Consider the following 144,179-nt stretch of genomic DNA (forward strand, 5'->3'; position numbering starts at 1 on the left):
CTAAACCAAAGGCTAGTCAGAGGGGCAACTTGAATCTGTAAATATCTGTAACACGGTCCTCCACCTACTATGTGCCATTTATAATACTGGTGTTTCAGGTGGCAGAGGGACTTTAGGGCCAGTACCGAGGTCTGAGAGCCACTGCTACTTCTGAATCCCCTACAGCTATAATGCATGCAATAGCAACTTCTATTTTCAAAGCATCTTCCTATCCAAGATATGTTCCAGAAAATCATAGTGAAATCTGTTACACTGGACTTTGATGGGGATTAATAAAATTACATTTGGCCAAATTCTACACAAAAGATTCATTTTATCCAAAAATGCTTGCAAAATATTATCATCCCCATACACTTTAGTTAAATAAATGAAGCCAACAAAAACTGATCTTCAATTTTGCACTACATCTTTAGAAAGGCCACAAAGACAAGTCACAACGTAAAGTAACAAAATGTAAATATATGTATCCAGAGCCTGTACAATGCAGAATCCCTACAATTCAGTACTACAGATCTGTAGCCACTCCATGTGTTACCCTATGGTGCAGCTGTAAAAAGGTTTGTGATGGAACATGGGGAAATATATGACAACAAACCTCCTTATGGGACCATATTAAGACACATGGAGGTTCAATATAGGACAACAGAACAATACAATACTGATCTGTAAGACAGGTATATGCATAAAAGTGACCTAGTCCTAAAAGTCACCAACAGGTACTCCTCCCAACCCCCCTAATCTTCTGCTTATGCATGCTTAGTGTGCAGTAGTGATTGACTTATTAGAATCTGTATGGACCATGCATCACTGCTCTTTAAAGTGTACCTCCAGTTATAAATAACTTTTCTTAAATGTATAGGGCAGGTCAATATATCTTATTAAGGAGATCTGTTTGCTTCACCACTTATTAAGGTGTTCTCCTAATCCTTGTCTTCAGTTTGACTTCTTGTTTACATTATATCCGTCTCCATATTCAGCCTCGAACATACAGCTCTATGGAGCTGGGATAGATTAAGTAAGATTCTCCTGCCAGCTAGTTTTTGATGTATTGCCTCGCACATGCACTTCTAGCCTCTTATCTACAACCTAGCATAGTTAAAAAGCAAGAAATGCAGAGTGTAAAAGCAGCAATTATTTGAACGCGTTTTCTAACCCCCCTCCTTCTCTTCATAGACTAATGTGGAGAATGTTTCTTTAATAAGATATCACAAAATTTCTTATATTAACTTGTGCTTTTCATTTATAAAAAAAAGTTTATAACTGGAGATAAACCTTAACACACAAATTCTCAATGCAAGTATGAGATGTATAACGTCTTTTGGGTGTTCATGAGAAAAGCGAAAACCCTAAGAAGGTCTGTCAAGATCAGTAACTACTTTTCTTGTTAACCATTAGAAATACTGAAAAATAGAAAAAAAAAGTGAAAAGTTACCATCATGAATTATCTAAGTAGTCATCCGGTCCTCAGTAAAACAAATAAGAACAGGAAACATTTTTCTAGTCACCACTAATACTGTAGGCGTGCGTGTTATTCTTTATCCAAGTAAGACATTTTTAACAAAAGGCTTATTTAGGATGATTATCCATAAAAATGTGATTTGTGCCTTTTAGGCTAAAGCCCCATGTTACAGAAACATAGCTTTTTTTGTTGCACATTTTGTTGCGGTTTTTTTAGTCAACTTCCCATATATTTCTGATTCCTTTTGTAGCAATTCTTGGCTTTAGATCAAAAAACGCAGCAAAATCTGCAACAAAAAAAAGCTGCATTTCCGCAACGTGGGGCCTTAGCCTTAATGACAGAATGAAAAGTACTTAGTAATGTTGGCACCTACATAACAGGCAAAACTGGACCCAGATACCACCCATATACTAAAAATAGCTGAATTCTAAGTTGTTACTTAAATAGTTAATGGATATTTTACATTCTCAGAAACATTGGTCCATTCTATGGCAGGTCCTGTAAACATGTCAGCAGAGTCTAGAGGGGGAAAACCTTGTTAATACAGTTATATGCTAGATAACATTGTCACTTACGGCACACGTATACATTGCATTGCATAATATACACTGATATGTAGCATATTTGCTTTTACCAGTTACTTATTGGGCCAGGAGTGGTAAAGTGGTGCTATTGTTTTTTTTTAATGAAGTACTTGACTAAAATATAAAATAAAGCATATAAAATATATATTTTTAAACAAAGGAACTGACAATCCTTGTGTAAATAGATTACTTATTGAATTGTTTTTTTTATGTCGGTATATCTTGAATTTTGTGCCATCTGAAATTTTAATATTGTCATCTTAATGTGTCAGCTGGAGCCAAAGCTTTACACGGTTCCGAATGTTTCCGATGAGTGACTTTAATGTCTAAGTATAAGACCAAAAGCTGTGCAAACAGACATTTTGCCTTTGTTGGTAATGTTTTATTTTTTATATAGTGCTGACCAAGCTTCCTGCACTTTATAAGGTATATTTGGAATATTATGTAATTTTGTGGCAAACTGGTAAAGTGAAAAATACAGATGCAATCGGCCTTCTGTCAGTTGTCTTGCGTAACCCCTTGAATGCCTGGACAGACCACTAGACAACAGTTTCACTGCATTTTAGGCTGCATGATATACATTGTGAGTGATCCTATAGTGATTGCTGTGGCTGGATTCAAATAGATTTCCAAGAAAATTGTTGATTGTTTTAAACCTTGTTGTCAATAAAGGGGTTTACCATCTTCTTAGCATTGATCATCAGTATTTGCAAATATTCCTACAAAACTTATTAATCTTATAGAAGTTCAACTTACCTTGTCTTATATATCCACTTAAACATGGATGCATGGTTTCTCCCAGTGTGTGTTTTTTCATCAGAGAGAGTATAGTAAGCCACTTATGGATATCTCTGGCAGCAGATATCTCAAGGGACAACAAAAGGATCATTTAAATTCAACACACACAATTCTTCTTATTGCCAACATTATACAGTTTGCCTTGAAGAGTCGAGAGGCCCCCATATGCAGTGGATACCACCAAACCATTGGGTTTCGACAACTTTTATCTAATGTGTATAGTGGCTTTTAATAATAACTAATAATGAAAAACATCACATAAATGTAAATTCAGATTAACTTTAAAAAATGCCCATTTAGGAATATTAAAGAGATTTTCCACCACAGGTATTTATGACATATGTACACATGGGTCCTACCTATTATGTAACTCTTATAGACTTGAATGGAGACAGTAATCCACATGTGCATACATCTGTCCACTCATTCTTCAACTGGATGTATTGTATATACATCAGAAAAATCCCCAATGTACCAATATATGTGTGTATATATACAGTATATTGCATAGTGCTGTTTATGTGCATGTATGATGTAAAGGTTGTTAGGTGTTACAAGCAGGGGCATAACTAGCAAAGACTTGTCCCCATAGCAAACTTTTGACTTGCTCCCCCCCTGCACACGATATAGCGCCCCCTTTCCAGGCCCCCACACAGTATTATGCCCCATTTACACACACTATAATGTCCCAAAGTGGCCCCTCTTCACAGTATAATGTCTCATAGTAGCCCCTCCATACAGCATAATGTCTCATAGCAGCCTCTCCATACAGTATTATGTCCCATAGAGGCTCCTCCACACAGAATAATGTCCCACAGCAGCCCTTGTACACAGTATAATGTCCCATAGTGACCTCTCCACACAGTATAATGTCATGTAGAGGACCCTGCACACAGTATTATGTCCCATAGTGGCCCCTCCACACAGTATTATTTGCCATAGTGTCTTCTCCATGTCCCATAGCAGCCCTTGTACACAGTATAATTTCCCATAGCAGCATCTTCACACACTATAATGACTCAGTCTGGCCCCTCCATATAGTATAATGTCATATAGAGGACCCTGCACATAGTATTATGTCCCATAGTGGCCCCTCCACACAGTATAATGTCCCATAGCAGCATCTTCACACACTATAATGAATCAGTCTGGCCCCTCCATACAGTATAATGTCACATAGAGGACTCTGCACACAGTATTATGTCCCATAGTGGCCCCTCCACACAGTATAATGTCCCATAGCAGCAACTTCACACAGTATAATGCCTCAGACTGGCCCCTCCTTACAGAATAATGTCTGTGCAACTCCCACTATTCTATAACAACTTGCCTGCAGACAGCACCGAATTTTGAATCTGACTAAAGTTAAGATGAGATTCCATATTAGGTCTATAATTTACCAAACCTTACCTAATCTATAAGGGTAAGTTTAGACGGGGTTTTTTGGCGGAGGCCGCCACAGGTTCCGGTCCAAAAATCAGGTAGCCGCAACTGAAAGCTGGTGCACTGCACCAATGAATGGGCCTAGTCCGGAGGAGGGAGTGTCTTAAGGCCGAATCGCAAGGTGACTCAGCCTGAAGAATGAGTATCTCGAAGAAACGGCTCCCAGAAAAAACTCCTGAGTAGCTCCCATTGATTTCAATGGGAGCCTTCTTTTTTGTCAGGATTTTGAGGCGGTCTCAAAATCCTGACCAAAAATCTCCGCGTGAACTTACCCTAAGTGGTCGATCAGAATTAGAAACATACAGCTGCTGTCTTTCAAAAATAGTGCCACACCCATTCACAGGTTAGATATGGTACTGCAGCTTTGTGCCATTCAACTCAAAAGCTCAAGGTGTGTCTTCAGTCTTAGCAGTTTTAACAAGAAAAGAAAGAACAAAAATCACACTATAAACACATATAAGCATTTCATAAAGACAATGCTTTTTGGTGAAGTTGTGTTAGGATTTCACATAGTCATCCAACTGTAAAAAAAAATCCTGCAAAGAACAGATGTGAATTTCACTGTGTGGGATAAGATCTTGTAGTCCTGCTTAGTACACACCTTTCTCTAAAGCCAAAGAGAACAACAAAATGTATTGTTCAAAGTCTCATGAGGGCCAATGACTGGAGTGCTGAACCTAGATATCCACAGGAATGAGCTCCTTCATGAACTCCTTGCCTCCATATGAATGAAGAATTGTGCTGTTTGTGACATAACTCAGAAGAATATTTTACAAGAAGAGTTCTGGAATTCTGCAAACCCAGTGATAGCTAGATAGTTCCTCACTTCAACGTATTTCTACTTTCAAGTGTTAGACTATGGTCACTCTGGTCTCATATAATCCATTGGACTTACAAGCCAACAGAATGAGGAATGGAGGTAGAGCACGTAATGGAGTTCATTATTCCCTATATTCTCCCTACTTTTCTGGCCTAGAGAAACGATATTCAGGCGCACGTTTGGCTCAAGGCCCTTTCTGGCACAAAACGTGTGCCACAAACCCCAATCCATGCCTTGACCGTCACAATGTACAACTGATTTATTATAACTCACTTAAGTTTTCTGGCCTGAGTTAGAATGGAAATCTACACCTTGTTCTTACCCGATATAGATTTCCATTCTAGAGCGGGGACATCTGACAGATTTATCATGTAGCTGCAGTCCCTTCATAATTCTCTGGTTCCTTGCGGCAGGGAGACCACCTATTAAGAGTGACGTACAATAAGTCAGTCTTATTAAGTTTGCCCCATTCTGGCATCATACATCATCATTCACCATAATGTAAAAAAAGAGAACATAAGCTTTCTTCCATTATTATTATTATTATTATTGTTTATTTATATAGCACCATTAATTCCATGGTGCTTTACATTTGAGGGTTCATATGCAGTACACAAATGTACAAACAGATATGATTCTAACAACGACCCTGGGGAGAGGCTGTTCAGGTGGTGATATGGTGACAGTAATGTTATAGGGGGTTGTAGGCCTTTCTGAATAGGTGAGTCTTCAGGGCCTTCTTGAAGCCTGTGATTGTGGGGGTCAGTCTTATGTGTCTTGGTAAGCACTTCTAGAGTATGGGGGATGCACGAGAGAAATCTTGGAGTCGGTTGTGTGAGGAACGGATGAGAGCAGAGCGGAGTAGGAGGTCTTTGGAGGATCTGAGGTTACGTGTGGGCAGGTAGCGGAAGATTAGGTCGGAGGTATATGGAGGAGACAGATTGTGGATGGCTTTGTATGTTAACATTAGTAGCTTGAATTTTTACTTTTCAATTTGAATTAAGCCCCATCATTTTACATCTCTCACTTAAAAATACTTAGGAGGTCTTCTCTGGCTGGACATTGGCAATTGATAGTCCTGATATTGATGCAATAAAACATCAGATTTATCCAGATTAATTTATAGACTTCCTAGATTATGAGAGGATATGACAATGCAATAAAGGTAATACCAATAGCATGAAGCAATCTTAAAGTTTAATAAATGTGTGAACTCTTGTCCTCAGTCCCATTGCCCACTTGTGGAGTAACCACATGATACTGCCAAAAATCATTTCCTAGAAAGAGAATTTGCTCAGTTAGACAAATGACAGTAACATGATTGGAACAGAAACCTTGACAATCACACGGGGTCTGTATTTTTCCATTGCTGAAGCAATAGTTAGTAATGTAACAGTGTGTCATCATGACGCATCTTCTTTGGTTGACAACCTTTTTATGTAATTTGAAGGCAGACAGAAGATTTTTGAACATAGTCCAGTATGCAATATCCACCATGGTACATAACAGGCCCACCTCTCAGCTTCTCTAGCTGTACTGTGATGGACTGCAAATGGAATAGTCAATCAATGGACAACATGATGTTAACAGGATATTGGATACTGAAATCCCTTTGCCTTTAATTTGCTTGACTTCACTCTATGGGAAGCTTCACTGTTTATCTCCAAAGGATGAAAAATAGTTCTGGCCATGTAATAATCCAAATGATACCAAATTGAAATGCTTTGGACACTAGTAGATAGACCACAATAATTGGGAAAATAAGAGTACCACATATTGCACCCTGAGAAAAATGGCATACTGTACCACATGCTGAGTGCCACATGCTACACCAACTGAATATGGGTGTAACAAATAAGTTCCCTAAAATCAAGGATGCTACATACTAAGAACCTTGAAACATTGTGTCACATACTACCACTACCTAAGAAAGTAAGAGTGCTAACGATTGTGCCACCAGAAAATAAAAAGTGCCACTTGAAAATAAGAGTATCACGCACAATCGTAGCCTAAATCTCCCAGGCCCCAATGTAACATATGTATTGGGGCCTCTGCTTACCTTATGCCATTTAGAATAGTGGTATATTTTATGAGTTCATGGCCTGGTGGTGACTGCTATCTGTGCACCCCCTATAGCTATGCCCCTGATGTAACATGAATAAAGTTTCATATATTGGAGGAGATTTACTAAGTTAAATTCTCAAGAATGATAACTTAACTTGGACTCAGAGATTGGCATATACAGTGTGTGCTACATTTATTTTAATTCAGATGTTTTTTTCTGTAGTCAGACAAGAGGAATGGCTTTGATGGAAAGCGGGCATGGTTTCCTAGAAACAAGGAGTGGTTTAATGGGATTCTATCATTAGAATGCCTTTTTTTTAACTAAATACACATCAGAATAGCCTTAAGAAAGGCTATTCTTCTCTTACCTTTATTATTCTGATCTGCGCCGCCATCCTGAGAAATATCTTCTTTTTTCCTTATGTAAATGAGTTTTCAGACAGCACTGGGGATGTTCTCTCTCCCATTCGGCCACAGGAAAATGGCCGACGGACATGTGCAGTCAGTGCTTTTGGATGAAGACGTGACGGTGATGAGGAAGAAAAGGCAGAGACAGAGAAGAAGATGGAGGCGTCGCTGGAGAGTTTTGAAAACACATTTTCATATGGAAGAAAGAAAAAATTTCTCAGGAACGGCTGCACGGATCAGAGTAATAAAGGTAAGAGACGAATAGCTTTTTTTAAGGTTATTCCAACATATGCTTAGTTAAAAAAGGAAAATCTAATGATGGAATACCTTTAATATGCTTCTAACTTGACCTAAAGTTCACTAATAGATGACATTAACTTAGACTACAGAAGCACCAAATTTTTACTCCAGTTGTAGCCACTCTGATAAATCTGGCTTAGACATTTTAAATTTAGACAGGGTCAGTCACACAACCCCATTGTGACAAAGAGACCTGAGTAGTCTTGAAGTTTGTCTTGTTAACATCTTTTATTTTAGGTTTACATTAAAAGAGTATAGCATTAAAAGGAAATAATAAGGTACAGCAAGACTGTTATTTTCTCTTTTTCATTGCAATATGACATATATATGCTCAACTGTTTCTTCACACTCATAAAAATTCCTGGAAAACCTTTGGGGTGCTAGCAAGTGGGCACAATACTCTTACACTGGCCATACACATGAGATACCTATTTATCCCAATCCAAATATACACATGCATGCTCAGCTTGGCCGAGGGTGCATATTGTATGCAATGAATAGAGAGAGGGGAAAAAGTTGCTGGTAGGCACCTCTACCAGTGAGTTATCTCCCTGAGAATGTAAGAAATAGTTATGCTAAAAATTCAACATGTCCAACTCTTCACTCCGCCACTATCTGCCAGCATTACAAATTAGATGATTGGCCAATCAGGAGGGAGGCACAGCATGTAGACATAACAGGCAGAATCAGCTTTTTGCAGAGGTGGGGCACATATGCAGCTATCACGATAACATTTGGTAGTTCCTTTGGTAGGTAGTAGAATCTCATGCTCACAGCCGATAGTTCTATATCTTGCATTAGCAGTATTGTTCCTTAACTATAAAAATGCCCCCCAATAGTGCACCATCTTTCACCGCAAGACCTCCACCTTTTTCCTTACCGCTGTCACGTGTTCTATCCACCCGAAGTAGTCTGAAGCCATCCAGGGAGACAGGGTGCTGATTATTCCTCCATACTATCTGCTCTCTTTCCATGCCTCCTTAGCTCATGATGGGGGGAAGGGGGTGGTAACAAAGCCCCACGTGTCCACAGGAAAAAGAAGTTCCAGTCAGCCAACCACATCTTCCAAGCATAAAACAATAGACGCTAAAACATTTCCTTGAAAGAAGGAGTCTGCAATTTCATGCAAGCTTCTTCTCTATGCTTTGTCTGCTTGATTGTCCAAACTTCCCTTAGCTCATGGGGTACATTGTAACAAGGCTATAATAAAGCCACCATATGTACACAGAAAGTTCCATTTATCCAACTGCAGGCATCTTCCAAGCATAAACAATTGACACAAAAAAAAAATAGTTTGCAGGTTTTTTCCATTCCAAATAGTTAGCTATTCATAGTGCAAGGATAGTTGAGTAGAGGAATCTTGAAGATACAGACAAAAAGGGTGAAAAAGGAAAGATATGGTCACTCTCAGCTTGAAGCCTCTGTATTAGGCTGCCACTCACATGGCGCCATCTTGAAAAAATTATGTGGTTTTTTTCTTTAAACTGACACATACAATGCTCTGCACTTTGGCTACCCCTAGAACTCTGTGTTCCATAGTAGGAAGAACCAATGGAAGAGAAAACTGAGCTACTTTAAAGGGATCCTGTCAACTGGTTTGGAGCCTCTAAACTGCCAGCACTGCATTATGCAGCTGAGGTCATCCTTGCATTGTGTAGTACATTAACTAATATCTTACCAAGCAGATGAGTTTATGACTCGACTTTAGCCCGATATGTGGAAGATACCCACACTGAGGAGTACTGACTTTGGCTTCATCAGATATAATGCATGTGTGCCGATGCAGTGGCAGTGGTACAATGCACATAAGTGCTCTAGCAGACTCCTGGAGTCATCTGCCTGGCAAGTTATAATATAATTTACCACACTTGTCATATACACAGGTTTGGGAACCTATCTGACAGGTCCCTTTTAATTCGTATACAAGGAGGAGGAGGGGGTGAAACTTTGTTTTAAACGGACATGTTAAAAATAATTGTGTTGCATTGATGTTGGTGTTAAAACAATAAGGTACATCTAAAGGGAATAAAAGCTACCCAACATGTTAATAAAATATCACTCAATTACATGGCTGTTTAGTAGCTCACAAACCAGATCATTTATGGCCAGGCAGTGTTATGTTCTTCTAAGTCATTTTCTAAGAAAATCACGCCAAAATATATATTTTTTTCCAATTTCCTGCCAGAACTTTTTTTTTTTCAACCATTAATCATAGGCAATCCCTTTCCACAAAAACCACTAAGAAACCAGCTTTTGAACATAATACATGGAACAAGTCTAATGAAAAGTACAGTGTATGTAGCTTCAATACATTGCTTCTCCCACCTCTATGCAATTACTTCATTTCCATCATTACAGTCTTTTTTGCATATGTATTGTATCTAGGAATCATACAAATAGACAGATAGGCCTGATCTAAGATAATAGGCCTGATGTTTAAGGATAGATGCATAATACCAGGATAGCACATAGAGGAGTGGAATTTCTTCCTGATGGTTGCACACTTTCCCCCACACCTTATAACTCCCACCCACACAGTCCACCCTGCTCCCCACATTTCTCCTCCAGACACAGTCCACCCAGCACTCCACATCTCTTCCCCACCCAGTACCTTAGACCACACATCTCTCCATCTCTTCCTGGACTGCATGGGATACAAAAACATGCCTACCTAGTGACGTGACTGTCTGATGTCATACAGGTCCTTCTGAGTACAGGAGTCAAACTTTCCCCCAATCACTATCGGCTATCCCAGTTGCAACCTTTTATCTGTTATAAGAGCGGGCGGTGATCAGGGGAAAGTTTGTTAATAAGCAAAACACTTCAGGGGCAGAGCAGGACATGTGGTAAACCGTGTGGGACCGTGGCACAGCAGTCTAAAATCTGGACTGTCCTGCAGAATGTGGGACAATTGGGAGCTATGGTCACACTAATAACATATAATATAACCTAACTAGCACATGATCCCACCAGAAATGTTATTGGGTAGTATAAACAACTGATCATTCAATAGATAACATATATTTATATGGTGAAATCTGATGTTAATGTGATAACAGCTTGTGGTAATACTCCAGCGCCGCCTTCATCTTCTTCTCTGCGTGTCTTCTTCCGGAGCTGGGTTCTAGACTTCTAGGCCCCGGGCAGAGCAGACAGCACATGCCCACGGCCTAAAGACAAATGGCCGCTTACACAGTTTGAGCGCTGGGGACCACCCCTAGTGCTGCGAGAGAACTCATTTGCATACAGAAGAAAACTGGGATTTCTACTGAACGGCGGTGCAGAGAAGACATCTAAAGGTAGACGAAGAATAGCCTTTCTTAAGCCTAGTCCTATGTCTGATTGAGAAAAAATTTGATTTTAAATGATAGAATCCCTTTAAGTCTTTTTTGAAAAATGATGCCCGACATTGTGAAAATGCTGTGTTTCTTTATATTTTACATTACCTGTAAAGTGGATGAGATTCTGGATAATCCCATTCATACATTGCAGAAAAAAATCTGCAGATATAAAGTTGCGTTTTCAGAAACATGTCAATTATACCTGCGGAAACCCTGGCATTTTCTGTATGCGTATAACAGAGACATAAAGTCCGAAGAGGAAACTCTGCGAAATCACCATGAAAAATGCTGTGGAGAAAACATTTTTTTTTTGCTGCGTTTCACTACATGGGCCATTTGTGTAAGGTCTTCTTCACATGACCGTGTTCAGTATATGAGTCAGTGAAAACGAATGGAACGAGCCATAAATATAGAAAGGTATAGGGTCCTCTCCATATTTTGCATCTCTTCACTACAGCCTGGACACACAGCCACAGAAACTCATCTGTGTGTATAGGCTAAAGAAATGCATGATAGACTGAGAAGCTGCTTCTATGTGTAACAACTTGTACCATACATGCTGAAGATGGATTTTCCTTAGTTAAGACATGAAATAAAATCTCACAAAATTGCCTAATAAAGTATAATACACAAACGTATAAAACTCATTTTCTCGTATATTTGAAAACAAATGGAAATGACATTGTTTAAAAAATGAATCAAAAAGTACATATGTGAATCCAGCCTAAAGACCTCCATTTCATTGTACTCCATCCCCACTCATTGCTGAATTACAATCGTGTAATGTTTTCTCATATTAATATTTTTAACGTGTCTTTACTTAACTTGTATTCTGAAAACTTGCTGTAACTAAGCAACAATACATGTAATGTATTCTTCTCCTAATTTCTATAGCCATAATCTTTACCCTATTCTGGACCACTTTAGTCACTTGGATTTCCACTTTCCAACTTTAAAAAACTGGTTCATTATCTTTTATAGCCAAAACCAAAGGTTAACACATAAGGCCAAACCAGTCTTTTGGCTTAGCTTAATAAACCTAGCTGTTTTAGCTGACGGCATATCTATGTATAAAAGCAACACATCATTATACAGTAGTGAAAGTAATACATACCGTATATAAACATTTATCTGATTTATTGTAATTACAAATAGCATAACCTTGTTCTTTCTTAAGAAAAAAGAAGAAAGCCATTGTATACTAGGACGCACTTTATTTTACTAAACTATGCATTAAACTCCAATGGTATTCACAAACATTCAGTCTGGCAGATTTATTAAGACAGGCCAAAAGCAAGACTGTCTGTGTTGCACATAGCAACCATTCATAATGCAGCTTTGATTTTCAGGAGCAGAAAAGCAATTTTGAATTCTTATGCAAATTAGGTAGTTGGTGCTCTTGCTGCTCAGACCTGTAGTACCAGTGGCGTAACTAAAGTCTTGTGGTCCCGCTGCAATCTTTTATCCGGAGCCCCCTACCTCATCCATACAACAATTTCTTGATAGCGATGGCTACTGGTGCTAGGGAGTTTAACCCCTCTTAGTGTGGTTAGGGTAATCTGTGGGTCTCCTTGACTTAGTCAGATGAAAGCTGCAATCTCAATGCTGGTGCCAGTGCTTATGGGTCCCCTAAGACTCCTGGGCCCCAGTGTGACTGCTCCCTCTGCACCCCCTCAAGTTACGCCCCTGCTTACTATGTCCTGCCTGTGCCACCCCTTGGTGTGGGAGTTGATCCTCTCACTGCTATAATATTAGCCTCATACCTAAGGTGCAAAAGCAATGCTCCCAGAGCTGAAGGTCCAGCCCCAGTGTATTATTTGCATAAGAGTTCTAAGGCTACGTTCTGTCGCAGTGTCTGGAAAAAATTGGTGGAAAAAAGTCCTCCATGGAGGACTTTTTCCTCCACAGGTTTCAGTTTAAAAATGGTGGACACCCAATAGACCCCAGAGTATAATATGCTGAGGCCCATGAGAGGTGACAAACATAATAAACAGTGTCCTTATTATAAAGAAAGAAACCGGACGGCACAGCTATATATAATACAAAAACATTGTAGCTTAGGTCGTTCTCCTTTTCCTCTGTTAAGCCCCCTTCTCGGCTTAATATGCCAGTTGCACACCGCTAAAGGTGGTGCTCTACAACCCCTGATACATAGCACATAGTCCTTCAAAGAAAAAATAGAGAAAAATTGGGGTGGGCACTCACCATTCAATAGTCGGCAGATGATACTTGACACTTCTCGTATGTAAAAACAAAATCCTTTATTAAATGCGGATAAAAATAATTGTACAGGGAGGGAGTATTGCATTTTTGGCTTGAAAAAGCGTCAGATTAGACGCGAAACGTCTGTTGCCATTTTTTGTGCCTATAATGCTTTTTCTGCTGGCTACTCATGCTGATTCTACCTACCTGCACTAAGAAGCCCTATAAAATGAGGCCACTTTTAATATTTTTTCCAGGGCCACTTTCATGTCCAAATCTGTCTCTGGCCCAATGATAGAAAGCTGGGTTTGTGTCTTAGGACATGGATCTTCCAGCAGGACAATGAAACCAAAAATGGACGGAAACAAAGTGCTGGTATCGTGGAAAATTGAAAAAATTCTTCTTTATTGTTAAAAAGACATCAAACACCCACACTCTTTTTAACAATAAAGAAGAATTTTTTCAATTTTCCACGAAACCTGGCTGGAATCAATTTCTCCTTGTGGATATACCAATTGTCAGCTCCGGGCCGAGGGAGTGTACTTCCGAGCCGAGCTTCAGAATTCGGGTGGAAAATTATACATTGGAGACTGATTTGATACTGCAAGTTGCCTGAGTATATGTTCCTTTTCCCTTTTCCTTCTATGCATGTAAAGTGCTGGCATGTTCTGAAGCGGCCAGCAATGAGTCTGGATCTAAATCCCATTAAAATCTTAAAACTGTTGTAAGGAGACAGCACCCTTCAAATATGAGAGACCTGGAGCAGCTTGCAAAAGAAGAGTGGTCTATAATTCCAGTTGGGAGGTGTAAAAAGCTTGTTGATGGTTATAGGAAGCGATTGATTATAGTTATTTTTTCCAAAGTTTGTGCAACCAAATATTAAGTTGAGGGTGCCAGTAATATTGTCAGGCCTATTTTTAAAGTTTTGTGTGAAGTTATATAACCTTTGGCTTTTTTTTCTCTGTCTTTTTTAGTTCTTCCAATACACACAACGGAAATAAACATGTGTATAACAAAACATGTGTAATTGCAATAATTTTCTAGGAAAATTTCAGGAAGTGCCAACATTTACAGCCATGACTGCAGACTAGGGTTGAGCAATCGAGGTCGGAGGTTATTTCCCACAATACTTTGCTACTGGCCAAGCATTGTGGGAAAAGTTAACAATGTTAGCTACTAGAGATGAGTGAGTACTATTCGAAACTGCCGTTTCTAATAACAAGCTCCCATAGGAATGAATGGATGCAGCCGGCACAGAGCCTGTGCCGGCGTCCAGCCGCTTAACCTCCTGCACGCTGGCTGCATCCATTCATTCCTACAGCATTGTAGGGAGGAAACAGAATGAAGGAACAAAGCAGGAGAGTAGATAGACAAGTCAATGTACAGTAATGCAGATGTAGCAGAGTCCAATATATGGTACAGCAGAGAGGAAACAGAATAGTATAGTCCACTAGAAACAGAATAGTCCACTTACCTGCACAGACCAGCTGTCGCTCCCCATTATTCTCGGTCCGTGCGCGCCCCTAGCTCGCAGGTTAGTGTTACAGACCTAGGAAGAAGGCAGGGTTTGTGGCTTAGGAGAGTGTGGGCAGGTACTGGGAGGGGAGATGTGAGTGATGCACTCACCTTTGCCCACCCTGTACCTGCCCACACTCTCCTAAGTCACAACAAGCCCCACCTACTCCCAGCATCAGTAACACTAGCCTGGGAGGCGGGGACACATACGGTGCTCTGCAGACATGCAAAGTAGAAAGAAGAGAAGCAAGAGCAGTGTGGATCGGCAGGGGCAGCACTTCTGTGCAGGTAAGTGGAGAGAAGAGGGGACTTAAGTAGCCGGGGGACTTTTTAATCACTATACAGCGTGGAGTATAAAAATTAAAGTGTTCAATTTTTAGACTCCATGCTGTGTAGTGAATAGGATCGATTTTAAAATCTGATCTTCGATTATTTAAAAAAAATCCCATTGACTTGCATTAGGATCAGAATTGGGATCGGGATTGGGTTCGAATGGAAAATGATCGGAAATCGGATTTTAAAAACGATCCTGAAATCTCAAGATCGGCTCAACCCTACTGCAGACATATATCAGCTCACATGATCGGGGTCAGCAATGACACAGTTCACACAGCCAGTGCATTACAAAGTCCAAGGGTGCTTTTTTTATATAGATGTAGATTGTGAACCCCATATAGGGATCACAATGTACATTTTTTCTTCCTATCGGTATGTCTTTGTAGAATGGGAGGAAATTCACGCAAACACAAGGAAAACATACAAACTCCTTGCAGTGGTTGTTCCTGGTAGGATTCGAACCCAGGACTCCTGCGCTCCAATGCTAACCACTGAGCCACCATGTTGCCCCTCCAAGGGTGCTTTTATTCCAATGCTTCAGCACAAAAACAGCATGGAAACAAAACAAACTTAAGCCTACCCGGTTCTAACTATACAGCAGGTGGCCTCACTCTCACTATTCCAGGGCAAGCCTAATACCTGCCACCAAACCCAGTAGAAAACTGACCTTAACTGCCACAGGGGTGCTCTCTCCATCAAGCTGCAAATCTGTCTGCCCTTTTTGGGCTTCCTTCCCCAGTAAAGAAAATCAGAAAACCTCACCTTGGACCACCTGAGACCAGGAAAAAACCCATAGTGGACTATGGGTGTGGACTGGAAGACTCCCACTAGCAACCACTAGCACTGAATTTAACGCATTGTCGGCTTTCCCAATCTGTGCCCCGGGGGAAGAGCTATCAGTGCCGGTACCGTAGCTCTTCACAGTCAGAAGGGCGTTTCTGACACTCTGTCAGGAACGTCCTTCTGCACAGCAGCGCCTATAGCACTGTATTGTGTGAGCGGGGAGGAGCACCTCCCTCCCATTGCTCACAGTACCCATCCATAGATGAGTATTATCAGGAGGGGGAGGGGCGTTCCTCCCCTCTCACACAGTACAGCGCTATAGGCGCTGCTGCGCAGAAGGACGTTCCTGACAGAGTGTCAGAAACACCCTTCTGACTATGAAGAGCTATGGTACCGGTACCGATAGCATTTCACCCGGGGCACGGATCGGGAAAGCCGACAGTGCGCTGAATTCAGCGCACTGTCGGCTTTCCAGCAGTATATAACACTGCATGTGCCCAAATCCATGAAACATCCTCTTTAAATAAAGAGCCCTAGCAGACTACACCACATGTATACTTGTACCTTGCCACATTAAATAAATGTGAACTAGGTAAATTAAATACCTGGCGTATATATATTTCACTTCAGGCACCAATCTTTATACATCTCCCCCATTGTGCTGGCATGTGCCTAAAATAACCCCACTTTTACATTTAATTGGGTTCTCCTCCATGGTCTGTAATTTTCAGGGCCAAAAACTGTACATAAAAGCAGCAGAGATTTAGCAGCTGTCAGTGGCATCTTTACCAGTGATCTGTGGAGAGACTCTCAGGAGATCACAAACCCGGAGGTCATAAAATTCTGCATTTTGATTGGATGTTAAGAATAGCCTGGAAAATCTGCTCAGGCAGTGAGAAGTCAAACTAAGAATTCCTGTAGACACCTCCACAGTATTAGATGTCTTTTACTTCTTGTATGACAAATGACAAAGCAGGTAAGATCTACTACAAATGCGTTCCGCTGTTAGCCTCCTACAAACCAGAGGTTATTTCTTTTTTCTGCTTCTTTTTTTTTTTATATATCAGTCTTAAGTAGTGATCATCATTGCAGGTCAATGATTGGATGATTTTGCTCAGATTGCTACATAGTTTTTCTAATCTATTTTTATTTTCTAAATGTATACTTGTAATCCAATTTTCTATACCTGATTATGGGGTGGCCGTTGTATCTTAATTGCTGTTGTAAGCTTTACATCTAAGGTAGAGTGTCCTAGTAATACTCTTTCACCTGTGTGAAGGTCATTATGCAGGGAATTGGGGTAGTGGGGTAGTTGCAATTGTAACCTTTTGTGAATGGTGGATCTTATAATAGAGATGTTATTTACATGGGAATACTGTCTGATGATGCAAGGACAACTGCTGAGATATGAACAATATATAGTATACAGTATAAGAAGCGTCAGAAGGTTATTAGGACTAGTGGCCAATGTGAAAACTGCTAGATTTTTAAAATATAGATAATAACATGGACAATTAATAAAACATCAGCAAAATTCTCAAAATGAGGACACGTTTCCTTTAAAATTGTTTTCCCATGATAGAAAGTGAAGGCATATGGCAAGGATATAGCGCAACTTCCTGACTGGTTGAACACTGACTTTAAAGGGATTCTACCACTAAACTAACATTTTTTCTAATGACCACGTCGGAATAGCCTTTTCGTCTCCTACCTTTAGACATGGTCTCCGCCGCGCCGTTCCATAGAAATACCGGTTTTAACCGGTATGCAAATGAGCTCTCCGCAGCAATGAGGGCAGGCCCCAGTGCTGAAACGCCGGTGAGCGCGTCCCCATTGTTGCCCGAGAGCTGTTTCCAATGCCGCCTCCTTCTTGAGCAGCAACTCCACCTCTTCTGTCTTCTGATGCAGTCCAACTTCCGATGCCTGCACAGTAGGCTCCTGTATTGAACTACAAGAGCGGCCTCCCAAAAATGGCCGTCGACCGGTGGCCATTTTTGGGTGGCCGCTCTTGCAGCTCAATACAGGAGCGGCTGGTGGCCATTTTTGGGTGGCCGCTGTATGCTCCTGTATTGAACTACAAGAGCAAGAGCTCTTGTAGTTCAATACAGGAGCCTACTGCGCAGGCGTCGGAAGTTGGACCGCATCAGAAGACAGAAGAGGCGGAGTTGCTGCTCAAGAAGGAGGCGGCACTGGAAACAGCTCTCGGGTAGCAATGGGGACACACTCATCGGCGTTTCAGCGCTGGGGCCCGCCCTCATTGCTGCGAAGAGCTCATTTGCATACCGGTTAAAACCGGTACTTCTACGGAACGGCGCGGCGGAGACCACGTCTAAAGGTAGGAGACGAATAGCCTTTCTTAAGGCTATTCCAACGTGGTCATTAGAAAAAATGTTAGTTTAGTGGTAGAATCCCTTTAAGTACTGTGATGTACAGGGGATTCAGGTGCTCTGGTTTCCTCTTCAAATCAGCCTTTATTGTATTTTCTCGGACCAGGGGCAAGACTGCTGCCATTCTATCCTGCAAACTGGCAAGATGCTTGATCACACTTCTGTATGGAGTGTATTCCTGTTCTCAGGTCTCCTTTGCAATGTCAAGCAGACCTCTAAGCTGACGTCCATAAACCAGCTCAAAAGGTGAAAACCCGGTAGAAGACTGTGGGACCTCCCGTATAGCAAACAACAGGTACGGCAACAGGCAGTCCCAGTCTTTACCATCTTTACCAACAACTTTCTTGAGCATTCCTTTTAGAGTTTTGTTGAACCGTTCAACGAGACCATCGGTGTGGGGGTGATAAACCGAAGTCCGTATATGTTGGATTTTCAGCATTTTGCACAACTCCTTCATGACCCGTGACATGAACGGTGTTCCCTGGTCTGTTAATATTCCTTTTGGTATGCCAGTCCAAGTGAACATCAGAAAGAGTTCCCGAGAGATTGCCTTAGCTGTGGCGGCTCTCAGGGGTACTGCCTCCGGGTACCGGGTGGCATAATCTAAAATTACCAAAATATATTGGTGTCCCCGGGAGGACTTTGGCAGTGGGCCCCCTATATCCATGGCCAACCTCTCAAATGGAACCTAGTCAAGGTGGGATCCTGCAGTTGAGCAGACTCAAAATCACCCTGAGTGATGTCTATGGCAGATAGTTCATCTTCTACTTCATGTGGATATTCACGGGTCTCTCCGTTGATGCACATGACCCCAACCCGAGTTCCGGTTAAAGTGTCAGGATCCACCAGACTAGCATGCACTAGTGTTACTAGACTTTCAGAGTCAAGTAGGGCTTTCACAGCATAGCCAGCAATCTTCATCCAGCAGATGTGCCGATCTCTGTCAGCTACAGACTTGTCAGTCCTACTGGACGGATGAAGAGTGATGTTCTTCTGGCTGAGCTGCAGTCCATTGGTTCTTGGGTCAGGGGACAATTGGCTGCAATATGTCCTGGCCCTTTGCATCTCCAACAGTAGATCACAGCAGGTCTTCCTGGTGGAGTCATGGGTCGCGTATGCAGTTTCTCCCCAGAACTTTTGTTACCGGATCCCTTCACTTCAACTTCAGCTTGACGGTTAGGGGGCGGAGCCTCTTGGGCCCAAGGTATGACCTTGCTTGGAGATCGAGCCGCTTTTTGAGCCCGGGCCGTGGTTGATCCACGTGGACAGTTTTGTAACAGGTCTTCCGTTGCCTGATACCTCTCCACAAGGCTTACCAGCTGATCAGAATCTCTGGGGTCTGCCTGTCCAACCCACCTCTGCAGTTTTGGCGGTAAGGACCGTATGAACTTGTCCATCACTATGATCTCTGTGATCTTAGCTGGAGTGGGAACTTCAGGCCGTAGCCATTTCTTTACTAGGAGTATCAAGTTGTACATTTGTGATCGTGCTGGGGATTCCTCTGAAAAAGTCCACTGCTGCACCTTTTAAGCCCTTTCATATATGTTCACCCTTAACTGGGCCATGATCTCCGCTTTCAGCTTCTCAAAGTCCTTGGCTTCCTCAACCGCTAAGTCGTAGTACGCTTTCTGCGGTTCTCCTGTGAGGAATGGCGCCACTACTCCGGCTCATTGCTCCTCTGGTAAACCCTCTCTCTCAGCAGTATGCTCAAATACTGTCAGGAACACCTCCACTTCATCGTCAACTGTCATCTCTTGGAGAAATTGGGTAACTCGTTTGGCCGCTGTCTCAGCAACCGCTGCCGGTTCCTGTGACACACTAGAGGTTCCTGCTGACAACTTAGCCACTTGTTTCACAATCTCTTGAATGAGCTGACGATCCTCACATGCGCTTTCCAGCAATGCAGTGGTTTTTTGCTGTTGCGTGGCATTAGCTTGCTGTTGCATGACATTAGCTTGAAGCAGTGCTTTCAGTATTTCCTCCATCTCGGCACCTGCAGGGTCTTTACTGGACAACTTTGCAGCTGCTTTAAACCAGGATATTAACTGGTTACTGGTCTGTATAATTACAGCTGGTCAAGGCGTTCTGGGATCTGTAGTGCCCGCATCCTCACCATATGTAATGTACGGGGGATTCAGGGGCTCTGGTTTCCTCTTCAAATCAGCCTTTATTGCAGCAGACAAGTTTAAATTTACAGGTTGTGCTGCTCAGCGGCTCATATCAAACACAAACAATAGAAAACAAAACCCTACGCCTCTCCAGCGGCTAACTACACAAGTTGTTTCCTCACTAACCTGGGGGTCAGCAAAAAACAATGTTTTTTTCAGATCAACAAGAGGTGCACATACCCAGCTCTTAAGCAGTGTCCTCTTTGGCAGGGCTTTCTCACAGACTGATTGACTGAGTGTCAGTGTTTCAGTCTCTCTCCTCTCTCTCACTAACCAGCACACCTATGCTACTTACAAAGCCCTGCTGGTCTGTTTCCAAGCCTGGAGTGTATTGCCATGCAGGACTGGCCCGAACTTTACTCCAGTCCGGGACCTAACAACTGAATGCCTGCATACTTCAACAATCTGGGGGAAATATAGCGGTTCTCCCACACTATACCTCTCTCCGCTTCACAGTACCCACACCAATCCACAGACTGAAGGAGCTACAATGGTAGCCAAGTGTTGTGGCTATTTCGCAATCATATTCCCAACTACATAGAGCATAGGGAAATGCATCACCCCATCGTTCACTTAAATATGTAAGACAAACACTAATATAGAGTTTTTTCTAATAAACATTATTAAGGGATATGGACTGTATTAATTAGAAAGTGGCCTGTGAAGTTTCTCCTTAGCAATGCTCACTGATCAGGAGAACTTGTACACAGTGCAGAACAGCTGCAGCTACTGTACACGCCGAGGCTCTTTCCTGCTTCTGTTATCCCAACTATGCCACGTTAAGTGGGACGGTGTTGCAATTCTTTGAACACTGGTTGGCCAGAAGCACTGCCGTGCCTGAGACATGCCAGTAGAAAGCTTCTGAAGAGTTGCGGAATATGTTGATGGTACATACAATAAATTAATAAAATAGTATTAATAACCACTGTGTATTATATTTGTACTGTCACATCACTAGGTAAACATTTTCTTACATTGTGCATTAACACACTACATGGACATAAACACTAACATTGACAATTCACAACCTCTCCTACTCTACACAAAATAACTTGCATAGAATGAACCTACCCCTGTAAGAAATCAGAAACATGGAGAATGCTAAAAATTACAAATTAGTGACCTAAAGTCCATGCAGATTTTTCCTGTGAATAGGGTTGAGCAAAACCTCAGTCATTTGTATTTTACTTTACTGTACTGTATTGTGTTTGTTTTTGGTGTGGACTACATCCCATCTAAACATAGCCTAAGTCACCTCCACATAGAGTTCTATTGGGAGGCTTTTTTGGAGGCTGATTTTGAGGCAAAATCAGCACCAAAAAACTCAGTGTACACTGACCCTCAGAGGTCCTGCCAATATCCTGGACAAAAAGCACTACAAGTATTTTGTCCATTTTTTCTGGAAAATGACAGATTCCCAAAAATAAATTTGAAGGATCCCATTATAGTTAATAGGGAATCCTTTGGTGTCTGCCATGTAGCACATCCATCTTCAGGGTCCATTCCTAGACATGTTAAGATTGTATAGGTTCCACTAAAGTTGCAGTTGTGTATGTCATTCACAATAAATAAATAGTAAAGAAAACATGATATGTCCTAATATAGTAAAGTGCTACTTGACTGCACAGCCAACCATAGATAGCACTAGAACACAGTAGACCGGAGACAGTACCATAATTTTATAACTGTTGCATTTTTTTCCCTCCCAGGTAGTACAGTGAAAAAATAATTAAATTAAAGTGCCATCGCCACCTAGTGCCAAAGTGAACCTATTACAATTACATGCTTTTTACCATTAAACAATGCTAAATGGTCACATAGAAAAGTACATGTTCAAACTCAGTTTTTGTTTGATGGTATCATATCCATCAACAGCACAGTAAATAGCAAGTACCGTACATGTTATTATTAAATTATTATTAATTATTAAATATGAAATAATCTTTCGTCTATACAGGATGTAAGTAAATAGACGTACGGTTTGCCCTAAAAAGTGTTATCACAGGACTGCTCTCAGAGCCAGTTGTCTGTAGAAACCATACCAACTTTCCAACACATTTTTCAGAAGTGGGAAAGTGAGGGGTGGAAAAATGCAAAAAGGTGAAAATATTTTGCACCAATGAGCTCAAATACATGCACATCTCTTACCAGGTTTCTGGAGTGCAGGGTTTGATAAATTCCCCCCAGTGTTTCCTGCATGGACTGGACATCAAACTATCAATGCAGATGTATGAGAATCAGATCAAGGCTTTAATAGACTTGCGTTGAGTTTGACCTCCTGTTCATAGAGGAAAAACTTGAAAAATTTATTAAGACTGGTGTTTCCTTCGCCAGTCTTAATCACTTCCCTCAATAACATAAGATGTGGCAGAATCATTAAAACAACTGAATCTTCTGGCACTTTTTACATCAGTCCTATCTCTTTCTTTTCCATAACTTACCTGACTACATTGGGTCCCAGAGTTATGGAGAAACACAAAGATAAGTCTCTGGTTGAAGAAGACACGGATTCTGTAACACCCATTAAAGTAAGTAGGAGCTACAGTGACTGCATCCACAGAGAACGACACTGTTTCCCGTAGTTTCTATATACCCTTTTTGGGCAGGGGTTACAGAAACATTATAGAACAGTCACATTTGGTTGTTTCCATAACTCCAATCTAGTGGTCAGGAGACAAAGCCATGTATTCCCATATTTGATGAGATAGGAATAACCCTTTAAAGAGGACCTTTCACCATTTGGGACACATTCGGTTTAATGCACCGCTAGAAAGTGGTCAGGAACGCCCTTCCTCACAGTAGTGTCTATAACGCTGTACTGTGAGAGCAGTGAGGAACGCCTCCCTCCCCTCCTGATAGTGCTCGTCCATAGATGAGTACTGGGGGCGTTCCTCATCGTTCAACATCATCGATGGGTGGTAAGCAACACCCCCTCTCACAGTACAGAGCAATAGACGCTGCTGTGAGGAAGGGCATTCCTGACTGACTGTCAGAAACGCCCTTCTGACAGTGAAGAGCTACGATACCGGCACAGAATTCAGCGCACTGTCGGCTTTCTAGCAGTGTATTAAACCGCATGTGCCCCAGGAGGTGAAAGGTCCTCTTTAAAGGGGCTCTATCATTGGCAAAAGTCATTTTTAACTAATCACATACTTGTATATCCTTTAGAAAGGCTACGCCACACCTACCTTTTATATGTAAATTGCCTCAGTGGTTTTTGAGTAAGTCCGTTTTTATTCATATGCTAATGAGCTTCCAGCCAGCACAGGAAGTTCCCAGCAGCCGCCTCCCTGCTATTATCTCCTATCTGTGTGTGAGGCAAACAGGAAGCCGAGTCATCAGCAGCAGCAGCCTGTGATGTACACATACATAGGAAAGAATAGGCAGAGGGTGCACGGTGAGACTTCCAGGGTGCACCAAGAGGCTAATTAGCATATTAATAAAAACTGGCTCATTCAAAAACCACTGAGGCGATTTACATACAAAAGATACGTAGGTGTGAAATAGCCTTTCTAAATGCTATGCAAGTATGTGCTTAGTTAAAAATGACTTTTCCCAATGATAGAGCCCCTTTAAGCACTATTTGGAAAAGACAACCCGGTAGTTTCACCACCAGTTTAACATTAGATAACCCTTGGCTGATAGGACCATTTATGCCAGATTTAGGCAAGTATATAAAAAGATTTTAAATATTTCAAATTGACTTTCCACATTAAAAAATTCCTAAAACATTGCATATAGAGGTAGCAAGCGCCAACTTCTTTTAAACATTAATATCCTGACAATATAGTCTTTTTAATGAAAATCTAGGCCAGGGGTAGGCAACCTTTGGCACTCCAGTTGTGCAACTACAACTCCCAGCATGGCTACTTCAGCTTTTCTTCACCCAATGAAGTGAATGGTCCATGCTGGAAGTTCTAGTTCCACAGTAGTTGTCGTGTCGAAGGTTGCCGATCTTATTTGAAGTCAGCACATAGGACTTTTATCAGTTCTAGGTATAATAGGATTGGGTACCCAGTTGTATTGACTTTTCTTGTATTATTTTACTTCATTCTCACTGTACATTTTTCATTTTTAAGCTGTAAGCCTTTTCCTCCCACAAGGTCTCTTCCAGCCGAGGGGCCAAAGTAGAACACGATTTTGCAAATAATACACATACAAAATAATAATGTTTCTATTTGTAAAGACAAAGTATGACTTTGTTAATCCTAATGTGAACACTCTTTCACTGAATAGATAGCGCCCTGTAGTGAAGGCCTTTTTTCAATGGGCAATGCTCTTCAATGGATTAAGATAGGAATCAATTATGTGAGTGGTTTTGCTAGCCATTCAGCAATGTAATAGGTTGCTTACAAGTAGCCCACAGAAGACGCCCTAAGAGGTGACACGTCTTTTTTTCAGATGCTAACTATATTGTTGCATACACATATATATATAAAGAAGAAGAATCTTTACAACATCATTATCTGAAAGTTTTTTTTTAAATTTAGATCTGCCACAGGCCTTGCAAAAGAATGGTAAGAATGATCAGCTTAGGCTATCCACTCATAATATCTTTATCCATTCTATCCCAAGGCTTCCTGTTTTCCTTGTCAAAGTCTATTCGAAAAGCAGAGAATGACGTCTTACTAGATACAATTGCTCTAAGGAAAGCATTAAGGAATGGAGACACGATATACAAATCCTCAACTAACCCGCAAGATCAGTACCCTATGGATGAAGAAGAGGAGGAACGAAGCATAAAGGTAAATACGCACTAGAAAAAGTAGAATTTGAAGGTAAATATATGAATGTACATGAGACATAAGGGTCGCAAGCCCTGCATTGTCCTTTATGGATTTCTACAAATGTTTATCTTTCGGCTCTATCTAAACTAACAATATTACTGAACTTGTTTCTGTGCAGAGTGCTGGATCTGACAACACTTATTTCAGCCATGATGTCCTCCCATTAAATGTTGGTGTGAAACAGATTCCGTTTTCAACATCTAAAAGCTCATCCCAGAATTCTGAGAATGGAGATGAGAATGTAGAGACAACACATGAAAGAAGAGATATCGGGGAGGAAGAAAACGCAGCAAAATTTCCAATCGGGCGAAGAGACTTTGATAGTGAGTATTCAGTGCAAATTTTGGATCAATCATTGTATAATATTAAGGTTCACAATTTTCTAATGTCATTTAATTCCTCATGGTCTTCAGAACTTTTGCTGGTAGGCTTTCATCATGGTAATGCACAGGGGGACTCTGTTACTTACTGTCACCTATATAAAGCACCACATGACTAGCACTAAGTTTTATTATAATGAAGGTTACCATTCAATGATAAGCAGAGATCTCAAATTCCTTAAGAATTGTTACAAGATGTATTAGGAAATGACACAGCCTATTGTGAAATTACTGAATTGTCACTGGAAAGCCCCTAAGGATTAAGACAAATGTTGTCTTCACATACATTGTTAAATACTTATAGGTTATTGTTAATTTCTTATTATCATCCACATGATTTTGCAGATAATAAGGAATAATCAATAAATTAACAATATAAGTGAAGATACCAGTAGAACAGTCCAGCGTGGACCGGTGCCACGTTGTGCGTCTTCACCCTGAAAGTGTTTATGGTTAAAAGATTTTGTTATCAGCAGTGAATGGTTTTGTGAACAGTACAACAGAACATTGATAGAGGTTTATTCTGGAGTTTCTATGCACTATTTGGAGAATATTTAGATATTAATATTGAAAACTTACCTATATGGTAGGTTACACTTATCAAAGTGTGTGGTCGAGAGATCAACTGATACTTAAACAGTACAGTTCTGTTCATTGGTCAAGAATGGTACTGAAGTGCTGCTCCTATTCCCTTAAAGGGGATGTCCAGTTTTCAACAAATATTGAGAGACAAATGTTATTGTTTGTAAAATGGCAAGCTTTACAATTTTCCAATATACTCCCCATATCAATTCATCACGGTTTTCTAGATCTTGGTATGCCGTCATTTATTATTTACTTCCAGTGGATACAAATCAGTCCATGGTCATGTGATGTACAGTCCATGGTCATGTGATGTACACACAGGTGCGCAGCTTGTTACCAGGTAGATGTTTGATTACTGTGCACTGACTGTAACGAGCTGTGCACCTGCGTGTACATCACATGACTTATGGACCGATTTGATTCAACTAGAAATAACATTTGTTTCTCCACGTTTGTCTAAAATAGGACAACCCCTTTAAATGTGAGCGTTTCCGCAATGCCATTCAGGACACTACCCAAAGAGCTATCCCAGAACACAGCAGTCTGTTCAAACAGCTGATCTGGGAGAATAGGTCATCCACATTGATATCCTGGGAAACCCCTTTAGGCTGAGGCCCCTTGTTGCGGTAATGTAGCTTCTTTTATTGCATATTTGGCTGTGTTTTTTTGAGCCAAACCTAGGAGTGGTTACAAAAAAATTGGAAATATAGAGGAAGGTCTTATACTTCTAGCATCTGCTCAATCCACTTCTGGCTTTGGCTTAAAATAAAAAAAAATAAAAAAAAAAATTAAAAAAAAAACAACAAAATCTACAAAAAAAAAAAAGCTGCGTTTCAATGTTCGGCTTCAGCCTTAAGATCCATTATATAGATTGAAATATGCTGCCAATTAGAGCAAGTATGCTGAGAATCCCTTACAATGACAAAACAAATGAGTAACTACATGCACCTTTTAATAGGTGTTGCACCATTGATCATGACGCAATTGCAAATTTCTCTTTAGCCCCCATCGTTCCTGAGTAAATGCAGTTAGTTTTGGTGTATAGTGTCAGTCAGGAGCAGACAAGAGGATGTGACTCCGAACTCCAACACTGTCCCACCTCTGGTTTGAGATCAGAATCAATCTCCCTTGCCCGCTCCCATTTAACACTGCCCAAATGACATTACAGAGCCTAAGGCACCATGCACACGACTAACGCAGGGTTCACACCAGCGCCCGGTCTCCATTCTCAGGTTTCCGTCTTTTGCCGGCAGAAGACGGAAACCTGGCAGACCATGTCTGGCCGAGAGCGACGGTGAGTGTTTTATGCTCTCAACGGCGAAACCGTTTTTTTTTTTTTTTTTAAACTGGACACAAAGTCCTGTATGTCCGACTTCGTGTCCGATTAACAAAAAATGGTTTGGCGCTCACGGCCAGACACTTTTCAAACCTATTCATTTGACTGGGTTTGAAAAATGCCTGCAGGTTTCCGTCTCCTGCCCAGTTTCTCGGGCAGGAAACGGAAACCTGAAAGCGGAGACCCCGGGCGCAGATGTGAACGAGCAGTAAGTGTGTTGTCCAATGCTCAGTTTCAATACAACTTTAAGTTCTTTACAAGCGTTTGTATCAAAGTTTTTGACAAAACAAAACAAGGAACAGTTGAGATACTTTTGTGTGAATACACTCTTAGGAAAGACATACCCCAGTTTCAGCTGACCAGGTCATACAATTTTCCTGTGTATTGTCACAGTTTACTTTCAGTGGATTAAAATCTGGCCCAGTCATGTGATAGACACACAGCTGCAGTACTGGACACTGCTACATTATAGGAGTTTACAGTCATACAACAGTGAATAATGGCCAAGTACCGTAATGTAGTCGGATTTTTTTTTTGTATTTATTTATATTTTAATGGACGTCACACAGCAAAATTTAATTTCAATTTCAGTGAATGGGAGCGATTCACATGATCGTTATTTTGACAGGCCAATGTCACGGACCATCAAAATATAGGTAGTGTCCTATTTTTGGCTGTTTTGATGGATCCCTCCATACACTGAAATGTATGGGGGATCCTTGAAAATGGGTGCCACTTGGGTGTAAAATGGCAATTAAAAATGGACATTTTTTTTCACGGCTGTTTTGCACTTCGTGTTACTCTATCAAGTAGGCAGCTAAGGTTTTGTTTAATTTGCACCAACTATACCTGGCAGATCCATTTATATTTGAATCTATCAGATGGTAACCTACACTTTTGTGAATAGCCAAACCATGTGTAGTGCAAAAAAATCCACTCACCCCAAAAAGAAAAAAGCATTTAGAGTAGGTTCGCAGCTCCTCCATTTCTACATTGTAAAAAAATAAATAAATAAAATATAGCATGAAATACGTACAAGTCATTATGTAACAGATTTTCTATTTCCCCTCAAAATGATACCAAATTTGGGAGGTAATAGTAATGAAGACACATCAGAATAGAATTAGCCTCTGCCACTCAGTGAGGAATATATTATAAAATGGTAGACAGATCTCCAACAAGCCATAGTAACATATATTGATTGTCAATTACTTTGCTTTTAATTCTTTAATGCATTGCATTTATCACAGTAAGGGCTCGTTCACATCTGCGCCCAGGTCTCCGTTCTGCAGGTTTCCGTCTCCTGCACTATACTGAGCAGGAGACGGAAAGCTGCAGGACTCTTTCATACCCATTCATTTGAATGAGTTTGAAAGATGTCCGGCCGTGAGCGTTTTAGGCTCTCCGCCGCAAAACTAGTTTTTTGTTTTTTTTAAATCGGACACAGAGTCGGACATGCAGTAGACGGAAACCACAGAACGGAGACCCGAACGCTAGTGTGAACCTGGCGTCACCTGCAATTCTCTATATATTAGAAGGATGTGTTATCAATAAAAGTACTAACTTGCTGGGACCCCCCATTCCAGAGAATAGAATTCCATCTCCTCAGTGTGGATGGAGCAGCAGGTTATGTGGATACGTTTCTGCTCTACTCATTCTGTGGCAAATGCTTAGTATAACACTCTCTGCCACTCCTGTAGAGAAACTGTTATTTTTTTTCTTGAGTTATTATAGGGTATGAAAGACCTTTCTTTAATAGTAGTAGTTGTTGCATCCTCACAGTATCCCAGATTTACTAATACAGTGCAAACAGAGAGGAAGTCTAAAAAAAATATGCCAGATTTACCACAGTGACTGATGATAAATATGGCATATCTTTATTATGGACTCTTTTACACCTCCTTCTACTTGGCCTGCTTTGCATAAGATTTATTAGATGCATCATTCTGAAAGAGCTAGATAGCAGCAGTGAACAGTAGCTTACATGTACCTTAAAGGATCTTTTTATTAAAAGGATTACTGTAGGGCTGGACTGTTTTCCCCAGACCAGCACCCATCTTGCAAGTGAAAAAGCCATGGCATTACTGAAGTGCTCCATAAATCCTCCCCTCAGCTCCAAGTAACACGTGTGGAATCTAACCAGTGGATGGTCTGTGGAATAGCTCAATGCACACGTCAAGAGCTCTTCAGCATGAAGGCCTGTATATGTTCCATTGTGCGTTCAAAAACATAAGGGAACAAGACACAGAGTGCCACAATAGTGTAGATCTGTGGTATAGAAATGTAAATAGGGATGAAAAAAAGATGACCAGTTAGTCTCTCACCTGGAGATGTTGTCAATAATGTCACAACACCAATAAAAGCCTGGGTATTACGGCCAGAAAGGTACAGGAGAGAGTGGCAGTGGAGTCCAACAATGACTCCGTGGGCAGGGCATGTAGCAGTACCAACCAAATGGGGGATTGAACCCACAAATCCCAATAATGGAATGGCCATGCTCTCTGATCAATGATTCAGATTCAACAGTAGAAGTAAACTTTTTTTTTTACTTTTTCATACATAAGAACAACGTGTTTCAAGTTAATATCCTTTTTCAAGTGCATGGAATACACATATATGTAACCTGCTAAACTGCTAAACTAATGCAATGGTCTGCACTGGTTGTCACACTTACAGCATATTCTGCATCCAGTTTGACTCGAATTCACATTGTGCAGCTCATTCACTGTTCCACTTGTAGGAGTAGCAACCACTTGGAGTATTAAAGGCATCCTGAAAAGGTGTATAACCTGCTGTGTACTGCCTTCACCTAAATGTTAGGGGGTGTTCACATTACCGTCGGTGTCCGACATGTAGTGTCCGCTCAAAATCTGTCACGGACATTAGGAGCGGACACTAGCTGTGTCCGTGACACCTGTCATTCATTTCAATGGGCATCGGGTGCGTTGTTTTGCACTCCGTGCCTGTCCTTCCCTGTCCGCAAGTGAAGATGTCCGACTTCAAGCGGACAGAAAAACCCTACATGCAGGGTTCTTCTGTCTGCTTGAGAAGTCGGACATCTTCACTTGCGGACAGGGAAGGAAGGGCACCGAGTGCAAAAGAACGCACCCGATGCCCATTTAAATGAATGACAGGTGTCACGGACACAGCTAGTGTCCGCTCCTAATGTCCGTGACAGATTTTGAGCGGACACTACCTGTCGGACACCGACGGTAGTGTGAACGTTCCCTTGTAGTTTTGCATTGTAAGAAGCTTCAGGTAAAACGCTCTGCTCAATACCGGAAAAGGATCCAAGAGATGTCCAATATATAAAATTTTGCTTTTATTGCATTCCATTAAAAGGGTTACACGAGTTTTCAGGTCAGAATTTTGCTACGCGTTTCGGTACTGAATGGAATGGAATAAAAGCTAAATTTTATATATTGGATGTCTCTTGGATCCTTTTCCGGTATTAAGCAGAGCGTTTTACCTGAAGCTTCTTATCGTAACCTGGTCTGAGTTCACACAGCAGCTCTTTGTCTTCTGGAATTATGAAGGGATTCTTTATATGGTGAGCTGGAATTAATTTTTTGGTTTGGTTTCCTGACAGTTTTACATTGTCTTTTGATTAACGTTTTTTGTTTGTTTGTTTTTTAACAATTATTTAATGGATAATTAATTAGGCATGTCAAGAGTATGCAAAAAAAAAAAAAAAGCTGCACAAGCATGGCCACAGAGTTCTTAGTATTTTGGGGTTCGACCATAGGGATCAGATCTTTAAGACATGCCATGTTATACTGTTTAAATCCCTAAAAAGAACAAACATGAAACCACTAAGTAATCTTTTATTTCTAGTGCTCCGATGCATGCTGGGAAGAGTTTATCGACCTTGCTGGCAGATCTGATGTACTGAAGATTTTTCATGTTGTGGTTACCCCAATAAACGCTGAGTGCCTGTTTAAACAAACTCACATCTGCGGAAATGAAGGAACTTAAAATAAATTTTGCATCATTTATTAATGTAAATAAAAGAATCTGTGCAATGTGAACAAGTTGTCAATTTACTAAATACAAATGGGTAAAAAAAAGAAAGAAATAAATAACATTTACCAACAATGACATATTACTCTACAGAACAGAATTAGCGCAGAACTGACAAATTAGACACGGAAAAAGCTTGTAAGCTTAGCTTGACCAACTATTTGTTTTGTTACGGTAGATTTACTGTTATTTCTGGCCGCGGTTGCCTTTCCCTTCGGTTTACTTGTTGATAGCGTTTTCTTTTCTGGTGGTTCATCATCAGGGATGGATTGGTTTTCACCCTTATCCAAGTGCTTTCTTTTAGTACTTTTTTGTAAAGGATTCTTACTGGACTTTGTTTTCCCATCCTTTAGGTCAATATTTCCTGAATTTAACTGCAGTACGGTTTTCGCTTTTGACATATTATCTACAAAAAAACCCAAAAAGACCATCCCTTTAAAATCCCTGTAATAGACATCGGACCTGTACATCAATCAAGTGCATTCAAGTTTACAATGGATTTACCCCCCTTACCTTCTGAAACACCACAAGTGCTCTTACAGACCCCGTCCCCCACAATATAGATATAGAATTTCATACAAGATAGAAAGCTATTCAAAAATGCAAGATACTACATCATACCCATCATATCCCTTCCAGTTAATATATAAACATGAGTCATTTATGAAGCATGTTCATACCAAAAGTCTTGAAATGCGATTAATAGCAGCTTTAAAGTAGTTGAAAGCTCTAACATTAAAGGTAAGTTCACACAGGGTTTTTTGGATTGGAACCTGAGGCCGCCTTGAGTTCAGATCCAAAAACCGGGTTAGCCGCGACTGAAAGCCGTTGCACTGCACCAGCATGCAGCTGCGCACTCTGCTCCAGATTAGGCCCAATGAATGGGCCTAGTCCGGAGGAGGGAGTTTCTTAAGGAGTAATCGCGAGGCTCCCGGAAAAAAAGACTTGAGTGGCTCCCATTGATTTCAATGGGAGCCGTCTTTTTAGTCAGGGTTTTGAGGCTATATCCGCCTCAAAACCCTGACCAAAAAACCGTGTGAACTTACCCTAACCAATACTTTGTCTTTTTGCTTCTATGTGCCCTGCTTGGTGCTGCTGCTAATCTTTACTGCTGAGGACAGGTTCAAGAGAATCAGTCTCCTTCCCTCTGGTGCAGTGAAAACAGTTACATAGTATAACAGACTCCTTCTGCAGGGGCACTAACTGGTTGATCTTGCACACATCTATACAATTTTAATACACTTGTCATACCATGCAAACAAGTGTCAAATCTTCAGTGAATTATTTTATAACATCCTGGCAAACATTTTTTGATGATCTGTACATTGAACATGCCATTTAATTGTGCAGAAACCCATTTAATAAGTCATTCAAGTTTTATTAAATTTCCACCATACTAAAAGCTACAAAATAAATACAGAATAGTGAGGAAAGACTGTATGAAAAATTACCATTTGGTACATCATCATCAAAGCAGAGTACTGGAACAATCTTTGGTGCTGGGTGAATGCAGGTCGGAACTTGACTCATACTTGGGAAGGCAAATGGTTTGATATGGGGTGCAGCATCATCTTTATAAGTGCAGGAGAACTGAGATCTAATGAGATTTTGCTTAAGCTGAAAAAAAAAAAAAAAATTCATATATTAAACATAAATCTCTAAGAATATTGCGAATTTTCCTATGGAGCCTGTACATTTTTAAATACATTATGAATTCAATATATGCCATAGCTTTGGAGACTGATGCTAAAAATAAAATTATTCATAAAAAATTACCATATATACTTGAGTATAAGCCGACCCGAATATAAGCAGAGAATTTTGCCACAAAAAACTGGGAAAACTTATTGACTCGAGTATAAGCCAAGAGGGAGAAATCCACCTTTGTAGATAAAAAGTCTGGTCATGTGCATTGCAGCTTAGTAACTCCATGGGGATCATAGTAATAGAAGTTAACCCCATCATGTCCCTCACATTAACCCCCTGTGTGCCTCACATAAGAGTTACTAATATGTGGGAAATATGGAGGTAATAATTAGAGTTGAGCGAGTACTGTTCGGATCAGCCGATCCGAACAGCACGCACGCATTGAAATGAATGGAAGCACCTGGTGCTTCCGGTTTGACGGCAGCCGGCCGCTTAACCCGCCGTGTGCCGGCTGCGTGCATTGATTTCAATGCGTGCGTGCTGTTCGGATCGGCTGATCCGAACAGTACTCGCTCATCTCTAGTAATAATTAGTTTCCTTCATTAAGGTCCTTCATTAGTACCCTCATGTGTATCACATATTAGTAACCCTTATATGGGCACACAGGGGTTAATATGAGGGACATGATGGGGTTAACGGTTATTAACATGAGGCCCATGGAGTTACTGAAACTAAATTAATAACCACAAATGCCTGACATTAATAGGCAGAGTAACTAAAGGAAGGTCCCTGTGTGTCACTTTACTGTAGATTCCTCTCCTCCATACAACAGACATCTTCCATAAGACACAATGAATCCTGGCCACTCATCTGCAGGGTAAATGCTAAATCCTAGTGTGTTAAAGGTCCTCTGATGACATCATGACCAAGTGATCGGACTCTGGTGTGGGCGGAGCTACTAGGATTTAGACTCAACCTTATCTGCAGATGTTAAATACCAGTGGCTACAGGACCTTTAATGACATCCCAGTCACGTGACCTCATGACAAGCGAATCGCAGAGCAGTAGCACTAAAGAACCTCCCCCTTCCAGTTTTCTGTGCTCCGTGGACCCTGACCCGTGTATAAGGCGAGGAGAGCTTTTTCAGCATGAAAAATGTGCTGAAAAAGTCGGCTTATACTCAAGTATATACGGTACATTATAAATTAGTGAAGCTTCACTAGCAAAAACTAAAAAACAGAAATACAAGTCGAACTTCTTGGATATCTCACCTTGGGTTTGTTTTTGTCGATGCACTTCTGGGCACGTTGCTTTAAGGGTTTGGGGGATGATTCAGTAGTCTGTTCTGGAGATCTAAAAAAGTAAAAAAAAAAAAAAAAAAGTTTGCATTCAGGTGGATTTACTTAGGTTTATGTATATTATACTTCTATAGTTCCTTTTATATAACGGTGACATTTGTTTAGGCTTATGCTAGGTTCACACCTGCGTTCTTCTTTCCGTTGTGTGCTTTCCGTCTTCTGCATGCCAGAAGACGCAAAGCACAGACCGGGTCCAGCCGTGAGCGGCGGTGAGCGTTTTATGCTCTCCGCCGCGAAACCGGATTTTTTCAACATTAGAAGTTTATTGAAAGTTTTACAAATTTTTACAAAACTGGGGAAAGAAAAAGGGGGGGGAGGGGGGGGGATCATAAACAAAGGAGTCAAATAAAGGCGGAACGCAGGGGTGAAGGGAGGGGAGGGGGCGGGGAAAAAAAAAAAAAAGAAAAAAAGAAAAAGGGGGGTCACAAGGTCAAAAACCAATAAAGAAAAACAATAAACCAAAACAGGCAAACGCTCTGACGCAGCAGAGCTGAAGAACAAAGCATATTCAAAAAATCTCAGAGCAAATGTAAATCAAGTATCATAGGGAGTAGTAACACGTTGAGCAGACAAAACGCACAGGGGGACACTACACAGGGGACACAGAAGGGAAGAGGGAACGGAAGTCGGCAGAATAGTAAAAATGGTTCCAAAGGGCCCAAGTCTGACGATGCTTAGTATCATCCTGTCGGAGCTCAGCAACCAGGGTCTCCATCGTTCGAAGAGCTAGTACTTCATTCAGCCAGCAAATGAGCGAGGGAGGGGTCGTGGACTTCCACAACCTGGGAATGACAGAGCGCGCTGCCACCAACAAAAATCCAAGAAGTCTACAGGTAGGTTTAGAAAACGTCCGGGAGAACAGGGAAAGAAGAAGCGGGGCCGGGTCGTCCTCCAAGTCAATCCCCGTCACCTGCCGAATAACCTGTCTGACCCCAGTCCAGAAAGGGCGTAATAGAGGACACCCCCACCAAACGTGTGCCATCGTGCCGCGGTCGGATAGACATCTCCAGCACCTATCAGAGGTGGAGGGGTAGATATCATGCAAGAGGGCTGGAACTCGATACCATCTGGAAAGTATCTTAAAATTGGTCTCCTGCGCCCTGCATGATATAGAGAAAGTATGACATGCACGAAATGCCGAAGACCACACATCAGGAGGGAATGAGGTCCCCAGTTCCGTCTCCCACCCACCAGTAAATGACGAAAGCGAGTCCTCAGACCCGTCCAGTAAGACCATACAGAAGGGAGACCGTGTGGGAGGGAGGAGTGGAAGAGAAACCGGATTTTTTAATCCGGACACAGAGTACTGCATGTCCGACTCTGTGTCCGGATTAAAAAACCCGGTTTCGCGGCGGAGAGCGCAAAACGCTCACCGCCGCTCATGGCCGAACATCTCTCTCACCCATTCAAATGAATGGGTGAGAGACACTCCTGCAGGTTTCTGTATCCTGCTCTGTTTTATGCAGGAAACGGAAACCTGCACAACGGAGAGGGCAACGCAGATGTGAACGAGCCCTTACAGAAATCCATGCACAGTCTGCATAGACAACCTCATCCAGATATATGTAATGTAATTTTCAGGCGGAAAAAAAAAAACGCAGCAGTATCTGCAACAAAAACTCAGTTTTGCAAATGTACATTTTTGTACCCCAGAACTCTATTTATACATCAGTTAAACAGTTAGTTATAGGAGACATTTCTAGCCAAGGTTTAGAACTAATTTTCATTGGTCTCAAAAGGAAAACAACACCCCCCCCCCCCAAAAAAAAAAAAAAAAAAAAAAAACACGCAATGAGTGTTTAGCTATTGGAAGATTGCTTGATATCAACTAACTGGGTGGTCGGGAAAGTCTATCAACTAACCAGTTTTATGAAAATTTCAGTAGCAACAGATTGTGACAAGCCTGGAAAGTGAAATACCACATTATAATTAGGACAGCATCAAGTTTATGCTTTCATTAACAAGACATTCATCTATTCATAAAAACAAGACAGTTAATCGAGTTACAAGAGTCATCCAGAAGAACGGTTTCTTCTGCTTTGTATTTCTAATGAATGTCATTTGTCTGGATAATTTACCGTACTGGCAAGTTATGTACAAATCCGGCAACTACTGCAGTCACAGCAGTAAATACAACATTACAATATTATAAGGATAGTGAGCATTTTTCACACAACATTAAAATATATAAAGATCCAATACCTAAAGAGTAACAAAAGAGAAATTGCTCCAAAGATTGTATTTTCTTCATCTGCACATAACAAATCGGCTTTGTTTTTGCTGGGAGGGCAGGCAGCTTCTTCATCCAGAAGTATTAGCAATGTTTTTACAGTCTCTCTACCACATAGAGCTGTACCACGGTTTATTGCATGAATTCTAGGCTGGAAATAGAGATAACAAAATCACATTACACAAAGTAAAAGCAACAATAACTAGAAGCCCTCTAGCATTTTTTTTTTTCAAAATGTATTTCTAAAATAAATTAACTCATGCGTGAATAACTATAGGCAAGACTGACATATTATATTATCCTACATACCCGTGCCGGACTGATGCCTGTGGACTGTTCATTCTGAATGGACGAATGAAAGTTTTTAATCCTCAAATCCAAATCTTGGACAACTTCTGTTACAGCTTCACTAAGTGAGTCCCCACTGCCTCTTCCTTTCATTAGATGCATTTTTATTGCTGATAGGATTGGCTCTGCAGCATTTCTAAGTGAAAGAGAGGGGAACTTGTGTCATTTAGTTTGTATTTCAGTTGTCAAAAACTCTACAAAATTCCAATATTTTATATTTTTCTATACAGCAAATAAAGACGGAAGAGGTCTATTTAGCAGCATGAGGAATTACAGCATTAATGACCTAGTAAGTAAACACCACAGCAGTTTTATTAGGATGTGAAAAGAATATCATCATCTCTGGTATATACATTTATTGTATTGCAAGTGTCTATGAAGCCCCAATATCTTGGGTTCTGTTCTAACATCTGTTACATTGGATGGGGATTTTTCCCATCTAAATTATAGACATTAGGATGAAAACATTACGGGACCATTAGGTGATTGGGCTCGGCTGGTTTCAGGCATATGGCAGATCCAGCTCTTCACCCTCCCACCCCCACCCCATCTTTTTTGTTCCTCTGGAGCAGAAAAACGGAAAACACAACTGTAGTGTGAACAGAACTTTAGGGACTTGGTTAAAAGGGTTGTCTTTAAAGGGATTCTACCAGTAAAATCGGTGCTGCAAGAGAACTCATTTAAATACCAACGAAAACCAGGATTTCTACTGAACGGCGATGCAGAGAAGACATCTAAAGGTAGGAAAAGAACCTTTAAGGCTATTCCTACGTGTGATCGCCAAAAAAAAAAAAAAAAAAAAATTGATTTTAATGGTAGAATCCCTTCAAGATGTCTTTAAGGGTGTCAATGATCTAACACTTGGTGCCCACCCTGATCAGCTCATCAGCTGCCAACCAGAGCTACACAGTCCCCAGAGCCAGAAGCCAACAGCTTTGTACACTGTGTGGTTGCTGTGCTAGGCTACAATGGCTTAGATAACATTCAAATGATTAGTTGCCAAGCTGCAGTAGAGTGCTGTGGTCATTATACAGCATAGGAAGAAGTCTGCTCCATTGTCTAGTTTCAGCACTTGTACCAGCTAACATCTGCTCGGACCCCATTGATCTAATATTGATGACCTATCCTAAGAATAGATCATCAATATACAAGCCTGGAAAACCACCTTAGGCCGAGGCCCCACATTGCAGAAAAGCACCTTTTTTGTTACAGATTTTGCTACATTTTTTGAGCAAAGAGTGGCTTGAAAAGGAATGGGAAATATAAAAAAGTACTTCTAATTCTCACCGCTTTTAAATCTTTCCCTAGACAACACCATAAGCCATACAAACTAATTCACAGCAAACACTTCTTTTTGTCACAGTGTACTGTTGGGTAGGTTTGGAAACTAGAAAACCCTTCAGGGTTCTTTGTCTAGATTGATCACAGAATTTGCACAGGTTTTTATTCCTGTATAGTGGACTGCCCTACACCACCTCCATTTCCTGTCACATAGCTGTAATGAAGGACATCACAGCTCAGGTCTCCCCAATTATATACTTACAATTTCTTAGATTATTTAGGAGAATATCGAGAAGGAAAATTGCACAAAGTAGGAGGAATAAGTAAAGCAAAAGAGAAAGAAATATGAAGGCTAAGATGGTATCTCGTCAGAAGCTTAGGAAAAACTGAACTGCAGTACACATAAAAGACCAGGTAATGTACACAGGAACGGAGGGGAGGAAAAAAAGAAAGCCAGAATGCTTCTTTAGAGAGAGTCTATTGGGTCCCAAACACCTCCCAAAATAATCGAGCTCAATAGAGGCCTCGACATAGCAGTAGAAGCATACAAGGGCATCTTTTTGTGAATTTCCAAGTTAGCCTGCAAGTGCAGTGGTAAAAACCTATCCTTCACAGTTTGTAAATCAGAAGTGACCCCCCCCCCCCCCAATCAGGATAAGCTCACCAATTCTAGTGTACAAGTAAAAACTGAGCTACAGGTAGCCTCCTTATTACTGAAGGGACATGCTAAATCTTACACGGTTAAAGCCCTACTCTCAATAGGAAAAACCATTTTCTTGAATGCATAAATCATATAGCAGACAAAACCATCAGATGGCTGAATAGTTCAGAAGTGTGTATTCTCTGAAAGCAATTCTCTGCTGGAAAAAGAATAAAGTACTTTATTAAAAAACAAGGATATGGGCAATTTCCAAGTGCCTGTTAAAATATAAAACGGATTCATAATTACAATTCCAAAAAACGGAAAGAATGTCACATTTTAAACCAGTCTGGACAACATTTCAGAGCGGAGCAATCTCTAAAACAGAGCAGAGTTCTAAAGAGCGATTTATACATTTATAAAAATCAAAATAAAAAAATAAAAAAAAAATCTAAGGAACAATGGTCAGCGACCAAGTAACAAGTGATAGAAGTGCAGTGCCTAAATCTGTGGCGTTTACAACCGCTTTCCTCCATACATCTCTGCTCTAACCAGATACCTTTCCATATAATCTTCAATCCTTACAATTTTGTTCTTTAATCTGCTCTTCACACAACCATTTCCAGTATTACAACTGTGCATCCTCCATTCCTGGGAGCTTCCTGCTCTAACACAACTATCACACCATCGAAACCTGAAAACGCAACCAGAAAACTCTACAATCCTGCTGCTACTGCACTCCCATGTGAACATCATCTTGCCTCAATCTTCTTCTATCTTCCCTTGTATAATGTGAATCCTCAAGGGCAGAGTCCTCTCCCCTCTGAATGACTTTTTGTATGTAAACCTTTGCTATGTGTATAGCATCCTGGAATTAAAGGGATCCTATCATTTAAACTTAATCTTTTGTAGCTCACACATCAAAGTAGCCTTAAGAAGGGCTATTCTTCTACCTTTAGATGTCTTCTCCGCATCACCGTTCCGTAGAAATAGCGGTTTTCGCTGGTATGCAAATTAGTTCTCTCGCAGTACTGGGGGCACCCCCAATGCTGCAAGAGAAATCTCCAGCGCCTCCTCCATCTTCTTCAGGAACATCCTCTTCATGCGTCTTCTTCTAGCGCAGGTGGTGAAACTTGTAGGCCTCCGGCAGAGCCGACTGCGCATGCCCACAGGCCACAAGAAAATGGCTGCTTACTTACTGTGTAAGCGCCCATTTTTCTTTTGGCCACGGACATGCGCAGTCAACTCTGCCCGAGGCCTATAAGTTTCACAGTCTGCGCCGGAAGAAGACGCATGAAGGGGATGTTCCTGAAGAAGATGGAGGCGGCGCTGGAGATTTCTCTCACAGCATTGGGGACGCCACAAGTGCTGCTTGAGTGCTGGGGACCGCCCCCAGTGCTGAGAGAACTCATTTACATACCGGCAAAAAACGGTATTTCTACAGAATGGTGGTGCGGAGAAGACATCTACAGGTAGGAGAAGAATAGCCTTCTTAAAGTTATTCCGACATGTGAGCTACAAAAAAAAAAAAAAATTAAATGATAGGATCCCTTTAATCATTCAGTAAAATAATAGTGTATATACCGTATGTATTCCTAGATCTTAGGAAAGTAAGGGAAGGGGTAAATGGGACATTTCATTTTTTATTAAAGAAGTTATTGAGGCAAAATCCACCTAAAAATCTGCTTTAAATTCCTCCTTGCGAACAAATGCCAACTTCATGGAAGTGTACTGAAAGTTGTGAGAAGCAGTTTAAATACTTAACATTATCCTTCATGTATATTATGTGCTGAATTCAGATAACGGTTCCATTAGTTCTGGCACAGTTATCTCTACACTGTCTGAGGGGCAGGCGTTACAGCTCAGCATCATTGCCAGGCTGTGAGAAAGGCTCCCCCTTCCTAACTGTACTGTAACAGTCTTGTACTGTCAGAGAGGCGGTCATTACCCCACAGTGATGATACTGAGCTGTGAAGAACACCCCCTCTGACAGTACAAGGCTATGATAGAATACAGTCGGAAGGGCATGGGGGTTGGGGTGGTTGTTGGGTTTGAGCGTTGCTTACAGCCAACGATGACGCTAGGCTGTAAGGCTATCCATTCTGAAAGAGGAGAGATCTCTGTTCCGAAATTAACTGCACCGTTATCTCCAGGGCACATACCGGGAAAACCGACTGAATTCAATGAATTCATTGCACTGTTGGCTTTCTAGTGGTATATAATACTACACATTGATGAGGACATGATAGGTCTTCTTTAACGTTCTCCCTTAGTAATAGGAGGTCCAATACCCTGGGACCCCACAGATCAACTATTCAAAGCCAAGTAATGTTTCCACTTCACAGGCCAGTGATGTCACCTTCATTATTCACATAGCCTGTTTGTAAAGCAGTCCCATTCAAGAAAACCAAACACAAACCGTACATGTGGATAGCATTCAGTGAAGAGGTCACAGGCTCAACCAAAAAGTTGATCAGAAGATGAACCGTGTGTCAGACTCCACTAGTAGCAGTTTTGGTTCGTACATGTTTAGTTGGGGTGGCAGACTGCTGGTATAGATTATTAGTTTTACAATCTTGAAAAACCCCTTTAAATGTCAGGTTTTGCTGTCCGCTTGAAAAGTCGGACATCTTTGGGAATGGACACTTAAGGACACCCACGGACATTAAAAGAACACACCCGATGTCCATTTAAATCAATGCAAAATGTCACGGACACAGATAGTGTCCAATGCTAATAACCGCACAAGATTTTTCACGGACATTAGCAGCGGACACTAGCTGTCGGACACCGACGGTAGTGCGAATGCCCCCTAACAGTTTAGCAACTCCCTGCACTTTCGTATTAATAGCAGTTAACCCCATCATGTCCCTCACATTAACCCCTGTGTGCTTTACATAAGGGTTACTGATATGCGAGATATATGGAGGTAAAAAGTAAATCTCTTCATTGGAGTCCTTTATTAGTGGCTCCATACACAGGTCCTATATCCCAGTCCCAGTCAATTCATTATTAATGTACAGGTCAAGGATAACTATACCCGTGCCATTTGTGTGCAGGCTAAGGCTGAGGTCCCCAGTTACAGAAAAGCAGAGTTTTTTGCTGTTACTAAAAGTAAATTAAATAACCAAAAATGTCTGATATTAATAGGAATAGAACTCCCCCCCCCCCCCCCCCCAAAAAAAAAAAAAAAAAAAAAAAAAACACAATAAAAAGAAAAACACCCCACCACACTTTTCTGGCAGGCGCTTTCTTCCTTCTCCTCCAGGAGCCTTTACAGGGATGCACACGGAAGGAACTCCACGTAACATGTAGTGTCCTTGTTCTGTACAGTGATGAGCTCCACCTCCTGGGCTTTCCTTACCCCTCTCATTGGTGAGCAAAGAGGGCAGCCAGGGAAGGGGGAGCTCCTAGGCCAGCATCTTCTTTTAATACTTGCAAGTCCCATGCTGGCTGCTGTGCCAGAAAACTATGCCTCATGTGCCACTATTGGCACGTGTGCCAGGGGTTGCCCACCAAAGTATACAACAATGAGCCATTTAACTAAAGGGTTACAATATGAACAAAAAAACAAAAAAAACAAAACACAAACAAACTACCTTGTACTATGTGTTTCTCCAAGTATCTCTTCTAGTCTGTCAATAAAGTGAACGAACTGCGATAGACCTTTTATGTGCTTTCTTAATGGATCAGTTTCAGATGGAGCATAACCTTTTCCACCAAGCTCCACCGCTCTAATGAAGGAGGTAGCTACCTGTAGTTGAATAAAAAAAAAAAATTAAAAAAAAAGTGAAACTTTATATACATACACATTTATTTAAAGTGGTTTTATCAACTTTTGAAGAAAAAGGGTCAGTTCTAAAGGGAGAACAGAAAATCGTGAAAAAAAAACTGACATGAGACCAAGACGAAAAGTTTAAAGAGAAATTAGGAACTTGCTCACAGTCCCATAACATACCAGGAATAGGGACATCTGCTTATTCACTGATGCATGTTTAAGGTCTGTGAAAGCTTCTCTACCGAGTCCTCTTTCTGGGCAGTTAATAACTTGGGCAAGGGCAAGATCGTTCTTAGAGTTCACCAAAAGGCTTAAATAGGAACAAAATATTCTTTTTACAACTTCTTTCACCTGCAACATAAAAGAAAAATAAGAATTGTGTTTAAAGTTATCCGCAGATTTTAAAGGACTAAGGCTTTTATTTTCATGAATTACCTTTACAAAATCCATGTTATTTTTACAAGGGGTTGATACAGACAAACAACTGTAGTCTGCGCCTTCTGACTGATGCGAAAAGAGGAACTCCTGTAGCTGGACCTGTGAAGAATCACAATGCTAGATGTTTATAACCAGAAGCAGACTTGCATTTCCGGCACCTGTACAGTAGGTACAGCAGTTTGACCCCCGCGTTAGGTCACATAATGCTTAAAATTTTTACCTCTTATGACCGAGCAGAATCTGTGCAATATAATTGCAGAATATAGTGCAGCTACTAAACTTTATAGATTTTATAATGGTATATCCCTATTCCAAAGGAAGGTTTATTATAAAACATGCTTTGCAGGCAATTTTTTAGTGATGTGACCTATGACTTAACCTGAAATTCCATATAGTTTTACTGGTTACTCACAGAAGAGATGTCTACTCCTGGAGAATCATCAGATTTGCAGAATGCTGCATGCAAGTCAAGAAGATCCAGTGAATTGCAGCTCTTCAGAAGTTGGTCATACGTTTTCCTGACAGGTTCATAATTCTCGGGGGCTGGGCTGCCATCACTGTTCAGTCCAAGTTTATCTTTTATCAAGTGTTTCCATATGAGCAGGACACTGCTGAGGGAAGCTGTATACCCAATGCCATTCTAGAGGTGAAAAAAAAGGCATACAATTATACCATCATACCCTTTTAACCCAAAAGTATTTCCAAGAGGGCTCAGATAATCACACAATCATTCTGAAGGAGTTAAATAAACACTAATATTTTAAAGGGGTTATTCCACAAGGCAAGAATGGGAGGTCCTTTTCCCTGCTGCACATTTAGCCCGACTACAGCCAGGTGGTGAAGAGCATCCTCATTCACTTCAATTGTAGCACCTTGGCCATCTCCAGCACTGAATGGGAGCACTGTATACCACTAGTCATGCCTACATTCAGCCTGGTTGCAGTCATGCTGAATGCACAGCGGGAGTTAAGGATCTCCCCCCACCCCATTCTTAGGATCAGTGGTTGTCTTTGTGGTCAGACCCCACTCCAATCAGATATTTACCCTCTATCCTATGGATAAAGAATAAATACTTTTCATGGCATAACTCCTTTCACAAACTTTGCATAAATGAATAGAGGCAAACACTGTATAAAAAACTTTGTAATACATCTTATTTGAAGCATATGCTTCTGTCACCTCCTATCTGATTCCATTTCTCTGTCATTTTTGGCAAAACTGACGTCATTCTAAAATCTCTCCTATATCCATCTTAAAATGGACTGAAGGTCATATCAGGTTACGCATGTCTATAGAAATCTATCCCGGATTGTTGCTGGCGTTGTGGTACCCGTCCAGTGCATATCTTCCATCTCTTCTGGACTTGTCCTTCTCTCCAGCCTTATTGGCGCCAGATCCAGGGCCTTTTGGAATGATTACTGGGGATTAGAGATGAGCGAACACTGTTCGGAACAGCCGTTCCGAACAGCACGCTCCCATAGAAATGAATGGACGTAGCCGGCACGCGGGGGGGGGGGGGGGGGGGGTTAAGCGACCGGTCGCCGGCAAAGTGTACGTGCCAGCTGCTTCCATTCATTTCTATGGGAGCGTGCTGTTCGGATCGGCTGATCCGAACAGTGTTCGCTCATCACTACTGGGGATTAGTCTGCCCTTGTCCCCCAGGACCTATCTCCCTCCTATTAAACTGCCAAGCACTCCCTACGCCTTCTTTTACTTCTCCTCACTTCCACTAGGTGCTTGATAGCCAAGCATTGCCGGCAGTCCACCCCAAGTTGTACGCTATAGGATTAGGGATGCGAGATCACTGGAGCATTTACAGCTTTGCTCAATAATGAAGAGGAGAAGTTCCATGAAATATAGGACCCATGGGACGCATTTTAGGCTTCTCAGCCTCTCTGACCTGATATCATCTAGACCTCCCCTTCCTATGTGGTTGTTCTCCCTTATTTTTGCCCTTTTGTTCTCCTGTCCCATCATACCCTGTCTTATGGTCAGTTGTTTTGCCTGTGTGACCTGTTTTTAAGTTTTTATTATTTTGTTCCAACATTTGGTTTTACCTTATTTGTGTATTATACCGCTTTCCTTCCAGTACAGTTCTTATTTTGGCATTGTCTTATTGTTGTTCCTCTTTATTGATAAAAATCCTTAAATAAACAGTAAAAAAAAAAAAAAAAAAGCGAGTATTTTTACCTTTTTATTGACGTCAGCCACAGCCAGCTGCAACATAAGCAGCATGTTGTCTGCTCCACATACAGTTGTCCTCTCACATTCACACACAAGGGACCAATTCCGTCTGAAACATTTGATCAACTCCAACACATTTTGCTGAGGAGCTGCCATTGTAACCTGGAACAGGGTGTAGATTTGGAGATTAGTCAAATTATGCAGAATTGTCTATTACAATACTAAAAGGGAGCCAATCCCCAAAACCCAACATATCAGCACGCAGATTGGTTTTAGTAACCTGAATCAATGTCGTTGCCACCTTTTGACAATATATAAATGAGCCCTTTGGAGCAAAAACGCCCTCATTGCTCCAAACCGCTCGGTTGTACATTGAAAAACACAGTTCTAGCTCAACAGAGGTACAGATACACATGGGGGAAAACATGGTGGGGCTGAGGTGATTTGTTGGATTCTGGAGACAGACTTTTACAGAGAACCTTTCAGGTCCTTTTCGATGTGTGGTATTATATACCGCTAGAGAGCCAACAGTGCACAGAACAGTTGGCTTTAGCCTGGCGTCATCACTGAGTGGTATGGAACGCTCCCTGCTGACAGTACAAGTCTATGGAAGAATACTGTGGGGGGAGGGGTAGAAGGCGGGAATTTCTCACAGCCCAGCGAAGTCAGCACATTTTACAGTAGAAAGATAGCGGTGTCGTTAATTTTGGCACTGATATCTCCAGCACGATACTGGGAAAGCCAACAGCGTGCTGAATTCTGCACACTGCTTTCTAGAGATACAGAATACCACACACTGAAAAAGGCATGAAAGGGCCTCTAAACAAAATTTTATAAAAGTCTTAATATAAGGGAAGAAAAAAAAAAAAAAAGTGGAAAACAATCACCAAGATATTATGACCTTTCACTATGACATTTATGATAGTTCTGTAAGTTTACACATATCCATAGATGCCTAGACCATAATGACCAGGCACTGCATCACACTTTACATCTAAGATGAAACCCATAACACAGAGACTGGACCATCTACAGAGAAGCCGTCAGAGATTTGGGACACTAAACCACCTTCAGGTCCTTATGGACTTTGGGTTTAGTGTCCTATATAGCCATTCTATAAAGCTGCGTGTACCCACATTAACAAAAAAAAACCTTAATACTTACCAAGAGGTAGAATGATTGACACCCCTAAGAGTCAATAAAGTCCACAGTTGTCAGGCGTGTCCATCATAAAATGGATCGCATGCTCTGCTATTTTAGGAGTTGCTTATGTATGTATCAATGGGGTTTTTACATGAACATAACTTAATTGTCTACAGATTTAACTATGATTAATCATTTTTGTAAATATAAATAGTTAAAGCGATCCTATCATTAAAGGGATTCTACCACTAAAACACTTTTTTTTCTAGTTACCACGTCGGAATAGCCTTTAAAAAGGCTATTCGTCTCTTACCTGTAGAAGTGCTCTCCGCCGCGCCGTTCGTTCAAAATACCGGTTTGTACCGGTATGCTAATGAGTTCTCTCGCAGCGATGGGGGAGTCCCCATCGCAGGAGCAGCGATGGGGGCGTCCCCATTGCAGCTCGAAAACTCACCGCAGCGCCGCCTCTCCGGTCTTCGGTGTCCTCCCCTTGCCTCTTCAGCGTCTGTCGGACGCCTGTGCAGTATGCTCTCTGTTCGGCGAAGATTGCCGAACGTACTGCGCATAAGTTCGGTGCCCGCACTATGGCTGGGATCGCAATTTCGCGCATGCGCAGTACGTTCGGCAATCTTCGTCGAACAGAGCGTACTGCGCAGGCGTCCGACAGTACGCTGAAGAAGCAAAGGGAGGACACCGAAGACCAGAGAGGCGGCGCTGCGGTCAGTTTTCGAGCTGCAATGGGGACGCCCCATCGCTGCTCCTGCGATGGGGACGCCCCCATCGCTGCGAGAGAACTCATTAGCATACCGGTATAAACCGGTATTTTGAACGAACAGCGCGGCGGAGAGCACTTCCACAGGTAAGAGACGAATAGCCTTTTTAAAGGCTATTCCGACGTGGTAACTAGAAAAAAAAGTGTTTTAGTGGTAGAATCCCTTTAAACGCAATTTTTTGTGACTAACACATAGGAACAGCCTTAAGAAAGGCTATTCTTCTCCTACCTTTAGATGTCTTCTCCGCACTGCCGTTCGATAGAAATCCCAGTTTCCCCGTGGCCACAAGAAAAGTGGCCTCTTACACAGTAAGTAAGCGGACATTTTATTGTGGCCTGTGGGCATGCGCAGTCGGCTCTGCTCAAGGCCTAGAAGTTTGACGCCCCAGCGCCAGAAGAAGACGCGTGAAGAGTCCTCTCGCAGCATTGGGGACGCCCTCCAGTGCTGCGAGAGAACTCATTTGCATACCATGTCTTCTCCGCCCCGCCGTTCGGTAGAAATCCCGGTTTTTATCTGTATGCAATAGAGTTCTCTCGCAGTACTGGGGGCGGGCCCCAGCGCTCAAACAGCCCTGGGGGCGTCCCCAATGCTGCGAGAGAACTCTCCAGCGCCGCCTCCATCTTCTTCAGGAATGGCCTTTCACACATCGTCTTCCGGCGCTGGGGGTCAAACTTCTAGACATCGGATGACTGCGCATGCCCGCCGCCACAGGAAAAATGGCTGCTTACACAGCAAGTAAGCAGCCATTTTCTTGTGGCCTTTCTTGTGACCCCCAGCGGCGGAAGAAGACGCGTGAAAAGGCCATTCCTGAAGAATACAGAGGCGGCGCTAGAGAGTTCTCTCACAGCATTGGGGATGCCCCCAGTGCTGTTTGAGTGCTGGGGCCCGCCCCCACCCTTGCGAAACAACTAATTTGCATACAGACAAAAACTGGGATTTCTACCAAACGGCGGCGCGGAGAAGACATCTAAAGGTAGGAGAAGAATAGCCTTTCTTAAGGCTATTTCTACATGTTGGTCACAAAAAAATTGTGTTTTAATGATAGGATCCTTTTAAGGATTATGCAGCATTTAAATATTTTTCTCTAACCCTCTAAATGGGTTTTTTTTTTTTTTTTGTTAAATGTAGATTGTGAGCCCCACATAGAGCTCACAATGTACATTTTTCCCTATCAGTAAGTCTTTTTGGAATATGGGATGGAAATTCATGCAAACACGGGGAGAACATACAAACTCCTTGCAGATGGTTTTTTGCCCTTGGCTGGATTTGAACACCAGGACCCAGCGCTGCAAGGCTGCAGTGCTAACCACTGAGCCACCGTGTGGCCCCTCTAACCCTCTAAATGGTGACAGTCTGTTGTCTTCATTGGTTGCCAGTGGATATGACCACGAATACAGGATCTTTCTATGGTCAACATTTGTCAGAAACCCAGCCAAGATTTCCTTATTCAAATGAAAGATGGATCTGCAACACTCCTCTTCATTAATAAAACTTCTGCAGACCTCAAACAGCTATGAGTAAGAGACCAAGACGGTCTTGAAACGCGTCAGCGATGTTATACTGACAGCGGTTTTTATTGCTTCTTTTTTGTATTTGTTGTTTTTTCTATCTTTTGTATGGAGTTTTGTATTGTCCTATGAAATGGAATTAAAGATGAAGTTTTATTAATGAAGAGGAGTGTTGCAGATCCATCTTTCATTTGAATTGGGATTGACATTACCTTGGCCTTGGAGTCCCGAAGGCAGCGGATCGTGCACCTCACTGAGAAATTTGTACAGGTGAGCTGTTTTGTGACTAAAGTTTTTGATATATTGGACAAGATTTCCTTATGGTAGCCAGGTTACCTTCTCCTGCATGTAGTGTCTCTGCCTGATGGCCTGTCAGAAACCAAGCCATGACCTTCTTATTGTTGACAAGTCTCAGACCATAGAAAGTTCCTACCTTCATAGCTTATCCTTAGGGTGGTCCACTGTCATGGAGGAGGGTAGGACCTGCCCCATAATCATCAGAACGGAGTCCCCCTCAGCCTGCACTCTGTTCTGTGCATGAGGCCTAAAATGGTTGGGAGGAAAATTTTAAAACTCTGCAGGCTTTTTGGTCAGGCTTTTGAGGCCGAATTTGCCTCAAATAAAAAAAATAAAATAAAAATAAAAAAGATTTATTCAATGATACACTCCCTATGAGAAGCACATCAGGCACCAAAATTAACTGCGCTTGTTGCTTGGGAATGGTGGGGACTAGAGAGAAAATTCCAAATGCGCTGGAATCAGTAGAGTGGTACCAAACAACAACAGCAAAGAAGCTGAGTTGTTGAAGGTTATCTTTAAAGGGATCTTATCATTCAGAAGTAATTTTTTTCTGCATAACACGTCAGAATAGCCTTAAGAAAAGCTATTTGTCTCCTACCTTTAGAAGTCATCTCCGGCCCACCGTTTGGTAGACAAACCGTGTTTTACTGGTATGCAAATGAGTTCTCTTGCAGCACTGGGGGCATCCCCAATGCTGCGAGAGAACGCTCTCCAGCGACGCCTCCATCTTCAACAGCAACCGCCTCTTCTGTCATCTTCTTCTGGCTGGGGGTCACACTCCAGCGCCTGCACAGTCGGCTCTGCCATCGGGACGCAGGTAAGAGCCGAGTGCACAGGCCAGCCGGCGGCCATATTTTTGGAGGCCGCCTACGGGCGCACGCACAGTTCCAATATATGGCCGCCGGCCTGTGCACTCGGCTCTTGCCTGCGTCCCGATGGCAGAGCCAACTGCGCAGGTGTCAGTGTGACCCCCAGCTGGAAGAAGACGACAAAAGAGGCGGTTGCTGTTGAAAATGGAGGCGTCACTGGAGAATTCTCTCGCAGGCCGGAGACGACTTCTAAAAGGTAGGAGACGAATAGCCTTACTTAAGGCTATTCCGACGTATTAGGCAGAAAAAATTACTTCTGAATGATAGGATCCCTTTAAATAATGTAAAGCGCTGGACTTGTTGGAGGTGGTTAAAGGTCCTTTTTAAGGATTCATTGACACAATCATGTGTACAGTTAGCTAGCACATTGACCCACTCATTTCTATAGCCCCATACACACAACCATGTATGGGTATGTACCTGTGGAGTACAATCATGACCGGCACCCACAGTTGTGTACATGCCGCCTAAGGTTACGACCTCACGTTGCAGAAAAGCAGGTATTTTTGGCTGCAGGGGTTTTTTTTTTGAGCCAAAGCCAAGAAAGGCAACAAAAGGAATGGGATATATAGGAAACCCATATACTCTCCCTTCTGCATGACCCGTACACTTGGACAGGCATATACCATTCAACTTTCCCTCTAGCATAGCCACTTGAATGGTATCCCAGCTTTACGCTATAGACTTGGTTATGTATATAATGGAGCCATTACGTGCATGGCCCCCTCCCCACAATCATGCTCTATGTAGTCACAGCCCAGGCTGCAGTAGTCTGTCTGAACAGGCTCTTAGATCAGTTCAAAATGAATGCTTAGGTTTTTTAGGAGCCAGGTCACACAATAATAATATAACAACGAGATACTTGAGGACAAGTTATATGGACGACTTCATATCGGAGATAATCCCATTGCAATGCCCTGTCAGCTGCACTTACACTAAAGCGAACAAATAACTCGTCTACCCTAGAGAAACGAGCAAGCCCCCCCGGCGCCCCTTCTATCCTGTGCCATGCAGTATATACTATATACCTGTGTAGTCGGGGCCAGTGCCGAGACCTCAGCGCACCCGGCCGCTCGGATTCTCCTAAATTTCAGCTGCTACAACGGCCCCTCGCACATAAACATAGATTTAAATGTCTATACGTCACCGCCGCCCTGGCCAATCAGAGGACGTGACCCAGAACCCCGGATGTAGTATGTGCTAGTGGCGTCACAGGCTGCAGCTACAAATCTGCTGGCGGGAGCGGGGAGCACGGTGTGTATGGCCCGCTGTGAGGGGCAGCATTGCCTTGTGCATGATGGGGGCTGTATAAAGGAGCGCTTTATGTGGGAGAGGGTGACTGCTAGGCAGTGCATGAGTTGTCTGCTACCCTGCTCACTACTTACCTCACAGGTCTCTCCTCAGACTCTCGTGATTGCGGTCCAGTTGTTAAAGGGAACGTTCAGGTTATTTTCCAGCAAGTCTATGGGCTCGGTCATCTGTCTGAGGTCATTGTGACTATGGACTGGCCGAGTCTCACCTATACAGGACTGCTCAGTACATCTGGTTATGACAGGGGTTGCCCCATGTTATTCCTCATCTGTACAATGGGGGTAACTTCATTACTAGTGCCAGTCTGACCAGAGCTTTGCTCTCCATGTTTTTCAGATCGAGACCCCTTTATAGTCTCTGCAGTTAAGCGGGGGGCATTATGGAGTTCCTTTTCTGCCCTCATAGATGTGCATTGTTATATACTGCTGGAAACCCAACAGTGCACTGAATTCTGGGGTATACGCGTTAGTTTTGGTATTTCTATTTCCCCGCTGTAGGAAAGGCATGCCTTACTGCCTAGTGTCATTGCTGGGCTTTGCCAGTACAAGTCTTTCCAGCCGCACCGGTCGCTCCAATTCCTGGATAATTATAGACCATTATACAGTCTGCTCTAGTGTTCTGACAACTGTCTCAGCTGTTTAACCCCTCAGATGCTGCAGTAAATTCAGACTGACTCGTGTGAGTAAAATGAAAAATGTAAAAGGGCTGGTCCAACGTATAATGAAGTGCACACCTTACCATCTAGAATTAGTTCCACTGGGGGGCCTAAGACACTGTAGTGATCGTGAAGTTATCACCCTTCCATCGATAGGGGATTATTTCTTCCTCCTGAACTTGCTCCGGGAACCGTACCTCTACGCTAGTTTATCTGGATACCAGACTAATATTCAAAGATCCAAGGCCTTATCTCTTTGTCGCCCTCACTAGTTTCCGCTCTCACTACTTCTTTCCTTTCCAGTAAGCCACAACTTTCTGCACTACCTTGGGGTTCAGCTGATGAATAACCAGGCCAACAACCTTCACCCTGTTCTTTCCATTTGGGAAGGGGGTGGGGGGATCTGGAGATGAGATCCAGGGATTCTTCACATGGTTCAGTCGCTGCAATATTTTCAAGATGAAAATCCTCCCTCAAATTCTGTATCTCCTTCAAGTCCTGCTGGTTCTGTTTCCCAGAGACTTCTTTAACTGAATCTCATCTCTGCTTACCAAATTCATTTGTGACACTCCAGTTCCTTTCCTGAGGACCACCCCTGGACTAGACCACAGAGTATTGGGAACAAATAAGCATGGTTTGTTTTTTCACCTTTTCCAGACTCCTTGCCAAAATCTATAATTTCTGGACAACCCATTTAAAGAGGACCTTTCATCACTTGGGGCAAATGCGGTTTTATATACCGCTAGAAAGCCGACAGTATGCTGAATTCAGCGAACTGTCGGCTTTCACGATCTGTGCCCCAGGTGAAGAGCTATCAGTGCCGGTACCGTAGCTCTTCACTGTGGGAAGGGCTTTCCTGACAGTCAGTCCGGAACGTCCTTCCTCACAGCAGTGCCTATAGCGCTGTACTGTGAGAGCGGGGAGGAACGCCCCCTCCAGATAGTACTTGTCCATAGGCGTTCCTCCCCACTCTTACAGTACAGTGCTATAGGCACTGCTCTGAGGAAGAGCGTTCCTGACTGTCAGGAACACCCTTCTGACGGTGAAGAGCTACGGTACCAGCACCGATAGCTCTTCACCTGGGGCACAGATCGTGAAAAACACCAGTGCGATGAACTCAGCGCACTGTCGGCTTTCTAGCAGTATATAAAACTGCCTGTGCCCCAAGTGTTGAAAGGTCCTCTTTAAAGGGTTGTACAAATCACAGAGGAGGCCGGGGGAAGATGAAACATTAAAAAAAAAAAAAATCTTACTTTCCTGTCCGCAGCACTCCAGTAACAACTGCTGATGTCCATGCGGGCACTCTGGTGTCCTTCGCCACTGGAAATGCTGCATATCATCCTGTGGGGCTTTAGCCTAAAGAAGTTTTCTGGGAAAGTCCATAAGTATCATGATCCTCAAACACCTCTTTAATATGTTATCAGCTTATGCTTCATAAAAAAAATAATAGTTTTTCTCTGGTATTTCAGTATTTCAGGAAGCAATGCAGCAAAGAATGAAACAAGACTCGACGAGAAATGCTACATACACAGTAGACTGTGAAGACTTTGTACATGTGGTGGAGTTTAATCCTTTCGATTCTGGGGGTGTAGGCTCCTTGATCGCCTATGGTGGCAATAACTATGTAGTTGTTGCTTCTTGCCGATTTCAGGTATGTGCATCATTTGTAATATAAATTTATACACACTACGCTGAAAATGAAAAAAAATACACAGAAATACTAAATATACTATTTCCCTACAGGTGCCCATACACCTTCAGTAGCTGTTTGGCTGATGGATATTCTCTACTCCCCCATCCACATGTGCTTGACATAGCATGCATGTGTTTTCAAAAGGGAGATGAGAATAAACAATTGTCAAACTCTGAGTCAGCTAATCTCCATTGGGAACATAGGATTGGTTAGGTTGAAATTTATTGTGTACAATCCTCATTTTTTCCTGATCTCTGCCATTGGGGGAGATACAGGTCAACTGTGTATGCATACCTCAAGTATCCCATCTTGCTTATAGGGAATGTGTTACCAGAAAATTACCTTTTTTTATAAATTAAGTTTTATGGTAAACATATTTTAAATAATTTTTGGGGAGGTTTTTTAATTTCATCAGGGTTTTTGGTCAGGATTTTGAGATCGTATCTGCCCCGTGTGATCTTACTCTACAACTGACAACCATCTGTGACCTTTCGTTATCCATAGACATTAATGTTAAAACATAACAGACACCAACATAAGTCCGTTATTTGGAATTGACCCAAAAGTTCTGCACCCTGATTTATGTCTGCCAAAATAATGGACCTGTGACGGATTTGGTGAAAACTTTCACTAATGGACAGCACATCAAATCCCATTGAAATCAATGGGATTTTTAACACATTTTTGACAGATTCATTAGTATCCATTTTTAATATTTTCTGATGGATGCTATAAATGGACATTAACAATGGTGGTGTGAACACCTCCTTAGGAATTAAGTCAGTAGCTTTTTTCAGGATTTAGAGGATCTGCCTCTGACCATGAATTCCAGGTATTTGTGAAGGAGTTGGTATCATTCGGGATGTGGCAAAATAGAGGAGGTTTTGCTTTGGCCTACCGACTATAGTAAAGTAAGCAGAAGAATAAAGTTTGGAGCAAAAGTACTGTAAGGAAGAGGACAGTAGCAAACAAGGATGGAAGTAAAACCAGGTTTCAGTCCATGACTTGTGAATAACAAATGCCAGCTCAAACAAGCTCCAAATCAGTCCAGGACCCCACTCCTGACAGAGGTTCCTTGGATCTTTAGAGGTTCATCTGAACTCGGTTGGGAAATGCTGTCCAGTGTCAGCCATGAGAGTGATCATTTGCCTTAGCTCTTTCCATTAAAATTGAGACTTGCATATAAACTTGAAAAAAAATATCAATTTTACTTTTGGCAAAATTGCCAAGCTCTTATAGATATAATCTGCATTAGAAAATACAGTGCATTATGAATCTTGCCTTATTCATAATTTACAGCTTGAGTTATAGCCAGGAACTGCATTCATACTTCTGCTGGTAACAATAGGAAACAGTGGACAAGCATGTTAATAGACATGTCATTAACAGCTTTGTGGAGCTACACAAATGTAGGGGTGGGGGATTTAGCATTTCCTACATCAGATTACAGTACAGAGCTTGCCAGAATACAGATTTGCAAACCAAACTTTGTGCAGACTTGGAGCAAGCACGGAACAGTGGAAGATTTCAGCCCCAAAACTTGCAAATAGTTATGAGTGGTGGGAAAAGCCCTTAAGTTATAGGACCTGCTTTTTTAGCAGCAACCTGCACATGAGTTTGTGTAAGGGAGGGAAGAGCTTTGTGCTGTTAAAGGTGTCTGATAAATGTTAATATGTTCATTTTAGGTACAAACCTATATTTGACTGATCACCATACATTTATGGAATGCCATTTTGATCCTTAAAGGGGTTTTCTGGGATATGTTAAAATCTCACTAAGCATCAAGGGTGAGCTAAAATAAAAGAAATGACGCTCATGGTTTGGGTGGCGCGTCCTCTTCTCCGCGGACTGCCCAGGACAGAGATGCAAAGGTTCAAGTGTCACTCAGCAGTCACTTATTGGGTAGTAGTAACATCACTGCTGTTATGTCATTGGTACCCAACATATGATCGTTGAGGCCATCTGATCCTATGCACTTCCTGCTGGGGCAGTACATGGAGCAGACAATGCACCACCTGAAGGTGAGTATGATTTATATTTTAACCCATCCCCAGTACATTTTAATTTAACTCAGAAACCACCTTTAGGCTAAGGCCCCACGGGCCGTAATCACATCGCTAAAGCGCTGCGGAAAGAACCGCTACGTGAACGCATTGTGGTTCTTTCCGCAGCGCTTTTAAGAGAAAGTTCAAAGTTTTCCTCTGCGGACTTTCTCTTAACATTATATATACGGGAAAGCCGCTGGCGTTTCCATAGATATAATTGACATGCTGCGATTTGCAAAACCGCAATGGCCTTGCAAATCGCAGCGTATCCGCACTGCGTTTTTTTCTGCAAAGTGGGGATGGGATTCAAATGAATCCCATCCCCTTTGCTTGTACTGTACAACAGCGCGATTTTCCCAACAGCGTCTCCGCTGCGGGCAAATCGCGGCGTTTACGTCACGTGGGGCCCCGGCCTTAAAGGGGTATTCCTATTTCCAGTATCAGATGTAAACTTGTAATTTAAGCTAACTGAAGAGTTTTGCCTAATATATTGGGGTAGATTTATTAATATGGTCTAAAATCAAAATAGTCTTAATAGCACAGCTTTCTATTTGTATTCTGCTTCTGAAAAATTAAAGCTTCTTTATTCGTTGCAATGGGCAACTTATTCATATGAGAGTGAAAGTGAGTATTCACTGAAATAGTGGTCATTTAACCCTTTCTCAACATCTGTCATAAAAGATGCCGGGTCTTTAAAGATGGCGGCTGTTCTGCTGCAGGGTGGCTGCCACAGCTGCCGTATCTCTGCTGTAACGTAGTGGATTTTGTTTGCGGCATTGCATAACAAAAAAATTTTTTATTTATATATTTGGTATCCCCAGAATCGTACTGAAATGTAGAATACAAGTCACGTCATTTTGCGTGCAGAGTAAGAAAGTCGCACAAATGCGCCTTTTCTCTAATTCCACCCTATTGTGATTTTTTTTTTTTCCCCAGTTTCCCAGCACATAGTTCAGAATAATAAATAGCACCATTATGAAGAACAATTTGTTCCACAATCATCAAGCCCTTATATGACTCTGTGAACAAAAAAGAAAAAAAGTTATGGGGTTAGGAAGGCTGGGAGTCAAAAATAAAAATCGAAAAATGTCACCGGCAGAAAGGGTCAGGGGGATATCGTCACTATAGGTGTGTGGAGTCTTATTAAGCCATTAACTCTCCACTGTGCAAGGGATCATGGGAAGAATATGCAAATCTGTCTTCCATGATGTAATAAGGAAGACAGAACCTCAGCCATGCACCCCAATAGGTGGAACTCCCTTTAACATCATGCCTGACCTTCCAGAGGCCTTGTGTTCGGGCAACAAAACAGACATGCTTTAACTTTGTCCTTTTTGTCGGACACAAAAAGCAATAGAAATCAATGGATCTGTTTTTAATGGATGTAAGACAGATTGACGTCCGTGTAATGTTGATTAGAAATGGATCAGTGGGTTAGGTCAAAAAGAAATACTAATGTAATTCATCCATTGCAAAATGTATGCTATTTGGCTATAAAAGCAGACAAATGGACACATAATGAATGCAACATGGCTGGAAAACAAATGTGTCATGTTTCACTGATGGAAAAAACAGCTATGTGTGAACATAGTCTAGGTAGAAAACAGTCCCTATAGCACAATTGATTTATTTATTTTAGATTTTGGGAAGTTGGCCTTTAATGTGATATCTGTTAGTTCTGTAAATGTATACTTTAATGATGTAATGGTGGAGATAATGGAAAGGTGACTTGAAATGTTACCATTGACCACAAAAGTGCTATCGCAGTTCTACATGTTTTATGCCAAAAGAACATAGCCTGCCATGTTCCTGGACATCTCAGTATTCAGAATGAATGTGGAGGGGAACGCAGTCTTCCTTAAATCACTCATTCTGCTCCACTTAGATGTGTGTCAAACCTTCTCATGTGCTAGTGAAAGCTTTTGGACGTTCTTGAAAATGTTTAGTTGACTCTTTTATTAGTCCCAGATATGCAGCTTTAATAACACAGGGCTTTGTGACGCTACACAGATTATTGTTAGATTACAGAGCCAAGTAGAACAAATGGGTTCAGTGTTAACTCTTAATTTGCTAGGGAAACATTTACTGTAGTTTATTGTTCTGTTACCTATGTACATGTCTATCTTTGTACGTGTGGTGGCAGACTGGCCCACAGCAACACTTATAAAAGCGTTCTGATTCTTGACATTTGCCATAATCTCATTGGAATCCTATGGCCTTTTCTAGTGATCATATGGTCTGTTAAAATATATCTTTGTTTCTCTTTTGTTTCAAAGGTTTTTCTATGTTTTCAAAATTGATCATTAATGGGGTTGTTCAGGATTTGGGAGCAACCCATGGGGCAGTCAGATGGAGGTAGTGTGAAAGTGGAAAAAACATACTCGTTTCTAGCTCTCTGTTGTCCGATGATAGTCCGATAGTCCCCCCTTGCTGTCATGTGGTGTGCTCGTGGTCCCAGAAGTCTCATGTGATCACTGAGAGCAATCAGCGGCCTCTCCAGCCGCTGGTGGGGAGCTATTGACGTCACTGGTCCCTTTCTTGCGACCACTGAGGACACTGGATGGCTCAGCAGTAACATGAGGTTTGGAACATTTGGAACTGCACTAGAAAGGGGACCGGCGATGAACAATGAGATGCCAAGGACAGCTTAGTTTTTTGGGTTTTAACTTTTACACCCCTTTCCCTGCATGACCATGCAGGTATTTAAACTTTTCAAGAAGTCTCAGGTACTTTTTAATTGATTTATTGCCTCATTCTGTGCAATGTAGTGTCTTATCTGGAAGACATATCAGTAATTGCTGTCCCCTACTCATAGTGGAGAGTGTAGAAGCAGCAGTTATTGAGCGCCTTCCATCCGCCTCCTTCTTCCCCCTTCATAGATGAGAATGTAAAAAGTCAATGAGATATATATTTTATAATAAGATATATTACAATGTTTTTATATATTTATCTGTGCTATTCATTTATGCAAAGCTGTTTATACCTGGAGGTACACATAATTCCCAATCAGTTTCCAGTGTAAACATGTCCCAGATCAGTCCACAAATGAGAAACACTCATCAACAATTGCACGAACAATCATTCTTCCAGGGCAGTGGAGTGGCAGGCCAATTTTTCCACAGCCCAACTCCTCTTCTACTTCCTAAATATCTGACAACCACGGTCGGTCAGAAGCAGTAAAGATCCTCAAATTTATTAAAAAGCTAGTGATGGAATTCCTATGAAAGAAAATATGTAACAAACTATGTATCAGATTAATTATACAATATCCATAATTGTTTAATGTAATCAAAAATGGAATTAGTCTCTAACTGTCTTCTGATTCCACAGCTCTGTACTCCTCCCCCATTCAGTCTGCATCGGCCTGTGTGAAGGCCTTCCAAAAATTGGTGCCAGCACTTGCCTGTCTAACAGGGGCTTTACATGGACTCCTTTTTATTTATGAATCCCAACTCCAAAATGTTTTGATTATGCTGCCAGATTCCATATAAATGGGGTTGAGATGATGCCTTTAAAATGTGGTTGTGCTCTGATGTGGGAATATAAAAAGCCTAACAGTGTATTCCCTTCACTGGATAAGCCTACTTACTAATATATATGCAGGTCCCTCGTAATTATTTACCGTATATATAATAAAAAAATAAAGTAAATAAAAGTTCTAAATCACTCCTTTCCCCAGAATACATATAAAAGTAGAAAATGACTGTGAAACACATACACATTAGGTATCCCTGTGTCTGCAGTGCTCCGGATCCATCGGGAAGGGGTTAATAGGAGCACTGCAGATCCCCTATATTCAGCCAGGCTGAATTCCAAGTGGGGGGAAAAAAAACCCAGTCCTCAAGCTCAGGGAAGAGACAGACAGAAAACCAAAACACCCCCTCCCCTTCCCCAGCAACTACTGCACCCAAAAACTCCGACCATTTTAATTTTTGAAATGTTCCAGTAGCTGCTGCATTCCCCCCCAATAAGTTTTCCCAATTTTTTGTGGTAAAATTAGGGGCCTCGGCTTATATTCGGGTCGGCTTATACTCGAGTATATACGGTATATTTCCGAACCCTATTCTTGTGCAGCAGCGTGCTGGAATACTTCTCCTTCAGCTTCTTCTGCCACTGCCATTACATTACTAACTCCACTCTACTCCTCCTGCTAGTACATAGAGTAGAGCAGAGTTGATAATGTGACAGAGAGTTGGAGCATCAGGAGGAACAAAACTTCTGGCCCCTTGCAAAGCTATGAATGGGGACAATGGGGAACCTGCACATGTATTCGGAAGGAAGCTGATCCAGTGAAGAAAATGCACTATATAAAGCTTCTTTTTTTTTTCTCCCCCCCTCATATAACGTCTTCAATAAGCAACCCCTAAAATGACATATGAAAATGTAAAATGTCAGCATATTTTACCAATAGATTTTAGCACCCTTTAGTGTCTTGGGTCTCATGTTTTTGGGTTAAAGCTCACCTATGCTTAAATCCATCCCCAAGTGCATTGAACCCCACTTTGCCACTAACATCTATCCCCTTTTCTTAGCTGTCCTGTTGTCCCTGTGCTTGAACAACTAACATGACAGGAACACTGCCCTAACTAGTGAATTATTTCCTGGCTCACATAATACTCTGCACACTTCTGTTTTGGCTTAGGCAAACACTATTATCCCTTTTATTCTCCCATAAATAAGTCAGTTCGTAGAGTTTACTATGATTGTGTGTTTTATGTCATTTCCTTCTGTATTTATTGGACAGGATTGTATTTTAGTGTACATATTAGCAATTATTTTGCATATGAAACAGTGACTTGTGTGACTGTAGTCAGACTAAATGTGTGATACATGCACATAATATTATGATGTACTTGGTAACTGTCATTCATTTTGGCACTGTAGTCCATCTACCCCCCTTCCCGGTACAATACAACATACGTATTTGTTTCTGTAAGTTCCAATAGCAGCAATGCTAATATGATGCAAGTTTCAGAAAAATGATTTTTCTTCACGGCAGACAGAAACATGCTAAAATAATTCTCTGCAATCATTTTAATTATATACTAACAAAAACATCAAGGCATAATAACATGCCAGACTCACCATCACATCTGTGCCTTACATAAGGTGCCAATGCTGTGTTCTTTTGGTTGAGCTTCATTTACTATGCACATTTTTCTTCACGGTCTGTCCCATCATCTAGGCTACAACCTTACATTAAACTGCACAGTCTTCTGCCCTTCATGTAGAGTAGAAAGCAAACTGCAGAAGTCGTGGAGGTGACCTGTCTATGGGGCTGCACTGAAAACTCCTGCACACAACTGTGGTGTCTGTCAGTCAAAATCGCAGTAACCAATCTATGGCTTCCTATTTCTGCAGCCAATGGGATCTAGTAACTGCAGCAGTGTTATGCAACAGGTCATAGTGTTGGATGATTGTCCATTTTACTTAGCGTCTGCCTCACAAAAATAAATGTGAATATATCGAATGGACAATGTGAAGATAGATGAGGTCTCCTCAGATGTTATATGAACATTTAAAGTGAACGTCTTCCAACTCAACACCTATAAAACTTGTTGTGAGAGAATCTTCTGATCTATAACTCTGATATATGCAATGGGATTTTTTTTTTTTTAGTGGCTGCCATGTATGGTATAGCAGTAAAATTAAGTAAATGCGTAAGTACATTGCATTGTTTTAAAACTTATAGTATCCATTCTGTCCAAAATGCATATTAATAGGATATTTTATGTCCCATTCATAAAATAATTATCATGCTTGTGATTTAGAAATGCACAAAGTTTAGGCATAGATATCATTGATAACTTGAAGCTGTGCCTTTCTGCCTCAAATTACCTTTAAGCTCCTAACCGCATTATGTGAACATAGCCCTGTACTTTACAGCTGTATTCACAATTCTGCTGGCTTCAGATGTTGACTTGCTTTTTTGGAAACATAGTGTATACAGCAGTTAATCTAATAACTGTCCCCAATGTTAATAGGCGCTCAGCCTCGTTTCCCAGAGAAATGTCTCTGGTAGCAAAACTGTGTACGCAGTTCTGAACTGTAAAACAGGCTGTAACTTAACATTTGTGCAAGATCCAGAATGCAGCCCATTAGAAAGATTACTGTGCTTTATGTCAATGGTATCTAATCTCTAGAAAATTATAAATTGTTAGGCTTTACAATTTGTTTATATTTGTAGACATATTCATTTTTGTTTGTAGAGATAGTTACTATACAAATGAGCAGTGTGGAGCACCGAGGGAGACTATGTTGCTCGAAACTGCTACGCCCCGTACACCGCTGTGAACATGACAACACAGGGCTAGGTGAGATTTCAGCATAACTCCCTGGCCCTGTCACTCAAGGGAAGAGGGACAGTACATAAGATGCATAAGTAACATTAAGGTGAGCCTAACTGATCCAACGGTGTTGCTGGTTTTGTATGCTTCACCCTGGTGGCAGACTCCCTTTAAGTACACAGAGCCATGTACATTGCGGATGTAAGCGGGTACAACAGGGCTATAGAGTTGGTAAACAGTCTCAAATGGCAAATAGCAGACAGCCCAGTGTGAATAAGAGAAAGATTGAAATAATAAATAAAGTTCACTTACTCATTGACAAGCTACTTGGTAGTCTTAACATATGTTGACCTTTGGTTGGAATCAAGTAATGCACGGGAAGGTTCCCCTGATTGAAGCATCTAATGGGCAGATGAAGTAGTAGGATTCCCAGCAATGCGCCACTTCAGGTTCTTAGTTTAAAACGTAGCTTTTATTGGAAACGAAGTACATCTTCATAAAAAGTCCATCATACATGACATGAGTAGTCCCAAAAGCCTACGCTTTTTGGGGCGAATACAGCCCCTTAGTCGTGGCTCATGATTAAATTCCTGTGAAAGTAAATATCTAACAAAGTATATGTCAAAATAATTAATTAAGCTTCTTCCTAGAGGGCTGTAGGCATCCTATATGAATGAAATTAAGCCTTATTCACACAAATGGGAAAAACTGATGATTACAACAGAAAGAGAGTCTGTGGGGCTGTTCACCTACTTTTTTGACAGACCATATGACAGAGCACTGAATTAGTCTTTTCTTTTTCTTCTTTCAGTTATAATCATGTGGCTTATTTTGCCCTAAAAAATGCCTGTATGGGTGAATAACCCCTGTATTTATTTGGTCATTCATAGTCTGACAGTCAATATGAAATACAAGGCATATAGAGGTACAGTAGGGTCTACTGAAGTCTTGGTGGTATATAACAAGTCTGTATAAACTTGGATGTTGTACACAGCTATATGATGCTTGCTCAGAGTTGAACATAAGTGTCCATGTACTAAAGTAAAGTGTGTGAAAAGTGATATTATGTGTAATTTGGATACAGGAAGAAGATTCTAGCGTAGATGGCATAGAGTTAAAGGTTCTCAAAACATTTCATCATGGAGCAAGAGTTGATGCTATAGCATGGAGCCCAGAAACCAAGTGTGATGCTTTGCCTCCACTTCTAAGGTAACAACTAACATCAGAAAGTGAATGCGTTTGTATTTTTTTTTTTACTTAAACTGGATAGTTTGAAGAGTACATAACGTTAAACATAATTCTACTTGTTTGTTACTTCTATTGCTGACTATTATATATTAGATGCCAGATGGTCCTTTATATGCCTTACCTTTTCACACATCTTCCCATGTTGTCCTCTGGGCACACTGTCAAATAACATATGCATACTTTCTTAGCCTACGATATGCAGTCATTTAATGTATGCAAGTTTCTTTGCCCTTTTGATCAGGATTATCTGCATTCGGCACTATACATTTAATGTATTAATTCATCATATATTATGACAATTCTGATTGAAAGCAACACCTTATAGGCACCAGTATGATTACATGAAACTAGCTACCATATAATTTGTTGTAGGCAAAGAGGGTTTTTTTTTAACAAGTTAACTCAAAAATGGTCAAAGAATAAAAAGAGATAATACTTAGCTTTAAATTATTTTCTTTAAAAAATGGTCTATTTGGAGTGTACAAGAAATATCAATTATTTCATGCTTATTAATGGGTTTTTTATGCTATTGATCATTTATCTTTAGAGTAGGTCATCAATATTAAATCACTGGAGGTCTCTCCTCATCATTTAGACAACTCCATAGGAAGTGCTGTTCACTCTTCTCAGTCCAGTGATATTGCATCTATTTGTGACATAGTCCTGCTGGCCCCTAAGGTTTTTTAATTTAAACGGGTATTCCCATGTCCCTTGCTCACCAGTCTTTGCTGCTGCAAAGACTTCTTTCTTCCTGGTTTTCGACGTCAATTGGTGGGCGGGGTTTCATATGCAAAGCCATACTGTCCAACCACCTCCAGTTTAGCTCCACCCCAAGTTAGCGTGTAGCTCTGCCCACCACTTAGCGTGGAACGACTGAAGGGCCTGTGATGTCATCAAAGTTCCTATAACACTTGGATTTAGCTTGTTCTATATAGAGTCGGCTAAATCCTAGTGGGCTAAGGGACCAGGTCCTTTAGCCCACTAGGATTTAGACTGTTTTATATAAGAAAGCAGCACTCATTTCCCCCCTCCTTTATCTGAGAGCAGGAAGCTAGGTCACATGTGTGGTGCAGACACAGGAACAGCTACAGACACAGGCTCGCTCACGTGCACTTAGCCTCTCCTCCCTCCCCCCTGAGAGCAGGCGGCTACATCATTTGACATTTGAGCAGATAATCCCAAGGGCCATAGAAACGCAGTGTCAACAATGAAGTGAATAAATTAAAGGGGTATTCCCACCTCACATACTCAGCAGTCTTCACTCTTGTAAAATCTTCTTTCTTCCTGGTTTCTTGCATCATTTGGTGGGCGGGGTTTCACAGGCAACCTGCCGTTTAGCTCCGCCCCCAAATCCGTGTGTAGCTCCCACATTGGACTATGAAGTACAGGCAGCAGCAACTCCATTCTGTGTTACATACAGACACTGCCTGTCTCTGTCATAATGAACACAATTGAATTAGCTAGCCTGATAACTGGGAGAACAGAAGAAATGAAAGCAGCTCCTCTATCTGAGTGCAGGACCTAGGTCACATGGTGTAGACACAGGATTAGCTAGATACACAGGCTCGCTCCCTGCACTTAGCCCCTCCTCCCTCCCCCCTGAGAGCAGCAGATACATCATTTGACTCAGGAGCAGCTAGGTCAGGGCTGTGGCCACAAAAAATTGAATAAAGTAAGATAGTGGACAAACAAAGCAGTTTTGCTGAAGCAGTGTATTTAGGAAAAGTCTTACATCCACATTAACCAGCAGTATAGATAGGATCCTTGTGATGGGACAACCTCTTTAAGATAGTGGACAAACAAAGCAGTTTTGCTGAAGCAGTGTATTTAGGAAAAGTCTTATATCCACAATAACAAGCAGTATAGATAGGATCCTTGTCATGGGACAACCCCTTTAAAATAAGTATGTACAGTCAGTTATCAAATCAAAAACCTACTGTGAACTGAGACGAAGCTGGAACACAACAAAAAAAAATAGTATAGTAAGCATATTAAATGGCACAGAAGCATAATGTACAGTAAAGGCACAGATCTTATACTATACATGACACCTTGCATTACACCATCATTCTAATAAAGCTTTGCAAATCATTCAACAAACAAATGATAAGAGTAGGAGGGAAGAAAGGGGAATCACAGGCCAAATTTTTATTGAAAGACAGACACAAAAAAGGGACCAGGGGAGAGGATGAGTATCAGCCCTCTTTATCATCGCCTGGACTGCAGCCCACTTCCATGCAAATGATTGGGATTGATCTGTAGCACCAAGCACAGCCGCTATGCAATATACAATGCTGTGTCTGGTCTGTTATGTATTGGTGGCCACATGACTTGTCTGAAATCTGCAGCCTCTTTTAACAAAGCTGATGGGAAGGGGAATTTCTATTGCTTGTTGATTTATAGACTAGAAAACCCATTTAAGGTTATTACAAGAAGTAGTGTCATACTTTATCACAGCAACTATTTAAATGACTTGAGGAAGTGACCTGAGGAAAACGGGAATATGATTAGCTGCTATGGACTGCATTGATACTGAAAAGTGTTATGCATGACAACGGTATGTTCACTTTTACATCTGGAGCTGACTTAAGACGGTTCATGAACATGGTGCAAATGACAATTCCACATTTAAAGTTATTTAGGTCACTTGTCTGACAGTGTCAAATACCAGATTTCTGAAGACAGCTGTGAATGTTAACAGAGAAAAAGACCCATATAACAATCTGTACAAAGCTGTAATTGTGAAGTCTTTGTAAAGTTACAGATTTTTTTTATGTGGACTTAGATATTTCCAATTTATTTCTTCAAAACCTAGATTTTGTACAGCAGCAGGAGATAAAACTTTAAGACTTTTCACTTCTGATTTCCATGAGCAGAATGAATACAAGGTAAGAATTTGGCCTTAAACGTTATCAGTCCGCTAGTACCGTAACACATGTACTTGTGTATTTTATGTCACCCGACATATCCTTATTTCTTTCTAGACCAAGAACTGAAATAATAAGTGTTAGAGTAGGTTCACACTGCCATCATAGGATCTGAGGGACGGGCTAAAATGCCAGCAGATGGTGTAGATGGCGCACCCTTCATCTATGTCCATCTCCATTCACTGTAATGTAAAAATCAAGACAGAAGCTTTCTTCTATCTTGTTTGTTTACATTGAAATGGACGATAAAGACGTCTGCAGAGCTTTATCTTCTATTTGAAAAGTTAAAGAACAACAGAAGAAAGCTTCCGTCTTGTTTCTTACACTATAGTGAATGGAAATGGATGCAAATGGAGGGTGCTGCATTCTTTCAGCATTTTAGTCTGTTGCTCTGATAAATATCCATTTTCAATAACTGTAGTGTGAACCTAGCCTTAGGTATTGCTTCCTGTAGAATTAGTCCAATTACTATTACTGTACTGTAAGGACACATGCTTGCAACAAAGTTGAAAAAACCTGCAGGAAAATCCACAGAAAATTCACACTGAATTCTCCTGATTTTACTGAGGATTAAATAAAAATCATATACTCTTCTTGGCCATGTCCTGACCTTTTCTTGACAATGCTAGTCTGGTCTTCCACTGTATCTTAGACAATGTTTCAGCTCTTACAACCACTGCAGAAGTCATGTGTAAACACATTGTAGGGGATTTACTATTTCTTCTACACCAGAAAACTGGCGTAGACGGAATAGTTGTGGCACATCTTTGTTGCATGCACCTTTTTGCACCAGAGATATGCTTTTTCCCCTCTTTCTGCTCACTGCTTGCCATGGTTTTTTTTTTTTTTTTTTTTTTTTTTACAAAATTGGGTATAGCGTTATGTAAGAAATCTATGCCAGTTCCTAACTTGGGTAGATTTCCATTTTGGTACAGTGGAGCACTCCTGAATTATTGAGAGGCCAGAGCCTCTTGATATTGGAGGTGGAGTTGGCACCAGATGGGGAATTCATTATCTCTAGTGGCCAGTATACAGAGAGTGTCAGAGGGCCAGGCAACAGAGACCCCCAATTTGCTGTGTATCTGCAGGGAATCCACAGTAGAATCCACGACACTAGAATTTGGTTGCTGAAGTCTTTTTTCTACATTGGATTTTGTGGGGAAAATGCACAGCAAAATTGACACGCTGTAGATTGAAAAATCTGTACCGCAGGTTGCTTTTCACACAGTGTGCGTATCTGACCAGTGTGAACTAGGGTTACAGTTAAGGGTACACCACTGAATTTCCCACTGTAAAGTCATCATAATGAGCACACACCATTCAGGCATCTTACTGTTATTTATCATGCAGTTCGATGATTCGGCCTAAATAGCAGAGCCACAAGGGTCCCATGTCTGTTTTTAGTTACTCACCACCTGGTACTCTGCCTCTGTAGCCAGCTGTATGTCCACTGAAGATGATTGGACGGCTGTGACAGCTGGTAAAATATTTCAAAAGGAAGAGTGCGTTTCCTTGAAGTACCATTGTTTTTGCAGTTTACCGGCTTAGTTTTTTAGAATACCCATGAGTCAGATAAGTTACAGAATCTTCCAAATCCTCGTCTTCAGACTTTTTTTCACATTGTTGTAATATTCCTGTGTATTTATATATCAAGTAGAAAACTAAAAATCTGCTTTTATATGAAAGGGTGAATTGTTTATTTGCCACTGGTGTGCATTTCTACCAAAACAAAATCTTTAGCGATCTGGAATAAGAATCCAGGTATTGGAGTATCAAGTGACTGCTGCAGATCATGCTGCTATTTCCATTGTAATGAATTTGGCACTTGCTTTTTGTATTGCTTTTGTGTTATGACCTTGAAACATGTAAAATGTCTTATTAAAAGGGTCATCCAACCTATCAGAATTGATGGTCTATCTTTAATAAGGCCATCAAGTTTAGTTATGGGAGGCTGTTTCTTGGCACCCCCACCTTCATGCAGCGCTTTGTTATTTACATATTTATCCATATGTACTAGTCAGCATTGCAACCATCTGCCTAATTTATTGTAAGAATAATGAGCACGGTTCACTAACGTTCTGTTAGTTTCTCATGGATCTTATATTATTAGCATGGCTATAAATCAAGTTGTAGTAATTCTAATATTAACAAAGAAATCATATTATCTTGGAATTTTATTTTATTTTTTTTAATATGTTCTCTCCAATTTCCATTTGCAAGGTCCTGCAGGGACATACCAGCTACATCAATGACGTGGTTTTTTCTTCATATGAAGGAAATGAGATTGCAAGTGTCGGTGATGATCACACGTGCAGGTAGGAAATTAGTAATTTTTTTGCAGTCATACATCCACATATGAATCATAATAAATAGAGATGAGCGAGTACTATTCGAAATTCCGTTTCGAATAGCAAGCACCCATAGGTATGAATGGACGCAGACTTTGCCGGCGGCTGGCCGCTTAACCCCCTGCGTGCCGGCCGCTTCCATTCATTCCTATGGGTGCATGCAATACGAAACATCTCTAATAATAAAGTACTGGCCCTTTTTTCTGCTTTTGCAAGGTGTACAGTGTTTTATTTACTCATTTTACAATTTTGACATTAAGCTGGTAATGGTACAGACTGTAGATTGATATATCAAAGTTCACATTAGCCCTGGCTCTACATTTCTAGGGCCTCTTGGCCCCTGTAAAAAAGCACAGTGTAAACCCAGCCTAAGAATACAATGTAGACCAAATTCTGAATACAGGATTAGGATTAGTTTTAAAGTAGTTTCAGGGTTAAAGAGAGTCTGTCACCTGATTTGCCCACATGTAGCTATTAGCAGTGAACTGCATACATTTTTAACTTATCTGTGCTAAACAATTATAGCTATTATTTTTTATGAAAATAAACTTAGCGTTGTTCTTTTTTTTTCTTTTTTTTTTTTTTTTTTTAATACCCCATAGGGGAGGGTTTTTAAAAGGGTGTAGATGGTAGAACCCCCTAGTGCAGCCTTACCACATTGTAAAAGAATCCCTGTTGTCGAAAAAATGCTACAGTAACAAAGCTTTCTGTCCACCACATTGGGGAAAACATGACCCCTAGGTCATGTATCTTTCTGTCTGTATTTGAACCCTACAAATTGTACAGCGCTGCGGAATATGTTGGCGCTATAGAAATAAAATTTATTATTATTATTATTAGTTGGGGACACCGTTTTGAGATCAATCAAACATGGCATTTGCTATCAATAGGTGTTTGGCAGTGGCCTTTCTGTCTCCATAGAAAAATAAGTGCTGTATACAGTACAGACCAAAAGTTTGGACACACCTTCTCATTCAAAGAGTTTTCTGTATTTTCGTGACTATGAAAATTGTAGATTCCCACTGAAGGCATCAAAACTATGAATTAACACATGTGGAATTATATACTTAACAAAGAAGTGCGAAACAACTAAAAATGTCTTATATTCTAGGTTCTTCAAAGTAGCCACCTTTTGCTTTGATTACTGCTTTGTACACTCTTGGAATTCTCTTGATGAGCTTCAAGAGGTAGTCACTGGAAATGGTTTTCACTTCACAGGTGTGCCCTGTCAGGTTTAATAAGTGCGATTTTTTTGCCTTATAAATGGGGTTGGGACCATCAGTTGTGTTGTGCAGAAGTCATGAGGATACTCAGCTGATAGTCCTACTGAATAGACTGTTAGAATTTGTATTATGGCAAGAAAAAAGCAGCTAAGTAAAGAAAAACGAGTGGCCATCATTACTTTAAGAAATGAAGGTCAGTCAGTCCGAAAAATTGGGAAAACTTTGAAAGCGTCCCCAAGTGCAGTTGCAAAAACCATCAAGCGCTACAAGGAAACTGGCTCACATGAGGACTGCCCCAGGAAAGGAAGACCAAGAGTCACCTCTGCTGTGGAGGATAAGTGCATCCAAGTCACCAGCCTCAGAAATCGCAGGTTAACAGCCGCTCAGATTAGAGACCAGGTCAATGCCAACAGAGTTCTAGCAACAGACAAATCTCTACAACAACTGTTAAGAGGAGACTTTGTGCAGCAGGCCTTCATGGTAAAATAGCTGCTAGAAAACCACTGCTAAGGACAGGCAACAAGCAGAAGAGACTTGTTTGGGCTAAAGAACACAAGGAATGGACATTAGACCAGTGGAAATCTGTGCTTTGGTCTGATGAGTCCAAATTTGAGATCTTTGGTTTCAACCACCGTGTCTTTGTACGACGCAGAAAAGGTGAACGGATGGACTCTACATGCCTGGTTCCCACCGTGAAGCATGGAGGAGGAGGTGTGAGGGTGCTTTGCTGGTGACACTGTTGGGGATTTATTTAAAATTGAAGGCATACTGAACCAGCATGGCTACCATAGCATCTTGCAGCAGCATGCTATTCCATCCGGTTTGCGTTTAGTTGGACCATCATTTATTTTTCAACAGGACAATGACCCCAAACACACCTCCAGGCTGTGTAAGGGCTATTTGACCAAGAAGGAGAGTGATGGGGTGCTACGCCCGATGACCTGGCCTTCACAGTCACCAGACCTGAACCCAATCAAGATGGTTTGGGGTGAGCTGGACCGCAGAGTGAAGGCAAAAGGGCCAACAAGTGCTAAGCATCTCTGCAAACTCCTTCAAGACCGTTGGAAGACCATTTCAGGTGACTACCTCTTGAAGCTCATCAAGAGAATGCCAAGAGTGTGCAAAGCAGTAATCAAAGCAAAAGGTGGCTACTTTGAAGAACCTAGAATATAAGACATATTTTCAGTTGTTTCGCACTTCTTTGTTAAGTATATAATTCCACATGTGTTAATTCATAGTTTTGATGCCTTCAGTGTGAATCTACAATTTTCATAGTTATGAAAATACAGAAAACTCTTTGAATGAGAAGGTGTGTCCAAACTTTTGGTCTGTACTGTACACTCACCGGCCACTTTATTAGGTACACCATGCTAGTAACGGGTTGGACCCCCTTTTGCCTTCAGAACTGTCTCAATTCTTCGTCGCATAGATTCAACAAGGTGCTGGAAGCATTCCTCAGAGATTTTGGTCCATATTGACATGATGGCATCACACAGTTGCCGCAGATTTGTCGGCTGCACATCCATGATGCGAATCTCCCGTTCCACCACATCCCAAAGATGCTCTATTGGATTGAGATCTGGTGACTGTGGAGGCCATTGGAGTACAGTGAACTCATTGTCATGTTCAAGAAACCAGTCTGAGATGATTCCAGCTTTATGACATGGCGCATTATCCTGCTGAAAGTAGCCATCAGATGTTGGGTACATTGTGGTCATAAAGGGATGGACATGGTCAGCAACAATACTCAGGTAGGCTTTGGCGTTGCAACGATGCTCAATTGGTACCAAGGGGCCCAAAGAGTGCCAAGAAAATATTCCCCACACCATGACACCACCACCACCAGCCTGAACCCTTGATACAAGGCAGGATGGATCCATGCTTTCATGTTGTTGACGCCAAATTCTGACCCTACCATCCGAATGTCGCAGCAGAAATCGAGACTTATCAGACCAGGCAATGTTTTTCCAATCTTCAATTGTCCAATTTCGATAAGCTTGTGCAAATTGTAGCCTCAGTTTCCTGTTCTTAGCTGAAAGGAGTGGCATCCGGTGTGGTCTTCTGCTGCTGTAGCCCATCTGCCTCAAAGTTCGACGTACTGTACGTTCAGAGATGCTCTTCTGGCTACCTTGGTTGTAACGGGTGGCTATTTGAGTCACTGTTGCCTTTCTATCAGCTCGAACCAGTCTGGCCATTCTCCTCTGACCTCTGGCATCAACAACGCATTTCCGCCCACAGAACTGCCGCTCACTGGATGTTTTTTCTTTTTCGGACCATTCTCTGTAAACCCTAGAGATGGTTGTGCGTGAAAATCCCAGTAGATCAGCAGTTTCTGAAATACTCAGACCAGCCCTTCTGGCACCAACAACCATGCCACGTTCAAAGGCACTCAAATCACCTTTCTTCCCCATACTGATGCTCGGTTTGAACTGCAGGAGATTGTCTTGACCATGTCTACATGCCTAAATGCACTGAGTTGCCGCCATGTGATTGGCTGATTAGAAATTAAGTGTTAACGAGCAGTTGGACAGGTGTACCTAATAAAGTGGCCAGTGAGTGTATATGCCTGGTAGAGCCAGCTACGGAAGTTTATGGGGAGCTCAGGAGCGATAGCTATTTTAATTTATACCTATCTTTATTTTGCCAAGCGGCTTGTCCCGTTAAATACAATCGTAATTTCTCCTTAGGATAGCTGATATATTTTTGATCTCTGGTTCAGCTGCCAGGACCCCAAGTGTACACAAGAAAGGGGATCACCACGTTCCCTGAGCGTGAGAAGCGTTAATGCACATGCATGGTCGTTGCAATTTCTAAAATGCTTTAAATGGAAAAGGGTGGAGCGTATTAGCATAAAAGAAAAATCTGAGTCAAATCGATATTTGATGTGACCTTTGCCTTCCACCAATTCTTTTACGTACACTTACACAAAGTTTTTGAAAGACCTCAGAAGGGAGGATATATCAACATCTTGTACAACTGACCACAGATCTTCTGTGGATGTAGACCTGCTCAAATCCTTCTGTCTCTTCATGAAATCCCAGACAGACTTGTTGAGATCAGGGGGCCCTATCATCACTTCTAGGACTCCAAAGGGTGGTCATACCAAATATTGATATGATTTAGGTTTCTTGGTTGTATGTACAATACATTGTAATACCGTATATACTCGAGTATAAGCCGAGTTTTTCAGCTCGGGCGGAAAAAGTCTGCCTCAGCTTATATTCGGGTCATTACGGTAATACCGTAATTACAAACCCGGCATACAGACATGGGGGTTGGTGCCGGGCCGCAGCATCGCCACGCTCCTGGCAGAAGTACCGGGACCTTGTAGCAGAAGTACCGTAAGTACTTATGTAGTTTGCGTTGAACAGCATCGCCATGGTGATGCTGCGGGCCCGACACCCGCCCCGGTGTCTGGATGCCGAGTCTGTGCTGCGTAGTCTGTGGCTATAATGGCGACCGCTCTGCTCCAGAGCGGTCTCCATTAGAATCGGCACCTCCACTGTAACTTTTACAGTGGTAATGGCGGAGTTACAGTGGAGATGCCGCCATGCCCCTGGAGAGAGCGGACGCGACCGCTCTCTCAAATGCGGCCCTGAAGCGCTTGGTTATCCTCGGCTGCCAGCAGGAGCGCGTACCTCAGCCGCCGGAGCTGAAGGAGAGATTCCCGGCAGGAGCACGTACCTGAAGACCTCGGCATGCAAAAGAAAAGCCGGCCGTCGGCAGAAGCGCTGAGGGGAAATCCAGGCAGCCGAGTCTGCCAGGGATTCCCCTCAGCGCTTTTGCCGGTGGCCGGCCACAGTTCCCCTTCAGGTCTGGCGGCAGAGGTCTTCCTTCAGGTCCACACTCCTGCCTGCGTCCGGGGATTCCCCTCAGCTCCTCTGTAAAAGCTCCCCAGTTGCAGTGCTTTTCTACGATTTTCTACGAAATAACGATTTTTGCAATGTATTGCAATGCATTAGCATTGTAATACATCGCATTAGTGATCAGACCCCCTGGAGTTCAAGACCCCTAGGGGGTCTAATAAATGCAAAAAAAAAAAAATTAAGTAAAAAAACTAAATAATAAAGTATAAAAAATTCAAGTCACCCCCCCTTTCCCTAGAACACATATAAAACTAATACTGTGAAACATATACACATTAGGTAGCCCTGTGTCCGAAAACGCCCGCTCTTCCAATCTATAAAAATATTTTTCGTGTACGGTAAACGCTGTAGCTGGAAAACAAAGTTGTCTAACTGCCCCTTCCCTGAGACTGTTTTTTTTTTTTTTTTTCCCCACTTGGAATTCAGCCTGGCTGAACATAGGGGATCTGCAGTGCTCCTATTCTGTCGTGAAGGGGTTAATAGGAGCCCTGCAGATACCCTATATTCAGCCAGGCTGAATTCCAAGTGGGGGAAAAAAAACCCCAGTCCTCAAGCTCAGGGAAGGGGCAGACAGACAACCAAAACACCCCCTCTCCTTCCCCAGCACCCAGAAACTACTGCACCCAAAAACTCCGACCATTTTAATTTTTGAAATGTTCCAGTAGCTGCTGCATTCCCCCCCAATAAGTTTTCCCAATTTTTTGTGGTAAAATTAGGGGAGTCTGCTTATACTCGAGTATATACAGTACTTAAATTGAAGTTGCCATCTTCATAATATACTCCAGGAAGACATGACACTCGGGGGGGGGGGGGGGGGGGGGGGGGAGATCAGGAGACATCAGCAGTAACTTATACTGTATGCTGCACTGAGCGGGGTTATCGCTGACTATGATACTTTCAGACTGGTGTCAGCCATATAATACAGGCAGCATCCAATCTCAACCTTTTGACTCCTCACATTCCTGAAAATGAAGGGGCTGCAGTGCTAGTTTGGTGCACAGTTTTTGACTGTATGGTGGCTTGGCCCCATTCAGGTGAAAACAGGAAAGAGGGAGCAGCACTAGATCAGACCAGCCGGTGGGAACCTCACCAATGATACAGTTATGACATGCCAGATGTCTTGTTATTTTACTGATAACATTTCTATAGTAACATTGAGCATGTTAGTCCCCTGTTTACATTCAGTTGGCTTATGGGGCATTACAAGTGACTGCAGGATGTCATTGTTATTAAAAGTCAGACTTGCTTCTCAAGCCTGAAGCTAGTGAACGCATGATAAAGAAATGCTCTATAATGTGATGTGCAGTTACACACATTGTACAACAAGGGTCTAGGTTTAGTATATTAAACACTATCTGTATAGTCTTTAGACTATATTAGTCTTTTTTTCATGGAAATTACTACATTGTCAGCAGTTGCTCCACATGGATTCTGTGTAATGATGGCTTAAATGTTGAGAAAGCATTATGACACTGGATCCAACCCAGAAACCATTGCCAAATATATTAAAAACCAAGTACATTCTAAAAGAACACCAAGAGCGTTTTTAAAAGGTCACTGTGCTCTTATTCTGCTTAACTCCAAATATATCATTTCTCTTGTCATGCACAGACTTTGCAGCCGGCACATGCATCCATTTGTTTGTGCTAGATTTGTGGAGGATACATCTAACATTTAACCTCTAAATATCGTCTGTATGGCTGAATGCTAAAACAATATGGCTGCGTCACATTACTTGCCAGGTGCATGTTCACTATATGGGAGAATTCTTACTGCAAATTACATTAAAGTACTTTTTAGAAGATTTTACACTTCTATAGCGGTTGCTACAGGATATAAATAGATAATACCAAACAATAAATGGATGTTATGGACATAATTTTGTACGGGAGTTCTATTGATCATTACCCATATACTGCATGTAGGTATTTGGTACTACACATATAAACTTTGGGAATAAAAAGACTGTAAACATAGGTCTACTGTAAAAGAACTAGACTGTGGTAGTCTGTACATTTTATATTTTTGCAATACTTTATTTTTGCAGTTAGAGATAAGGTCAGCAGATTGAGGTATATGCCCTCTAGTGGCTGTATAGTGCCTTTACAACTTTAGAACTTATAAAACAAAATTAAACTTAAGAAAATAATATCTGCAGATAACATCAGTGAAATCCTTTAATGATTTCAATGTCATCTTCTCTTTTGTCAGTTTTGAGCTTATTAATTACACGTCTTTGTTTTGTACATCCAGTTCCTTATTATGTTGTATAGATAGAATAGCTGTGTTACATAACAAATGTATTTTTATACATGTCATATCTCCCAGCTAGTGTTTAGGAAGTACACCACTAAATATGACAGGATAAGGTAAACATGGCTGGAGCACTGGGTACACAGTGCATCTGTATGGATGTGTTTCTAGAAACTGTCTGTACAGCAGACCATACTATCTGGATCTTGTCATAGAACATTTGTTTAAAGGAACCCTAAACCTAGTAAATGCACTTGCTCTCTAATAAAGAACCTGGCCCCTTAACCAGCACCATGTCCTTATGCTATTGAAGTCTAGGGCCCCAAATCTCTGAGCCTTCCATCGCTCTCTTAAAGGGGTTTTCCGTGCAAAAAAGAATTTTACAAAAAAGGTCTGTTAGTGCTATTAATGGGTTAATAAATGCCACAAAATACCCTTAGCAGTGTTTTGAGTGATTTCTGGGGTTCTCAGTGAGCTCATTGCACCCTCTGCATTTCTTTACATCCGTAACGTCCTCTTCTGTGTTTCCTACAAGTTCCAGGATGCCTCACTTCTCCTCACTCTCTCACTAACTGACTCACTCCCTTTCTCACACCCTCTCCCCTCTCTGTTTAGCTAGCCCGCCCACTACACCCTCAGCCGCCATCATTAAAAAAACTAGATATCCATCACCACACCTCCCTCACACTCACTGTCCCCCTCCATTTCAAAAAACTCCCCCTCCCCTTTTCCCTAGATAGCCCGCCCACTTCACCGACAGCAGCCATCTTTGTAATGGCGCCAGGCGGCTCACGCATGCGCAATAGCCCACTGTGCACACGTCGCTGATGACACAACCTGACAGGAGACAGTAGGAAGGAAAGGTAAGTATGACTGGGATGGGAGGGCTGGACGGGAGGAGTGTAGTGAGGGGAGGGGGGAAAAAGAATGTGACCTTCGTCTTCTGAAACGGTGCGATGGAGAGTCACAAGACACTATGAAGATGTCCCTGGGAGGGTCACATGACCTCCTGAGAGATAATGGTAAATATTCACTTTTTCTAAGTAATTTATAAAGTATATGGAGGGGTTTAGTTTAATGTAAAACTGTTTTTTTTTTTTTTTTTTATCCCGGACAACCCCTTTAATGAGTCCTGAACTCTTCTTCAGAAGCTCCCAATACATTGCACTCATTAGGCCAGCTCCATGACGTGAGCAGTACACTGCAGGAAGCCACAGGACATTAGTTCAGGAGGTTAAAATGTATTCAACTCATTGAGAGCGACCAGGTTTAGGGCATGCTGCTGGTTTACAAACCTAGTTACATGTTCTCTTTAATCTCTGTCTTTCTTTTGGTCCTCTTGTCTCATATTGCATTTAAAAGTAAGAAATAGTTAAGACAATTTCTTCAGCATAGCCCCATAGAATTCTGTTATTGGTTGTAAGATAACTGGCTAGAACGGGAGCCTTGTCTGTCTGCCCTGTCTACATTAGGACAAAAAAATAATTAAAGCAGTTGACCCACTATGGCCACTTAACCCCTATCCCTATCTTATTGTGGGTGGTCTGACTGCTGGGACCCCCAACATCAATTTGAGAACTCAGCACATACGGACCCTATTCTCCTGATTGTTAAGGGTTCCAACAGTTGTATCCTCAGCAGTCGGACACTTATCTCCTATTCAGAAGATTGGGGATAAGTGTCTATAGTAGGACAACCCCTCTGAGCTCTGCCCCTCAGATGGTCCCCAGCTAAAAACAGAACTGCAGGGGGTTAAAGCATAACTAAACTTTTGGACAACTTTTGATTTTATGGCAGTATTTGTGTCATTAATGAATTTAGTGATATACTTTATTAAAGGAATTCAATCATTTGAATCCCATTTTTTGCCCCTAACACATAGGAATAGCCTTAAGAAAGGCTTCTTCTCTTACTTCTAGAAGTCTTCTCCACGCCACCGTTCCGTTGATATCTTCGGTATGTAAATAAGTGCTGCGAGAAAACTCTCCAGCGCTGGCCTCTGTCTTCTTCTGGCACGCCTCCTCGCGATGTCTTCTTCCGTCAGCTTCTTCTGGATTTAAAATTCACGCATGCGCAGTCAGCTCTGCCATTTTCTTTTGGCCGCTTACATGAGCGTACTGTGTAAGTGACCACAAGAAAATGGCCGCAGGCATGCGCAGTCGGCTGTCCGGTGGCAGAGCCGACTGCGCATGCGTGAATTTTAAATCTAGAAGAAGAACATCGGAAGAAGAACACGGAAGAAGACATCGCGGGGACGCGTGCCAGAAGAGTAAAGTAGAGTTTTCTTGCACCACTGGGGACACCCCAAGTGCTATGAGAAAACTCATTTACATACCGAAGAAAAGTGGGATATCTACGGAATGGCGGTGCAGAAAAGAAGGTAGGAGAAGAATGGCCTTTCTTAAGGTTATTCCTATGTGTTAGGGAGAAAAAAATGAAATTCCCATGATTGAATCCCTTTGAATAACAAATTTTGTCTCCTTTCTGAGAAATCCTGCGTTTTTCACTATATCCCTAGTTTTTGTATTGAGAGCTGTTTCTGACTCTTGCTGAATGTTAGGGTATGTTCACACTAACTTTTTTTTGCAGGTGAATTTTGACGTGGAATCCGCCTCAAAATCTGCCTGCAAAAACATCTCCCATTCATTTCAGTGGGAGTCCCCTCTAGCGTTGTTTTTTTTTTCCAGCTAGTGCCAAAAAGAAGCAACATGCCAAAAAGAAGTGACATGCCTTATCTTCCCGTGGATTCCGCGGCTGAGATAGATAACACTGCAGCCTATGAGAATCTCCTCTTTCATATGACACCAGAAGCAAGTTTTCCAGAACCATGGCTAGGAAAGGAGCTGTGTTGCCCACCATGACTAGCTGAGGCTCATTTGCCCTAAGCCAAAATGGCGATTAAAAATATTTTTTTAAAAACTTTTTTTTTTTTTTTTATACAGTTTTATCTTTTGGACAGGTGTACGGATTTAAAAAAAAAAAAAAAAAATTGTTCGGGGGCACAGCAGCAAGCAAGTGATGTGTAGATCCTCTGGCCCCGAACTCTAATAAATTGACACTTTCTAATTCTGTTTTCTTTGCAGCAGTCTCTTCATTTACATTACAGTATTACAATAGAATATAACACCTCTATAGATAACTCCATTGACCCATCATTACATCCACTAATAGATGAGGTTGCAGCTTGAAAAGCATGATTTCCTGAAATTTCTTCATAGTCCATTTCTAAGCTTTACTTGCAATATGAAATGTGGGATCAGAAGAAAGGAGGAGATTAAACGGCAAATTTATTTTTTGTTTCTATTGTAATGTTCCTTTGAAAAAAGGAAAAATTCATATTAAGCTTTATTGACTGAATACTTGTTCTGTTATATTTTTATGCTTTTTTTTTTTTTTTTTTTTAATTAGAATTTGGGATTTAGCTGGTAACCAAATTGCAATGTTTATGCTGCGTTCCCCTGGGATGAGTGTGGTTTGGCATCCACTAGAAGCTTACAAGGTTTGAATTTCTCTGTTTTCTGTCACTATCAATTAATTCATCATCATTTAGTTGCCTAATAATTTATTGTCCTGAGTTCATTTCTGAACACATTGGTGCACGGTTTGCTCCAAATTTATTATGTGTTTGAGGCTGGAATCAACCATGTGGCTTATGATGCAGTTTTTGAGCCAAAGCTAGGAAGTGGATTCAAAGAGAATGGGAAAACTACCGTTGGTGCACTTCTGGCTTTGGCTCGAAAACTGCACCTCTGACTGCATCAACCTCTTAGTTACTACGCATTACAAAGAAGATAACTAAAAATAGAGGATACAGCTTATTTGTTTACAAATTTATAAGGCTCTTCGTAAAATATAGCTTGTCTAAGGCTATGTTCTCCAACTGAGACTCCATTGCCATGTCCAGCTGAGACTGGTGACTGAATAACTCCTGCACACACAGATTTTTCGTCCAGCAGTTTCAGTGTAAGCATGGTAGAGACATATGCCACATTGACAAGGCAGTATTTTGGTCAGTATTTGTAATTCAACACTTGGAGAGGTGCAAATCTTTCCATTATATTTTTATACTCCATTACTCTTTTGTTTGAATGGGAGTCAGTCTAGTCATAATAATAATCCTACATTACACAGGATTTAGGGGGCGTTCACACTACCGTCAGTGTCCGACAGGTAGTGTCCGCTCCTAGTGTCCGTTCAAAATCTCGCACGAACATCAGCAGCGGACACTAGCTGTGTCCGTGACACTTTTCATTCATTTAAATGGCTATCGGGTGCGTTCTTTTGCACTCCGTGCCTGTCCTTCACTGTCTGCTTGTAAAGATGTCCGACTTTTCAAGTGAACAGAAAAACCCGACGTGTAGGTTTTTTCTGTCCGCTTGAAAAGTCGGACATCTTTACAAGTGGACAGTGGAGGAAGGGCACGGAGTGCAAAGGAACGCACCCGATAGTCATTTAAATGAATGACAAGTGTCATGGACACCGCTAGTGTCCGCTGCTAATGTCCGGGGGAGATTTTGAACGAACACTAGGAGCGGACACTACCTGTCGGACACTGACGGTAGTGTGAACGCCCCCTTACTTGAAATTCTTTCCAGAAAGCATCTCTCATAACATATCTGATTGTTTATTTTGTGTCCAAACATATTTTATTTCTTACCTTAAAGGAACACTCTTCTGATTTTTTTTTTTTCTTTAGTCATTACATTGACTGAAAGACCACTGCATCAGTACTAATAGTTGTCTACTCATAGTGTCTTTCCTAATCTTACTTTCACCCTCTTTAATAACCCACAGTTTCACAGCATGAACTTTTTTTTTTTTTTTAACATGGGATGTTGTGTAAAAAAGAGGTGTCTACCATGTGACCTTGGATTTATCAAACCTCTTCTGTCAAAGGGCCTTCCTGCTCCTCATCTGCCTCTCAAATGATCTGCTCCCTATAGCCCCCCCCTCTCTGACATACTGCCTTTTGCATTCCTCCCACGGTCAGGTCACTGTACTTCTATGATAGATATTAGACTGGAGTAGGTAAAATCAGGTGCTGCATGGTATGCTGTGGATCCAGTAAATGGTGTTGCTTTCTGTGACTTTTAGTATGAGGCATCACCTGCTGTATCCATGTCAATTCAGGAAGGTTAGGGTTGCACAATGGAAAGGCATAAATGCAATGGCTCAACCATGCCTTCCATTACCTTTCCCAGTGCTATCAGCAGCAGTTGTTGCAGGTTTCAGGGCCTGTGGTGACATCATCCTCACACCGTTAGGTCCTGGAAGCTATATTTAATATTTCCTCTGCAGAAAGTAAACATGGGTACAAGTACTAGACATGGGTCACTGCATTAGCAATTCCAAATATTGAATCTAATTCAGTGACTACCTTACATAGCTAACACTCTCCCCCCCCCCTCCAAAAAATCAAACAAACAATGGAGTGTCTTTTTAACTGTTTTGTACTTTTGTTATTCGTGATGATACATAATTTCCCTCCTTTTTTCCAGCTGATGGTTGCAGAAAAGACTGGCATAATACGTATCTATGATTTGATTAGACGCCAAGCTATTCTGTCACTTGAGTCCTTGCAGATGCCCCTCATGTCTGCAGACTGGTGCTTACAAAATACTTTCCGAGTAGGCGCAGTTGCAGCAAATGACTGGGTAATTTGGGAGATGCCACGCTCCAGGTTAGTGACTACTACTAATGTGTTACAAATATGAACATGTTACAGAAGAAATCTGAAATAGTATTTCTTTTCCTGGCTTACCAAGAGTTACCTAAAATGTGGGTTTGTTATTACAAGGGCAGTCCACTTAAATGTTATTTCTCCCACATCCTGTGAATTTGTCCTTGCCAACCATGTGAGATGTGGTAATGCTTAACATCAATTCCCACATATATTTGTATTATTTCATTAAAGGATACTCTTAAAATGACAGTTTATTACTTATCTACACTATCCACCAACCACAAGAACAAGGGTTAAGCATGTTACGCTGCCACATTTATCTCTATGGAAATTCTGAAGAATGAGGAGTACTGTTCTCTGTCGTCACCTGCAGTTCCAATAATGATGAATAAAGTATCATCATGCCTCATGTCGAAGTATAGAGATTCTGTGAAAAGAGTGGCACTTGCTCTAGGGAACCTTACACCCACGTTTAACATTGAATGAGTTGCACTGTGTTAGACTTCAAAGTCCACTTGTTTACTTAAAGGGTTATTCCAGTGTTTATAGTCCTTTAATAACAGTTACCGTATTTAGTTATAATTAAGTAGTTGCTGGAAAAAGTGACAACATAGGATGTCCATGTTTTGCAGCAGCTCTGGCTATTCAAGGAGGGTAAAACTGAGTGATAATAACCTGTATTAATAGTTTTCCCATCACAGAAATTGTAATATTGTTAGAATATACTATTGTTTCTGACTCCCAGTGTGGCAAGTGGTCATGAGAATATAGGTCCACACAGCTAGTCACATGGTTTCCAGGCACCTATTGTGAAGGTAAATGCTACAATGCCTCATTCAGCTGAATGACCTATAAAGTGTTGGCGTATCCTAATTATATACTATATTTGGGAAAATCTTTAACCTTAAATTATCCCCTTAAATCATTATGAAAAAACACCTTTAATATCTGAAAAAATTAACCTGTTATATTAGAATAAAGTATTAACATATTTTGTTTATTTTTAGCTACCCTCAAGATAATAAGCCTGTACATGCTGACAGAGCCAGATGCTTCAAGTATGTTTTTCTTTCTACACTTTGACTTTTTCGTTTTCTATCCTAGATGTAACAGTGTTACTTGTCACAGATGTATCGCACTAGTTGCTGCCTTGTAATTCATTTGAATTACCAAATGGTCCACGCATTAATTTCCATGGCAGGAGTCGGCTGGCAGTTCATATAAATAGTCAACAACTCCTGACTCATTCCAGCCCCAACCCTTACCTAACATTTCAATGTCATGTCAATGTAATTTCAATGTCTAGGTTCACATTGACAGTAGGTCACTCGCCAACTGTCAATGTGACCCAATGTAGCTCTGGTCATATAACTAATGCATAGCTCCTATGTAACCTTAAAAGTCCCTGCACTTGATCTAGTGCATGAGACCTCTGATGCAGCAGAATTATTTATTTGCTGCTCCACAGTAGAAATAAGAATTCAACTCTGGTTTTCAGTTCAGTCAGTGGAAATGAGAGAAGACTGCTTTTTGTTTTTCATGCTACTGTCTTTTTTTTTTTTTGTGATTTTGTTTTTGTCTTTGAGGTTCTACAGAATCATTTGAACTATGTCGGATTCTTCTTCCTTTTCTTTTTTTTTAAAATAAGATGATGGAACCCAACAGATTTTCATAAGTAGCCAAATACAAGTAGCAGCAGGCTCATATTACCAGGGTGGGGAGGGACGACAGTTTTTGGTCCTTCCCAACCTCATAATACCATCCTCTAGCTGCTCTAGTACCTGCCTATCACTTTAGGTGTCCAGTAGTGGCTTATACCCTGCTTTTACCATATCCTCTGGTGGAGTCGGTACTGGAGCAATAGTTAGTGCAGAACACTAAAGCCCTAAAGTAACCCTTTTACCATTAAAAAAAAAAAAAAAATCATTGATGGATTCCAAGGAAGCTGATATAGTCCAAACGATCCTGTGAAGCCTGAAAAGCAAAAAAAAAAAATTATCAGCATTAAAACTATATATCAGTCCCTGCCCTAACTGTGTGATGGTGTTATTTAATCTTATATTGAAAGCAGGTCAGTAACCTACTTTCAGTGTGACTTGGATTAACCTGATCACAAAGAATTTGTGAAAGCTATGGGAGGAAGGAGAAGGCAAGTGCTACCGGATATTCATGTGTATTGTCCAGTGTGTTCTGCATTCACAACAGACTTCCAGCAGGCAATTCATTTGAATTGAGGGGCAGCTCCTGCACTAAGATGTGAAGCAATCCATGTGTGAAATATTGGGCACGCATCATATCATCTCTGATCTTTAAACCTTGTTGCATTTCTACATCAGATAGCCTTGACATGAAATGGTACAGTTGTCTGGCAATGTTAACGTTAACATTATTCATTAAATACGTTATACATTAAAGTATCTGTTGTCTTGCTTATACTATGCATATACTAGTGATAAATACTGAAGAGAAAATATTTTTTATTTGCTACTGTTGTCTATTGTTCTTGTTTTAATGTCCATGGATTTGATAATTCACCTCATTACATAGATCTTTAGTTATATAGCTATGTGTACCATTGTGATCTAGACAAACATCTTAAGACATGCACCTTACTGATCTAATCTTTTTAAAAATGGTGCGCTGTTTCCTAGTTCCATTTATTTTCTGGCTGCGCACTCAATTCAATATGGGGTACAGTAAGAATACATCTGAATCTCTACAGCCCATCTTTGTTTAGAGAGAAAACAACGTATAGTTAGCTTACCAATGTTACCAATATTATAGATGCCATAATATTTGCATCAGGTAACAGAATGAATGGCTTTTTTTTACAAAATTTTTAATTCTTTCACAACTACTAGATAGCAGATCGGTAGAGTGTCAGAACCCTTATCTCTAGCAATCTGATATTGATAGGTCAACAATAGTGAAGTCCTTTTAATGTTATCAGTACTCCATTTATTACTTACCTTTGTTAATTTTCTGGCAGGTGGTCAAAATGCAATGAAAACCTATTTGCCACTACTGGATGCCCAGGAAAGGTGAACACTCAACTTCTTATCCATCATTTAGGGCACCCACATGTAAGTCAATCTAATGTAATGCATGTAACACTACATTGGTTTTTTTTGTTTTTTTTACTGGTAGTGATGTGCCAAGATGAAGAGTAAAGATTCCTGCTTTTCATGAGGTTTAGGTAGATTATTTAAGGCGATGTTACGTATCTTATATTGTTACTGAAAGACAGTAATGAAGTGTGACAACCATAACTAAAGTGAACGCCCCTCTTGCTATGTGAACAGTCGCCCTTGTGGCTTGCCAGATACCTTAAGATCATTGTGACATTAGTAATGACCCATTCAGGATATACTTAGAGCTTGTCTCTACTGCAAGGGTACTAAAATGATGGTATAACTTGTAACAATAGTCTATTTATAATGTAAACTTCACTAAAGAGGTTGGACCAAGTTAGCAAGTTATTAGTACTAGAGATGAGCGATTAGTATTCGAAACTAGAGTTTTGAATACCTCGCTCCCATAGGAATGCATGGGAGCGGCCGTACAGCAAGGGCTTAAGCACTGGCCGCTAACATGCATTCCTATGGAGCGATGTATTCGAATCAACTCTAATTGGTACCTATCCACAGGAAAGGTGATAACTTGCCGATTAATGTGGGTTTGACCACTAGGATCCAAATTATACTGAGACCAGGGCTTCTGCTGTGCCCAACCCCTTTAAAGAGGACCTTTCACCATCTGGGGTACATGAGGTTTAATACATCGCTAGAAAGACGAAAGTGCGCTGAATTCAGCTTTCCCGTTCTGTGCCCCTGGTGAAGAGCTATCGGTACCGGTACTGTAGCTCTTCACTGTCAGAAGAGCGTTTCTGGCCGTCAGTCAGGAACGTCCTTCTTCACAGTAGCGCTTATAGCGCTGTACTGTGAGAGCGGTGAGGAACGCCCCCTCCCCTCCATAGACAAGTACTGGGGGGGGGGGGGGTGTTCCTCACCGCTCAGCGTACAGTACAGCGCAATAGACTCTACTGTGAGGAGGGATGTTCCAGACTGACTGTCAGAAATTCCCTTCTGACAGTAAAGAGCTACAGAACCGACACAGATAGCTCTTCACTGGGGGCACAGAACAGGAAAGCTGATGTCTATTGGATCTAAACATTTCTCGGCTTCTCCTAAAGATCTTGGAGATGACCGCAATGAATCGTGTGGGTATAGAGAGATGTCCTATAGATTATTATTAGAGATGAGCGAACAGTGTTCTATCGAACACATGTTCGATCGGATATCAGGGTGTTCGCTATGTTCGAATCGAATCGAACACCGCGTGGTAAAGTGCGCCAAAATTCGATTCCCCTCCCACCTTCCCTGGCGCCTTTTTTGCACCAATAACAGTGCAGGGGAGGTGGGACAGGAACTACGACACCGGGGGCATTGAAAAAAATTGGAAAAAGTCATTGGCTGCCGAAATCAGGTGACCTCCATTTTAGACGAATAGTGGATTTCAAATCCGGGTCATACGAGAATGTGAACTTTGTGACTATGAGACAGGGATAGCTGTACAGGCAGGGATAGCTAGGGATAACCTTTATTTAGGGGGGAATGTTATTAAAAATAACTTTTTGGGGCTCTATCGGGTGTGTAATTGTGATTTTTGTGAGGTAAACTTTTTCCCATAGGGATGCATTGGCCAGCGCTGATTGGCCAGAGTACGGAACTCGACCAATCAGCGCTGGCTCTGCTGGAGGAGGCGGAGTCTAAGATCGCTCCACACCAGTCTCCATTCAGGTCCGACCTTAGACTCCGCCTCCTCCAGCAGAGCCAGCGCTGATTGGCCGAATTCCGTACTCTGGCCAATCAGCACTGGCTAATGCATTGTATTGGCGTGATGAAGCAGTGCTGAATGTGTGTGCTTAGCACACACATTCAGCTCTACTTCATCGGGCTAATAGAATGCATTGGCCAATCAGCGCTGGCCAATGCATTCTATTAGCTTGATGAAGCAGAGTGTGCACAAGGGTTCAAGCGCACCCTCGGCTCTGATGTAGCAGAGCCGAGGCTGCACAAGGGTTCAAGCGCACCCTCGGCTCTGATGTAGCAGAGCCGAGGGTGCACTTGAACCCTTGTGCAGCCTCGGCTCTGCTACATCAGAGCCGAGGGTGCGCTTGAACCCTTGTGCACCCTCGGCTCTGCTACATCAGAGCGAGGGTGCGCTTGAACCCACATTCAGCACTGCTTCATCACGCCAATACAATGCATTAGCCAGTGCTGATTGGCCAGAGTACGGAATTCGGCCAATCAGCGCTGGCTCTGCTGGAGGAGGCGGAGTCTAAGGTCGGACCTGAATGGAGACTGGTGTGGAGCGATCTTAGACTCCGCCTCCTCCAGCAGAGCCAGCGCTGATTGGTCGAGTTCCGTACTCTGGCCAATCAGCGCTGGCCAATGCATTCTATTAGCCCGATGAAGTAGAGCTGAATGTGTGTGCTTAGCACACACATTCAGCTCTACTTCATTGGGCTAATAGAATGCATTGGCCAATCAGCGCTGGCCAATGCATTCTATTAGCGTGAACTAAGTTTGCACAGGGGTTCTAGTGCACCCTCGGCTCTGCTACATCAGATTGCTACATCTGATGTAGCAGTGCCGAGTGTGCATCAGATGTGTAGTTGAGCAAAACTGACTCAGCACTGCTAAGTCTCTGCATTCGCATAGGAATGCATTGGCCAGCCTTCAGCCAATCAGCGCTGGCTCTGCCGGAGGAGGCGGAGTCTAAGGTCGGACCTGAATGGAGACTGGTGTGGAGCGATCTTAGACTCCGCCTCCTCCAGCAGAGCCAGCACTGATTGGTCGAGTTCCGTACTCTGGCCAATCAGCACTGGCCAATGCATTTCTATGGGGAAAAGTTAGCTTGCGAAAATCGCAAACTGACAGGGATTTCCATGAAATAAAGTGACTTTTATGCCCCCAGACATGCTTCCCCTGCTGTCCCAGTGTCATTCCAGGGTGTTGGTATCATTTCCTGGGGTGTCATAGTGGACTTGGTGACCCTCCAGACACGAATTTGGGTTTCCCCCTTAACGAGTATATGTTCCCCATAGACTATAATGGGGTTCGAAACCCATTCGAACACGCGAACAGTGAGCGGCTGTTCGAATCGAATTTCGAACCTCGAACATTTTAGTGTTCGCTCATCTCTAATTATTATTATTCCCCTGAAAAACATGATTTTAATATTATGACAATGATGCAGTCTACCTTCAACACTGTACATAGATTCATGTAGATCTCTAAGTATCAGTGGAGATACGACACATAAGACTGATCCCCACAATCACAGGATTCAAGAAGGCCCTGAAGACTCACCTATTCAGGAAGGCCTACAACCTCCAATAACACTATCACCTCACCACCATCTGTACAGTCTCCCCCTCTCCTTCTGTCTCTACCCCCTTCCCACATAGATTGTAAGCCCTCGCGGGCAGGGCCCTCTACCCCACTGTGCCAGTCAGTCATTGTTAGTATTATATCTACCTGTATATTCTGTGTATTGTATGTAACCCCCAAATGTAAAGCACCATGGAATTAATGGTGCTATATAAATAAATAATAATAATAATAATTTATCATATACACTTTTTTTTTTCAGCCCATCCTCATTGGTTCTGCACCTGTGAGTTCTGGACTCAGCTGGCACCGGTCTTTACCTCTCTGTGTTGTTGGAGGATACCGAAAACTTTTCTTCTGGCTTACTGAAATGTAACTGTACAGAAAGCATTAATCCCTTAAAGGGGTTGTGCCATTATAAACATTTTGCCGCAGGATAGGGGATAAGTGATTACTGAGGCCCTACTGCTGGGACCCATAAAGATCACAAGAATGTTGGCCAAAAGTTCCCCTGACTGCTGTATGTTTGAGAGTGCTGCCCTGAAACTGAATAAAGTGGTGGCTATACATATGCGCCACCGCTCTATTCACATGGAGCATTCAGGGGAACTTTGAGGCCCCCATTACTGTGATCAGGGATAAATGTTATTAATGAGACTAAAATGTTGTATAGCTTAAATGGGTTATCCCATTAAAACATTTATCACCTCTCCACAGGATCACTACAATGTGGGTCCCAACCCCCCATTCCTTCTCACTGCACAAGCGCAATGAGAAGGAGCTTGAATAGAGGAGCAGTCACATATGCCCTGCTGCTCCAATAAATGTACAGTATATGAGAATGCCGAATACAGCTATACTTCTTATTAAACAGATTCTAACTTTGTACATTGTTTATATATCCTTATTTTTCACCGTTTTTTTTTTTTCAATACAAATGGGGCTTTCATTGGTGGAATACTTAAATTTATATTATTTTTACTTCGGAAGAAGGCACAATGAGGGGGGGGGGAGAAAAAAATTTCATTATTTTAAGGGTAAACATTTGAAATAAATTGTGCTTTAAGAAATACATTTCTCTCAGTGTATTAAGTTTGTCCTGAATACAAAAATCCCATTGAAACATGCATCAGCATCAACCCAGCCTGACATGCCTACAGAGCAATAGAAAAACAAGTCACGGCTCACCCAGGGATGTTGCTGGAAAAAATGCCTAATTTTATATTTGTTGTTTGCTTTTGAGTTATATTTGCAGTTGCTACTTGGTTGTAATTTTTTGCCTTCATGTTTTTTTTGCAGAATTTTGTTTACATCGTGTTTACGGTGCACATTTCTGTTTTATAGTTGGCTTGTGTTTATGAATTGTTAAAGAGGTATTCCAGATTTCATGACTTTGTATAGTGAACATGATACCATACAATTGTATTTTTAACATATTTTTATTTTATCAGTTCAGTGGTCTGTCTCTAAAGAAAAACAGTATGGTCCAGTCTTAGTTCTTTGCATCTGTAGGAGAAGTAGAGAGTCAAATGACCCTCACATAAGTCATGGCACCCCTGGTATTCAGATAATTGTCCAGGAGACAGGTTAATAATATAATAATGAGGGGCAGAACACATACAGTATTACTACAGCATCATCTCATTATGTCTCTTATATTCCTCTGTGTCTTCTCAGTTTGGTTGTTTTGTTGATATTTTTTTTTTCCAGTTAACTTCTTTAGCAAGATGACAATGTTATGTAGACATGCAGCCGTATTACAAATCACTTAGAATGGACAGGTAGGTAAATATACACATAGATCAGTAGTTATAATAGATATCCATTTCCATCATTAGTCCTATTTAGTTATTGTGTCAACAGAAATTCAGCTTTAAAGGGGTTATTGCATGAAGTGAAAATGGCCGGACTTTTCGTCCACTGCACATTCAACCTGACCATAGCCAGGCTGAATGTGGGCGTGACTGTGGTGGACAGCGCTCCCACTGAGTGCAGTATTTCAGCTGTCTGCAGCATCTGATGAAGGAATGGGATCGCTAGTGATAGCTGAGTACTTCCTATTGAAGTGTATGAGAGAGCCATCATCCACCAGTCATGCCCACATTTGGACTGGCTGCAGTCAGGCTGAATGTGCAGCAGGAGAAAGATCCTCCCATTTTCACCTTGTTCACATTGTGTTGAGCCGTGTGTTCTGTCGGGAAAGCTCTGGATTAGAGATGAGCGAACAGTAAAATGTTCGAGATTCGATATTCGTTTCGAGTAGCCCCTCAATATTCGACTACTCGAATCGAATATCAAACCCTATTATAGTTTATGGGGGGAAAATGCTCGTTTCAGGGGTAGGCAACGTTCGATCAAATTATACTTACCAAGTCCACGAGTGAGAGTCAGGATGGATCCTCCGAGAAGTCTTCTCCGTGCAGCGTCCCCGCGGCATCTTCCAGCTCTGAATTCACTCTGCCAGGCATCGGGCCTGGGCAGAGCCGACTGCACATGTTCGCACTGCAAGCGGGCATGCGCAGTCGGCTCTGCCCAGGCCCGATGCCTGGCAGAGTGAATTCAGAGCCGGAAGGCACCGCGGGGAAGCTGCACGGAGAAGACTTCTAAAGGTAGGAGAAGAACCAGCGTTGATTGGCCGACTGTATAGCATTCAGACAATCAATGCTGGTTCTGCATTGAACTTTTCCATCCGAATAGCGAGTGGTACGAATATCGTAGTATTCGATCGAATACCTACTCGATCGAATACTACTCGCTCATCTCTACTCTGGATGCATAAGGTAAATGTATCCACAGGACACCATTCACCCAAAGGATGGAAAACGGGTGTTCAGCCTATACACATCGGTAGCTATATTTAACGTTGTAGTCTATTAGCCTATTGTGCTTATATAGTGGCATACATCACAGCCATGCACCTGAGATATATGTCCAGATTCCCTACGGATGGCATCAGTGTAATGTGAACAGGGTCTTTGCGTCTAGTGCACACAAAGTGAAAACAATATATAGATTCCATTCTGTTTATATACTTGTTTGTTGAATGAGTGGATATGGAAGGACAGTCTAATGATCAGGAACGTGGACGCTGATGTTACATGTGACATAGACTATAAGTACTGACCACCATTGAGCTTTATGTTTAATTTTCTGGTGTGAACAGAACTAGCCATTGAAATGCCTGTCATAAACAACCTCTGCATGGTTAGCTTTCTCATGTAGTTGTAGGGTAACAGTGACCTTGCACAGTAATATACAAGCAAGCTTAAGTACTTACGTCAGTCTTCAAGTGTATGATTACTGCATTGGATTAGATTTGTTCACACAGAAATGTCAGTATTTAATACATACATATTTTACCCTTTTTATAAAATGAAAAAAGTGATACTTCCTGAAATAATCACTCATCTCTGAAATATGATCTAATGACCTACTACAGCTTCAGTGGCCTGAGCCAGACTGGAGAAGCAGGTTAAGTTGTTCCTCTGAACAGAGCATTGCTGAGAAGATGTTAAGACTTTAGAGCCTAGCTCTCTGTATCAAATGTCTTTACCATATTTCAATGCCAGGAGTTTTTCCAACTTTTCCCAGGAAAACAGCCCACAGAACGTCAGAGACTCCTGTCTTGTTTTTGCGTCTCTCTAAAGCTCACCCAAACCAAATATTAGATCACTTGGTTTTACTGTTTCTTGGTCCTCTAGCCAATAAGAGTTAAATATTAAGAGGAACACTAAGCATAACATCGGCTATGTCCAACCACATAGTATTATTGAACTTACATTTCTCCCCTTTTTTATTCATGTAGCCTTCTGCTCAATATTCTTGATATATGTTGAATATTGTATGCTCTTTAGGCTTCTTAATACAAAGCAAGCTGTATTGTGTGTTGGTATGTACAGGCTCTGTACATACCAAGATAGTTCGCCAGAAGACATCCAATGAAGCAAGCCACAATTTTATTCTGACTAATTCAGACACATGAAATCATACCCGCTGCCGCTGAACTTCTCACACATTATAGAGTGTTTTATATTCTCCTTTAGTCCAAAAGAAAATATTTCAGCTTCTGTCCGCTATTTTGCCCTGGTGGAAATGGGGGCAGGAAATGGTCCAGAGAAGAGGATCCAAAGGTGGTGGATGGGTCCTGCATATGGTGGTTGAACTGGGCCTTCACAAGTGGGGTTGAACTAGTACCTGGCCATATTGTGTTTCTGGACTGTGGCCGCTGCCCCTTAAAACATTGACCCAGTGGGCCATGAAAGCTATAATTGCTATAAAAGCAACTTTTTTTTTTTTTTTTGAGATGAAGCCAGGAGTGGATTAACCCCTTCCCGACATGCGCCGTAATAGTACTGTGCATGTCGGGTCTGTAACTATGGCGACCGCCCGGGAGCCTGGCGGCCGTCATAGCCGCCGGGTGTCTACTGCTGTCTACTGTCCCCGGACCGATCGGAGGCATTAACCCCTCCGGCGCTGCTGTCAAAGGCGCCGGAGGCGCCATTTTCCCGGCGGCGCATGGGCGCCGCCATTTTGGCACGGATCGCCAGCTCCTGGAGCATGCTCCAGGGCCGACGTCATGTTGCAGTGACAGCCGGGAGCCTTGTTAAAGGCTCCCAGCCGGTCTGCAAATTCTCTCTTTTGCAGGCTGGTGTATACAGCCTGCAAAAGAGATTATGTTTTATTGCAATGCATTAGCATTGTAATGCATTGCATTAGTGATCAGACCCCCTGGGGTTCAACACCCCTAGGGGGTCTAATAAATGCAAAAAAAAATAAAAAAAAAAAGTAAAAAAAAATATAAAAAGTATTAAAAGTTCAAATCACCCCCCCTTTCCCTAGAACAAATATAAAAGTAGTTAAAAACTGTGAAACATATACATGTTAGATATCCCCGCGTCCGAAATCGCCTGCTCTACAAATCTATAAAAATATTTTTCCTGTTCGGTAAACGCCGTAGCAGGAAAAATAGTCAAAAGTGCCAAACCGCCGTTTTTTCACTGTTTTAATTCTGATAAAAATTTTAATAAAAAGTGATCAAAGCAATAACATTTCCCGAAAATGGTAGAACTAAAAAGTACACCCGGCCCCGCAAAAAAAGACGCCCTATGCATCCCCGTACACCTATGTATAAAAAAGTTACGGCCGTCGGAATATGGCGACTTTTAGAAGAAAAAAATTTTAACACCGTTTTGGAATTTTTTTTAGGGGTCAAAATGTAAATAAAACCATATAAATTTGGTATCCCTGGAACCGTACCGAAACACAGAATACAGGGGACATGTCATTTTGGCTGCACAGTGAACGCCGTAAAACCAAAGCCCGTAAGAAAGTCGCAGAAATGCATTTTTTCTTCAAATCCACCCCATTCTGAATTTTTTTCCTGCTTCCCAGTACATTATATAGAATAAATAATGGTGGCATCATGAAGAAAAAATGGTCCCGCAAAAATTAAGACCTCATATGACTCTGGGAGCGGAGAAATAAAAAAGTTATGGGGTTTAGAAGGAGGGGAGTCAAAAACGAAAATCAAAAAATGCCATCGGCGGGAAGGGGTTAAGCAGAAGGTAGAAGTATAAGAACATCATATATATATTTTCCATTGCTCTTGTAGCCACTCCTAGGTTTGGCTCAAAAATACACAGCAAAATCTGCAATAAAAGAAGATGCATTTCCGCAAAGTGGGGCCTTAATCTACTTTACAGCCAGAATGTAGGTATAAGAGCACTAAAAATCCCAGAATATCCAGACTACAGGTAGTCTTTTATTTCAAACTACAGCTATTCTGATGTAAGAGTCTATTTCGAGAAAAATGGTAGGTATAAGGGCAATACAAATCCCAGCAGGGATGGGAACCCACTGAGTGAGGCACATCGCATTGCACTTCTTTCACAGCTTGATTCACCTTTTTGCTCGGCCTTTCCGCCTTGCAAAGGAAAATTTTTATAAATCTGGTGGGATGACCGAATCATAGCACACTGCACTCTTCCCACTTATTTCTTTCTTTTTATGTTCACTGTTTGTCATGTTTTTGTCACGTGGATTGAGGAATGTAATTGCCCTTTTGAGACCCTCACAAGGTCTAGGGGAAGGTGTTGTGTGGCCTTTAGGTTTCCTCTTTTCCTGTGACCCAGCCCACCTCTGCTTCTGTGGAATTGGGTTAGTTGTTGGCTCCTGGTAGTACACTGGGGTAGGAGCCCATGTGGAGGCAAGGAGGTAACTCACTGGGTATCACACTGAGTGAGGCATATCACACTGTACTTCTTTCATAGCTTGCCATTCTCACCCCTTTTTGCTCAGCCTGTCTTGGAAAAGGAAATTTTTATAGAACCAGTGGGATGATTGGGTTATAACACAGCGCACTGTCAGCTTTCTAGCAGCATATAATACCGCACATTGATGAGGACATGAAAGACCCTCTTTACACCTGTCCAAGACAGATGGGAGAAGTGAGTGTGCTGATAATGAGTTCATCCCAGCATCAATTTTGGCAAGTGGCTTGCAGTTAGTGCCAAGGTTGCTGATCCCTGCTCTGTTTTAAGAATTTGAAGGGGAAGGCTCCGCTGCATTCTCCACCGCTGTCAGCCATCTTCTGGGACAGCGGTGGAGAATGCAGCAGAGCCGGGAGATAGGTAAGTAACAGTGTTTTTTTTTATGTTTGTATCCCCCCAGGTCTCCAAATGTTATACTCTGGGGTCTAAAAAGACCCCAGAGTATAATAATTGTTCATGGATGTCCACAGTGGGGCATAATACTGTGTACTGGGGCCACTATGGGGACTAATACTGTGTGCAGGGGCCAATATGGAGCATAATACTTTGTGCAGGGGCCACTATGGGGAATAATACTGTGTACTGAGGCCACTATGGGGAATAATACTGTGTGCAGGGGCCACTATGGACATAATAGTGTGCATACCTCCCAACTTTTGAAGAACCGAAAGAGGGACAAAATGTGCTGCGGCAAATTTAGCCCCACCCACTTTTGTGTTGACTCCATCCACTCGTTAATTTTTCATGTGCCCGCACACAGTATAATCCTCCTACAGTCACCAGTAAATTATGTCTCCCCTCTATCTCTCCCCCAGTTTCATATACACCCTTCATCTGCCCCCAGTTTCATGTCCCCCTTCCATCTCTGCCCCCAGATTCATGTCCCCACATCTCTGCCACCAGTTTCATGTCCCCTCCATCTCTGCCCCAAGATTCATGTCCCCCATCTCTGCCCCAGATTCATGTCCCCCATCTCTGCCCCCAGATTCATGTCCCACATCTCTGCCCCCAGATTCATGTCTCCACATCTCTGCCCCCAGATTCATGTCCCCATCTCTGCCCTCAGATTCATGTCCCCCATCTCTGCCCCCAGATTCATGTCTCCACATCTCTGCCCCCAGATTCATGTCCTCTGCATCTCTGCCCCCAGATTCATGTCCTCTGCATCTCTGCCCCCAGATTCATGTCCTCTGCATCTCTGCCCCCAGATTCATGTCCCCCATCTCTGCCCCCAGATTCATGTCTCCACATCTCTGCCCCCAGATTCATGTCCTCTCCATCTCTTCCCCCAGATTCATGTCCCTCCATCTCTGCCCCCAGATTCATGTCCCCCATCTCTGCCCCCAGATTCATGTCTCCACATCTCTGCCCCCAGATTCATGTCCTCTGCATCTCTTCCCCCAGATTCATGTCCTCTGCATCTCTGCCCCCAGATTCATGTCCCCCATCTCTGCCCCCAGATTCATGTCCTCTGCATCTCTGCCCCCAGATTCATGTCCTCTGCATCTCTGCCCCCAGATTCATGTCCTCTGCATCTCTGCCCCCAGATTCATGTCCTCTGCATCTCTGCCCCCAGATTCATGTCCCCCATCTCTGCCCCCAGATTCATGTCCCCCATCTCTGCCCCCAGATTCATGTCCTCTGCATCTGCCCCCATATTCATGTCCTCTGCATCTCTGCCCCCAGATTCATGTCCTCTGCATCTGCCCCCAGATTCATGTCCTCTGCATCTGCCCCCATATTCATGTCCTCTGCATCTCTGCCCCCAGATTCATGCCGTCCTCTCCATCTCTGCCCCCAGTGTCATGCCGTCCTCTCCATCTCTGCCCCCAGTGTCATGCCGTCCTCTCCATCTCTGCCCCCAGTGTCATGCCGTCCTCTCCATCTCTGCCCCCAGTTTCACGTTCCACCTCCACATTACACTTGCCTTCGCCGCTGCGCGCCTCTCTCGCTGACACATATGCGGCTGAAGCGAGGAGCTGACCTGTGTCAGCTCCTCGCTTCGCTGCTGCCGCCGGCTACTGGCTTGTAGACGCGATCATCTCATCTGGACGCAGATCTGAGTTGAAATCGGGACATACCTCCCTCCAACCGGGACCGCGGGACATGTCACCCAAATTGTGAATGTCATTGTGAATGGTTGGGAGGTATGTATTGTACGCAGGGGGCACTGGGGCATAATACTGTGTGTGCAGGGGCCACTATGGGGAATAATACTGTGTACTGGGGCCACTATGGGGAATAATACTGTGTGCAGGAGCTACTTTGTGGCATTATAATGTGTGCAGGAGCCACTAAGGGGCAATATGGTGTGCGCAGAAATGTGGGGGGGATAGGGGTCTGTTTGTCGGGGAGGTGGGGGGGCCATGTCAAATGTTCGCCACGGGGCCCCACCATTCCTAGTTACTGATGCTGGGAGTTGTAGTTTTACAACAGCTGGAGTAATGAAGGTTGCCGAACCCTGTCCTAGAATACATAATCTTTAATGGGTTAAATGAAGCTACTGGCACATTTCACAGGAGAACCTGAAAGAGAACTACAAGTCTCAGCAGGGCACACCACTAGCCTGCCCTTGTACATCCTGTAGCCGTAGCACACGATGACACAGGTCTTCACCTCTAGTCTCTGCAGCTTCTTACACTCTAATAGGGGACAGCAACTACAACTCCCAGCATGCACCATTCACTTCCATTGGAGATTTGGAGTACAGCAGAGCACGTGTGCATGTTGGGAGTTGTAGTTTCACACTTGCTGGAGCGCTGACTATTACTGAGCTCCTGCTCCAGTCTCTGTAGCTCCGCCCTCGCACCCATGTGACTGCTCATGTGATCCTGCCCTCAGCTCTCTGCAGGATGTAGCAGCTGCTGTCACTTGACTGTCCAGGAAGAACTGCTGAGTGTTACTGTGATGGATGAGGATGGGCTGCCTATAGTTGGATCTGGCATAGACCTTACCAAGGTGGGTGCAGTATGGTGGTCATGTAGTGACTGGAGCACAGCAGCACTTCTATATGCATGTCTAGTAAGAGTGTGCTGTGCTGCTTATAGTCAAGGGGACAATGTTATCTGCACTTTGTAGCTAAATGCAAGCTATTGTTCCCTGCTAGCAGCCATAACAGACTATGGAGGTGACCTGTGTGCTGTAAAGAAGAATGACTGTAGGTGTCTCAGTTCTGCATCTTCCATAACCATTTCTCTATGTCTGTGTGTATGATGCCAGCCGGCTTCTTCACAGGGGTTATACATATTGGGGTGAAACCCTAAAACCCCGAAATGTCCAGGCCTGGAGACATTGAAACATTATGCATTGCAAACAGTGAAATCTGGTGTGAAATTCTGCTACATTTTTGTGAGAGACTGAGCATGTTACCAGGGTGGAGGAATCCAACTCCTGCTCTGATGCCTTCGTAAATGGCTGACAGTAACGGTTTGTCCATAAACCGCGTGAACAAGACCTGCAGGTTTTAAAAGCGCAATCCACAAGTAGCAGAAATCTTCTAAGTACGAAAAACAGTCCTGTGTATCATGCATATTATGTTGTGGCAATGCTGCAGATTTTTATCACAGATTTCAGACCTTCACTATATAAATTTGCAGTGAATTTGCAGTATACATTGATTTTTCAATGCAATTGGAAAAGTTTGTAGTAACAGTTTCTGGAGTTACACTTTTTGAAACCAGGGAGGCCTAAAATAACAAATGGTATGTACACGCTTGTCTTTCAGGTGGGGATCCAGTAGAGAGTCTCTGTTCAGGGTCCCAATGTTCTTGAACCTTGGAGTACACAGGAGCATGTCAGCCAATCAGAGTGCTGATGCTCTATTCAAAAGGAACACTAGTGTGCAGCAGAAGGTAAGCAAAGATTAGGAACCCGAACTAAGACTCTCTGCTGGATCCACAGCCAAATGGACAGGTAAGTATATACTGTTATATATATATATATATATATATATATATATATATTTTTTTTTTTTTTTAAGGCTTCCTTATGTGTGAAATAATGTACTGGAACACCCCTTTAAGAAATTACTTTTTAACCTATTCTGAATCACCTGTTGAATGAAAAAAATATATATATATATATATATATATATATATATATATCCAGACGGTCCATTCTTAACCCGGCAAGGACATGTGTGTTGAGAGATATTTTATATATAAAGCCACCATCTACATCGCTTCTAGACGCAACCTTAGAGTTAGGTCTTTATAGGTTTCAGCCTATGGATATAAGAATTGAATATCTCTGTGTATTGTTAGCAGAAGTTTTAAAAAATGGTAAAGAACTAAAAAACAGGGTATATCAGACAGTGACTGTGCTTTATAGAAAATAAGAACTCTCTTTATTATTATATATTTCTCTTTCTGCAGGTCCCCGCCATCCAACAGAAGAGAACTGTAGCTTTCCTCAACCAGTTTGTGGTGCACACTGTGCAGTTTCTTAATCGCTTCTCAACAGTTTGTGAAGAGGTTTGTTGTGTTTCCAACATGTAACATGTTACAATTAAGGGGTTGTCCTATCATGTTCATTGTATATATCATAAAACAATAAACAATATTTCTTTTAAAAAATTTCCAATAATGATTTATGCCATTTATTTGCATAGTTTGGCACCACTTTGTTTTCAAAGTGAATAACAGTGTGTGCGTCCACCTAATTAATGGACTGTTGGTGGTCACACATGCTCAGTCACTGTCTCCACAGTCCGTTCTCCAACAAGGAGAGCAGAAAGTTTTTCTATTAGCTGCTATTTCTATTGATTCCTCTATGCAGAAACCTGGCTATGGGAAGAGAAACTGAATATGAGTGTGCATATTAGGTAGATGTACAGTGCCTACAAGTAGTATTCAACCCCCTGCAGATTTAGCAGGTTTGATAAGATGCAAATAAGTTAGAGCCTTCAAACAAGAGCAGGATTTATTAACAGATGCATAAATCTTACAAACCAAAAAGTTATGTTGCTCAGTTAAATTTTAATAAATGTTAAACATAAAAGTGTGGGTCAATTATTATTCAACCCCTAGGTTTAATATTTTGTGGAATAACCCTTGTTTGCAATTACAGCTAATAATCGTCTTTTATAAGACCTGATCAGGCCGGCACAGGTCTCTGGAGTTATCTTGGCCCACTCCTCCATGCAGATCTTCTCCAAGTTATCTAGGTTCTTTGGGTGTCTCATGTGGACTTTAATCTTGAGCTCCTTCCACAAGTTTTCAATTGGGTTAAGGTCAGGAGACTGACTAGGCCACTGCAACACCTTGATTTTTTTCCCTCTTGAACCAGGCCTTGGTTTTCTTGGCTGTGTGCTTTGGGTCATTGTCTTGTTGGAAGATGAAATGACGACCCATCTTAAGATCCTTGATGGAGGAGCGGAGGTTCTTGGCCAAAATCTCCAGGTAGGCCGTGCTATCCATCTTCCCATGGATGTGGACCAGATGTCCAGGCCCCTTGGCTGAGAAGCAGCCCCACAGCATGATGCTGCCACCACCATGCTTGACTGTAGGGATGGTATTCTTGGGGTCGTATGCAGTGCCATCCAGTCTCCAAACGTCACGTGTGTGGTTGGCACCAAAGATCTCGATCTTGGTCTCATTAGACCAGAGAACCTTGAACCAGTCTGTCTCAGAGTCCTCCAAGTGATCATGAGCAAACTGTAGACAAGCCTTGACATGACGCTTTGAAAGTAAAGGTACCTTACGGGCTCGTCTAGAACGGAGACCATTGCGGTGGAGTACGTTACTTATGGTATTGACTGAAACCAATGTCCCCACTGCCATGAGATCTTCCCAGAGCTCCTTCCTTGTTGTCCTTGGCTTAGCCTTGACTCTTCGGACAAGCCTGGCCTCGGCACGGGAGGAAACTTTGAAAGGCTGTCCAGGCCGTGGAAGGCTAACAGTAGTTCCATAAGCCTTCTACTTCCGGATGATGCTCCCAACAGTGGAGACAGGTAGGCCCAACTCCTTGGAAAGGGTTTTGTACCCCTTGCCAGCCTTGTGACCCTCCACGATCTTGTCTCTGATGGCCTTGGAATGCTCCTTTGTCTTTCCCATGTTGACCATGTATGAGTGCTGTTCACAAGTTTGGGGAGGGTCTTAAATAGTCAGAAAAGGCTGGAAAAAGAGATAATTAATCCAAACATGTGAAGCTCATTGTTCTTTGTGCCTGAACTACTTCTTAATACTTTAGGGGAACCAAACAGAATTCTGGTGGTTTGCGGGGTTGACTAATAAATGACCCTCTGAATAAACTTTTCACAATTAAAAAAAAAATTAAACAAAGAAATAACATTCTTTTTTGCTGCAGTGCATTTCACACTTCCAGGCTGATCTACAGTCCAAATGTCACAATGCCAAGTTAATTCCGAATGTGTAAACCTGCTAAATCTGCAGGGGGTTGAATACTACTTGTAGGCACTGTACATGTTACTAAGCGCTTTGATCACCAGGTGGTGCTGTAATATGTAAGTAAATGTATCTGATTAGTATTTTAAACAGCAGATAATTAGCAAACATTGATTATTTTTATGATCTATGCAATGAATGTGATATTTCACGTTAGGCTTTCATTTAACTACCCAAGTGTGTCTTGACTGGTTAAAAACAAATGGAAGTTCATCACCCACTTAAGGTCACTAACCAACTATAATCATACTACCATTTTCTTTTCCATGTTCTTGGTCCATCAGGGGATCAGAAATTAAGTCTTTCTTATTCTGTAAAACTTTCCACTTGTATTTGTCTTCAGAGTATAATAATCGGAGACCCAGGGGAGGATACAAACATAAAAAACACTGTTACTTACCTCTCCCTGCCTCCGGTGTACTCCCCGCAGATGTCGGCCATCTTCAATGACGTATAGGACGTCATGTGAGCAGGGGCTTGTATCTCCTGTATATATGTTCAATCCTGCAGCTGTGCTGTTTTCTTTCTGCGGAAGTCCCCGCTGCACATGACCACTAAGGCCAATCAGCAGCCTAATGAAAGGAACACGGGACGTCACCGCCGGCGAGGACTTCTGGCAAAAGAAGACAGCACAGCAGCAGGACTGGACTGCGCTGGGGGACACTGGAGCATCTGAGGACCGGTGAGTGAGTGTGTGTGGGGGGGGGGGGGGGGGGGGGAGTGTTTGTTTTTGTTTTTCACTTTACCTGGCCTAATTTAAAAAATAATTTTTAGACTGGACAACCTTTTTAAGGTAATATATTATATGTAACTTTTTTTGAATGCTATGTGTACATAGGATTTGTACTATGTGTTTTTAAAATGATTTATGACACTTGAGACTGAAACCACCTTCACATAAAAGATATAGAACTCTCCTTATCTATTATCTTATTGCTTTTGTTTCAGAAATTGTCTGCCCTTTCGTTACGTATCCAGCAGATTGAAACAACGCTCAATATTCTAGATGCAAAGGTTTGTCGATATAAACTGTTCTATGTGAAATGTCATGGCAGTCACAGCCGACGGCTTCCAAAAAAGAATTAGATGCGAAAGAGCATTTATGGTTATGGAGATGTATAGACAGTCATGATGTTTCCCATTACATGATTGAACTTAATGGACATTTTGTCTTTTTTTTTTAACTATAACTACATGACTATAATCTACATAGAGTACTGTTCAAAAATTTTATGCAGGTGCAGATAAAATTTAGAATGCTAGCGTTAGAAAAGTAAGAATGATTTCACATACAGAAGTGTTTAGTAGTTTAGTTTTGTTAATTAACAAAATTAAGCAAATGAACTAGAGAAATATTAATGACATCAATGTTTGGTATGACGGCTTCCAGGACTCCTTGTTCGTCTTGATTCTGAAGTGCTGCTGCTTTATTTTAGCTTTCTTCCATTCCTGGCTTAGAAGATGTTAAAGTTGAAACACAATTGTCCAACAACATTACCAATGGCCACTTGCCGCCCCAGCCTGTCCCAGAAGCCACTTCAGTTACACCACAGTCAGAAGTAAGTGGGTTACTAGTAGCATGGATTGTTATGTGTATAAAGCGAGCGAGCCTTCGCTGTGGGAACGGGTACAAGTTGGAATGGCAGTGGTGGAGGCTCAGTGAAGATGAATAGTGGTTATTTTGTATATTGTGTATATAGTGCACCACAGTAGTCTGTTCCTCCAAAAGCTGTCAGTAAATAGCACCCAAAATTGGGTGTTTTTTCTTGCAGCTCAATAATTGACACCTTGTGGATGTAAAACTGCTGAGGTTTTAGTTACAGCATGTAGAGGAGATTTATAGAGATGTAATCCTTGGTGCTGCTACTGAACATGGCAGTAGACTAGTTACTGGTGAGTTTGCGGCAGCAAACCTGCTGTAACTACTGCTTGGGTGTCCACATCATTCCGTTCATTGCACTTATTGTATAATATGTTATAAAATATCCAAAAGAAAAAGACAGACTGTATTACACAGTATAATTCCGCAATAGTGCTCCCACACAGTATAATGATCCCTATTGCTTCCCCCCACATGATAATGTTTGGTGGGGCCCTGTGGAGTTAGTGGTGAGTACGGATTTCTTAATTACTCACCCCTCTTTGCACCCCCCTCTCTTTTTTTTTTTTTTTTTATTAACACTGTCTGCATCAGATCAGGGAAGAGGTATCTGGTGAGCAATTGGTGTTGTTGATAGAAGTGCTCATTGTAGACACTAACACCCCCACCCCCCTCCCCCCAGTTGTTGTGGGCCCTGGCACTTGCTTGGGTCTTCTGGGTGCTGGTGCTGACCCTGAACAATATACTAATTTAGATTGTAACACATAGGTATTGCATATAATATGTTTCTTTACTCCTTTATTACACTTTATTTGCATGTCACTGTTTTGCATCAGCCTTTGAAAGCCAAAACCGGGATCAGGTGAAAAATGGCACAGGTGCAAATCTTTCCATTATACCTTCTCTCTATGTAGCCTTCACTCCTGGTTTTGACTCATAAATACTGATGCAAAACACATATATGTGAATAAGATCTTATCTTTGATTTGTGCCAGGTTAGTCACATTATATTTAAGCCCCTGCTAACTTATTACTTTGCTACTTTTAATAGGTTACACAGCAGAATCCCATAAATGATAACACCTTACCAAAGGAAGAAGTACAGGCTGAAAATATTCCTACTGTGGCAAAAGATCCAAGATATGCCCGATACTTAAAGATGGTCCAAGTGGTAAGCATGTAAAAAATGATAAACTCCCTCAAACATCTGAAATGGATAGGCTACTGTGTCTGAAATATAGAAAGTGGTCCCAGAAGACAGATCCTCATTTATAATGCAGTGATGGCCTATTCTTAGGATAGCCTATGACTGGAAATTCCTCAAAAGGACCTCTAACTTGTTCTTGACTACATCTTCCTTCATATTATTAAGTGACTGTTTTGCAGTACCCATGTTTAATGCTGCATTGATTTACTTGAGATATTGTGGCATTTTGTCTTATAGGGAGTGCCTGTAATGGCTATTCGAAACAAAATGATTTCTGAAGGACTAAACCCGGATCTCTTAGAGTGAGTATTATAGTTTCATCCTTCCATACTGATAAGTATTAGAACATTTAGAAGAGAAAAGTATAGCATGAGTATAACAGTCCTACACATTGTCTTCTGCTGCTATTCGCAAAGATGCCTCATTGTATGGCATTAAGTCATATAGGTGGAATCTGCAGGTTAAATAAATATATATATAGAGAGAGAGAGAGTATATAAAATATTTTTAATTATATTATACAATTATTAATATTGTATAATTAATTAGCTGTATAGTTTGTTGCATATTTGCTAGGGATTCAGTTTAATGAATTAGAGGATCTTAACCACTGGTGGTTTGGTTTACCAGCTCCTCTTATGGAAATTTTTTAGCACTAATTGTTCAGAATGAGGTTGTTTTTTTGTTTTTTTTTAAACTCGTTTTATTGAAGATATAACAAAATAAACAATACAATCAGGAGAGTGCATACACAATACAAAATTAAGGAAAAGAAAAGGGTTCCAAACAAACAAACAAAGATCTGCCACAGCGCCACCCCAACCCAGGCCCGACCATATCGCGCAAAAGAAGTGAAACAGGAATGAAGCGCCTCGCTTGGGGACTTGGAAAACAGAAACCCAAGCCACTTAAAAAGCGATTACCCGTTTCCGCCCAAATAAATGCAGAGAAAAAGGTACTGCTTGCAGTACTTTTCCCTCTGCATTTTTCAAGTGGAATGGGGGATGGAAACCCTGAATGGTCATCGAGTGCAGGTGTGAACCCAGCCTTATGCTGTGTTCACACATCAGGGCTCGTTCACATCTGCGTTCTGCTCTCCGTAGGTTTATGCAGGTTTCCGTTTCCTGCATAAAACAGAGCAGGAGACGGAAACCTGCAGGAGTCTCTCTCACCCATTCATTTGAATGGGTGAGAAAGATGTCCGGCCGTGAGCGGCGGTGAGCGTCTTGCGCTCTCCGCCGCGAAACCGGGTTTTTTAATCCGGATACAGAGTTGGACATGCAGTACTCTGTGTCCAGATTAAAAAATCCGGTTTCGCGGCGGAGAGCATAAAACGCTCACGGCCAGACCTGGTCTGTGCTTTCCGTCTTCTGGCATGCAGAAGATGGAAAGCACAGAACGGAGAGTAGAACGCAGGTGTGAACCTAGCGTCAGTATTCCATCCGTCCGTTTGAATTCAGTTTGACACTTCAACACGGACTGATGCACATACGGATTGTATACTGACACCTTTTTATGCTGATAGCAAAGGTTCTCCATCCCCTAGAGGACAGATAAGGGGATTGAAAGTAGCAATTGTAAACAGAGTAAAGATAAGGAGATATAATGAATGTCCCTGTGTCCTCCTTATCTCTACTCTGTTTACAATTGCTACTTTTAATCCCCTTATCTGTCCTCTAGGGGATTGACAGCGTTTGCTATCAGCATAAAAAGGTGTCAGTATACAATCAGTATGTGCATCAGTCCGTTTTGAAGTGTCAAACTGAATTCAAACCGACGGATGGCATACTGATGTGTGAACATACCCTTACGCCAGGTTCACACCTGCGTTCTGGTCTCCGTTCTGTGCTTTCCGTCTTCTGCATGCCAGAAGACGAAAAGCACAGACCGGGTTCGGCCGTGAGCGGCGGTGAGCATTTTATGCTCTCCGCCGCGAAACCGGATTTTTTAATCCGGACACAGAGTACTGCATGTCCGACTCTGTGTCCGGATTAAAAAACACGGTTTCGCGGTGGAGAGCATAAAACGCTCACGGCCGGACATCTCTCTCACCCATTCAAATGAATGGGTGAGAGACTCCTGCAGGTTTCCGTCTCCTGCTCTGTTTTATGCAGGAAACGGAAACCTGCAGAATGGACACCTGGGCGCAGATGTGAACGTGCCCTTAGTTGGAACGACTATGTAATAAAAAATGCTGGTATCTTGCATAAAAATTTTGAAGCTCTTCTGCTGACAACTAATAAAAGTAAGACACAAAATGAGTAATATACACTCACCGGCCACTTTATTAGGTACACCATGCTAGTAACGGGTTGAACCCCCTTTTGCCTTCAGAACTGCCTCAATTCTTCGTGGCATAGATTCAACAAGGTGCTGGAAGCATTCCTCAGAGATTTTGGTCCATATTGACATGATGGCATCACACAGTTGCCGCAGATTTGTCGACTGCACATCCATGATGCGAATCTCCCGTTCCACCACATCCCAAAGATGCTCTATTGGATTGAGATCTGGTGACTGTGGAGGCCATTGGAGTACAGTGAACTCATTGTCATGTTCAAGAAACCAGTCTGAGATGATTCCAGCTTTATGACATGGCGCATTATCCTGCTGAAAGTAGCCATCAGATGTTGGGTACATTGTGGTCATAAAGGGATGGACATGGTCAGCAACAATACTCAGATAGGCTTTGGCGTTGCAACGATGCTCAATTGGTACCAAGGGGCCCAAAGAGTGCCAAGAAAATATTCCCCACACCATGACACCACCACCACCACCAGCCTGAACCGTTGATACAAGGCAGGATGGATCCATGCTTTCATGTTGTTGACGCCAAATTCTGACCCTACCATCCAAATGTCGCAGCAGAAATCGAGACTCATCAGACCAGGCAACGTTTTTCCAATCTTCAATTGTCCAATTTCGATGAGCTTGTGCAAATTGTAGCCTCAGTTTCCTGTTCTTAGCTGAAAGGAGTGGCACCCGGTGTGGTCTTCTGCTGCTGCAGCCCATCTGCCTCAAAGTTCGACGTACTGTGCATTCAGAGATGCTCTTCTGGCTACTGTTGCCTTTCTATCAGCTCAAACCAGTCTGGCCATTCTCCTCTGACCTCTGGCATCAACAACGCATTTCCGCCCACAGAACTGCCGCTCACTGGATGTTTTTTCTTTTTCGGACCATTCTCTGTAAACCCTAGAGATGGTTGTGCGTGAAAATCCCAGTAGATCAGCAGTTTCTGAAATACTCAGACCAGCCCTTCTGGCACCAACAACCATGCCACGTTCAAAGGCACTCAAATCACCTTTCTTCCCCATACTGATGCTCGGTTTGAACTGCAGGAGATTGTCTTGACCATGTCTACATGCCTAAATGCACTGAGTTGCCGCCATGTGATTGGCTGATTAGAAATTAAGTGTTAACGAGCAGTTGGACAGGTGTACCTAATAAAGTGGCCGGTGAGTGTAGAACAGCATTTAATAAAGTAAAAACATAAAGCATGTCTGGCTGCAGACAGATAAGATAATCCTTTAATAGTCCCATCATGAGGAAATTCAATAACGATGGACATTCAGATGATGGACTGATTGGTGTCCAGCTTCAAGTGATATAGACATCCCCTTTAAGTACCAAAATACCTCAGTAATCACATTTGTAAATTTCATAGATGCAGATTAATATTGCAATGTAGTATAATGTAAACTATCCTTATTTCTTTTCAGGACCCCTAATGCCCCAGTCCCAGATGGAGACATTGCACCTGAAGACAGCTCTGACAGTGAATCCTCATTCAGTGACTGAAGAGTGGTATCTTCTATACTGTCCTGGAATTATCTAGACTTTATAAGTTTATGTATAAGGCTAATGAGCGTTATGTAAAGGTTAATCCAGAGAATGTATACAAAGGACTAGGTCATGTAAAGTACAGTGTAGGCAGTGTACAGCTCCTGCTTTGTCTTCATTAGAAATATCCAGTGCTCCAGCTTTTTCCTCTGTACATGTGTAATACCCATCAGATTTATTAGACAGAGTCAAGCAGTGTAACATAGAGATCTTGAATTTTTTTTGTACTAACTATATTTGGTGATAACTGCATATATGTAAATATGGAGACTGTTCTGTGAAGGAGTTTCAGATTATGGCAGATTATTTCAAGAAAATAGCACAGATTGTTACCGATATAAAAAAAAAAATCTAGTATTTCAGAACTGTTTTGTATTCTTTACTGCATATAAATGAGCTAATAAATAACATTCATGTACAAGTATATATGGTATTATATATATGGTATTCTGATTTATATCATTGGATACAACTAGATAATGTAAAATTTTATGCTGCTCTGAATATTTTTTTTTTTCCTTTAAATTTTTACATCAGCATTAAAGGAAAATGTGATAAAGTGAGGCGACCTCCTCTCATAAGGATGTCATATGTATATTGTCCCAGATCAATCGTACTAAAGATAGTCTGTACTTTGTGCCAATATTTTACTTTGTGCAATTTGGAACATTTAAAGGGGCTCTATCAGCAAAATTATGCCGTATGAGCCCCACATATGCCTGAATAGCCTTTAAAAAGGCTATTCAGGCACCGCTAATCTTATTTTAAAAGCTCCCCCCGTTTTTAAATAATACCCTAAAAATGATTATTAAATCATACTTACCCATGCACAGTGGGCAGTTTGTGCACTGGTGGACGTCATCTTGCTGGAACGCCCTCCTCTCTGTCTTCTTCCAGCGACGTCCTCCTGTCCTGGCTCTTCCACGTCTTCATCTTCTTTTCTTCTGGAATGAAGAAGTTCGCGAGCATACTGCACATGCACAGTACACTCGCGTAGTTCTAAGGGGAACTTAGAACTATGACAAAAATTGCATCGGAGCGTATGCAGTACGCTCGCAAACTTCTTCATTCCGGAAGAAAAGAAGATGAAGGCGTGGAAAGGCGAGCCCAGGAGGACGTCGCTGGAAGAAAACACAGAGGAGGGCATGCCAGCAAGATGACGTCCACCAGTGCACGAGTTGCCCACCATGTACGGATAAGTATGATTTTAATAATCGTTTTTAGGGTATTATTTAAAAACGGTGTGAGCTTTTAAAATAAGATAAGCGGCGCCTGAATAGCCTTTTTAAAGACTATGTATTCAGGCATATGTGGGGCTCATACGGCATAGTTTTGCTGATAGAGCCTCTTTAAACTCTGCCCTAGAATTTTGCCACATTTTATGCCAAGGTTGCCATAATATGACACAGAATTTAGTATGTTATGTCAGTGACCACCTCCATTGTATCTGCACATATATGATGTATTTTTGAGTGATTGAAATTCTTTATTCATGGCAATTTTACATACAATTTAAGCTGCTTTTTGCTTACTGTCAGAACTTCTAATACAAATTTTCACCTCACATTCAGAAAATAAATGCTCCCATAACAATATAACAGAAGAGGAGGAAAAGCAAGGCCAAGTTGTTTCAGCAATTACTTAAAGCTTACTGAAGAACTTGAGGCAGGGGCCAAGTGTTTTTGGCAATGTCTATTTAAACCAGGCCAAAAGTTAAAAAGAAAAAAAAAAAAAGACTGTGGAAAATTTATATGAGGCAATAGATGAAATAATGGCCGACTGTGGGAATATCAGGTGCACAAGTGTATGCGCCAAGCTCATGGCTTTGTAGGCAGCTGTGATACTGTTATTGAATCTCAATGATAACTATTAGACTGCAGAAAAGGACAACTGTATTTAATAATATATTGGTATGAGATTTGTTGATCTAAAGGATGGAAGTACTACAGTTGCATCATCAGACCTCTCTCCACGCCTGAAATGTAAGAAATCCTATAGGCTGTACATACCCTGATCTACATGACTTATTGTTTATTACTGTACCCACATCTACATGCACTGCTTTACGTACTGGGGAGATCCTTAGACCAGTGAAAAAGTCCATCCAAGGGTAATTCATTTTCACGGTTATGGTAAGACCCAAGTCTTTTTAACAGATCGGTCACACAGGCTGTTTAAGAAAATTGTTGTGTGAATAAATCCACTATATTCTCTATTATTATTATTTATTTATATAGCACCATTAATTCCATGGTGCTTTACATTTGGGGGTTACATGCAATACACAGAATATACAGGTAGATATAATACTAACAGTGACTGACTGGCACAGTGGGGTAGAGGGCCCTGCCCGCGAGGGCTTACAATCTGGGTTGTGTTCTGTCTATTAAAAAATAAAAATGGCTAGCACACAGCCATGAAAGGCTTTTATGTGAACAAGTGCTAAGAATAGTTCCAGTGCCAGAGTGATAATACAGAAACACCGGTGAAAAAGATTTCAGCCTATTCTATGGCTGCTTGGAGAACAGTCTCACACAGGGTAATAAGCTTATAAGAGAGGAACTGCACACAAGAAGAGTCCAAAGATGACACCAGAAAAAATAAATAAATAATAATCAGTTGTTGTACAGGAAGAGACAGAAGCTTATGGGAAACTTCAACCACTGGGTAAGAAAAGGAAAAAGTTTGTTCTTACTAAAAAGAAAACCCATATTTACCTGATGTTAGGCTAAGCAATGGTTCACAGCAGGATGCAGACAGGCCCACGTGGTATATGATGTAGGCTGCACAGGTGCAGGATACCGATATAACATTCACAGATTTACAATCCGTAAGGGTGGTAAATACCTAGTATCCAAATGCACATAGATAACACGTAAAGTACCAGTCACAACCTGCAGTGAACCATTGCTTCATCTAGCATGTGGTAAGTATGGCCTCTCCTAGTGATATGATTTATAATGATGTGTCTCAGTGTATTGTTTTCAATGTGTTTTATTATTATTACACGGTCATTCGAGTGCATGATCATGTCAAAGATAAGAGTATAAATGCAGTCACAGGAAAAATCATGTTACATCCAGTGACATGTCCTCTGAAAGCAGATATTCTCTTTCCTTATTTTCTCCATTCGTTGCAGACAATCATGAACTCTTCCACAAGCAATTTCTGCAGACATCATCCTCACTTTTCCATTATCCTCCCCATCCTAGTACCCTAAGGCCGGGGCCCCAAGGACCGGAAACGCCGCGGAGATGCTGCGGGAAAAATCGCGACGTTGTACAGTGCAGGCAAAGTGGATGGGATTCATGCGAATCCTACCCCCACTTTGCGGAAAAGATCGTAGCACGGACACGCTGCAATTTGCAAAGCCATTGCGGCTTCGCAAATCGCAGTATGTCAATTATATCTACAGCAACACCGGCGGCTTTCCCGTAGATATAATGTTAAGAGAAAGTCTGCAGAGGAAAACTCTGTGAACTTTCTCTTAAAAGCGCTGCAGAAAGAACCACAATGCGTTCACGCAGCGGTTCTTCCCACAGCATTTTAGTTCTGCGGTTACAGCCCTTGGGGCCTTAGCCTAGTTTTTTGGGCTGGAATTTGGTCAGGAAACGGACTCAAATTCCTCCTCCTAAAAACGCCTCACCATAGGACTGTATGGTGAGGTGTTTTTTGGAGGAGGAATTTGAGTCCGTTTCCTGACCAAATTCCTGACCAAAAAACTCTGTGGACGCAACAGTGTTCTCTTACTGCTGCTCCTAACACTGTATAGTGCCATACAATGCCCCTGAAAATACCACTACCACACAGATAGTGCTCCGCCACAGTATAATGCCCCTCTGTGTTCAACACATAGTATAATGCTTCTCAATGACCCCCTCACAGTGGATTGACCCTCTTAGTGATCCCACACACAGTATAATGTCCCCTCACTGGTTCCCACACAGTATAATGCCCCCCATGCAGCATACTACCCCTCCATAGTGTTCCTACACAGTATATTGCCCCTCTGGAGTCCCACACTTAGTATGATGCCCCCCAATTTCCCCACAGTGTATATTGCCCCTCAGTTGTCCCACACACAGTATAATGCCCCCTCATTGGTACCTAAACAGTGTCATGTCCCTTCAGTGAGGAGAGGTGAATATTCGTCTTTTTTTTTTTTTTTTTTAATATAATGTTAAACTCTAGTGGCACATAAAGAGGGACATTAAACGGGGGAGGGGGCAGATGGAGGGGGACATTAAACTGCAGGGGTCACTAGACGGGGACATTAAACTGGGAGCATCTGAAGGAGTACATTATGTCATTTGGAGTAGCTAGAGGGGACATTAAACTGGGAGCAACTAGCTGCCCCCAGTTTAATGTTCCCTTTCCAGGCACCCCCACAGTTTAATGTTCCCCTCCATATGCCCCATAGTTTAATGTCCCTTCTAGCTGCCCCCAGTTTAAACTGGAGCACCCGGAGAAGGACTTTATACTTTGGGAACAATTGGAGGGGAACATCATAATGTTGGGGCATATAATATTAGGGTGACTGTAGAAGCATTATACTGTGTTCGGGCACAAAGAGAAATGAATGGGAATGTGCGTAGTCAATGTGGAAGTGGGTGGAGCTAATTTTTTTGCTGCGGTGCGCGTTGCATGCCATACATCCTATCCCTCTTCTGTCCTTTGAAGGTTAGGGAGTATGTCTTATTAGGTGTGGTACAATTACCTCAGCATCTCCCTGCACCTCTTATGTTACATTACATGTCAGAAATAAGAGATTGCGACAATTTGGTGGTAAGCCATAAAGAAAGCTTGTGAGGACAAATCATATATAATGACCACTCTGCAATCCATGTGACTGTGTCATGTACCAGAGCTTATGGGAATTGAGTTTAGCTGCACTACCAGAATTAGCCTCATGGACTAGAGTGGTGCTGTGTAATGTATTGTAGTGACTGACCTGGGTAATGGTAAAACACGCCATTGCACCATGGACTTTAGCTTTCAATCGATTGGGCTGGGTGTTTAGTTTGCAAAATAGGTGTTGCCATGAGAGACAAGTGATGGATGAAATCCCATTGAATATACTGGCCCCAGTGCAAGCTGGGCTCTGCCTATGTGTCCCTGCATATACGTTACACACATATAGCTATAAGGAAACACAGTCCTCGCCTTTTTGCAGTTTTCCATCTTTATTGGCGCCTGTACCAGTCACTGCTGAGCTTGTCTCGTACGTCTGTCATTCCCGCTAGTATCCACTAGAGGGCGTGATCTGTATATCACACGCTGCACTCACAGGCCGCAAATCCTCGGTCTTTCCTGTTCGTGGAGCCCGTGCAGAGTCCCTCTGTGCAAAATGACCGACGCGGCTGCAGAGCCTGAACCTGAGCCAGAACTGGAGCAGATCCGTCTAAAGAGTGTCAGAGAGGAGAAATTTATTTCGGTACCTGAAGGGGACAGGGTGAGTGTGAGAGTAACATGTGCCTGCAGTGGTGGGATGAACGTGTAATATAGAGTGGGCTTTATGCAGTGTTTACATTGCTCTTGGCACTTATTCTGCCTGCCACCATTCCCCCGTCTTTATGGCAAAGCAATGAAATTCAGACCCCCAGGCCAGACCTCCATTCACATTTGGAGTGCAAAGCAGATCTCCGTAAGCGTATAGTTCTGATGCAGCTATTTAATCAATTTTTGTACGACCATAAACATTAAAGGGGTTGTCTATGGAATATTTTAATTTTTCTTAACTGGTCCAGGGATGCTGATGAAGGACCAAAGCAACGTTTAGCCCTCTACCTCCCTCCTTCCCCAATCTCATAGCTAATTAATTACCTGTGTTATAGGTGATGATTAACTATAGTAAAGCCACACCTCATAGCACAGGTAATTAATTAATTACCTATGTGATCGCAGGAAAGGGACAGAGCCACCCGGGGGCTGAACGATGCCTTGGATCACATGACCCAGGGGTCCATCATCAGCATCCCTGGGACCAGGTAAGTAAATTGATACTAATTGAACAACTAAATTACCCAATGGTGCGGCAGTGTAGTAAATGAAAAAGTAAATAAAATGCAATGAGTCTGCACAAATTGGTTGGTCATCCCAAACACTTATTTTTGACCGGCTGAAAGTTTCCAACATGGCCTCTTTGTTATTTGGCCCTTACCATATCATCTTTCCTGACCTGTGTCCAGACTAATTTCTGTTTTGCTTCTTTGCATCCTCAGCTTGGACAATGTCGTAGTGTGAAAGAATTTGAAAAGTTAAATCGAATTGGAGAAGGCACCTATGGCATTGTGTGTAAGTATTCACACCCTAATATCTGTCCCACCTAGTTGATAATTTAGGGGAATTTAGCTTTAACTGGGCCATGATGTGACACAACGTTCCCTGCTGCAAGTGTTTCCATTCACCCCTCGAACTGCCACGATAATAGTCACTTACTCAGAGCTCTTTTGCTTTCAGATCGCGCCAGAGATACCAGGAACAATAAAATTGTAGCACTAAAGAAAGTTAGGATGGATAAAGAAAAGGATGGTGAGTGATTATTCATTTTTTTCTTTGATACATAGATGACCCGGAGTATTCAGCACACACAAGGGTATGCAAACATTGGCACTCCAGCTGTTGTGGACCTACAACTCCCAGCATGAATACTTGCTCTGCTCTTGCAACTTTCGTAGAAGTGAATTGAGCACGCTTTGAGATGTAGACTCACAGCAGCTGCAGGTTGCATCTCCTTGCACTAGCCTTTGTGTGACCAGAGGTGTACCATACGGGTCAAATAGATTGGTCAATACTTTCAGGTAGAGAGCTCTAATGAAGTTTAAAGTGTATTTTCCCTTATCTAGCCCAAAGTCTAAAACTGATGGTGGAGAGGACCAGTAGCTAAGACAGCTGCTGGACGCAGGAACCTTACTTGCATATGATCTTTGCACGTGAGACTTTAGTGTCCAATGCTTGCTTTGTCAGTTTCCCCAATCCACCTCCATTGTCAATTTGAAACCTTTAGTTTTTGGCATCCATTTTGATCAACTTGTATAGCCACACCTTACACTTTCTAGTGCTATAATTTAAATAGGATTTTCCGTTTTCTATTATACTCTCTGTATTGATCCTTCATGGGATTTATGCCTGTAGTCTTTAAGTAATCTTCTAACTTAAGCCCTTAACATGTACGTCATCTGCGAAGGGTAGTGAACACAGAACGACATACATGTACCTTGTTCTGCTCATGTTGGCAGCCCCCTAGTAGTAATTTACTAAAATTACGTGTAAATAAAATGTAATTATTATTTTAAATAGTTATTTTGAGTGCAGTAAAGCAGTAGTAGTAAAACCTATACATATGGGTTAGCACTATAATCGTACAGATCTACAGAATAATGTTCTATATACTCCACAGTAAGCAGTGCAACATATATAGCGCAAAAAAGCCATTGTTCAATTGTAGGTTTTTTACTATTTTTCCCTATAAAGAGTTAAAGATAATCAATAAGTTATAGGTATCCCACACTGGTGCCACTGAAAAATACAACTCCAGTAAAAAAAACAAAAGCAACAATAAAAAACAAAACATATGAAGGACAGCACTCGGCTATCTCTGGCACTACTATTGAAATAAACAGAGCAGTGTGTGCACTGCCCGTCCATTGCTCCATTCAGGTAGTACCACATTCTGATTTTACAGGACAAGTTGTATTTTTCAACTCATCCCAACTAACCTTTAAGGGGTTAGTTTGCTCTGGCTCGTTACGTACGGTTATGATAGATGTGTAAACATATTCGTAGAACCAATAAGAACCTAGAGGGAGACCCAATATATCATGCACAGATAACTATTAGATATGGTGTAAGGGACACTGTGCAGTATTATCATTTATAAAAATCAATGTCTCTTTATATTTCAGGAATCCCCATTAGCAGTCTCCGAGAGATCACGCTGCTTTTAAAACTCAGACACCCCAACATAGTGGAGCTGAAGGAAGTGGTTGTTGGGAATCATCTAGAGAGGTAAGATTAACCCTGTCTCACCCACAGACAAAATATCTGCAAGTTACTTAAGGAATAATCTAAAGTCTTTACCTGCTTGATGGTATTATGAGGTTGTCATTTGTGTGCTTCTACAGCATTTTCTTAGTCATGGGATACTGTGAGCAGGACCTGGCCAGTCTACTGGAAAACATGCAGACTCCATTCTCCGAAGCCCAGGTACTTATGTAATAGTTGTGATTGCTTTCATACTCCAAATCTTTGTATTTTACGTAAAGGTCTTTAAGGGAGTCTTAAAGTTACACCCCAATGTTTGAGTACAATCAGTATATAAAACATCCTGTATTTTGTTGACCCTGTTGTTCATACTATCTGTCAGTTAAAGGCTAAAAATATTAATGATTTCCAATTGATCCACTGTTCTCAGCAGCTGATACACAGAGAACTGAGCAGGAAGCAGACAGCTTTGATCTCAGTGAAGTGATGGAACGAAGTCACTGCTGCTTAGGTCACCTTCAAATGAAAGGGAGCTGATCTGCAATACCTGATCTGGACAATACCACGTGAACAGAGCTGTCTGCTTCCTGCTCCATTCTCTGTGTATCAGATGCTGAGAACTGAGTATGGTATATTTTACTCAATGGGCTTGTTCTGTTCTTCTGTTCCTATGAACCTCTATAGTCACAGTTTACTAGCTTTCCATGCTGATGGTGGTATCTTCTTTTTCCTCTAATACACAGGTAAAATGTATATGTTTCCAGCTACTCACCGGCCTTCAGTATCTGCATGAAAATTTTATATTGCACAGGTAATGATTTTGTCAATGTTATGAATCAGATATCTGATTAACAATTGCTAGACTTCAGTAATGTAACTCTTCTATTAATACAGTGAAATTCCTTAAATCCGACTTGTAATAATTCATATTCATAGCTGACTTTCATTCTCCCGGTTATCATTGGAAACATACAGCAATTCAGCTCCACTTCACTGTCAGAAGCGTGACCCTTGTCAGTCTCATCTGGGCAGTATATTCCTCTCTAATAACAAGAAAATATAATTATGTAATGAGCTTTGGATGTGAATAGAGGCCCACAGATCCTGTCACACTAAAGTAGTACGTGGGGCCCATGTGTGACGGCTAACTCTCCACCACTTATAACCCACAGTCCTGTTGGTGTTACTGAGACTGTGGAGACTAATAGTAGGACATTCTTGTATTTCTAAATTTTACATTTTCTTTGGCCAGGGATCTGAAGGTCTCCAATCTACTGATGACTGATAAAGGCTGCGTGAAGATTGGTAAGCCACATCACATTTGTATTCCCTTAATGTAATATAATGAGATTGTTATAAGTAATATAAGTAACCACTATTGATGATCCAATATTGCAGCTGACTTTGGTCTTGCCCGGGCATACAGTGTTCCTGCAAAACAGATGACTCCTAAAGTAGTGACTCTCTGGTGAGTAGCCATCCAAATTTCACCCATAGTACATACACAGTAGCGTGACGGATAAATAGACCCCAGTCTATGACGAATTCATCTAGAATAAACACTTACATGTATTTGTCTTCTCTAATGGCTGTCATTAGGCTGTCAGTCCAGTTAAATCATAGGTAAAGGAGTATTCCCATTTTGTACTGGTATACTATGACAGTATAATCAGCGAGGATCTGGCCTCTGGATCCCGAGAACAGAGGAACTGATACAATATGTAGAGGAGCGTCATATGCACAGTTCATAAAGGTAGACTTAGCAGCATTCACACACTTTGGTCTTCACTTCTCCATAAGCCTATGTATAGCAAGAATGAGGACAAAATTGTCTATTAGAAGTGCTGCCACCTGTCTGAAATTCAGTCATGGGGCACACTGTTTCATCATAGTCTAGGGCCCCTTTTAAGTTTAGTTGGATTGATCTTTGTGGACATCCTAACCCTTCGTATTGCATGATCTTTCTACAATATGAAGGTTAAACTCTCAATACACAGATATACTTAGGGCTCGTTCACATCTGCGCCGGCACTCCGTACTTCAGGTTTCCATTTCCTGCATAAACCTGCAGGAGACGGAAACCTGCAGGATTCTTTCTCACCCATTCATTTGAATGGATGAGAAAGCTGTCTGGCCGTGAGCGGCGGTGACCGTTTTAGGCTCTCCGCTGCGAAACCTGGTTTTATAATCCGGACACCGAGTCGGACATGCAGTACTCTGTGTCCGGATTAAAAAAAAAACGGTTTCACGGCGGAGAGCCTAAAACGCTCACCGCCGCTCACAGCCGGACCCGGTCTATGGTTTCCGTCTTCTGGCATGCAGAAGACTGAAAGCACAGAACGGAGACCCTGAACGCAGGTGTGAACCTAGCGTAAGTTGGATTTCTGATGGATTAGGATTGTCTCTAGTTTTACTGGAGAATCATTATTTGGACAGTCATCCTCTGCTTCTTTTACGACTGCAGGTATCGTGCCCCTGAGTTGCTTTTAGGAAGCACAACACAGACAACAGCCCTTGACATGTGGTAAGTGTAGCAGGGTATACTGCAGACTCTATAAGGGTGCCTTCATATTAACAAGCAATTCATAGCAATTGTGCAGATGTGTGTTCATGTGTAGAGGGTGTGAGAATTAAAAGGATCTAAGCCTGCGGTAACCTCAAGTGGTGCCACAGTGAAATTGGGGAATTGTATATAATTCTTAGTCATGTGGAGAAAGAACCCTGATGCGGTATGTGCAGGAGCTGGGAAGGCACTATTACCTGCGGGGGGCCGCTATTAGTGCACCATTACAGTAAGGCTAAGTTGAGACAGCAGAAAACGAAGAGGAATTTGAGGTGGACATCTGCGTCCAATTCATTTTCATTTTCTACCCAGTGGCAGAAGGTCGAGGAAGATTATAGTCAGACGAATAAGACTTATCAGTGAGGAGTCTTGTCCCACACAATCTGCGCCTGAGTTACATGTGGGGTGCTCTTAATTTTGGGGGACTATTAACTGCAGGGGTACTATTACCTGTGAGAGGCACTATTACTTTGCTGGGGGTCTGTTACCTTATGGGAGCCACAGACTGTGGATTATTGAATGGGGCACTGATGGTCTAAAGAGTCCAATGAATGGCAGAGGATTCTGGGCTGTGTCGGTGCCCTTTTGTCACGTGTTGCCCCTTCTTTTCAGTGTCCCTTTAATGCCCATATGTCCATTTATTGCCACTTTAGTGGTAAAGGGGCAGTCAATGGCAAATGGGAACCAAGTGGTTACTGAATACAAGGACACTTCGGTAAGTGTGACTTGTTATAACATGCTGGCTTGGTGCTTTTTCCCTAGAACCTTGATTTTGCAAGCTCGTTCTGACTCAGAGTCATGTAATCGGAACCAGAACCTGGCACCCATGTTGCTCTGCCTTCTCCTTCTTCTCTGTGTTCACTAGTGTTACCTGTACTATGGGGACTGGCTGAAAAGTCCCCAAATAATCTAGTTATCACTATTAAGGCTGAAATCCCACGTTGCAGGAAAGCTGTTTTTTTTCGTTGCAGAATTTGCTTCTTTTTTGAGCCAAACCAAGGCGTGGTTACAAAAGGAAAGGGATCTTCCTAAATCTTTAGGAAGCTCTGATACTTCTTCCTTCTCAGTCAAGTCCTGACTTTGGATCAGAAAACCACAGCAAAATCTGTAACAAAAAAAAGAAGCTTTTCTGTAATGTGGGGCTTATTCATGACCTATCCTTGGGATAAGTTGACAATACCATATTGGTGTTAATCGATGCCCAGCACCCCACTGATCAGTTGTTGAAATAGCAGCATTCGGACCAGCATTGTGGCCTCTCCACTATTTACCAAGCCCCACTTCATTTCCTTGAATGGTTGAATGGAAGTGAGCTGCAGACAAGCAACGTGACCGATGAATGTAATGTTACAAGACCTGTGAAACTGGCTTAGGCTGATGTCCATGATAATGTTTTTTCCATTGTAGGGCAGTTGGTTGTATTCTGGCTGAGCTGCTGGCTCACAAGCCTTTATTGCCTGGTACCTCAGAAATCCAGCAGATCGATTTAATCATACAACTCTTGGGGACGCCTAATGAAACTATCTGGCCGGTATGTAAGCAGCTAAGGTGAACTGAACTGTGACTATGCAGATAAATTAAATAATTGTAAAAAATATATATATATTATGTATATTTTTTTAAATGTTAAAGGCATTGTCCCCTTTGAACAACTATAAATTGAATGAGCATGCCCTTAGCAAGTAACTGTTCCTGAGGGTCCCTGCTTCAGAACTGTTCCAGTCCTCTGGCGACTACAGAGAATGTGATACATCACACGGCGGTTATATAAATAATTGTATATCTGTGTAATATAATATTCATTCACCACTGCTCCCAAAAATAAGAAACCTGATTTGCAATCTGCTCTGGCTAAAAGAGTGGGGAATCTATTGGGGACTTTCTCTATTACTCATACCTTACTAGTAGTGTGTATTGTGTAAGGCAGACCTTCGTAATATATTTATTATGCTATGCAATTCTGATCTATTCTTATACGTTTCTTTATATGCAGCATTATTATAGCATTCATTTCTTATCCTCAGTCATGGATTTTCACTTTCAGACAGCCCAAGCAATGAATATGGGATTTCTATTGAATCATATATCTAAATCTCTGTAGTACCGTTATTTTTTCTCGTTGTTTCTCTCAATGACTGATGTTCTTAACAGGGTTTCTCTAAGCTACCTCTAGTCGGGCAATATACGGTGCGCAAGCAGCCATACAACAATCTAAAGCATAAGTTTCCCTGGCTTTCTGAAGCAGGCCTGCGACTTCTCAATTTCCTATTTATGTATGATCCCAAAAAAAGGTGAGGAAACCAGTGTGATTGATGTAGCCTCTCTCCTTTCATCCTGATACACAGATCACTTACTTATCTTTGTGTCTTCCTATCAGAGCTACAGCAGAAGACAGCCTGGCAAGTTCCTATTTCAAGGAGAAACCTTTACGTAAGACTTTAGTGTGCCTTCTCTGATTTTATCAAATAGTAAAAATGTATAGTATGTGAACCAGCAGCTTTGTACGAGCAGCTCCTGTTCTGGTAGTCAAGGAATCCAACACTAAAGTGCAACATCTGGCATCTGTAAGATTAAGGCTCCATGTAGCAAAACTGCAGCATTTTTCTCTTTGATTCTTCTTCCCTTATTAAATTTGTAGGCAAAATACTCAAGTTTCCACAGCTAAAATTTACACACTTTTTTTTTTTTTTTTTTAAATGCAGCTTTTCAGCAGTTCTTTTTTTCCCCGCAATTTGTGGATGAGATTACCGTATTTTTCTGACTATAAGACACACTGGACTATAAGACGCACCTAGGTTTTAGAGCACGAAAATAGGGATAAAAAAATTTGAAGCAAAAAAAAATGGTAAAATATTTAATATATGGGAGTTGTAGTTTTGCAACAGCTGCAAGGCCACATTGACAGGTGACCCTGCAGCTGTACGGAGATCCATAGAGCGTTTTTTTTTCCGGGCCAGATGTACTTTTTAGTTACACCATTTTGGGGAATGTCTATTGCTTAGATCACCTTTTATTTAAATCAGAGGCAAAACGGTGAAAAAAAAACACGGCAGTTTGAAAAATATCAGTAGAGCGGGCATTTTCGGACACAGGGATTCCTAATGTGTGTGTGATTCACAGTAATTTTCTACTTTTATATGTATTCTAGGGAAAGGAGGTGATTTAGATGTTTTATTTATTTTATTTTATTTAAAGCTTTTTTTTTTTTTTTTTTCTTCACTATTTTATTGCCCCTTCCCCCTAGTTGGCCTGAACCTGCAATCATTTGATTGCAAGTCCCATATATGGCAATACAAGTGTATTTCCGTCTATGGGAGATTCTCTACATTACTATTACGCCTGGTCATAGACCAACCACAATAGTAATATAGCAGTGACAGGCCTGGGAGCCTTCAGTTGGGTCCCAGCTGTCACCAGAACAGGTCGGCTCCTGCAACTTCGCCGCGCAGGAGCCGGCCTGCAACTTTAAAGATATGGGGGTGTATTCTATACATTTTGGGGGGAAGGGGGGGTTAAGTTTTAATGCCCGCAATTAGAATGCATTCTAATTGTAGGCATTAGCTTTTTAGACCCGGTTGCTATGGTGACCACTCTGCAGCAGAGCAGCCGCCATTGTTCAGACCCGGCATCCCGGCAATAGAACGGCGGATGCCGGGATGGGGGTTTTAGACGCCTGCATAGGTGCTGGGGCCTGCAGCATTGCCTCCAGATTTGGGGGGGAAAAAGTGCGTCTTATAGTCCGAAAAATACGGTAACTAGATTCTCATTCACTTTTCTTGTACTGTAAAAATGCAGTGCTTTTTTTTCTGCTGTGTTTCCACAATGTGGGGCCTTAGCCTAATAGCTATCATGATGCCACTGAAAGGGTAACTTAGCACACACAGGAATTTTGTTTTTGATCATACGGGTCGTCATCTGTTGTTTTAGTAGATTACTGAAATAATTATTATTATTATTTATTTATATAGCACCATTAATTCCATGGTGCTTTACATTTGGAAATAATCCATTGTAGCTTTTAACTTGTTGGCCTAGTTGTAATATTCCATTGAATAATTATATGTTTACTCTGCAGCCTGTGAGCCACAGCTGATGCCAACCTTTCCACATCACCGCAACAAAAGAGTCAGCAGCTTGGGGGCAGAGAATCAGGCTAAACGTTGCAAGCCGTGACACCTATTGATGTAAAGCCAAGGCATCGGAGCATAGATGGAGAACATAAGGTGTCCTCGCATTGATATGGGACATCCGCTACATGTCACATAGGGCTCAGTTTGTGATATGGCTGGGCAACAGATCAGTGCTCATCCTGTTACAGCTTGAAGCTTATTGGGAGAGCTGGGTGGAATCCTGGTTTCTATTTGTAATCTGGGCAAATGGAACAGGCAAACCTATGAGGTTCAGTCCCAGGTGAAGGTGGATACCCAGTGGGTGAACAGCATGTTTTCAATAACATCTTTCTTTACAAGAATAATTCTCATGACTTCAAAATCCAGAAACACTGGTGCTTTGTGGTAGGCTTTTCATGTTAGGCAATGTTACCCACATTTTGTCTACAAGGAAAATGGCTGAACTTTCTAGACAGTGGCCTACATATGCTAATAGACAATGTAATACAGGCTTCCTATACACAGGCAAATACAGTCTGGACAATTCATAATGTATATTTTTCCACATTTTCCAGACTGACTTTGGTCCGGAGACCCAGACTCCCTGAATTGTATTGTTCTATTGTAATACTTGGGGTCCTCCCCACAGCTCTGCTGTCCTATACTGGATTCAGAATTTCTTCACTGAGGGTCTGCAATGTCATATATGTCTCATTATGAGTGAATAAACTTCATCAGATTTTTTTTTTTAACTTTGGAACGCTGCTTCCTCTTGTTTTTGTTTTTTGTCCTAGTATAGGCAGTAACTTACTGATCACAAGAACTGGGGTTTTGTAGTTTGTTTCAGTAGGAACTGCTGGAGATTAATCTGTGAAGAGAATAGATTGCTGTGCTAGCAGTCAGACCTGCAATGATCAGCAAGTTACCCCCTGTTAAGATAGTTACAAAATAAATGGCCTAAAACTAGATGTAAAGTATGCCTAAAATAATTTACAGGTGCAGCCTCCATTCTAAATGATCCCGATTGTATTACTTATCATCTTACTTCTAATTTACAATCTGTATTATACTACAAAGCTGTTTAGCTAAATTGTGAATGCAGCTCTAAAGTAGAGTTCTTTAACTGATCTTAAGAAACACCATGTATTCACAATTCTGCAGGTTGTTATTGGAAACAACTGAAAGAAGATGTATTTCTCAAAGCAACTGGTCCAATTGGGATGTGTACACTAATTAGAATAAGCAAGAAAAATAGTACACTTAAAATGTAACTTCTATTAATGTTTTTAAAAGCTAGATATGTGAATATTACAAATCATTAATAAAAGTTACATTTTAAGTGTACTATTTTTCTTGTTTATTTTTGTTATTGGAAACCAGCAGTAATTTTGTCAAAAAAATTGACACTGACTTGTTTTCAACTATTGACATTGTATATCAATTAGAACTGGGCCTAATGCAGGGGAACTGTCATATTCCTACACCAGATGACTGTACAGTACGTGGAGTGAAAATACAGATCAACAGCAGAGCAAAATTCTTACTGCAAACTGAGCCTCAGTAAATAGGAGCTGCAATATGTTTACAAAATGGCATTGGTGCAGTGTTCATAAATGAAAATCCAGTTCAATGAAGTATTATTTAGGTAGCACTCCCACAAAATATGTATTCTGTGGCCCGTTAAATTGTAGTGAATGTGGTCTTACCAGCGGCTCTATTATTCTGGTCTTAGCTCTATCATGTGACCGACACTGACTCTCAATCTACATAATCTGGGTCTCTAACCAAGCCAAGATAACTACTCTCTAAAAGAAGAAGGTCCCACCTGCAGACTGCTGTTTCAAGGTTATTGCCTCTAATCAGTGCAAGACATGGTATTAGCTGGCTGTGTGAGAGATGTAAGTCAGTCTCATTACTGGTCACATGACACAGATTAGGACCAGAAGGGACTGGATAACTCAGAAATATAGCCACCTTCACTACAATTTATATTGTGCACTTTTCTAATGAGCCAAAGAATAACAATTTTGTGAAGGTGCTACTTTACTTTATTCACTGGAGCATACTAGAAAATCAAAACACTCTTATTCTTGGGTGGTATTCACAAAAACAGCCTAAAGACCATACACAATAAGGAAGGTAAATCAAAACCACTGCTAAGAAAAGTTGAGCCATTGTCAATGGCAAGTAATCACACTGAGGCTGTAACCTGACGCTGGTTGGTAAATCTGGTGCATATTTCCATTATCTAGCCTAAGTGCATATTGTTACACTTTAAGCCATAGGCCCCTTGTCGGAAAAAGTGGTGCATCGTGTACTCCATCAGAAATCTAAAGTTTTACTGTTAAAATGCATAATAATGTTATATGTGCCACATTAATCATAAGAATCATTATTTTATCGATAATACTGGAATCTTTGTTAGGCTCATGACACAGATCATAGAAAAACTACATTGTTTTGTTAGACTTTGCAGCAGTTTTTTAAGACAATGCTTCAAAAGAAATTGAATATATAAAACAAGTTCTTATGCTAAAAGTGCATTAAAATCTATAACAAAAATGCAGCTTTTTCCAGACTTGTGGCCTCAGCCTTAGTCATGTGTGGCAGATTTGCATACATATGAACGGGGGATATTCTGCAGTAAGTGCATTGATTTTTGCAAGACTTATCCCGGTTGCAGACAATTGTGCTGCAACCGGTCTGACGTGATTTAAACACACAGGCTACACATGGGGGACACAGGGATGCCCCATGTGCTGACCGTGCACAGACTGGGCTTCCACGGCTCCTTTCATTAAATTAATGGGAGCCACGCAAAATAGGACATGTCCTATCTGATGTGGCCCGGACTGTAGGCCCGCACACAGCAGCGAGAAAATCACGGTCATGTGCACAGGCCCATAGAAAGGTCAGTGTGCTCTCCATAAAATACACGGAAAGCACACTGACCCCCACAACATGGTCATCTGCAACCGGCCTTAATAAGATGAATGGGACATTCACATGTACCCTAAAAGATACAGACACCTCACTTCTTGAATACTCAATGGTATTTCCAGTTTCCTTTATTTTGCTATGAGCAGGAAGAAACCCCAACAGGAAACAAATATTGGGATGTCAAGAATTAAGTCAGATTTTTAACATTGGTTTATTGTAGATTTGCAGAAACAATACTAAACCAGTTTTTAATTATGTGTTTTTGGGGGAAAAAAAACAACAAACACCCACATAAGGCTTGAGTTTCCTTGTTGTGATTCACCCTTTTTTTCTTAGCATGTTGAATAATAATGTGCCGACAGCAGCCATTTATGAGATTGTAGCAGGTCAACATGGTCAGAGCGTATTGTTATTTCATTTTAGATATCACAAGTACAATTTTTTTCTTCTGTGCCAGGTATAGATGCAAGAATTACTGAATATTCTGCTTTCTGCCCAATTTGTATACCACTATTTCCAAATCTGGCTCTGTAGTAGGAAATGCTGATGAAACGGTGTTAGAAAAGTGTTGGAATCTTTCTAAGGGGGCGTTCACACTACCGTCTGTGTCCGACAGGTAGTGTCCGCTCAAAATCTTGCACGGACATTAGGAGCGGACACTAGCTGTGTCCGTGACACCTGTCATTTATTTAAATGGCGATCGGGTGCGTTCCTTTGCACTCCGTGCCCTTCCTTCACTGTCCACATGTAAAGATGTCCGACTTTTGAAGCGGACAGAAAAACTCTACATGTTGGGTTTTTCTGTCCGCTTGAAAAGTCAGACATCTTTACATGTGGACAGTGAAGAAAGGGCATGGAGTGCAAAAGAACGCACCCGATGCCCATTTAAATAAATGACAGGTGTCACGGACACATCTAGTGTCCGCTCCTAATGTCCATGCCAGATTTTGAGCGGACACTAGGAGCGGACACTACCTGTCGAACACAGACGGTAGTGTGAACGCTCCCTAACTACTCCTCAGCAAAAGGAACAAAACTAGGTTTCTCATGACAATATATAGTAGGGTTTTATACAGGAGTATATAGTGTACCTGCCTTGTATGACATGAACCATGCTTAAACTATGAAGTTGTCATTGCGTTTGAATAGACATTTTGCTTCTATTACTTCAATACACTAACATTTGATGTTATGACCTGGAACATTCATACAAAGTAAGGTCAGGTCTGTTAAGCTGCGCTGAAGCCATAGTCGCTGATCCTTGTCCAGCATAATCATGCTAACATTATGATCTTTGCTTTGGCACCATTGAAGGCCCTCACAGCTTATGTAATGAAGCTGTCTGCACTCACTGCAGCGGTAGCGGGGCAGCTGTCCTGGCTGTAGGCAGCAGTGGAGCTGGTGTTTCCTACTCTGTTCATCTATCGCTGCCTGTATCTTCTCAAATGTAGTCATTAGGGTTACGCCATGACCTTTGTTCATGCAAACTTTCACAGTGGAGCAGGATGAGCTATGGAGCATTTGGCATGGGGCACAGCACTGCTCTAAAGATTGTTCTAGAAATACACAATCATGCAAGACAAAGTCCAGATGTGGTACTTTGTTGTGGCATCTGTCATTTTCTGGCTGATGGGCATGATGATCACTGACCATTCTACAGTCCCCATTTACATGCTTATGCCAAGGTTCATGGTAATCGTCACACAACTGAGGTTGGTAGAATACTTCACCACTTGAAGCTCCAATGACACTATCCACAACAGTGGAGGACTTGGCAACAGAGACAGTTCTTGGTTCTAATACCAGTTTTTGCAGTCTTTCCATGCAGGCATCTGCACCTCGCCAAAAACTTCTTTCTTGGATGAGATCAGTCCCATTAACCAGAGTAGATCCTGAGCAAGAAACCAGGTCAGCCAAGATGTCACATTCCATTTGAGCAGCCAAGAAGCCAAGTGCAATTATAGCAAGAGTCTGCGGTGCAGGCAGGACCCGTATCTTTAGGGATGTTCCATCATCTCCTGGCTCATAATTTAATCTTTTAAGGGCTTGAAATATTGCATCCTGAGGGAAGGCCTCCTCCAGTATGTGCACGTATTGGCCGGAGTATGTCTGGTGGGATAGTTCAAGTAAAATAATTAATACAAAAAAAAAAAACTGAAAATGAGACATTTATGACATGGGCTTTGCTGAACAGACACAAGAAGGTGCGCTGACAGGACTCATGTTTCATCATTGGCTCCTATTTCTTAACAAAATTACTGGTCAGGCCAATAAAACCCTGCCTACTGCCTCGACACTCTCCATAATGGAGGAACTGAAACTCTTCATGGCTCTCAAATATCCTAAAGGGGTTTTGTACGATAAATAACAAATATGTGTATTGTGGATATTGCTGGTATCCAGTGCATGTGCAGTGAAGTGAGGTACACTGTGCCAGACACTGCTACAGCTGAATTACAATAATGTGTGTATGGGCCTTCAGGAGACCCTCACCTGCCTACACCTTTAGATTAGCAGCCTACAAAGTGTTCTCCTTTATGCAGAAGCCTGGATTCTATAGTAAAGGGGCTTCTATTCTCAAGAGATAAGGCTAGGTTCACATCTGCATTGGAGTCTCTTTAGGGTAAGTTCACACGGGGTATCCGCCTCAAAATCCTGACCAAAAAGAGCTGGTGATTTCAATGGGAGCCGGTCATTTCTTTTTTCTGGGAGTCGTTTGTTCTGGCTCCTGGAAAAAGAAGCAAAATGCTCATTGTTTCAGGGGGATTCGCCTCGCGACATCTGCCTGAAGACACGTACTCCGGACTAGGCCCATTCATTTGGGCCTAATCCAGAGCAGAGTGCGTGACTGGATGCCGATGCACTGCATTTTGTACCCGTATTTTGGTCCTCCACCTCAGGTTCCGGATCAAAAAACCCCATGAGAACTTAGCCTTAGGGGACCCTGCTGAAAATCCTGCACGGAGGACTTTTCTCTCTGCCAATTTTATAGCCTATGAAGCTATTATAGGCTATGGGGTCGGAGGGAGTCTGTGAACAACCACTGGTTTGGCAGACGGGCCCTCCGTCATTCAGGTACCCTGGTGGACCTGAACAACTGAGAGCCCGGCACAAGTGTGAACCTAGCCTAACGTTTGAGAAAATACACCCTTTGCTTACACAGCTTCCCCCCAAAACCCTTACACTCCATGCCAATTTCAGTCTCTGCACCAGCATTTTATACTCTTTATAGCTGTAACTCACCTTTATAACATGGAATTCTTTTCTCCATGGAGTAAAGTAAAGATGGAGCGCTGCCTGCTCTAGTGTCTGAAAGGCATAAGCCAGATGTTGCAATGCTAAGAGCAGGTCAGCTTTGCCCTGGAGTCCGCAGCTGATCATGGAGAAGGCATCATTCTGGAGAATGCTGTGCAGGTGTGGCTCTTCTAGAATCCTTTGTCTTACCAAGTCTGTGGTCTTCTTCTCTGTGCATGGAGTGTCTGTCCCTGCAGCGGAAGCACTGAGCAGCCAGCTGTTGTACTGAGCGAGAAGGGAGCCTGCACTCATCCTAGAGCGTATATGGAAGATAAAGGTCAGACATTTAACCAGTGATGCTGCGCCACTATGCAAGGCTCCAAACAATAAAGTGTCACTATCCTAACTAAAGGTCTGCAGAAAACTTTAATAGCTGGTAGGCTGGTTTCACATGACAGTGTCTCAGCCTGGGCACAATAGATGTAGACGTTACCCCCTGTCTATGTGGCTAGAAAGTCTCTGCCCCCTGTGAAATACTGTGATAGCGATTACAATCCTAGAACCCTGCCAACTAGGACACCGTGCCCACTGCACACTAGGATCCCCTTACACTGTTCCTTGTGCCAACTGTGACCAGCTTATATTGTGTACCATGCTGACTGTGAAGAGATATAGAAGAGCGGTTTAATATACGCAAATACGCTGCGATGTACTGAGCAGGACTGAAGGTTTGTCCCTCTTCCTGTCCTCTGAAAGCTAAGAGGTATGTTTGGTTTTATGGATTTCATCTGGGGTCTTTATCAATCTTGCAATCTTATCTACCATTTATAACAAAGGGGTTATCCAGCCGTATAAATTTTGGAAACCATTACAGCGGAGTTCACACTTGCATTGTGTTTTCTGATCTGTCAGAGAACATGAAAAAAAAATTCATAAAAGAATTTTTTTAAAAGATTAGACACCTGACCTTATTTTACAGTGACTTGGTTTCTATCCTGTATTAAATTCAATAGGAGACATCCCCCCCCCCTCCATTTTTCTGATCTTCTGACTGATAACAGAAAACAAAACTCAGCTTTCCTAAACTGCTTGGGGCACCAGTGCACCCCATGACCTTACACTGCACCCACCTGTGACCACCCTATGCTGTCTCATTATATTTTTCCAGGTTGTTTCTCTTTAAGAGATAGCTCATGCATTCCTGCTTTTCACCACCAGGTGCCCCCCTCCCCTCTCAGCTGCCGGGACCCCACGCCATCTACTGTTTCTCACTCTATGTGTAAAAGAGGGGCTGCCATTACTGCTCGTGCCCCCTATCGGCCGAGTCCCCCACAGCCGTCAGAGTTCCCCAAATTCACTCACCTGTTAGCAATCACTACCGGCCTCTAGTGACTTCCTGGTTGCGCCCCGCCCACGCCCGCTGATAGGACACTGCCGGGTGATTGACGTGACGATCTCTACAATGATTGGTGTATTATTTTCTAGCTCTATGCTGATTGGTTGTGAGCTTATTTCTGCATCACGTGCAGACTGTGAGGCAAATGAGAAGGAGGAAGCGGCAGGAGCCTGTACTGGGACCTGTAGTCCTACCAAGAGCTTCAGTCCGCACTTGTCACATTGATAAGCAGCACCATTACAAGTACATTGTTCACATTCCGCTTTGGTAACTTGCATTGTTGTGTTTTTTTTTTCTATATAGAGTTCCTTATTAGTACTAATAGTCCAGAGCTGCTCTATTTCACATATTCACATCGCTACTTCATTTGATATAACTAAGGTGACGTTTCAAGCTTCACCTACATGTCACACAAGATAACAAGTGGTCATAAAAAACCTCAGGTAGCGTGGTTTAGACTAAGGCCCAACATGGCGTCCTGCAGCAAAAATAGCGCTTTGGGAAAATCAGCGGCGGAAACTTCTCGCAGTTTTTCCCGCAGCGTTTTTGACAGAAAGTTTGTGGAGAATTCCTCTTCGAACTTTCTGTTTCCATTATTTCTGTGGGGAAACCACAAGCATTTCCTCAGGTATAAATTGACACGCTGTGATTTCCAAATCCACCACTTTGCTGTGACTGTAAAACGCAGCATTCTTTTTCCTCCACAAACCACAGCTGATATGGCTGCTATATCAGCTGATCGGTTTAGATGTAGGTGGAGCCTGAAACTGCTGACCTATCCTGATAAGTGGCCGCCAGGTTTAAAGACCCGACATCCACTGAATTATTTGTGGGAGCTGATCTGCAGTACCTGGTCTGCCCACTACACAGAGAACAGTGCTGTCTGCTTCCAGCACTGTTCATTGTGTGTCACCTGCTGACAATAGCGTATCAGTGGATATTTATGTCCTATCTTTTGCATAGGTCATCGATATTTTCAGCCCAAAAAACCTCTTTCGGCCAGGGCCCCATGTTGAAAATGCTGCATTTTACAATACCTGCAAAGTGGCTGGAAATTGCCGGTTGATTCATGTGATCAAGGGAGGATCTGTTTGTTGCGATCATTTTATTCTATTTTGTACCTGTGGGCATTTTCACATCTGATCCCTCAAGATCAGGGGTGCTCACACTTTTTCAGCGTGTGAGCTACTTTATTAGCTGACCAAGGCAAAAGATCTACTAGGGTGGGCCTGTGGGCGGGGCAGGGGCGGGGCCAGGCGGATCGTGACAGCAGGAGACAGCGGTGTTCTGTGGCTGCCCAGGGATCTCCGCTGTCTGCTTCTTCACAGCGTAGGCTGGTAGTTCTCTGGACACTGGCAGGCTGGGGCTGCAGCAGCCCCACCTGCCAGTGTTCGGAGATGACTCTCAGCCTGCTCTGTGAACAAGCAGACACCGGGGATCCCTGCATCCCGCGATCGACCCATACGTCCTTTGCGATCTACCAGTAGATCGCGATCGACGTATTGGGCACCCCTGCTCTAGATAGATAACCTATGTACGTATCTCCAGTAGTATGGATAGTGCAGAGTTTTTTCCCCATCCCTTATGCAGATATGTGTATTTGATGCAAAAGAATGTGCATGTATCCATCACCACTAAATGTATGTTTATTTGTTAAAAATATGCAAATCTATTCTCCAGGATGTAATTAGGAGAACAGTGCCTCTGTACGCCGCCCTCTAGGGGGAAGCCTCCTTAACATCATGCATGACTCAGCTAATAAGCCTACTAACATGATGCAGATTTAATTGTCAAATTAATATTTCTATTCCAAAAGACTTGTAAGTCTCCGTACTGCCTATGTAGGCACACACTCTCCCTAATGTGTATGAATATCCCCTGACCCTCATCTATAGTCTCTCACTCTGCCAAATCAGTATCCCTACGCTAAGCTGAGGAGGTCCAAAAGACCAAAACAGTGCTGTCCATAGCTGGGAATCTGTTCCTTTTGGAATAGAAATAATAATTTGGCAGTTAAATCCGCATCATGTCAGTAGGCTTATTAACTGAGTCAGGCATGATGTTAAGGAGGCTGCCCCCTAAAGGGCAGCATACAGAGGCACTGTTCTCCTAATTACATCCTGGAGAGTAGATTTGCATATTTTTGACCCAGATTCCCTAGCAGAGCAGGAATGTCTTGTAAGTCTCTGTACGCCTATGTAGGCACACACTCTCCCTAATGTGTATGATTATACCCTGACCCTGTTTATTTGTTACTTATTTTGGTGGCTACCTACTGATATAATTTAGGATCTGTTTTTACTGGTTATCTATTTAACAGCAGTTTACTCAGCCAATATAACCCTATAGTCTGATAATAGAACTCCAGCGCCACAGTTACTCCAACTCCAGGGCTGTGGAGTTTGAGTCGAACAAAAAAGTTACCAGCTCAGCTTCAAAATAAAATGATTCGTTATTTTAAATTTGGCAATTATTAATATAATATATTAGCTGCATAATTATTGTACATTTACACTTACATGAAGTAAGCTTACTTGTTAATTGTAGGAGTTTTACTGTGTATGTCTTACAGTGGCTATCAGCCATTTATAAAGGAGTTGGAGTTGAAGCAGGAGTTGTGCTGTAAAAAACAAATAGAGGAGTCACAGTTGATGCTTTACCCTAACCATTCCACAGCCCTGGCTATTAATGCATAGTTCCACTTAGGGGTACATAGAAGTCATGGAGTTTATGGCAAAAGTGAGAAGTGCTAACCCCTATACCCAGGGGTGAACCTACCCCTTTCGCCGCCCGAGGCGAGCTACAGAAAGCCGCTCCCCCCCCCCAGGAGGGGGCGGAGAGAAGGGGCGTGGCCAAGCGAAGGGGGTGGGGCAGAGCGATGGGGCGGGGCTTAGCGCCGTTCGCAGGCAGAGAGCAGGCTCGGAGAGGACTTGCTCTCTGCCTGAGCGTGGAGGGAGGCTGCTGGAGCAGCGCTGCTCCAGTGGCCTCCCCAAACCACTGCTCGGTGCTAAGCCAGTCCAGGACAGCTTGTCCTGGACTGGCTTAGGTAATCAAAAATGCCGCCCTCCCTGGGGTCCTGACATAGCGCCGCCTGAAGCGCTCGCTTCAGGTCGCCTCATGGGAGGTGCAGCGCTGCCTATACCCCACATATTAGTGATCCCAAACCACAAGTTATCCGCCACAGCAAGTCACCCCCTATCCATAAGATTTATAGGAGCTTGCTGATCGGTGAATGTGCCACTATTGGGATCTGTACAGATTTTGAGAACTGGGGTGTTTTATACCACAGTTTTGAACAGTGGTTGCTTGGACACAATGCGCCACTCCATTAATTTGAATGGAGACAACCGAAGATAGCCAAGTAACCAGACCACAAAATAAAAGCCACCCAGATTTCATATACAATCCAAAATAAAATATATACCCTATACCAAGTATACAGGACAAAAATGATACTGTACAGTAGATATATACAGAATAAGAGCAGATTCTAAAGATTACAGCTATTATATAGGACAAGAGAAGCAGTTCTGTGTAGTGTTCATATATAGAGAACAATAGTAGATTCTGAGAATTACATACAGTTTAGCACAAGAGAAGTTGTATTGTTCACGTTTCATACATATAATAAGAGCAAATACTGAGAATTAAAGCCAGTGTACAGGACAAAAGATGCCTTACTTTGTAGTGTCCATATATAGAGAACAAGAGTAAATTGTGAGAATTGCACGCAGTTTACCACATGAGAAGTCGTATTGTCCACGTTTCATACATACAATAAGAGCAAATATTGAGAATTAAAGCCAGCATACAGGACAAAAGATGTGTTACTTTGTAGTGTTCATATACAGAACAAGGGGAAATACTGAGAATTACACCCAACATAAAAGAAAAGAGAAGTGGTATTGTGTACTGTGTGTATATATTTAGATTTACATATACTTACATACATACATACATACATACACACACACACACACACACGCGCGGACAAAATTGTTGGTAGCCTGGTTTAATGAAAGAAAAACCCACAATGGTCACAGAAATAACTTGAATCTGACCAAAGTAATAATAAATACAAATTCTATGAACAAATGAAAGTCAGTCATTGCTTTTTGCTTCAACAGAATTTTTTATAAAAATAAAACTCATGAAACAGGCCTGGACAGAAATGATGGTTCCAATAAATTAATATTGTGTTGCACTACCTTTTGAGGTAATCCCTACAATGAAACGATTTCTGTAACTGTCAATGAGACTTCTGCACATCTCAGAAGATATTTTGGCCCACTCCTCATGAGCAAACTGCAGTTCTCTTAGGTGTGGAGGGGCCTTTTCCAGGCGGCATGTTTCAGCTCCTTCCAAAGATGCTCAATAGGATTTAGATCAGGGCTCATAGAAAGCCAAATTAGAATAGTCCAGTGTTTTCCTCTTAACGATTCTTGTTTTTTTTTAGCTGTGTGTTTTGGGTCATTACTAGAGATGAGCGAACAGTGTTCTATCGAACTCATGTTCGATCGGATATTAGGCTGTTCGGCATGTTCGAATCGAATCGAACACCGCGTGGTAAAGTGCGCCATTACTCGATTCCCCTCCCACCTTCCCTGGCGCCTTTTTTGCTCCAATAACAGCGCAGGGTAGGTGGGACAGGAACTACGACACCGGTGACGTTGAGAAAAGTAGGCAAAACCCATTGGCTGCCGAAAACATGTGACCTCTAATTTAAAAGAACAGCGCCGCCCAGGTTCGCGTCATTCTGAGCTTGCAATTCACCGAGGACGGAGGTTTCCGTCCAGCTAGCTAGGGCTTAGATTCTGGGTAGGCAGGGACAGGCTAGGATAGGAAGGAGAAGACAACCACAACAGCTCTTGTAAGAGCTAAATTCCAGGGAGAAGCTTGTCAGTGTAACGTGGCACTGACGGGCTCAATCGCCGCAACCCAGCTTTCCCAGGATCCTGAATGGAATACACTGTCAGTGTATTCCCGTATACCCGATATATACCCCCGATACCCGTTCCAACGGTGTGCCCCCCCACCTTCACCCCAGAAATACCCTGCAAGTCCCCTAGCAATAGAATTGGGGCTATATACACCCACTATTTTTGCTACTGCCATATAGTGCCATTGTCTGACTGGGAATTCAAAGAATATATTGGGGTTACGTGCACCCACAATTTTTACTACTGGTATACAGTGCCATTGTCTGACTGGGAATTCAAAGAATATATTGGGGTTATAAATACCCTCATTTCTTGCTACTGCCATATAGTGCCAGTTTCTGACTGGTAATTCAAAGAATATATTGGGGTTATAAATACCCTCATTTCTTGCTACTGGTATATAGTGCCATTGTCTGACTGGGAATTCAAAGAATATATTGGGGTTACGTGCACCCACAATTTTTACTACTGGTATACAGTGCCAGTTTCTGACTGGGAATTCAAAGAATATATTGGGGTTACAAATACCCTCATTTCTTGCTACTGCCATATAGTGCCAGTTTCTGACTGGTAATTCAAAGAATATATTGGGGTTACGTGCACCCACAATTTTTACTACTGGTATACAGTGCCATTGTCTGACTGGGAATTCAAAGAATATATTGGGGTTATAAATACCCTCATTTCTTGCTACTGCCATATAGTGCCAGTTTCTGACTGGGAATTCAAAGAATATATTGGGGTTACGTGCACCCACAATTTTTACTACTGGTATACAGTGCCATTGTCTGACTGGGAATTCAAAGAATATATTGGGGTTATAAATACCCTCATTTCTTGCTACTGGTATATAGTGCCATTGTCTGACTGGGAATTCAAAGAATATATTGGGGTTACGTGCACCCACAATTTTTACTACTGGTATACAGTGCCAGTTTCTGACTGGGAATTCAAAGAATATATTGGGGTTACAAATACCCTCATTTCTTGCTACTGCCATATAGTGCCAGTTTCTGACTGGTAATTCAAAGAATATATTGGGGTTACGTGCACCCACAATTTTTACTACTGGTATACAGTGCCATTGTCTGACTGGGAATTCAAAGAATATATTGGGGTTATAAATACCCTCATTTCTTGCTACTGCCATATAGTGCCAGTTTCTGACTGGGAATTCAAAGAATATATTGGGGTTACGTGCACCCACAATTTTTACTACTGGTATACAGTGCCATTGTCTGACTGGGAATTCAAAGAATATATTGGGGTTATAAATACCCTCATTTCTTGCTACTGGTATATAGTGCCATTGTCTGACTGGGAATTCAAAGAATATATTGGGGTTATGTGCACCCACAATTTTTACTACTGGTATACAGTGCCAGTTTCTGACTGGGAATTCAAAGAATATATTGGGGTTACAAATACCCTCATTTCTTGCTACTGCCATATAGTGCCAGTTTGTGACTGGTAATTCAAAGAATATATTGGGGTTACGTACACCCACAATTTTTACTACTGGTATACAGTGCCAGTTTCTGACTGGGAATTCAAAGAATATATTGGGGTTATAAATACCCTCATTTCTTGCTACTGGTATATAGTGCCATTGTCTGACTGGGAATTCAAAGAATATATTGGGGTTACGTGCACCCACAATTTTTACTACTGGTATACAGTGCCAGTTTCTGACTGGGAATTCAAAGAATATATTGGGGTTACAAATACCCTCATTTCTTGCTACTGCCATATAGTGCCAGTTTCTGACTGGTAATTCAAAGAATATATTGGGGTTACCTGCACCCACAATTTTTACTACTAGTATACAGTGCCAGTTTCTGACTGGGAATTCAAAGAATATATTGGGGTTACAAATACCCTCATTTCTTGCTACTGCCATATAGTGCCAGTTTCTGACTGGTAATTCAAAGAATATATTGGGGTTATAAATACCCTCATTTCTTGCTACTGGTATATAGTGCCATTGTCTGACTGGGAATTCAAAGAATATATTGGGGTTACGTGCACCCACAATTTTTACTACTGGTATACAGTGCCAGTTTCTGACTGGGAATTCAAAGAATATATTGGGGTTACAAATACCCTCATTTCTTGCTACTGCCATATAGTGCCAGTTTCTGACTGGTAATTCAAAGAATATATTGGGGTTACGTGCACCCACAATTTTTACTACTGGTATACAGTGCCATTGTCTGACTGGGAATTCAAAGAATATATTGGGGTTATAAATACCCTCATTTCTTGCTACTGCCATATAGTGCCAGTTTCTGACTGGGAATTCAAAGAATATATTGGGGTTATAAATACCCTCATTTCTTGCTACTGGTATATAGTGCCATTGTCTGACTGGGAATTCAAAGAATATATTGGGGTTACGTGCACCCACAATTTTTACTACTGGTATACGGTGCCAGTTTCTGACTGGGAATTCAAAGAATATATTGGGGTTACAAATACCCTCATTTCTTGCTACTGCCATATAGTGCCAGTTTCTGACTGGTAATTCAAAGAATATATTGGGGTTACGTGCACCCACAATTTTTACTACTGGTATACAGTGCCATTGTCTGACTGGGAATTCAAAGAATATATTGGGGTTATAAATACCCTCATTTCTTGCTACTGCCATATAGTGCCAGTTTCTGACTGGGAATTCAAAGAATATATTGGGGTTACGTGCACCCACAATTTTTACTACTGGTATACAGTGCCATTGTCTGACTGGGAATTCAAAGAATATATTGGGGTTATAAATACCCTCATTTCTTGCTACTGCCATATAGTGCCAGTTTCTGACTGGGAATTCAAAGAATATATTGGGGTTATAAATACCCTCATTTCTTGCTACTGGTATATAGTGCCATTGTCTGACTGGGAATTCAAAGAATATATTGGGGTTACGTGCACCCACAATTTTTACTACTGGTATACAGTGCCAGTTTCTGACTGGGAATTCAAAGAATATATTGGGGTTACAAATACCCTCATTTCTTGCTACTGCCATATAGTGCCAGTTTCTGACTGGTAATTCAAAGAATATATTGGGGTTACGTGCACCCACAATTTTTACTACTGGTATACAGTGCCAGTTTCTCACTGGGAATTCAAAGAATATATTGGGGTTACAAATACCCTCATTTCTTGCTACTGCCATATAGTGCCAGTTTCTGACTGGTAATTCAAAGAATATATTGGGGTTATAAATACCCTCATTTCTTGCTACTGGTATATAGTGCCATTGTCTGACTGGGAATTCAAAGAATATATTGGGGTTACGTGCACCCACAATTTTTACTACTGGTATACAGTGCCAGTTTCTGACTGGGAATTCAAAGAATATATTGGGGTTACAAATACCCTCATTTCTTGCTACTGCCATATAGTGCCAGTTTCTGACTGGTAATTCAAAGAATATATTGGGGTTACAAATACCCTCATTTCTTGCTACTGCCATATAGTGCCAGTTTCTGACTGGTAATTCAAAGAATATATTGGGGTTACGTGCACCCACAATTTTTACTACTGGTATACAGTGCCATTGTCTGACTGGGAATTCAAAGAATATATTGGGGTTATAAATACCCTCATTTCTTGCTACTGCCATATAGTGCCAGTTTCTGACTGGGAATTCAAAGAATATATTGGGGTTATAAATACCCTCATTTCTTGCTACTGGTATATAGTGCCATTGTCTGACTGGGAATTCAAAGAATATATTGGGGTTACGTGCACCCACAATTTTTACTACTGGTATACAGTGCCAGTTTCTGACTGGGAATTCAAAGAATATATTGGGGTTACAAATACCCTCATTTCTTGCTACTGCCATATAGTGCCAGTTTCTGACTGGTAATTCAAAGAATATATTGGGGTTACGTGCACCCACAATTTTTACTACTGGTATACAGTGCCATTGTCTGACTGGGAATTCAAAGAATATATTGGGGTTATAAATACCCTCATTTCTTGCTACTGCCATATAGTGCCAGTTTCTGACTGGGAATTCAAAGAATATATTGGGGTTATAAATACCCTCATTTCTTGCTACTGGTATATAGTGCCATTGTCTGACTGGGAATTCAAAGAATATATTGGGGTTACGTGCACCCACAATTTTTACTACTGGTATACGGTGCCAGTTTCTGACTGGGAATTCAAAGAATATATTGGGGTTACAAATACCCTCATTTCTTGCTACTGCCATATAGTGCCAGTTTCTGACTGGTAATTCAAAGAATATATTGGGGTTACGTGCACCCACAATTTTTACTACTGGTATACAGTGCCATTGTCTGACTGGGAATTCAAAGAATATATTGGGGTTATAAATACCCTCATTTCTTGCTACTGCCATATAGTGCCAGTTTCTGACTGGGAATTCAAAGAATATATTGGGGTTACGTGCACCCACAATTTTTACTACTGGTATACAGTGCCATTGTCTGACTGGGAATTCAAAGAATATATTGGGGTTATAAATACCCTCATTTCTTGCTACTGCCATATAGTGCCAGTTTCTGACTGGGAATTCAAAGAATATATTGGGGTTATAAATACCCTCATTTCTTGCTACTGGTATATAGTGCCATTGTCTGACTGGGAATTCAAAGAATATATTGGGGTTACGTGCACCCACAATTTTTACTACTGGTATACAGTGCCAGTTTCTGACTGGGAATTCAAAGAATATATTGGGGTTACAAATACCCTCATTTCTTGCTACTGCCATATAGTGCCAGTTTCTGACTGGTAATTCAAAGAATATATTGGGGTTACGTGCACCCACAATTTTTACTACTGGTATACAGTGCCAGTTTCTCACTGGGAATTCAAAGAATATATTGGGGTTACAAATACCCTCATTTCTTGCTACTGCCATATAGTGCCAGTTTCTGACTGGTAATTCAAAGAATATATTGGGGTTATAAATACCCTCATTTCTTGCTACTGGTATATAGTGCCATTGTCTGACTGGGAATTCAAAGAATATATTGGGGTTACGTGCACCCACAATTTTTACTACTGGTATACAGTGCCAGTTTCTGACTGGGAATTCAAAGAATATATTGGGGTTACAAATACCCTCATTTCTTGCTACTGCCATATAGTGCCAGTTTCTGACTGGTAATTCAAAGAATATATTGGGGTTACAAATACCCTCATTTCTTGCTACTGCCATATAGTGCCAGTTTCTGACTGGTAATTCAAAGAATATATTGGGGTTACGTGCACCCACAATTTTTACTACTGGTATACAGTGCCATTGTCTGACTGGGAATTCAAAGAATATATTGGGGTTACAAATACCCTCATTTCTTGCTACTGCCATATAGTGCCAGTTTCTGACTGGTAATTCAAAGAATATATTGGGGTTACGTGCACCCACAATTTTTACTACTGGTATACAGTGCCAGTTTCTCACTGGGAATTCAAAGAATATATTGGGGTTACAAATACCCTCATTTCTTGCTACTGCCATATAGTGCCAGTTTCTGACTGGTAATTCAAAGAATATATTGGGGTTATAAATACCCTCATTTCTTGCTACTGGTATATAGTGCCATTGTCTGACTGGGAATTCAAAGAATATATTGGGGTTACGTGCACCCACAATTTTTACTACTGGTATACAGTGCCAGTTTCTGACTGGGAATTCAAAGAATATATTGGGGTTACAAATACCCTCATTTCTTGCTACTGCCATATAGTGCCAGTTTCTGACTGGTAATTCAAAGAATATATTGGGGTTACGTGCACCCACAATTTTTACTACTGGTATACAGTGCCATTGTCTGACTGGGAATTCAAAGAATATATTGGGGTTATAAATACCCTCATTTCTTGCTACTGCCATATAGTGCCAGTTTCTGACTGGTAATTCAAAGAATATATTGGGGTTATAAATACCCTCATTTCTTGCTACTGGTATATAGTGCCATTGTCTGACTGGGAATTCAAAGAATATATTGGGGTTACGTGCACCCACAATTTTTGCTACTGGTATATAGTGCCAATTTCTAACTGGGAATTCAAAATGCGCAAGGCTCCCGGAAAGGGACGTGGACGAGGCCGTGGGCGAGGTCGGGGGAATGGTTCTGGGGAGCAAGGTAGCAGTGAAGCCACAGGGCGTCCCGTGCCTACTCCTGTGGGGCAGCAAGCATTGCGCCACTCCACAGTGCCAGGGTTGCTTGCCACATTAACTAAACTGCAGGGTACAAACCTTAGTAGGCCCGAGAACCAGGAACAGGTCTTGCAATGGCTGTCAGAGAACGCTTACAGCACATTGTCCAGCAGCCAGTCAGACTCTGCCTCCTCTCCTCCTATTACCCAACAGTCTTGTCCTCCTTCCTCCCAAAATTCCCAAGCTTCACAGAACAATAACCCCAACTGTCCCTGCTCCCCAGAGCTGTTCTCCGCTCCTTTCATTGTCCCTCAACCTGCCTCTCCACGTCACGATTCCACGAACCTAACAGAGGAGCATCTGTGTCCAGATGCTCAAACACTAGAGTCTCCTCCATCTCCGTTCGATTTGGTGGTGGATGACCAGCAACCCACCCTCATCGACGATGATGTGACGCAGTTGCCGTCAGGGCATCCAGTTGACCGGCGCATTGTGCGGGAGGAGGAGATGAGACAGGAGTTGGAAGAGGAAGTGGTGGATGATGAGGACACTGACCCGACCTGGACAGGGGGGATGTCAAGCGGGGAAAGTAGTGTGGATGTTGAGGCAAGTGCAGCACCAAAAAGGGTAGCTAGAGGCAGAGGCAGAGGTCAGCAGCTTAGGCGAAGCCAGGCCACACCCGGAATCTCCCAAGATGTTCCAGTTCGTACCCAGCCCCGAAAAACTCCCACCTCGAGGGCACGTTTCTCGAAGGTGTGGAGTTTTTTCAAGGAATGCGCCGAGGACAGATATAGTGTTGTCTGCACAATTTGCCTCTCGAAATTGATTAGGGGCTCTGAGAAGAGCAACCTGTCCACCACTTCAATGCGCCGTCATTTGGAATCCAAGCACTGGAATCAGTGGCAGGCAGCAACGGCAGGACAAAGGCCGCCTGCCGTTCACGCCACTGCCACTGCCTCTGCCACTGCCTCTGCCACTGCCACTGCTGACTGTGCTGGCGATGCACTCCAGAGGACGAGCCAGGACACCACTTCATCTGCCTCCGCCACTTTGTTGACTTCTCCCTCATCCTCCCCTGTTCCTGTCTTATCTCCTTCTCCTGCACCATCAAAGGCACCATCAGGCGCTTCTTTACAACAACCCACCATCTCTCAGACATTGGAGCGGCGGCAGAAATACACTGCTAACCACCCACAAGCGCAAGCCTTGAACGCCAACATCGCTAAACTGCTGGCCCAGGAGATGTTGGCGTTCCGGCTTGTTGAAACTCCCGCCTTCCTGGACCTGATGGCAACTGCGGCACCTCGCTATGCCGTCCCTAGCCGTCACTACTTCTCCCGGTGTGCCGTCCCCGCCTTGCACCAGCACGTGTCACTCAACATCAGGCGGGCCCTTAGTTCCGCGCTTTGCACAAAGGTCCACTTGACCACCGACGCGTGGACAAGTGCATGCGGACAGGGACGCTACATTTCACTGACGGCACACTGGGTGAATGTAGTTGAGGCTGGGACTGCTTCCCAAACTGGCCCGGTGTACCTCGTCTCCCCGCCTAACATTCCTGGCAGGGACACGAGAAGAACACCCCCCTCCTCCTCCTCTACCGCCTCCTCCTCCGCCACCGCCTCCTCCTCCGCCACCGCCTCCTCCTCCGCTGTTAGATTGACCCCAGCTACGAGTTGGAAACGTTGCAGCACTGGCGTTGGTAGACGTCAGCAGGCTGTGCTGAAACTGATCAGCTTGGGGGACAGACAGCACACTGCCTCCGAGGTGAGGGATGCCCTCCTCGATGAGACGGCAATATGGTTTGAGCCGCTGCACCTGGGCCCAGGCATGGTCGTTTGTGATAACGGCCGGAACCTGGTAGCAGCTCTGGAGCTTGCCGGACTCCAACATGTTCCATGCCTGGCCCACGTCTTCAACCTAGTGGTGCAACGTTTCCTAAAGAGCTACCCCAATGTTCCAGAGCTACTGGTGAAAGTGCGGCGCATGTGTGCCCACTTTCGCAAGTCGACAGTAGCCGCTGCTAGCTTAAAATCTCTCCAGCAACGCCTGCATGTGCCACAACACCGGCTTTTGTGCGACGTCCCCACACGCTGGAACTCAACGTTTCAGATGTTGAATAGAGTGGTTGAGCAGCAGAGACCTTTGATGGAATACCAGCTACAAAACCCTAGGGTGCCACAAAGTCAGCTGCCTCAGTTTCTCATCCATGAGTGGCCATGGATGAGAGACCTTTGTGACATCCTACGGGTGTTTGAGGAGTCCACAAGGAGGGTGAGCTCTGAGGATGCGATGGTGAGCCTTACAATCCCGCTCTTGTGTGTTCTGAGAGAATCCCTGATTGACATCAGGGATAACTCAGATCACACAGAGGAGTTAGGGATAGCATCCGATCCGTCACAGCTGGAGAGTAGGTCCACACATCTGTCCGCTTCATCGCGTTTAATGGAGGAGGAGGAGGAGGAGGAGGAGGAAGAAGAGTTGTCCGATGATGTGATGGTGATACAGGAGGCTTCCGGGCAACTTCGAATCGTCCCATTGTTGCAGCGCGGATGGGTAGACATGGAGGATGAGGAGGAAATGGAGATTGAACTTTCCGGTGGGGCCAGAGGAGTCATGCCAACTAACACTGTGGCAGACATGGCTGAGTTCATGTTGGGGTGCTTTACAACCGACAAGCGTATTGTCAAAATCATGGAGGACAACCAGTACTGGATCTTTGCTATCCTTGACCCCCGGTATAAAAACAACATCTCGTCTTTTATTCCGGTAGAGGGGAGGGCCAATCGCATCAATGCTTGCCACAGGCAATTGGTGCAGAATATGATGGAGATGTTTCCAGCATGTGACGTTGGCGGCAGGGAGGACAGTTCCTCCAGTAGGCGACCAAGTTCTCACCGGTCCACACAAACGAGGGGCACACTGTCTAAGGTCTGGGACACCTTGATGGCACCCCCTCGCCAAAGTGCCGCCACAGAGGGTCCTAGTGTCACCAGGCGTGAGAAGTATAGGCGCATGTTGCGGGAATACCTTTCCGACCACAGCCCTGTCCTCTCCGACTCCTCTGCGCCCTACACGTATTGGGTGTCGAAGTTGGACCTGTGGCTTGAACTTGCCCTATATGCCTTGGAGGTGCTGTCCTGTCCTGCCGCCAGCGTCCTATCTGAGAGGGTGTTCAGTGCAGCCGGTGGCATCATCACTGATAAGCGCACCCGTCTGTCAGCTGAGAGTGCCAACCGGCTCACTTTGATAAAAATGAACCACCACTGGATAGAGCCTTCATTTTTGTGCCCACCTGTGTAAAGCACCCCAACATGAAACTCCATGTCTGTACTCAACCTCTCCAATTCCTCCGCATCCTCATACTCATCCACCATAAGCGTTGCACAATTCTGCTAATACTAG

The 144,179-nt window shown here is 42.1% G+C and overlaps 6 protein-coding genes across 7 annotated transcripts; 4 read left to right on the forward strand and 2 right to left on the reverse strand.

Annotated features, from left to right (window-relative positions):
- The first annotated feature begins 25,122 nt into the window (after window positions 1-25,122).
- PMCH (pro-melanin concentrating hormone) lies at window positions 25,123-31,626 on the forward strand. Its single transcript, XM_075274573.1, has 3 exons — window positions 25,123-25,353; window positions 25,514-25,718; window positions 31,531-31,626. Exons 1-3 carry the CDS (start codon window positions 25,123-25,125, stop codon window positions 31,578-31,580), a joined length of 486 nt encoding a protein of 161 aa, XP_075130674.1. The 3' UTR covers window positions 31,581-31,626.
- A 183-nt stretch (window positions 31,627-31,809) lies between these two features.
- Window positions 31,810-51,322, reverse strand: PARPBP (PARP1 binding protein). The gene is made up of 11 exons (XM_075276343.1): window positions 51,242-51,322; window positions 45,627-45,782; window positions 43,849-44,076; window positions 43,434-43,535; window positions 43,179-43,349; window positions 42,820-42,974; window positions 37,261-37,435; window positions 36,924-37,102; window positions 34,635-34,716; window positions 33,168-33,333; window positions 31,810-32,122 (listed from the first exon to the last, which is right to left on the reverse strand). The coding sequence occupies exons 2-11, from the start codon at window positions 45,774-45,776 to the stop codon at window positions 31,836-31,838; spliced, it is 1,695 nt and encodes a 564-aa protein (XP_075132444.1). The 5' UTR covers window positions 45,777-45,782; window positions 51,242-51,322; the 3' UTR covers window positions 31,810-31,835.
- Window positions 51,323-51,392: 70 nt separating this feature from the next.
- On the forward strand, window positions 51,393-89,069 carry NUP37 (nucleoporin 37). Of its 2 annotated transcripts, none has more exons than XM_075274567.1 (10): window positions 51,393-51,471; window positions 53,657-53,830; window positions 63,289-63,413; window positions 66,268-66,340; window positions 68,600-68,694; window positions 79,478-79,568; window positions 81,568-81,749; window positions 82,760-82,810; window positions 84,742-84,835; window positions 88,410-89,069. In XM_075274567.1, the coding sequence occupies exons 2-10, from the start codon at window positions 53,663-53,665 to the stop codon at window positions 88,521-88,523; spliced, it is 993 nt and encodes a 330-aa protein (XP_075130668.1). In that variant the 5' UTR covers window positions 51,393-51,471; window positions 53,657-53,662; the 3' UTR covers window positions 88,524-89,069. The 2 variants fall into 2 exon arrangements, with proteins under 2 accessions (XP_075130668.1, XP_075130669.1); XM_075274568.1 differs by having other exon boundaries at window positions 51,409-51,467; window positions 53,649-53,830.
- Window positions 89,070-97,272: 8,203 nt separating this feature from the next.
- On the forward strand, window positions 97,273-107,857 carry WASHC3 (WASH complex subunit 3). Its single transcript, XM_075276344.1, has 7 exons — window positions 97,273-97,374; window positions 98,790-98,888; window positions 101,769-101,834; window positions 102,257-102,379; window positions 103,472-103,591; window positions 103,865-103,929; window positions 107,347-107,857. Exons 1-7 carry the CDS (start codon window positions 97,324-97,326, stop codon window positions 107,423-107,425), a joined length of 603 nt encoding a protein of 200 aa, XP_075132445.1. The 5' UTR covers window positions 97,273-97,323; the 3' UTR covers window positions 107,426-107,857.
- A 4,898-nt stretch (window positions 107,858-112,755) lies between these two features.
- Window positions 112,756-122,819, forward strand: CDK10 (cyclin dependent kinase 10). Its single transcript, XM_075276345.1, has 13 exons — window positions 112,756-112,919; window positions 113,689-113,761; window positions 113,927-113,998; window positions 115,372-115,474; window positions 115,591-115,672; window positions 116,194-116,261; window positions 116,703-116,755; window positions 116,849-116,918; window positions 117,915-117,974; window positions 119,421-119,544; window positions 120,165-120,304; window positions 120,391-120,443; window positions 122,089-122,819. The coding sequence occupies exons 1-13, from the start codon at window positions 112,815-112,817 to the stop codon at window positions 122,184-122,186; spliced, it is 1,101 nt and encodes a 366-aa protein (XP_075132446.1). The 5' UTR covers window positions 112,756-112,814; the 3' UTR covers window positions 122,187-122,819.
- A 3,409-nt stretch (window positions 122,820-126,228) lies between these two features.
- On the reverse strand, window positions 126,229-129,670 carry SPATA2L (spermatogenesis associated 2 like). The gene is made up of 3 exons (XM_075276346.1): window positions 129,659-129,670; window positions 128,306-128,609; window positions 126,229-127,171 (listed from the first exon to the last, which is right to left on the reverse strand). The coding sequence occupies exons 2-3, from the start codon at window positions 128,606-128,608 to the stop codon at window positions 126,239-126,241; spliced, it is 1,236 nt and encodes a 411-aa protein (XP_075132447.1). The 5' UTR covers window position 128,609; window positions 129,659-129,670; the 3' UTR covers window positions 126,229-126,238.
- Between the last annotated feature and the right edge of the window lie 14,509 nt (window positions 129,671-144,179).

This window comes from Leptodactylus fuscus, chromosome 5 (assembly GCF_031893055.1).
Source record: "Leptodactylus fuscus isolate aLepFus1 chromosome 5, aLepFus1.hap2, whole genome shotgun sequence".
Classification (NCBI taxonomy): domain Eukaryota; kingdom Metazoa; phylum Chordata; class Amphibia; order Anura; family Leptodactylidae; genus Leptodactylus; species Leptodactylus fuscus.

Excerpts from the sequence above, each read along its gene's own strand:
- CDK10 (XM_075276345.1), top strand. The coding sequence starts at position 112,815 with ATGACCGACGCGGCTGCAGAGCCTGAACCTGAGCCAGAACTGGAGCAG. Across the intron at positions 112,920-113,688 it reads CGGTACCTGAAGGGGACAGG|CTTGGACAATGTCGTAGTGT; the intron begins GTGAGTGTGAGA and ends TTGCATCCTCAG. Across the intron at positions 119,545-120,164 it reads CTAATGAAACTATCTGGCCG|GGTTTCTCTAAGCTACCTCT; the intron begins GTATGTAAGCAG and ends TGTTCTTAACAG.
- PMCH (XM_075274573.1), top strand. The coding sequence starts at position 25,123 with ATGGTAAGAATGATCAGCTTAGGCTATCCACTCATAATATCTTTATCC. Across the intron at positions 25,354-25,513 it reads AGGAGGAACGAAGCATAAAG|AGTGCTGGATCTGACAACAC; the intron begins GTAAATACGCAC and ends GTTTCTGTGCAG. Across the intron at positions 25,719-31,530 it reads CGGGCGAAGAGACTTTGATA|TGCTCCGATGCATGCTGGGA; the intron begins GTGAGTATTCAG and ends TTTTATTTCTAG.
- PARPBP (XM_075276343.1), bottom strand. The coding sequence starts at position 45,776 with ATGGCAGCTCCTCAGCAAAATGTGTTGGAGTTGATCAAATGTTTCAGA. Across the intron at positions 37,436-42,819 it reads GGAGAAACACATAGTACAAG|AAATGCTGCAGAGCCAATCC; the intron begins GTAGTTTGTTTG and ends TCTTTCACTTAG. Across the intron at positions 37,103-37,260 it reads CAGGCATCAGTCCGGCACGG|CCTAGAATTCATGCAATAAA; the intron begins GTATGTAGGATA and ends CTCTATTTCCAG.
- NUP37 (XM_075274567.1), top strand. The coding sequence starts at position 53,663 with ATGCAGCAAAGAATGAAACAAGACTCGACGAGAAATGCTACATACACA. Across the intron at positions 53,831-63,288 it reads TTGCTTCTTGCCGATTTCAG|GAAGAAGATTCTAGCGTAGA; the intron begins GTATGTGCATCA and ends ATTTGGATACAG. Across the intron at positions 84,836-88,409 it reads ATCATTTAGGGCACCCACAT|CCCATCCTCATTGGTTCTGC; the intron begins GTAAGTCAATCT and ends TTTTTTTTTCAG.
- WASHC3 (XM_075276344.1), top strand. The coding sequence starts at position 97,324 with ATGGATGAGGATGGGCTGCCTATAGTTGGATCTGGCATAGACCTTACC. Across the intron at positions 97,375-98,789 it reads CTGGCATAGACCTTACCAAG|GTCCCCGCCATCCAACAGAA; the intron begins GTGGGTGCAGTA and ends CTCTTTCTGCAG. Across the intron at positions 101,835-102,256 it reads TCAATATTCTAGATGCAAAG|CTTTCTTCCATTCCTGGCTT; the intron begins GTTTGTCGATAT and ends GCTTTATTTTAG.
- SPATA2L (XM_075276346.1), bottom strand. The coding sequence starts at position 128,608 with ATGAGTGCAGGCTCCCTTCTCGCTCAGTACAACAGCTGGCTGCTCAGT. Across the intron at positions 127,172-128,305 it reads AAGAATTCCATGTTATAAAG|ACATACTCCGGCCAATACGT; the intron begins GTGAGTTACAGC and ends CTATCCCACCAG.